General features: G+C 41.8%; 1 protein-coding gene and 1 pseudogene across 3 annotated transcripts; one reads left to right on the forward strand and one right to left on the reverse strand.

Moving 5' to 3' along the window:
* Window positions 1–599: 599 nt before the first annotated feature.
* FAM53A (family with sequence similarity 53 member A) lies at window positions 600–68,387 on the forward strand. 3 transcript variants are annotated; one of them, XM_086747595.1, is made up of 5 exons: window positions 600–640; window positions 22,684–22,930; window positions 28,613–28,667; window positions 30,940–31,742; window positions 67,193–68,387. In XM_086747595.1, exons 2-5 carry the CDS (start codon window positions 22,853–22,855, stop codon window positions 67,514–67,516), a joined length of 1,260 nt encoding a protein of 419 aa, XP_086603721.1. In that variant the 5' UTR covers window positions 600–640; window positions 22,684–22,852; the 3' UTR covers window positions 67,517–68,387. The 3 variants fall into 3 exon arrangements, with proteins under 3 accessions (XP_086603721.1, XP_086603723.1, XP_086603722.1); XM_086747597.1 differs by having other exon boundaries at window positions 30,943–31,742; XM_086747596.1 differs by having other exon boundaries at window positions 619–721.
* Window positions 68,388–111,538: 43,151 nt separating this feature from the next.
* Window positions 111,539–112,349, reverse strand: LOC147601033 (uncharacterized; annotated as a pseudogene).
* Window positions 112,350–144,179: the final 31,830 nt, after the last annotated feature.

Here is a 144,179-nt window from a genome sequence, read left to right on the forward strand (position 1 = left end):
CCCGCTCCGAGCCAGGCGCAGCCCCCACATCCTCCCCACGCGAGCAGGCCGCAGCCCCACCGCCCTGAGGAGACCCCGCCATTCCCGCCCTCCCCAGCTCGTGGGCCCCCCCCCCGTGGCCACTGAGCATGCGCAAGCAGCGGGGACGCGCGCACGCGCAGTCCGACCGGCTGGGCACCGCCGTGCCCCGCTCGCTGCGCCACACGCGCACCCGCGTCCGTCTTGCGGCTCCATCCGGGGACACGATGACATAATCGTCATCCCGCCCGAGAAGCGCAGTTTTGCCCCCCCGCACCGCCACAAGCGCCCCCTCCGCACGCTCCGTGTCTAGCGAATCAGAGAGGGGCGCGGCGCCGCCGCAATGCCTCCTGGAGCCTGTAGTCCGGCGCGTCCTCCCCGCCCCACCCGGCACCACGGCTATGCGTCCCGGCCAGAAACGGGCACCGCCCCCCGCCCCTTGTGGGCCGGGCCAGCCCACCCCACCGCCCTATGGTAGAGCGGGTCAAAGTTCGACGGGCGGACGGTTCAGCCAATGGGAGCAGGGAGGTGCGGGGAGGGGGCGGAGCCGGCTGTGTTTTGTTCAATTGCCATTGAGGAGCCTGGTCCATAGGCGGAGGGGAGGCGGCCCGGGCGGGCGCAGGTACCAGTGGCTGGCGGTGAGGGGGGACAGGGGAGGCCGGGGGGGCAGCGCCCGCCGGCGGAGGGCGAGCGCAGCCGGCAGGTAGCGGCCGTTGAGGAGGCCGGTGGCCTGGAGGCAGTGCCGGGCGGAGGGGAGGCGGCCAGGCCCGGACCCAGACCCCCCCTTCGCGGACCCCGGGGGGCTGCGGGGACCGGACAGCTCTCGGCGAGCGAGGCGGCGAGCGCAGCCCCGGGGTGGGGGACGGCGACGACGACCCTACGGGTTGGGGGGAGGGGGGTCAGTCCGAAGCTGCCCTTCCTCGCAGCAGCAGCCTCCCCGAAGCTGCGGGCTGTCCATCGCTTTAATTATGCAGACAAATAGGTATAGGTTTTATATTTTTTATTATTATCGGTGTTCAGGCCGGGGCCGTGCCGGAGGTGAAGGTGAGCTCCCCTTCCCCCTGCCATTCGCTGAAGGCTCCGTGTGGAAGCGAAACGGTGGCTGCTCGCAGCCCTGGCAGGCGAAAAAAAAAAAAAAACCGAAAAAACCCCAGAATTAACAAAAAAAAAAAAATCCCCGAACCCAACTTATTAGCACTAATAACTGCCGGTCGGGGCGGGAATGGGGTTCGCTGTGTCCCCCAGGACGCAGCGGGGCTGCTCCGGGGAGGCTCTGGCCTGTCCCGGGTGGTGGTGGTGGGGGGGGCGTCCCCAGGCCTCAGCCCCCTTTGTGCCCCTGCCCTGCGGACACGGCCCCAGGGCGTTTTGAGGCGATTCCCCCCCTCTCTGTTGCTCCAGGGTAGAGTTACGTCAGTTTAGGTGCCTGTTCTCCCACAATAGCTGCCTTCCACAATGGTTCCTGGGTGAGGACCGTGGTCGTTTTCTTCCTACCCCAGCAATGGGAAAGTTGATTTCTAATTTATGGCTTGTAAGTGTAACGACCAGTGGGGTTAAAAAGTCCGAGATCCACGAGTGAACAGGCTCTTTGTCTTATTCTGGCTTTTCTAAGGGCAGTAAAATGGCTTTGTCCTGATTACTTGGTTTATTAAATATCTTCCAGCCTGCACGAAGGCTAACTAGAAATGCGTTCTTTTTAATGTGAAATTTTGGGTGCTGTTTAAGGAGGTCCCGTGAGACGGAGAGGCTGCCGTTGTAGATCATCTTCTGGTTTAGCGTCGTGCTGCTTGCCTGAGCTCTCTTGGTAGAGATCTGAAAGTTGAGGCGTTTTCTCTTTAGGTAAGCGGTATATCCATCACCACTGTTCCGAAAACGGCCGTTACAGAAGTAGTGCTCTGTAGCAGCGTTGTAGCTGCGACTCTCGGGTTGCAGGGTTGAGAGCGGCTTGGTGAGTCAGACCAGATACAACACCGGCTTTGCATGTGCACTCCGAGTTCTAGGCCTCCGCATGAGTTGAGCCAGCTGGTCAAATCTATTTTCTGGTTCACTATGCTTATATTAAAATTAGCTCCTGAGAACAGTTATTACAGCCTTTACTGTTACCTTGCCTCCTATTCATATGCCTGACTGCTAGAAAATATTTTCATCAAAGCCATTTTTGGCAAGAACCAGTAAGTTTGTGTATCTTGTGGCAAGCTGAAATGTTTCTGTATGTGTTCTAATTGTGAATAGTCTGTTTGCTTCAAGTCAGGCTTCTGAAATCTGGACTACAATGTTTACCGAATAACAAAAACTTTCCTAATGAAACATGTGACTTGGTCTGGTTTTACTGGAGATGCAGTGTACATGATGGAGCCCAGAGTGCTTGCATCTTTACAATTATTGTGCTTCTGAAAATGCCTGGAAGAATTGTACTCAGAGGCAGGAGATCAGTATGCGTAGGCAGCTAAAATGAGTAGTTCTACATAAAGCACGGGAACTCCTAACTGGAAAATTAGTTTACTACTCATTTATTTTGAGTTTCTGGGAAATATTGTTCATATTAATAGGTTTCTTGTTTTTAATTGTCCCTATTTTTTTTTTTTGTCAGTGACATGATTCTACTCTTCATCATATGGAAGTGCATGCTGCCTGTTAGACATAAGCTTAGAATACTGATCTGCAAGATCATCCCCCTAATGATATCCTTCAGGGTGTTCCACGCTGTGGTAATCTGGCTGTCCTCTAGCGGCCCTTACCTGCCAGTGTGTAACCCATAGTTATTGTCTCTTTAACTTGAGAATTAAAGTTGATTAAATAATTGTAAAGGGATATTTTAAATTTGGTGTAATTAACCTTGTCTGCTTCCTCTTGAAAAGCTGTTTTTCTGCAAGGGACGGTGATTCAGAGGAATCAGGAGGCCGAAAGAAGAAATATGAATTGTATTCACAACCATTGTGTTCATCTTTAGAAGTTTAGTATATGGCATAAAACTATACTCTTGAAAATATGGTGGGCAGATAAACTGGAGGCTTAACGTTACTGAGATGACTGCAGTTTATTGCATGGATTGCTTTATTTTGTGTGAAGGATTTATTCTTTCCTATGGGAATTCCTTGAGAATCTGGTAGCCATTACTGTAGCTCCCCTTTTTTAGTTCCTTCTGCTTTTCCCTTCCCTGTTTTTTCTCCCCCTTCCTCTGTTGCCTCCCCCCAATCTACATTCCTTTGTGTTAGCAGTGATGATGGCAGTTCTAGTCACCTCCTGTGGCTTGATAGATTATTCCCCTTTAGAAACGTGGTGTACTTAAAACTTTCCAAGCGTGATTCTTTCTTTGCTCCTAGACTTTTTTTTTTTTTAATGCTAGTTTTGAGTTTTGTTTGAAGAACTTGTCCTTTCTGGTTGTGCTTTGAATTTTCTTAAATAGTAGTGAGAAGTCTTGTTAAACCTTTAGTGGAAAATATTAGTGTTTATATCATGGCTTACATTTCTTCTTGTATATTTTGAAGGTCATAATATAAACAGAAATTTTGCCTTTTGGCAACAGAAACTTTCCTTCTTCCCTGCTAGCCCGTAAGTTTTGTGCTTTCTTTTTAAAGAAAACTTTGTTTGCTTTAAACTTTCATTTTTATAAAATAAACTTGTTGGACTATTTTTAGATTACTACATTCTTGAGATCTGGTATTTGTGTAAGAACTCACTTACAGGTAAATGTTCATAGGACCTTGTCTTTAGTCTTACACAATCTACATACAAACTTGAATTTTGAAATATGTTATGGCAGAATGTGTAAGATTCCTGTCCACTACAGAAGTAGGTGTAGGTACTGTAAGTAACATAAGATTACTGGGGGGGGGGGTGGGTGGGGTGGTGAAACTACACACAGATACCTGTGAAGGGCTTTATGAGCACTCCTGAAAGAAGGGTTAACGAGCAGAAGGTAGCCCTGTTCATTAATTCTAGGGGAGAAATGGAAAACAGCTAGCTGAACTCAGTGTAGTGTGGTGGTAGATATTTTCTTGGTAGGTGAGTTGTTTTTATCTCTTGACTGTGTATACCTGAGAGGTAGCCATTTATGTTGACAACATGTTTTTTGGTGTGCCATGAAGTTTGTGTGGTTAACAAGATCTTTACCTGACAGTGAAGTATTGCAGTCCAAGTGATGAAAGAGAGGCTGTATAAAAAATAAAATCTGTGCTTTATTGGTTTCTCTTAACTGTAAACACTCTGCTAGAGGGGTTGAGACAATGGTTTTCTTCAAGGAATGTCTTTTTCTTTCTCAAAAGGAGGCCTTTTAAAAAAAAAAGTATTTTTAACTCCTTTCTAGGCTGTTTTACAACTTTTTCTATGATGAACAAACTCAATGTTGCAGTACTGTTGAGTATAGAAAAACCTGAAATCAAGATAACTGTCAGCTCCTTAATATTGCCATTTCTATGTTTTTTGCTGTTTTGGCTTTTCTGTTCAGTCAGTTTGGGAAATAATGTCATCAACAAGCTGGCAAGAAGCTCCTCAGCTAACTTCTAATATTTTGTAGTGGGCAGAAATAACTTCTGAAGGCCATGTTTCTGCTAATTTTTAGGTTGAGGGGAGGAAGTAGGCAGGATTGTTACTAAATACATTATCTGGGTTATGGCTTTCAGTTTACTGACAGCAGTGGTTTTTTTAAGCAAGCAGTTGAATATCATGCTGTAGAAAATATGAAATGTTTCCATTAGGAAACTTACTGAGTTGAAAAAAAACAAAACTAACGTAGCTGACTTTCTCCTGTTTGAACTTCATTATATTTAGTGAGACACAGGCCATCACTTATGTTTTGCTTGTTGGATGTTAACAGTAAGATCAAGTGTTCTGATTACCTAATGTTAGCATAATCGCTCTAAATTTCGTGTGGCAACATGGGTTTAAGTTCCTGTGAAAATTAAACTTCAGTATAGTTAAGTACGGGGAAGAATACTGTCAATGATATATCAAATTACAGGCCTAGAACTTTGGACATACGGTGCTGGTGATGACAACTGCTCTTCAGTATTTGTTAGTCTGTTTGTACAGATAGACCTAAGAGTATGAAATCAAAAAACATTTTGCCTGGAGCTGCCTTTAGAAGTGTCATTTGCAAAACTGACTCCATACAGACTAAGACCTGTATGTTGTTGTGGGAGAGGCATTTGAGATGGAGGAAAGCTGTTTCTGCATTTGCTGAGCTTTAAAATTGGAACCCAGCTGGTACAGGAAATAGTTGAAGAAGTAACTGCAACACCACTGTCTGTACCTTTGCGTTTGTGCTTTAAACTGAGACCTGTGATGCTGCAAGACAAGATCTGAATTACCTTTTTTTTCTGAAGAGTACTTGTTTCTCCTTAACACCCCCCTCACCCAGCCAGTCTCAGCATCTGGCTTGTTGTTTGTTTGTTAATGCACTTAAGTCTTCTGGGCTTATGAAAGATCACACTTATAATTTGGAAATTTCTACTCTGGAGTTAAGGTGGGTTAACTTTAAAAATAAAGAAAAACCTTTACTGTCCTAATAAGACCTCATAGAACAAGACTGTGGCTTCTCTTTTACTGTCACCTCCCCTTGAGTCATGAATGGGAATAATAGGAACTTCTGTTGGTGTTATATTAACTTTAGGTCTCTAATTTGCATCTCAAATAACATTGTGAACAACATTAATGCCTTTGAGCAGTTTGGGAGGTTTTTTAATTTGTAGGGTAAATGTGTCTTTTAACCTAGTTGAGTAGTTCAAATTATTACTGCAGCATGTTTAAATTTTTTGCTCTGTGCAGTTCATATTGATGTCACTGGCACTAAATCATTCCTTCAGTACAGTGCATGTATTATGTTTCACCTTCTTAATTGTGGCTTTAGATGTTGTAGTAGTACAGTTCCTGCTGGATGTTTGCATTCTTTATTCTACCCTCCAGAGCCTGCTTATAGGGAAAATTCTTCTTTTCAAGTACTACTTCCTTTAACTCCTGCTGCTTTCCCAATGAAAAATGCACTTTTCTGTCTGTCCTAAAGTTTTCTGTTGATTTGACCTCTTTTGGTTTTAGAGAGATGAAAATTTAATACTTAAGGAAGGATGCAAGTGACAAGAAGTTGTTTGTCATTTGGATCTGACAAACCCTGTTGCTTTATCACCTTCCACAGTCTCAAAAGTAGCATGCAGAATATGAAAAAGGTAGAAGTTTGGACCCTCAGGGGTGATGCAGGTTATGAATCAACAGAGTTGTGGAAATGTGCGTGAGGCTGGATCAGTCTGGATCTGCTGGGTTCTGTCTCTTGCAGCTCACCATCTCTTAGTCCATGGGTAGATGGCCACTGAGGTGTTGTTGTAGGTGGTTTTTGTATGAAGGTATGAACCAGCTTTGTTTTCATAACATAGGAGGCTTCTGTTCTATGGGCTTTTGAGGGTGTGAATTTTTCTTAAGTGATGGTCTTTAGATACCTATGATCTATTTGTATGGAACTATTCTGTTTGCATTTTGATGAGTTGAAAGCTAGAATTTCAATCCTAGTTTAAAAAAAAAGGAATCTTTTTTGCTCAATTATCCCAGTCTAATAGTAGTGGCAAATAATTATTCATTATGTCCTATTTGGAGTGGAGTGTAGTGGTGTGTAAGTACGCCCCAAGACTACCGCTGTGCTCCAGAGCGTAATTTGATGTCATATTTAGTAAGTGAGGAGGAGAGAGGACTAATGAAAATATCATTCAATAACCACTTGCTTGAATTGGCTAAAATACGGTATATATTTCTTCTAGTGGGAAAGGAGTGGGTACATAGGACTTAATATTTTAATTTTTTAAAAGCGGTGAAATAACAAAGTTCAAACTCGGAGGCTAAACTGCAGTGCTGTTGCTTGCTGTAAGGGGCTGCCAAAGGTTGAGATACAACAGCAGAGCTGCTGGTTAAAAGAAGATGCTGCTGGCACTGGAACGTGTATGGTGCTTAGCCTGTTCACTTCTCGGCAGGTAAGGTATATGTATGCCTGCCTACTTCATCTTCTTCCATTAACACAGCATTCTGACCAGCCCTGTTGCTGGTTCAGTGTTTGGATAAAAAATTACTGAGCTCCTGGAGGGTGAAATGGACTGTTGCTGCTCTCTTTCATGTTTCAAAAAATTGGAAGGATGGCATTTCAACAAGGCAGACAAGTAGCTGGATAAACACTTGTAGTACTGAAACTGTTTCAGGGGATGAAAAAGGATGGTACTTTGTCTCTAACTGTTGTACACTTTGTAGATGTCCTGTTTGTGTTTGAGCTTGTAGAAGTGAATTCTTCCCTGGTTTAGTGACTTTAGATTCTGCAGTTTAAATGTGAACGCATAACTTACCTCAGGCACAGACTTCCTCTGACTGGCTGTAACTAATACTCTCTGCGTCAGCTCCCCATCTGTAAAATCCTGGGTATTTTAGATTTTGTTTTGGAGCATTTGATTTATGTGCAGCATTTTCCATCCTCAGGAAGTCCTAACCAAGCCTAAGGCTACAGCTGTAGTAAAAGGTGCATGCATATGTTTCTGAGGTGCTTTGTGACACCACATCACTGAAAGCTATTACTTCACTGTTGCAGGTTGTCAGAAGGCTGAGTGTACAGGTCCTTCTGGAGTAATGGCTTCTGATTTCTGTTGGTCAGAGGAGAAAGATGCAACAGGATGCTGCAAGATTGCTGAAATTTGCATTCTGCCATGGGAGATGATTGGAGTTGATTTATTTCTGTGTGAAGTACGAGGCAGATGTTTGTTATGTAGTAAAAGCACTACAATGTGCAAATCCTGAAGTTTGAATTTGAAAAATCAGAGAAGTAACTTCTAGCTCGTTGAAACTAAACATGCACTGTAGGAGGATAAGCAAAGATGCTACAGTGGTAGTAATTTAAAAAAAAAAAAAAGTCAGGCTGAAAAAGGTGTGGGCTGGTTGTGAGAGTCCTCTGCCCCGTACCAGCACTGCATGTCTGATGTGATTCATGAAAGAAGCTGGAGCAGCTCTACTTTCTCATCAGTCCAGTGCTTTGCTGTCCTCAGTGTTAAAACTTGTTCTGAGTATGGAACTAGACATCTTCCTTACTGCAGGTCAAGCTTATTGCCTAATTCCCTGGGCGTGACAGACAGCTGTTCTGTCCCCTGTAGTAAGTAACCTTTTAAAAAAATTTGAACTGTTCTTTGTCATGTTCCTGTTTCCTTGCGTTTTACCCTACACCCTGCAGCTTTGTGATCCTTTTGGCCTAAATAAAGCTAGCGTATTCCATTCTTCCTGAGATGTCGTGGTTTTTTGGCTCTAATCGTTCTTGTTCTTATTTCAAGTTAGTTTGCATTGGTCTTCAAGTGTGATGCTTAAAGCCCAGCTTGGTGCTTCAGCTGAGGCTTTCCTGTGCTGATTGGAGTAAAGAGACTTTTTCACGTGCCCTGGAGCTGATATTCCTGTTTATGCGTCCCCGTACACTTGACTTTCTTACAGCAGCTTAACGCTTGTTTCAAGGTCAGCTTGTTGATCCAATCTAGCCTACAGCTTTCTTCTGAAGAACTTGCCTTCTCAGTTACTTCTACCTGAGCATACCTTTCAGAACTGAATTATATCCTATTTCTTGCAGAACAGTTTTCCAGTTTGTCAGTTACATACAATTTTAATGCTGTCTTGCAGTTCTTCCTGCCTTTCTCCTACTTGTAGCAAGCCCACTCTGCCGGCAACAGATTATGGGAAACAAAGAAATTGGTGAGCTGAGCTGGGTTCCTGTTTGTGTTTACCCATGTGCCACTGGTAACTGCTCTCTGGGGATGGTTATCCACCAAGTATTGCATTCACTATACAGCCTTTGCTTGCCAACGGCATGAGCCTTTAAAACTGGGTGTCTGACCTCAGTAGATTCTCTCTCATCCCCAAATGCTGTTACTCTGATGTCAAAGTGAACCTGGTGGGTGCTATTCGCCTCCTTGTTGCCTTTTAGTGCTAACGAAAGGTTCCTCCCCTGGGATTCTGCTGGAATGTGGAGAATTGGAGACCAGTCACATGAATTTTGACCTTTTTCTGAAGGCAGATGTGGAATGAAGGCAGGCCCAGCTTCAGGAAACTGGTGTCCAAACTTATTTAGGAAAGTGTGGCCCATTATGGTCTGTACTCAAATATATTGCAAAACAGCCTAAATCTGGTACCTTGCGAGTTATAACGGCTGTGGTGGAGTGATTCTGAAGTCATGTGTAGTTAGGGTTGTTAAGCTCTCAGTTCTTGAGATGAAACTTCTCTTGCATCGCACGCTAAGCATTGAAGAATAAGCCCCCCTGCTTGGGGCTGACTTTTCTTTAGGGTGCTTTTTTTGGATTAAGTATTTAGAAATATTTGTTGACATCTCTATGGGTGCAACTTTCTCTCTTTGAAATCTTAGTTCTCATGATGTCTCCCCTGCCAAACTTAATTCACATGGCTGAACTCGCACTTAATAGAAATGGGTTTCTCTGAGCCCTGTCTCTGTTGGGACTGTTTGACACAGTTTCTATAAATGCTTTTTCTTGCTTCTCCATCGTCTCACCCTGAAAACTTTCAAATGACTTTGCATCTCCACCTTGCAGTGATTTCCATAGTCTTCCTCTAATCATTGCTCTGTTTATAGTCCCTGCATATAATATACAGCAGTTTATTCTCACCACGCAGATATGTTTGAGTGTAGTTTAAAGTTTTGTGGTTGGCTACAAGCTGGAATAGTTTGTCTTCTAACCATTCTTTCCAGTGTGTGCTTTAAGGAGACTGACATCTATCCTTTAAAATCATGCTGCAGTCTTAAATTAAGCAGAGGTTTAGGAAGTCTGATAATCCTTCTCTAATTGAACTTGAGTGTACGTTAGGATGTTAATACTTGTTTGTATTTTGATACACAAGATGAAGTATAGCTGCTTATTTTTAAAGTTATGGAGAAGTAAAAGGGCTTTTTGATGTATATTTGCATTACACTGTATCTTAAAATAAAATCACTACATTTCCTCTTCAGACTGTTAAGATATAAGTAGCTTCATGCTCTTATCCCAAAACTTCAATTCTGGAATAATATGACTGAGAAGTATCCTGCATAATATCCTTGAAGAGGTGGTGGCTGGCATAGATTGGGGGTGTGGATAAAGTGGGGGATTAACGCTGAGCTTGTTGTGTGCAGCATTTGTGCCCTCACTTGTACAGCAAAGCATATCCCAGTACCTGCCCTTGAGTCAGGTATTCGAGGTGTGGTTTACTTGCTTAGCTTCTGTCACCTTCAGCTGCAATAGCTGTTCCAAGCTCCTTAATAGTCAAGAGAAACAGGGATTTTGCTGTTAAGATGCTTTTTTTTTTTTTTTTTTTTTCCCCAGGCTTGTTTAGTTAGGTGCATCCTGCTGTCAGTGATGCTGCTAGGCCAGCTTGGCTGTGGAAGCTGCGGCTGAGGGTGGTGCAGGGGTAACTGTGTTCAGAAAGGCTCTTTCAAGGTGGGTTAATAGTTGGTTTGGGAAGGTTTTTCTCTATTAAGTGTGATGCTCAAATTTTAGTGATATAATCAGTTGCAAAATACCATGTGTCCTTGAGACCAAATTTTATAGTCCCGTTAAATATACAGTCTTAAACTTTGGAACTGGTTGGGAGGGACCATCCCTTCCCCTCACCCTTTTTTCAGATGAGCACAAGATCTGTGAGGATCAAATAAAACCAAACTTGTTTCTAAATTCTGAATTAGTTATTGAACTAGTTGTTAAACTGAGCCAAGCTGAAATGAAGTGAATGCCTCTTGCACCTGCAGAAAAGGCTGCAGCTGTCAAAACCTTGTTTATTGCTTCTTGGGTCCAGGTGCTCAGCCCAGTGACTTCCCCTAATGCAATGGTTTGATGTTTCAGATCTTCAGGAGAAAAGATGAGACTGCTTTGTGCAGACTATACAGTATGCTTAACCTTTGCATGAGTGAAGATGCCAGAAACCCAAATGTAATTTCAGAGACTTATTTTAAAGTGTGTTTAGATAAAGCACACTTCATATCAGTATTGAAAGATCATTTGACGGCCTCAGAGTTTTCAGGTGAAGAGCTGAAAGGACATGCTCGTGTGTGTCTTACTGTTGACTTTATCTGATAAGTCTTTACTGTTTTGTCCTTCAACATGGTTACCAGAAGCTGATCTTGTCAGAATGCAGTCATCTGTAAACACAATTGCCCAAGTGGGAGGACGCTGATGGTGCTGTCCTCTCTTGCACTGTTGTTGTCTGCAGATGTTATATGCCTGACTTGCTAGTCAGGTGACTTACCTGATGCCGTTTAAAACTGCCAAATTTCTGTCGTGCTCGGTGAAGATTAAAACTAAAGGCTCTTCAACATTCACTTTTTACCTGACACTTTTTGGCTCAAATAAAAAAAAAGTGTGGTCCGTAATACTTGCATACTGATCAGCACCTTGGGTCCACCCGCTTCCGTACAGGAACATGGTTTTGCATTAAGGCTTCATAGTCTGTGCTATATGAGTAAACTTCATGATTTGGAGTCCTGGTGACTTCTGTGAGTCCATTTTGGCAACTGAATCTCTCCACGGAACTTGCTTCTAGAATTAATGATTCGTTCAGTAAACATCTGATAGTGTTGAGGTAGTACACTCTGAAAATACCGAGCTTTCCCATCAAGCAGAAAGTCGTCTTTCAGTATTTAAAGAAAAAAAGAAACACACTGATAGAGTTCACTGTTTTTTTTTCTGACTTAACATAGCCATCTTCTCTTACATGGTGTAATTCTGTTTGTCTCATGAGATTCCTTTTAGTTCACAGAAATTTTCCAAATGCTTTTTCTAAATACCTACTGCAGTTGTGTACCCCTTGGTTTGTGTCTCGACCTCTAGCACAGCATTCCTGAATCCAGCTGTTCGGTGTGCTGTCGAAAGCTGAATGCATCAACAAAGAAAGTAGCTACCTTACTTTTGGAAAGGTCTAGCCAACTAGGAAGACTTAAGCTGCGTAGCTCAACTGAACTAATTTTTATTGAAGTACCTTCAATAAAATGAAGTACCTTCAATGTCCCCGGTGACACTTGAAGTAATATCTGAATTGAATGCTGAAAGCATACTTAATACTGACATATATGCTGCTTTTGTCTTCGTATTTCATTCTGTTATTTTAATGGACTTTAATTTGTGATCCACTCGTACTTGGAGTATTTGTGAGCTGTTACTGAGGGCTGGTGTGCAGTAGAGCGGTATGTATGTAGTGCAGATTTTTTTTCAGAGACTTGACTGTTTCAAAACTCATGGGATCTGCAACCCAGAAGTTGGAAACTAACAAATAATTCAGTTTATATGAACTGTAGTTTAGCGAAGTAAGGAGTGACAACAGCAGATTCTTCAAGCGAGCATTCTGTTTTGGTTTTTGTAGTGTAATACCTGAGACTACTTTGTTAAGGAAAATTCTTGCTGCTGGAAGGCTGTGTGGTGTTTAGGTTTTTTTCCTAAATTCTAATGGGTGATGTAACTGGCTGGGTGTTGTAAAACTTGAGGCCTTTCAGTGTGCCACCTCTTGAGGTGATGTCCCCTGCCAGATGAATTCAAGCTTCTTGAGTAACAAATTACAGATGGTCAGCCATGATTGAGAACAAGCTTGGGCCAGGAGAGGGAACTTGGTTGTCTGTTGCACACCGTATCTCATATCTTTTCAATGCGTTTCTGTGCTCCTTCAGGATAGATAATAAGCAGAAAGCTTTTACGCGAGCCTGCATAGAACTTTACTCTTGCATAGCACTTCTGTAATCTGCTTTCTTTTTTTTAGACTTCTTGGTTTTATATGAAAACATGGAAACTGTATTTGTCATAAGCTGCTAAAATAAGGATACACACAGACATGCACTTATTCAGTACAGTTACATGATGATCTGGAGAGTTACAGTTTTGAGACAAAGACTGAACTTTTCTTACTCTACTAGATTGGACATAGTACTCTGTCCTGAGAGGGAAGTATTACTTGTAGTATGAAGAATTAGGACAGTAAGGCTCGAGGAGAAGTGTATTTCGTGTTACGGCAAGCACTGAGATGTACGGATATTTAGAGAACACTGCTAAGCCCCGAGTTCTAAATTTAGCACTATCTACAGTTCACCAGCTGTACTATTTACTGAAAAATATTTGGACTACCATAGGTTCCTTGTTTTTAATTTCCATAGTTGCATGCAAGCTGATGTTAGGGAGACTTCCCTGTGTGCAGTTCATATAGCTCATTAGACCCCCGAAATGCCATGAAGTAGTGTCCTAACACAAGTGGTTTTCACCTGGCCTGGAGCCTCCAGCAAGAACATCTCACTCGGGATTGTAAAACCAAACCTACCCGTTGGGCTTTTTATTTTAAACAAGCCAACCAGATGTCTGAAATTCTTCAGAATGAACCTGAAGGCAAATAGGAGGAGGCTTATTAGCTGTGTGTGCTTTGGGAGTGGGGTTTATGGGAGAGATTTGTATAATCCCTCAGCTCCAAGCCCATAGGGTTTAGTAATGTAAGAGTACTTCAGTGCTGGTGTTATTTCAGTCTGTCATGGGGCAGCAGCATGTGTGTGGAGTAATCATCACTGTCATACAAGTACAGGGTCAGTGCTACGTGTTTTTCAGGCCTGAGTATTTTTAAAGCCGTGTATATGTGCCTGTTTGACTCTTGACATTTTTAAGGGCAAACAATAAGAGAAAGTAAATGATGATATTACTGCTTATCTTTATTTTTTTTCCCTGACTTTTCTTACCTAACTGATGGAATGAAGGAAATATTTCAGTCATAAGGCCAGTTAATCTTAGTCCATGTGTTTTTTTTCACAAGCCTTAAATAAAATATTGTGGCTCTTGTATAATCTGGATCGCTCGCTTTAGTGGAGTGTGGTAGGCTTAGGTTTAGGTTGGTGGTACAGGTTTAGGTTGGTGGTACGTATATTTCTTCAAACATTAATATTCTCTGTATAAATTATTATTTATAATGAATCTGACTTTGTATTTTACTGGAGGCTTTGTGTACTAAATAAATACTTGCATTGGTTTTAAATAGAATAGTTATAAAAACAGTATGTGGAGGTGAAAATAATTTGTGTAGGACCTGAGCTGCAAGCTTTCAGTAATATCATAGGCTGAAAGTTATGGTAATGCTCTTAAGTGGTGATTGCCCACTAGGTTTTCTTCTGAACTGCTTAAACAGGCAATAATTCTTAGTTTGAGCTAGCATATTCTTGAAATAATGACTGTTAGCACATTTAGTTCATAATTACGGTGAAAGCAAGGGGCTTGGTGTTTGTGTAGAAAAGCCTCAGTAGACCAGACTTCCCATTCCTCAAACACTGTACAATGTAGTCTTGTGCTTTCTGCAGTAATACTGAGAAGATGGTGGAAAAAGAGTCCAAATTGCACTTTGGAGGGAGATAACTGGCCGTGGGCCAATGCTGATGGCTGCTTCAAATGGAACTCCAAGCACAGTAGATGTAAATATCCTTCAGCAAAATTAATGAAATCATTGCCTGCCATTTAAATAGTGGTAGATTATTTTAAGAAAGAGAGTGTGAATAACCAAAGCATCTTGGAAAAGCATCATGATGCAGGATCAGATGAAAGGCACAGCTCATCTGTTGTCCTCTCTGACAAATACTTTAAAAGATGCAGGATGACTTGTCTATGATGTGAACGTTAGGTCTTCCTAGAGTCTGAAAGACAGGTTTAAACCTGGGAGACTGAGACTGGTTGCTGATATGAGCTGGCAATAAAAAATGCTTTAACCTCTGGCTGAGTTGAGTTCTCAGCCCTAGCTTTCTATGGCGATACATTTCCTGCTTTAATTAGATGTGACCTGGAAAAAGTCCCTTGAGCTTACTTCTCCACTGCTTCAGTTGCTTTGAGAAATATGTAAACTGTGACAAAGGCTTATCATCCTCTATCTCCACCCTCCCTTCAGCTGTCTGGAAGGAGACTTTTTTCTTGGTTTGAAAACAAACCCGAACCACCTGATAGCAATTGGAGAAATAAAGGGTAGTGTTTATTACTGACAACAGTTCATCATGTAATGGAGTAAAATCTTGGGTTTCTAATTCACATTTTATTAAACATTTTAGGTCTTTGTTTTGTATGTGTTTCTCAGCCAAGCTGAATGAATTCTACATCTGAAGAATGAAACCTGTACACCAAAGTATTACCTTTGAGGTCTTTCCAGCATGTTGTCGGGCTGTTAATTTTGCAATCTGGAAGCCACGATCGTAAGCCAGGATATTCTCTTTGGTTTACTTCTGGTGCTTCTGCTTGCCGGCTTTCTCCATCGCACATGGGAGGCTTTGAACAAAGTCTGTTTTTTCAATCAGAAAACTCAGTACTACTTGTTCTTTTTGAGTTCAAGGGATTTGCCAAAATGTGTTGCATATTATTAAGTAAAATGGAGTCCAACGGCTCTATGTGATGGTTGAGGCTTTGATTCCTTCTCGTAGGAGCTCTCACGTGTGAAGTGTAGGAGGTGGAGTAGAAATGAGTGTGTAGGATGCAGCCTTATTTTAGTTTGTATTGTCACAGCTGTCTCAGGGATCAGTTGGTTTTAGAAGGATGATGCTTTAGGGTCAAAATGCAATTAAATCCTCAGGTCCGTAGTGATTTTCTGCATTTGAAGCAAGTGGACCTAATATTTACTCTCTTCTCTCTCTGGAGGCAATAACAACCCAAATCCTAGTTTTTCCCTAGAATGGCAGAATATAGTCCTGTCTTGCATATTAAGTGAGGCATGTATTTCAGCAGACAATTTTTTTGAGCTCTTGATATTTCTTTTGCTCCCTGAGCCTGTGGAATAGCTGAGAAACTTGACTCCAGTGGCCATCAGTTAATATAAAAGATGCCTTCAAGCATATTATTTTTTTTTTGTCCCTTTTTGCAGTTTTGTGCTGGAGTTGTGGCAACCTTAATCCAGGCTTGAGTACCTCGTGATATTGAGGCTTCCTTCTAATAAAAACTGGCTTATGAAAGCACTGTGTGGAGAAAGCTGAGAGATTCTGTAGCTCAAGAAATATCTCTTTAATCTTTAAAAGAAACTCTGAATTGCAAGTGTTGGCTTTTTGGCTTCATTTTGAGTTCTAGCATGTGTAGATGGTGTTGTTGAGCCCTACCATGTTTTCTGTCACATCTGACCTCTTCAGGGAGAGGAACTACTACTTAAACAGGGTTTGCTGGGTAGCTGTGAAACATTTTCTACAGAATACAAACTATGGTTATAAACCCTACTCTCTTCATCCCATTTGGTCAGAAACTGTTGTTCTAATACACTGTTTTTACACTTTTTGTGGAGAGCCTCAGAAAACAGAGGAGTGCTAGATAGTTCTCCATTAAGAGAGGATGCCTGAAATACATACTGGAGATTGAGGTGCCCCCCTCTAGCTCATGTACCCCAAACCACTGATGGGTAATTCTCTGACTGTAGAAAACTTTCTAATTAAAGCTCTTTTTGGTTGTTTTTTTCTTTTTTTCAGACCTGATGTGGAATTTTGGAAAGTTGCAGAATAACCACTCTGCAGATTAGTGCTAAAAAGGATAGAGTCCAAATAATTCTCTTTAAATACCTGCTATGGAGAACCTTTCGGGGCTAAAAGTTAGTTATTAATAATAGACTTATGTTACAAGGAATGCTTAGCCTCCCTGTGAACTTCTTAGCACTGTGGTAAAGTGTAGTTTTAGGAGCAGAATGCTCTCTTTCCATTTGGAAGCTGGAATTTTGCAGTGCAAGAAACTACACATCGTGTAGCTTTTTTCAGATGGCATAAAGTATTAGTTTAACAGTTTCTAAAAAGCTAATCTTCCAACTTAGTCTTGGTTCAAGCATAACTAGGACAGGACAGGCAATGCTCTGTTAAAACTTGACTATTTTTGCATGGTGGTTCAGTTTTGAAATCCTTCTTGGATGCTGCAGAAAGTGCCAGGAGGCAAAAAAAATCGCAACATCTTTCATCTAGAGTCTCGTAGCGGAGTCATCTAGATCTGGAGTTAGTACTGCTGGGGTGATTAGCTGCTTTGGCTTGCTGAAGGAGAGATAATATTTTAAAGGACCAACTTATCCGAATTGGAATTTTGACTCTAGCTAATCCTTTTCTTCTACTGTGACCTCACTAAGTATGTCTTTATGGGATTGTTGGTAATAAGGGTTCCATGTATTTCCTACGCTTTGCTCAGAGAACTAATGTGAAGGAACAGAAGAAAGGTGACAACCTTCTGTGTTCTCACTAGGTAGTTTTAGTCCCATAGGCAGAAAAAAATGTAATTGCAATCATCAAATAACACCTACGTTTGTGTTATGGGGAAATCATCTAAAATCTTGTGATCTTTTCTTCTTTATCCAAGATGGAACTTTCAGAGACAGGAGAAATTTAGAAGTGTTTCAAACAAATGTAAATTTTCCCAGCGAGATGAGCTGTTGCTGGAACATTTTGTCCTGCGGGATGCAGAGGAGGAGAAGTGGGTTGGAAATTAGTCTGGCTGCCTTACTCTCTTAGAGCCAAGAAGAGTTTTTTGAATTGGCTTTATGTTCTTCATCAGGACTCTTCATCACTTTAAAAGTAGGTTGTCAAATTGGATGAGCCTCTGACATCCCTTAATTGACTGGAGGGTTGTGTGATATGTATTCTTAGTAGTCTTCCCAAAAAAGATCACAGTGATGTCACTGAGAAGATACGGAATTCGTGACAAGAGCACTTCTTTTCTTCTCTCTTCACCCTTAATTTTGGCAGAGATTTTACAAGTCATTGCTACTTGTGGCTGAACTTTTAAAGATGTGAAACCTCTCTTTAGTAGTACTATAGAGATAGAATAATAAATCTTTCCTTTTCTCAGTCTTCAGAACGTGTTGTGGAACAGAACTTTAAATCAGTGATAATGGTGATACTGATTCCATCACAGCTCATTCTCCAACTGTGAGGAATGTTAGCTTTGGCTTATGTTTGGAGTTTGTTTTTATGTTCAATTTATTTTATTCCTTTTCATTAGTCTTTCAGCAATAAAAATAGCTTCACTTCCTCCCCACCTTTCCTACCCATACCCCTCACTTTAAGGAGATCCTAGTAAGATTAAGTCTCTCACAGGACAGACCAACATCTTCTGTTATGCGTGTTTGTCTTGGATGGCTCAGCTTTCTCACTCTACTGCCTAGTCAAGCTCCATAAAGGATGATGTGCTAAGGGAAAGATGGCCATAATCTTGTAGGACTTCATCCAAATTAGAGCTCCAAGGGCTATTATTATTACCTCAAGGCTAGGAGTGTCTTAGTGTTTGAACTTGCACGCCTGGCTCAGTTGCTACCCATAGAGACTTGGTGACAGCAGAGGTGTGTGTCCTTGGGGTACACTTACAGGACGTATAGAAAGCAGGTTATATGCTTGCTGTGGTAGGGAGAACTTGGTTGTGCAAAGATCTATGCCGTGAGGCAGCTGAAGAAATGCAAATCCAGCAGGATCCATGTTGCTCTAGCAAGTTTGGTCAAATGGTTCCTATTACTGAAAATCCAATTAGAGTGAAGCGCCAAGCGGTTGGAGAGGGATGCCTGATAAGTGTAAAGGGCGTAATAAGGAGAAAGTGAAGAAGAAAGTTAGCTGCCTTTAACCAGCTCTGGAAAGAGAGCATGGTGGGAAGGGTTCATAAAGTAAACAGCTTACCATCTCTGTGGGTATGTTAAATACATACCATAGATCTTGAAACAAACAAAAAACCCAAAATGTGAAAATACCATGAGGAGTTTTCTGTAGTGTAAGGAACTTCCTTCTAGGAGATATTGAGTGAGGGCCAAAGACTTACAAGGCTTGAAAATATCTATTGATAAAGTTTTAAAATGGCAATGGCATAGTGACTCTTAAGAATCTTCTGCCTCCTAACAGCTAATATTAATTAGCAAAGATGAGATGAGCAATTCCTGGTAGAGTATAAATAGCTCAACTAGAGTGAACCAGGACTTTGGTCACTTTGAGTTAAGGTGCTGAGGCTGCAGGGGTGATTTCAGATCACTGTGAGCTGGTAAGGTTGACTTGTCAAAGGAGTGTGAATTGGAAAAGGAAAATAGGAGCAAAACGTTGAGATCTTACTTTGGAAGAGGGCATCACATTCCTCATTATAGGAGAATGCCTTACTCGGTGTGGGAAATGCTAATGTCAACTGGCTTTCTTCCTTTTTTTTTTTTTTTCCTTTCTTTTTTCTGACTTTGTAGTTGGACAGGCACCTCGGTAAGCGTGTCGGCAACCCAGTGTGCCTGCACAAGCATTCGTGTCTGGTTCATGGCAAACCAGACTGGGGAACGGATCCAGCTGGAAAACAACCTTTACCAGAAACAAAAGGAAGTGTTTTGTGTTTATCCAACTATAAAAATTCCTTGATCTAGTTCTCTGTGTAGTAGCAAAAACACTTGTGCTGGCATGCTGCCGTGGACAACAAGTAACCAGAGAAGAAAATGTGTTGGCAGTTGTGATGGCAGCTGAGGTACATCAAACTGCAGCCTAGAATGGCTTTCATCGGCCTGATGATGGTAACATTTTTTCCACTTAAAACATTTGTTATGTTGTCATTAGCAAGAAGGACTGCTCAGTAGGAGCAAATCTGTAGTGTAAAACAGTTAATACTGATGTCCACAGCATATGCCTGGCTTACTTCGGACCAGCATTAGTCTAGCGCAGCGCTGAACACCTAAAGGTGGCTGCAGTGCATTTTCTGGCTTTGTTTCAGAGTGGATTACTTCTGGGTGAGACTGGTCCATGATGTGAGATAAAGCACATTAAAGGAGGATGAGGAAGGAATTCACTTCCAAAGCATGCTTCTAATGTGGACTAAAATGTGTACTCTTAGGGTTTGTGCTTGGTATTGAGAAATGGAATTTGAAGGAAGGGAGCAGTAGAAACTTGGAGCTGATACATGAAGGCTTGTCTGGCTGACGGTGCTTTTTCACCGCTGTCCCATGTAGCCATTAAGTTCATAGTTCAAAAATCTTTCTCAACGGAGTATGTCCTGTTTAAAAAAGCGTTGTTGGTATGAGTTGCTAAAATGAGAAACTTTTTCAAGTTTCCATTTTGCTTGTGTTTCAGAACTGATTGGGTTGGACGCTATTGAAAAAGGCCTGAGTAGTTGCAACTCTAAGTATTGCTCTTACATCTGGTAGAACATAAAAATCTGGACAAATTGTATAATTCAGCTTGATTCTGAAAGTTCCGTGCTTCTGTGATTTCGTTTGCCTCCCCTTTATCCCTTCATGCAACTGAATGTACTGGTTCATTAACTAAGGACTAATAGCCTTCTGTCTGTTCTGTCCTTATTCCAGCATGTATTATGCTGACTTAAAATTTCAGTGAAACAGTTGAAGATTAGAGGAACTAAGCAAAATAAACTACGCTGTAGTTAACTGATTACAGATCAAAACCTTGCTCCTGCCCTGTCTCTGGTAGTTTTATTGGATTTGCTTTTTCCTTGAGGTAAAAAACCCACGCAAGTTCTTATATGGCCATTCCAAATGGAAAAGTGATTAAACACCTGCTGAACTTTTCAACTGGTTCTTAATAGTAGCCTCTTAGTGTGAAAATCTTAATCCTTAAAACGAATCTGAAAGTCTTTGTGCCAGTTACTAAGCTCCTCAACTTCAGTGTGTTTTCAGTCTGTATATAGACAATTTGTGACCCCCAGTCAGCCTTTCTTTTGACTCTTATTCTGGATTTCTAGAACTAGTTAGACTTTGCAATGTCCCTTTTAAACCCAGTAATGTTTGATCGTGCTGCTCTGAATACTGCTCTGTTCACACACTTGCCCTTAAACTTTCATGAACTGCGCTTTGCTTTGACAGATGCTTATGTTGAAAAGGGGATATGAAGCTTTTATTAGTGAGTGTATGAACTTGAGTGGTTTTGGTATTTGACTTGGTGAAATTTCAGAACAAGATGTGGTAAATAATTCAAGCTGTTGGGGTGCTTTCCTGAAAGATAGGACTCATTCAGTAAAAACAGACCAGTGGAATCTCCAGATATCTGGGTAGCTTTATTTATGGTTGAGGAATTGTAAGCATCATATCTTACAGCAAATAAAAGTAGATATGAGGATGACGTCAAAAGATGGGCAGAAATAAGATTGTGGGACAGCCCTCAGGCTAAGGGAAGCTGTTAGGTAACAGACTTCTGTGAAGGTGAAATAATGAATGGGTAGTATATGAAAATTATATTTGAGGATGTACTCAATGGTAACAGGTTTAAAAGATAATCTAACATTACCATTAATACTATTAATATCTTTGTTTTAAATGGGTTTAGCTTGGGTCATGGACTTAGGTGGCTTTTTTCTTGTTCCTACTGGTTATTTAAACAGCTGGTAAGTGACAGTGTGGAAAACAGGCAATATTTTATAGAAACATGCATTTAATTTTTTTCCTGCTGTTCTTTTTTTACTGTAGACTTTAAAACCTAGCAAATGGAAATAAACTTCTGGTCCTAGCAGCATCAGTGTTCCTTCCCCAGGGCTTGTTTTGCTTTGTTTGAATTTGCGAATACTTGTGCATGGATCTCTTCCCTTTTTTTTTTAATTCCATAAGCAGCAGCTGAATATGCTTGACCAACTTAAATGATAAGCAAGAATGGTTAGTGCATGTCAGTAGTGGATCATCAGCATGAGTTGAGGAAAGATGTTCTTGTTGACACAGTAAGACAAAGCTATGGGGAGTTCACTGAAGGTAGTGTGAAGAAGTTACAATTAATACTAGCGTAGACTTGGTCTTGAAAACTGGAAGTGGTTTTTAGAGCTGTGGTGAACCTGAAAGACTTGATGATAGAAGGAGGAGAATGAAGAAGCTGAAGTCCTGTGGTTTTTTCCTGTTTCTTAAGAACTGGAAAAATAATGTTGAGTTGAAAGTACAGAAGTTCATTTGTTGTGGTAAAAATAACCAGCTAATACAGACTTTTGGGTGGCAGTGAGGAGTGGTATTGCAGCAGTGAATGGTTACTGATGCTGAGAGAAGAGAGAGAGGAAGAAATTATGTAGAGGATGTTTAGGATAGAAAGAGACAGCCAGTGAACCTAGTGTTTATTTGGATGACTGCTCACAGAATAAAGATGTCTAAGCTTTTGTCAGTGATGCTTTTATGTGTATGGTAATCTGTCCTGCTTACAAGTTTAAGATCTGGTGTTTGCTGACAGGTAGCAATTACATAATCTTTAAAAAATAAAAAAAATCCACAGGGAATGTATTAAAAATAGCTGAGAGTTTGGAAAGTGAATATAGCATTCACTGCTCCACTCTGCTTTCAAGAAGGATTTAGTGATGAGGCAATTTGGTAGAATGTCTTAAAATGGCAAATACTTACCATACCGTTCTGTATGTTTAACTATCTGCGTGTTTTCTAGTACACCTGGCTATGACTTCAATAGTAATTTAAATGGGGGAAAGCTTTAGTCTCTCCTTCTGCTTTGCATAAAAATCCTGGGTAGGATCGGTTTAGTAGTAGGAACCAGGCAAGAAATATCCTGATCTGTACTGTGTATGAGTCTCATCTCCCTTCCGAAGTTGCAATGAATGAAATCTCAATAGGAGTATTCTTTCATGAATAGAGGCTTGTCATCTGAAATGCCAGGTAGTAGCACTGGTCAGAGTGGTAAACTTGCAGGAATTAATGGTCCAAACATGAGTCCTGTTGTTATAGCACTAATTATGATGTACACAAGAATTTTTCTGACTTTTTCCTTTTTCTGCCTCAATCTTACAGAAAATCAGACATGATACACTGACAGCGTTTGGAAATAAATTTCAGCAATATGATGGAAGCATAAATCTGAAGACTTTAAACCAAACCAGAAATGGCTCATGAGTATTGAAACAAGAGACCAAAGAGCCTCCAACACTTCTGTGTGAGCAGTGGAAAAGGAACAACTACCATGGTAACACTAATAACAGAAAAGCTGCAGAACCAGAGCTTGGATGATCTGACGTGTAAAACGTACAATATTAATCTGGTAAGGATCTAGCAAAATAACATGTAAATGTGAAATGCAAATGTTTTTCTTATTTTAACAGTCATCTTAACCTTACAGCTTCATTTTAAATAATTAGCAAAAAACTTGTTCTCTTCACAAAATAGTGTTCTAATGACTGGAAAAAAAAAACTATCAAAGCTTCTCAAGATTTCTTTTTCCCCTAACAAAAAACCAGAAGTGCTGGTATGTGGTGGAGTTTTATTCACTTCATACAGCCAAGTGCTTGATATCTGACAACAGTGTTCATTTACAGAAGTCACTGACCACCATGTAGGTAACTATCAGCACTACCAGAAGGAGGACAGGTTATCAGGTAAATACAGTTCAACTGAAAGTCAATTTAGTGACTACTAGACTGTTCCTGATGCTAGTAGATCCTCGCTTTACCAGTGTGTCAATGCCTGGTGCTCTGAAAAGTGTTATAGTATTTACCGGGTTATTTTCAGCTGGTTTAATCTGTGGATCTGTGTTGTGGTTCATACATCTTCTTCAGACACTAAGAAATCTGTTCTGTTCACATTTCACTTGTGAAAATGAGATTCTCTGCTCCAGAGTGAGTAATGCAAAGTAGCCTCCCATCAATTTGGAGTGCCCACCTGAGAACCATGAGATCATATTCTTCATGTAACTCACTAGCCTTGTTTCACTGACTCTAATTGCAGTGGTACTCTTCTGCAGATCAAACTTTAGCGTACTAGGTCGCTGCAACAGGTCCATGTCCTTATGTTGGGGGCTCCAGAGCTGGATGCAGTATGGCAGGTGGGGTCTCATGAGAACAGAGTGGAGGGGGAGAATCACCTCCCTGGACCTGCTGGCCACACTCTTTTTAATGCAGCCCAGGATGCGGTTGGCCTTCTGGACTGTGGGTGCACATTGCCAACTCATGTTGAGCTTCTCGGCCACCAGCACTCCCAGGTCCTTCTCAGGGCTGCTCACAATCCATTCTCTGCACAGCCTGTATTTGTGCCTGGGATTGCCACGACCCAGGTGCAGGACCTTCCACTTGACTTTGACCCTTATGAGGTTTGCACAGGCCTACCTCTCCAGCCTGTCAAGGTCCCTCTGGATGGCATCCCTCCCCTCCAGCACGTTGACTGCACCACACGGCTTGCTGTCTTTGGTGAACTTGCTGAGGGTGTGCTTTTCCACTAGTAAAGATAACTGCTAAATTTTAATAAAGGAAAAGACTGCTAGCAGGGGTCTTGAATCAACTCTAGCACACTAAGAGTTTTTGGCAGGAAGTTCAGGTTAATGCTGTAGTTTCTTCTAATACCAAAAACAATTTAGTGCAATTCTGAAATGGCCTTGCCTGCACCTTTTATTACTTGTGCTGGCACAGAGTTCTGTGGGACCGTGTGGTGAATCATCCTGTGTGCTGATTAAGACTAATCTTTTTTGCTGGCGTTAGTGTTAACCCTTATCAATTTCTCGATCCCTTTCACAGTGCATCTGCACAAGTGCTTGTCTTGGCACAAGTAAATAAAATAGCTAGGGAAAAGCTATTCTGTAACATAGGTCGTAAATGAGGGTTATAAAAGAAATAATAGTTCTTTCAAAGCCATTTACCTTCCAGCTAGCCAAGCTGGGCACAAAGACAACATGTATCGGACAAAGTATGGTGTTTCATTTGTGTAATCTGTATGATGAAGCAGGAAGGTGCTCCCAAGCTTTTGTCTCAAGTGAGCACTGTAGATTGCAGGGTGGGATCATATCTCTGCTTGGTTGGCTCTACTTCACAACAGTAAGATGTTCTGCAAGCATATTATGGCTTTCATGAGTGGACAGCATCATTAAATCAAATTGTTGGTCTTTATTTTCGTGAATCTTAAGAGTCTTGAGGGTTTTTCTGTATGTTCTGGGTAAGCTTCTACTTTTTTGGTACTCATAGTACTAGAAGCTAGTATTGGTTTGTGAAGTAACAGTGTGTGAGATTCAAAACCTCAAGGTGCATCTTAAGAAGGAAATGTGAGCATCTCCAGACAAGCGTTTGTGGAAGGAAGATGTGCTATAGATGCTGTCCGTGCATCTGGGTTTTCATTATTTTTAATTTTTATGAAGGTAACTTGTGTTGAAAGATTTAAAATTGGGCTGACTTCCTTGTATGGAAAGCCACTAGCTGGAAGATTTGAGGGTTGAATCTAAGATGTGATTTTATTACTACTTCACATTCTGAGAAAAGGTCAACGTTTCTCCTCACTACTCCCTGTCTAGTCCTAGTTGGAGGATATTTGGTAGAGAGATGGAGTTCTGGCATGGCCTGTTCAAACAATGAAATCACATCTGTATGGTGGTGGTTACATTACTGCTTGAATAATAAACACTGACTTTCCTGTGATTTGGGAAGAATGCTGATAAGTTAGAGGAATTCAAATATATTTGGAAAATGGAGAAAAAGCCTTGATACTAAAGAAATTAAAATTATGAAGATCAGGAAACCATTCTGAGAATAGTGTGTGAAGTTCTTAATGTAGTAGATTGCAGTGTATGTAGAAGAAAAGCCAGAACTATTTTTGTTACAGTTGAGTTTTTGTTAGCAAAGAACACTTTTAAAATTAGTGATGTAAATTATCGTTCATTGTCAGTCTCATTTGCATGCCTTTTCCATTTACTCAGTTCAAGACCAGGTGTCTTCTTTTAGGTGAATATTTTAATGAAAGAACAGCTGCTAAGGCTCAGTAGTTTCACTGTTTGGTGTGTCTTTTATCTGTCTTAGTAGTTGGAAGATGGTTGTGTATGACCTCTGGAGTTTTCTCTTCAGGAAAGTGACCTTGTTGAATAATTTGACCTCGTTCCTTCACTCAGAGGATAGCAGACCTCCCTTTAAAGATTCTTAGGAATTGTAGTATCTTCTCAAGTATAGTCATTAAAAAAAAAAAAGCTCTTCATTTGTTGAAGCTTCAGGTAGATGACAGCACAAAGGGAATGAATGGGGGAGGGTAGAGTATAGCCAACCCAGGAGAGCTGATAAACTGGTTCAGTGCCCTGTTACAGGAATATCTAGTGAGACTTCTGCCATGTGCTGTAAAGATAAAAAGATCCTCCCTTCTATGAACAATTTACAGCCTGATAGAGTCTGCTCAAGTTTGGACTTCCAAACATCATTAAAATACACTACCAGATAGTGTGTTTAAGTATTTTTGTTTCAGTTGCAGAAAGCCAAGTATATATCGTAAAGGAGACTCGTTACTTATTCTCCCCTTAGTCACCCCTTCTTTCAGTGCCTTGAACTTTTAGTGGAAATGGTGCGGCTTATTGACCCTTTTCTGCATGTGATGTCACATGTGGCGTTCTTAGTGAGGGGTTTTGGTCTCAATCTCCAAAGAATTATCACTTTCTTGTAACTTAACAGGATTCTACATAAACGATCCCTTAAGAGAACAAGTTGTAGCTGTAAGATGTCTACATTCTCACAGAACTGAGCCCTGACTTCACTGGAAGCTGATCAGAAGTAGCTGTAAGGATGAAATTGCTGTCTGTTTTCTGTTGGAAAACATTGCAGTCATTCTCTGTAGTACAGATAGTCAGTGTATGGGATCCCACTTTTGCCATGCTCCCCTTGAAAAATGCTTTCAGTGCTTTAGAGCTGTCAAAGATGTGGTAGTTTAGTTCCCTACCTGATGGATAAGCTTTTTTAAGGTAATGGAAGTGCTGATAATTAAATAACTCAGGCATTCATGAAGAGGACCTTGTTCAAGATGTTTGGCTGAAAACTGTTGGTAAAAACTAAATATCAATCTAATTATTGCCACGTGGTATTGTCTTTGAGATACTGTTCCTTCTGAGCATACAAGATCTCAGCCTGTGAGAATAGTCTCTTAAACATCTGTAATTATTATGTTATGATTGAGTAATTCTTATTGCACTTTTCCATGTGGTTCAAAATACATTAGCTTTAAGACTTTTTGACATGGAATTCTGTTCCAAAAATGTATTTTCCTTAGTTATTATCTGACAGTTGAATAGGTTGATATTGCCTTTCATTTGGGGAAGACTGGAGAGGGAGGAATTTGCTTATCCTTGAGGAACCTTATCTTTGAGTTTTGTTTGTTTGTTTCTCCTTCAGGGACAGCTGAAATGTAACTGTTATTGTTATCTTAATGTGCTCTTGTGTACTGTATGATACCTTAGTAGCTGTTTAGAGCAACTGATTGATACTAGTTTTTAAAATATGTATACTATGTAACTGGCAACTAGAGTTATTAAAAGCAAATGAGTAAGCGACTGCTATTCCTCCTGTCAAGTTGCACATTTCAGATGGTTTGAATAGGGCTAGTTAACTGCAAATCTGATGGAGATTCAGACTTGGAGTTTTGTTTATTTAAAGTAGCCTTTTTAGATGCATTTAACTTCCTTTTACAGTTGCAAATGTAAAGGAAAAATCAAATTTCTTATCTCATATGCAGATGTCGATAAAAATAAGATTAAAATATGATTTCTGTCCTATCCTTTAATCTGTTCCATTATTTCCTACCTCTAAAACAGTAAAACCAAGGGAATATTGCTATAGCTTAGCATTTGTATCTTATATGTAGAGCTGAAGGATAACAAGTTGTCACTAGCACTCAGCATGTTGCTGTACAGCAAGAAAGAAAAGCTTTGTAGCCCGAGGATGTTTGTTTAAAAATTGACTTTGTGTTTGGAAAGGAAATGTATGTACAATGCTATCTTCTTTGGCTAGACACAAACAATGTTCACATGAAGTGCGGTGCGCTCTCTGAAGCAATCTTCCTCTCCATCCCGAGGTGGTGATGGGGGACAAATAGTGGCCCGTGGCCTCTGGTGGAGCCTTAAGCTATTTGCTTATAACTTCTTTATAGGAGGCTGGATAGCAAGCTCTATTCTCTGAGAAATCCAGGTCTTTTAGGAATACCTTTTTAGTAATATTTTCTAGGTAAAATTAGTTAAGATAGAAAACATTCTGCATACAAGCTTACCTTGCTGTGTGGATGCTACTGACGAGGCTTAGTAATAAATTCTGAAGCCCTTCACCCACAAACTTTGTTTGAAGTGTGGCTCTTGCATTGTGTCCGATTATTGAACCATCACTAATAAACTAGGATTTCAAAAACTATCGATCTGCAAAAGGTGATTTTTTGGATAGGAAAGATTTTTTTTTTAAATGGCTTTTCTACTTTAAGAAATAAGAAAACGTTTCGCTATATTGATTCTTAAGAACATGTAAAATACTAATAAAGCTTGATTTGGACAATGTTCATTCTGGAGACCCTTAGGAGTTTGTATATTTAATTCAGATAAAGCTATTCCTCTCTCTTAGGTTAAGGTGAAGTGTTTTGCTTTTTACCCTTATGACTGAAAATAGAAACCCAATTGTCAGACTGTTTCCTCTCCACTGAAATGAGCTTTTTCGTTAAGAGTAAATTATCACTCGTAATTTCACAGTTTATTCACATGGGGTAATGTTGCGGCTCTTGAAACAGTTTGATACTTAGCAATAGATCAGAAAACACTACAGATAGTTAGGTGCCAAAGGTTTTTAGGAAGATCAGCTGTTCAGGAATTTTTTTCAAGATACCCAGCAAAACCCTGTCCTTTTAAAGACACTGTTAAACGCACATATAGGGAAACTGAAAACTCTGCAGTTTCCTTGAGGTGTATGCTCTTTCACACAGTTAAAACTTTTTTTTTTCTGATTAATTTCAGTACTCATCTGAGAAGCTGAACAAAAGTGGCAGCTTGTTCCCTTTCGAAATCAATGGTAAGTTCTTCAGAAACCTTAGCTGGGTTTTACTGAGGTAATTGGTATAGCAAGCAGCCTTTCTTTTGTAAATAAGGTGAGGGGGATGGAGCATGCTGTTGTAGAGCCTGCTGGTTTAAGCTGGTCTTTGAACAATACTGGGAATAGCTGGTTGTTAGTTTTGTACTTGTGATCTGCTTTGCATAGTAAAAGCCCTTGTAACACACTTTTTTTTTGGTTCAATATATGCTATGGTGTACAGAAGCACAGCAGTGCTGTTTTTCATGCTAAACATCTCTTCAGGTTCCTCTCCTAGCAGAAAGCTCTCACATCTTTACACACCTTCTTACAAGCTTTGCCACACAGAATATCCAGCTGGATGCAAACCACAAGTTGAAGTCCTCATACAAGTGTTACTTTTCCAGCCTTGGCCCTACAGGAATAAGAGTAAATTGTATCTAGCAAAAAATGAAAATACCAGTTATTGATATGTAAACTTTTTACTGCTTTATTAAGAGAGGGACTTGAAATTTTGCATGTTCTGCTGTGTCTTTTAAGCATGGAGGATTTTTATTTGCTCGGTGGGATTCCCTGTAAAATGTGAATTTTGGTTTGTGTTAGGTTTCAAAGGGAAATGGTATTTTATCTTAAATGCCATTACCATGTAAACAAAACACATGTGCAACTCTTGACCTTTTTTTTTTTTACAGCAGATTTTAAAACAACCTCCCAGCCTGAGAGAAACCTTCCTAAAGATTTTTAAAAATCAGGCCAGTCCAAGCTAGGAAATTGTCCTACAGTAGATCCTAGGAGTTTCAAACATTATCTGGATCCCATTGTGTTGGCTATTTTACTTGTATTGAATTATGGATGGTCCCTGCCTTGAAGAGCTTACATGCTTAAGGCAAAGCACAGTATGTGGTTGTACCCATCTGAAAGAATGGAGGAGGAAGGACAGAGGAATTCTAATAAAACATGTTGTTTGAATAGGCCAGCTGTCTGCACAGTTAAATGATTTTGAGACAATAGGGTGTTCTTTAAATAAGATCCAAAAACAGGATAATCCATGACATACTTTGGGCATGGAACGTGTACAACTATTTGGGTTTGCAACTTTTGAAGCTACTCAGCAAATCTTTTATCTGTTGATTACCCTAAAACTTAGTTTAGACTGCCAGCTATAAGAATATACAAGTGTTTAATGTTTAGGCTATATCAAGGTTTTTAAAATAGGCATGTGGGAAAAACTTGGTGTTTTAAATGTTCTTCCTTTAAAGCTAGGATAAGTGAAACTTACTTGGCTAATTGGTTTAAATTAGCAAATTTTCTAACCAAGCATGAAGCATGCACTGTTAACTGGCCAACAGTTTTGCTGCTTTTCAATTTGCAAATCCAAAGTCTGCTGTAGTTCTTACACTTCATTGTATAATGTGGAGGAACAGCTGTAAAATGTGCAGAATGTTCTCAAAGAAATGCTTTACAAAAGAGTGAGAGGCTCCACTGGCAGACTGCTTTTAACCCAGCACTGCCACTTCAGATGAGAAGTTGTGCTCTCTGGGTTATGTCTGTATTCACAGTAAAACTTGCAGGAGGTTCTTAAGGGATACTCACTTTATTTTATGCATTGAATTAAGTTTTTTTTTCTACACTTTTTTTCTTTTTTGCTCATATTTAATCTACAGTGTCATTTTAACTTTTTATAGTTTCTCATTTAAAGGAAGGCTTTTCACACCACAGAATGTGAACCCCCATCTCTTTGAAACTTTTCTATAATAAGGAGTTCTTAATGGAAAAGCATAACAGTCGAATGAAGGACAGCAGACTATGAAGAGATTATCCTGCTCTTTTATTTAAAAAAAAAAAAAAAAATTAGTATTCCCTGGCGGGTCTCACATGACTTGTTAATCCATTTTGGTTGTACCTTAGGTTGCTCACTATTAGAGGTTTTAATTGTGGTATATGCTGTGCAGCAGGAAGCAGTCCCTGTTGCTCACCAAGCAACACAACGCTGTAATCGTTCAGTATTCAGGAAGAAGCATTAACAAGGTACATATATACATGCTGGAATGCCTGGATTGGCTCCTAAAATACTTCAGTCTCCGTGTTTTTGGAATTTTCTGCCTTTTCTTTAAAATGAGTATGTTACATAGCGTGAAATTTTGACTAAAAGCTGAGTATTTGTGGCTCATGCTTCTAAGCTTGAGTTTGATTTCTGGTTTTACATTAAACTAGGTTTAAAACAAATTGTCATTTTCCTTTGCATCTTTCACCTGTATCTTTCTTTTGTTTTCAGAAGAGAGTCCTTGGAAAGCTTTAAATGGGGGTTGCCCAATTCAGTCTGACACGACAAGGAATTCAGCTTACCCTTTCCCAGTGTGCCCGTTCAGCACCAGCACTGCCAGTAATGGTAGTCTGCAGTGGCAGCAGGAATCTTCCAGTACGTCTATGGTGTCAGGATGGATAAGTGAATTAAACCTTAACGAAAACTCGGGACAGCCCTTGGCACCACCAACAAAACGCCATTGTAGGTCCCTCTCTGAGCCAGATGAGCTGGCTCGCTGTCGGTCGCCGTGGAAGCCTGGCAATTCAAAGGTTTGGACTCCTGTGTCAAAGAGACGATGTAATAGTGGCGGCAGCGCTACCTTGCAACGCTGCAACAGTCATGGAAGTGCAACCTTACAGAGAAGCACAAGTATCAGTCTGCCACAAAACATACTGTCGCTAAATAACGTCTTCACTGTCACCAGCTTCAACACATCACCAGTACCCAGACCTTCCTCCGCCAGCAGTGGGTTTGTGGACAGTAGCGAGGGCAGCACAAGCTCGAGTACCCGCTGGAATTCTGGAGGCCCTTGTGACTTTAACCCAAGGCGCCGCCTCTCCCTCTCCCAGGAGCACATCACCGAGACAGGAAATCTCTTGCCTTCAGCCAACAGCACTCCCACCTCCACACCCGAGCTCAGCCGGCGTCAGGGCTTGTTGAGATGCCGCTCTCAGCCTTGCGTTCTGAATGAAAAGAAAAGCCGGCTAAAGCGCAGACGGGAGGAGGATGTACGATGGAACAGACCATCGTTAGACTTTTTTAAAATGACACGGGTGAGATTTTACTTTCCTCAGTGTGTGAAGGGAACTATTGCAAAAAGGCTATTTCTAGATAAACTGGACTAAGTTGTAATTGTTACAGATTTGCTTGTGTTGGTAGTGATACGTACTACCTTCAGCAGTGCAGCAGGCTTCTTGTACTTGCCAGTGCTACACCCTATAGCAAGTTATTTACTCCTTGCTCCCAAAGCTCAGTTTTTGAAGTCCACTCTGCTTGATACAGAGTACAAAGAGCTATGAAAAGATGCTTGAAGCAGAGGCCAAAGAAAAATGGCTTGTTTTTAAAATGCAAGGAAGCCATGGGGAAGAGCAGTACACAGGGTAGCAAAAAAGACACCACTGTAACCCGAGAACAGCATACAATGATTTCAAAGTCATCTTGGTGTAAATCTGTTTGACTAAGTGTCCCCTTACTGTTTGAGTAATTCTGTAAAGTTAAATAAGAGCAAGCAAACCCATATATAAATGAATTCACTAAAGGAACTGATAATAAGCAATCAGAAACAAATAATGTTTCAATATGGCAATTGCAGATGCTCCAGCTCGATGGGGAGATGTTTTACTCTAGTTATTGAGAATTCTACTTCCCTCCTCACATGAGAGTAAAGGTGCTGATTTAAAAACTAGTAAATGTTGGTTCATGCCTGTGCTTTGCAAGTAGTACAAATGCATGTACACAGCTCATTTTTCAAGCTTCTGTGTCAGCAGAGGCAACTGCTATGGTTGAAAACTGAAGATGCTCATTTAGTTTCTGTAAACTTAAAATTGAATCCTGCGCCATGGTCAGAGAACACTTTATGCTTGTCAGAATATGACCCTACTGCCTTCAGTAGATACCAGGCTCGGGAGGTTTGTGAGAGTAGTTCTGTTAAAAGCAGGGGGGAGGAGACAGTTTGCAGAAGTACTGATAAAACTGTAAGGAAAGGAAAGTTCTGCACCAGTATCCCTACATTTGATGCACTGTACAAAATAAAAGCTGAATAGAATGGGACTCTGGGTAAAATGTCCAATCTGTGGTACCTTTGGTATTAGTAGGCTTTACATAAGAATGTGTGGGGAAAAATACTAGTAAGATATTGGAACTGGACTGTCTACTAGTCACTGACTTAACTAGTTTATGTCCACTTTCCTTAGCTGAAAGTTTGTATGATGGCATCTGTCCTTCTCTTACACCTTTGTAAGACAAGTTACTTCTAGCTTCAAGGATTTCTTTAAAAATACAACTTCTTGCTATAGCTATGGGTAGGTAATTGGGTGGCAAGCCATACAGAATTATTTCCTTGCTTCACCAGGTTGGTAACCAGTTCTGTTCTAGATATGACTAAATGCTCTTCTGAGTGTTGGTTAACATGCAGGTTTACTAGTTAGCTAATCAGATTTTACCAGTTTTCCTATGTTAATCACTGCTGAGATTAGTTTGCTAATCTACTCCAAAAACATTAGTGGATTTGCCTTTCAACTGCCCGTGTGGTCTAATGCAGGTTTTTTTTATTTAAACAGAATGTAAAACTTAAAACCTGCTCCTTGGCTAGACTTGCTGCTTACATTCTTCAAGCTCTAGAGGTGAGATGCAGTATTTAGGACTGGCAGAATTATAACATCTGATCAACAGAAATACCTTCTAAATAATCCATACCATAGTGTGTATGGAGCAGACCTGATAGAGCCCATGTCTGCAGAAGGTTTTTCAGCTGTTTAGACTTGCTGCTGAATTGAAGAAGCCGTAAGACTAATATTCAGCCAGTCTTGATCACTTTTTCCTGTAAGACCTATTTTGAAATTATGTTTTCGTGATAAGCTGAGTAGTTTATGCAAGAAAGTTGGTTCTACAGTGTCAAGGCTCCATGGTTTTATTTTGTTCAGCTGTTCAGTAGAATCTTCCTATAAAGACACTACTGTGTATGTAATCAAAAGCATGAAGTGTAGTTTGGAAATACATCAGCTTTCAAACATGCTGAACTTTAATGAAAACATCTGTTTAAAAACTAGGCAAGCACTGAAAGCATTTGAAGTGAAAGTTGAATTAAGTTTTCAAGAAATGTTGGAGAATTTTAGAATGGCAGCTTGCTTACCCCGTTACATTGTTAGTCTTATGTTTCTTCATAGCCCACCTTCTCCCCCTGCTCCAAATGCTGGCAAATGTATATGCTTTGAAACTTATGTTGTGATCTTAAACATTTCTCTCTAAACTTAAACAAAATTATAGCTGTGCAAAATATTATAAGCTAATACTACAGAAACCTTGTTTTGAAGTGTCATACAAGGAGGTGTGCATGTATCCTCTATCTGCATACAGCTCAGCAAAGATCAGGACTACGATAGGGGGAAGTTCAGCAAGACCTCTTTCATGTGTTTTGATGGCTCCTCATTGTTTCCAAAAATACTTTTTCTGTGATTTCAAATTCACTTCTAAGTCAATTTATGAAAGACCTATATTGAAAACAAGTGCTTTTAAGGATTTTTGTTCTAAGCTTTATTGCAATTGTTTTGATGACAAATCTTCCGAAAAAGCTAAACTTACCAAATAGTTGCTCAAAACCAGGTCAGTAATTAGATAATTAGTATTACTGATGGACAACTTAACATAGTTGACCCATGTTCTGATAGATAGGAAGGTACTGGGAAGGGAGAGTTCTTACTTTACGTGATGGTGGTTTATTGGAGCCACAGCTGAGTGGGAAGGGGAGTTTGGGGTCTGCAGCTGCTTTGCCAGTGCTCTGGGGTCCCAAGAGTTTGGCATTGAAACACCTGCCAAAGTTGCTCAAGGCTGCTCAACTAGGAGTTCTCTCAAATCAATATTAATCAAAATTAAACAATTTATTTACTTTAACCTGAAGCAAGTGCTGTTATATGTGAATTAAGTTCTCGAATAGCTGTGTATTTGAGTGAAGCTTTAGCGGGAGAAAGGGGTTGAAAGATATTTTTGGATTGTTTTTATTTTTTTACATTAGTGAACTGATTTTTGCTAGCAGAGTTCTGGAAAATGTCCTCAGCTGATGCTGCTTCAGTCCCTACTAATTTGCTAAATAGAAGTGCTAGAAAATCAAAACTCTAATTCTGAAAGTAGAGTTCCTACTGTCATTGCTTTTTAAGCTTAAATAGAGCTCATATATGAGTAAATACAGACTATTGATCTATCCTTCTAATCTATCCTTTGTTTCTGTACTTGTTCATGGCTTACTTCTCCTGCTGTTGCCACTAATAATCTAATTTGTGCCTTTATTTAAAAGAAGGAAAGAAATCAGGCAGCTGTTCACACTGTAAACTGTTTCTTTCTGTATATCTTGATTTTATTTTCTTCCACATTCGTTCACACTTCACTGCACTCCCCCTCTGTTTTAGATTATGTGCCCTCTTGGAAAAGAATATGCCATGTCTTCAATTTGCATGGAAAACACTATTTATTTTCATTAAAATAAGTAATTCATCTATGTAGAAGTAGATTGAAATGGTCAGGCAGATACCACTGTTTAGCTTTCACATAGTGATGAATTCTGGAGGGATCTGTTTCTGGACTTGGAGCTGAAAACGCAAACTTGTGAAACTTCAGACCTTCTAGAACATGAAGACAGCTGTGAAAACAAGTGCAAAAGACTGTAGGAAATGATAGCAAAATATGATAGCTGTTTTCAGCCCCTAAGGACTCAAAATTACTTTCTCTGTGCAGTTACGTATGCAAGAATAGCTGTATGGGTTGCAGAACAGCAGGACACAGTGTCTGTGTTGATTTGTTCACAATCGCCCAGATAAGAAGCTGGGTCTGGTGAGGAGTGCTGATGGTCCTTCACTGGAGGAGGCGTCTGATCACGCTGGTATTTCAAGATGACAGTGCATGGCAAAGAGCTTCTCTAGACTCGCGCTCTTCTGCAGCTAATAAGCTCTGTCACAGAGGTTGCCCCAAAACAAGTAAAGCTGGCATTTAGATGGATAACTGCAGCAGGAGGATAGAAATGTTTCTTTACTGAAAATATGAGGAAACAACTGAGCTTTTTCAAATGTTCTGCTTCATGAATTACGTCAGTTGATCCTGAGGTGCAAAAAGTAAATAACAGCCAAAAGGTTACACGTAATTTTTGGTGTGTAAGCAAGTCTTATTGTGACAATGAGATTTTTGTTCTGTTTCAGATCAAACACCACACTGGAGTTGCAAGTCTTTCTGGTGTTTTAACATTCTTGTGCTACTCCTGCCCCAGTGCTGTGGCATGGAGTTGCCAAAAAAAAAACTTGGTAGCATGCTTAAAAAAAAAACCCTCAGATTTCTTTAACATGTTCTCTGAAGTGGTCTTTGGTTTAAATAGTTCATACAAAATAGCTGGCTTTACCCAAGTAAGGAGTAGTTTCAACTGTCCAGTGCTCTGGCATCTCATGCATTAGCATTAGATAAGAGAAGGCAACCCAATGAAAAGTTTTAAGGGTTTCTAAACAGTGAAGGAAATCCAGGACTGAGGTTGTTATTTCCTAGCACAGGGTGCTTCTGCCTTCTTAGAAATGCTTTAAAGTCATCTGGATTTCATGCTAGGGGATTTTCTTGGTACTGAGAGAGATCCTAAATGCCACAGCAGGTCAGGCCAAACTTTGCAGCCTGGCACCCTGCCTGACAGAGCAGCTGCTGAGGGAACAATGAACGTGCAACGTGATACTTCCTCCAGCACCACGGCCTGGCTTCTGTCCGTGTGCATCGTGGGGGCTTCAGAGTGTGCACTGCACCAGTGGTTCAAGCTGATAACTACTGATAGATCTTTTTTCTGTTGCTAATCTGGTTTTTTTTGTTTTGTTTTTTAACCTTTTGTCTTGGACCTCCAAAATATTCCACAACAGTTTAATTTTTGTGAACTCTCTTCATCATCTTCTCCAAACACTTGAATACTTGATTAATTTTCTTTCTTGGAGTTTAAGATGCTGAATCAGCAAAACACTAGGACAATTTTGATCCTTAAAGTAAGTTGAGCTTAAATTGTCTCTGCTTTATGATTACTGACTTTATGCCTTTGGTCATGGTGACGTAGCGGCTTGGTGGACCTACCTAGCAAGGAGGGCTTCTCACCAGGAGATAGCATCTGAGTTGTAAAGACTTGTCAACTCTGGCCAAAACAGCAAGTCTAGGATCAGTTAGGTATGAGGATACACAGAGGGATTAGTTGATAGTGATTTCCACAGCCGTTTAAAAATGCACATGAAATAAAATGATTGGTGTGGGTACATGTGTTTCCCTGAAGGGTGTGAGGAGATGGCAGTATTTCATGAAGGGAAGAGCACATCAGGAGTCCTGCAACTGAACTTAGGTCAGATGACTGCTGCTTTTCCTGCAGAGACCTCATTAATAACTCCTCATCTCTCTTGTGGAATCTCTGTATCCACTTACTTGAATTTTACTTTGTGTGGGACAGTTTGCAGAAGGCACTGTGAATAGATACAAGGATGAGATGTGATACCTATTCTTTTATTCCAGTATCTAAACCAAGTTAACAAAACTTGTGGTTGGTATCTGAGAACTGTCAGGCATTCATGTTGTTTTGTTGCTCTTGGAGGTCACTGTGGTGGTCAGTATGTGGACAGGTAAATGAAGTAGCCATACTGTGGCCTCACTAAGCTTAAGCAAAATAAGGTCTGAAGCATTCTCCTTGATTCCTTGAATTATTACTGTCTAGAAAATTTCCAGCTGTGGCCTGTTAGGTGTAGTTACAGTAGCTTTTTTCCATTTTGATTATGCTGCAGCAAAGTGGATTAATGTTCCCAAGCTGCACAAGCAGTGTCACTGCTATAAGTAGAATGCAAGCATGGACATAGAAAAGCCAGTATCATACGTGAGTAGTGCTGTGAAGTAGCTGCTCACTTGCATTAGGCTTTCTCCCAGGCTGCTGTTTTAGCATATGCAAGATAAAGAAGTGATATCAAGAGTCCCTTACGATGCTAGCAGGATAACCTCCGAGTCAAGCCTGGACTGGCTAAAGTAGGTTAAGTACTGGCTCATGAAGTTCATTCAGATTGTACTCTCGAAATAGTAAGCGTGTTGCTTTAAATAGTTTGAGATGCTTATGTAAAGCTTGTCTCTTATAGCCTCCTGTCAAAATGGGAACAAACAAGGTTATTTGGGGTAGATGTATTTTCTGCTTGTGGATACAGTTAAGTCAGCAAAAGCTGCTTCCTATGTTGAAGTTCTTACATGTACCAAAAAAAAAAAACCCCACAAAAAAAACAAAAAAACCCACAACCCCCCCAAAACAAAACAACAAAAAAATAAAAGCAACTATCAACTGCTGTTTTCCAAACTTAAAAAAAGAAAAAAATTGGTATCACTAACTGATATTACATCAGAACAAAAAGCCTGTATTCCTATGATCTGCAGTGAAGATGTGCATAACTAATAAGTGTACTTAAACTCCAAACATTTAAAGAACCCCTCCCCCAAGAGAAAACCCACACAACTTTATCCTGTTATAAATGAAGACGGGGGAGGTTATACTGGGAGATGTTTAGTTCAAATGGTGTTTTCCTTTTCAAACAAGATTCCCCAAGTGGAATGACCCAGTGCTGATCTTTGCCTTGAGGAAGGTAAGCTGTTCCTCTGCAAGCTCGATGCTTCCACTTGGAGTGTGATAAGTTGGGTCTGTTGAACTAGAAATTTGTTCCCATTTTTGGATTCATGTAGTTTAAATATACCTGTACTTGTTAGCATTCTCCTAAAATTCTTACTCATGCGTAGCATCTAGTGCTTGTCTCTTCCCATGTCCATTGTTTAAGCAGGAACTTGCTTAAATAGCAATAGTATTTTCAGGGAGGTGTTAAACTATTTTTGTAGAGTATGTGTTTGTGGCATAAATAGTTCACTGAAGTTTAAATACAGATTTTTTAACCTTGTTAGAAATCTGTATTTTCCACTGGGCTTTATGTTACTATCTGACAGTTATAAGTTTGGATTTTGTCATTTCAGGTGTAGTTGTATGGCTCTTATCCTTTCTGTTGTGTGAAAGTAATGCAGGAGATCTCTAAATTTCTGTTTCAGCAGTAACTTTGTTATCGTAGCATCAGTTAAAAGGCTTATCTATTAACTGCATAGTTGTTAACACTGTGGTGGTTGAAAACTGATTTTCACTTTCTATGAGGAAGGTTACCCCCACCCATTCCCAGATAGCTTTTAATATTAAGTGTGTGAAGATCTTGACTTAGTTTTTTAAAATCTGAGTATTATGCTTAATACACTGCTTTATTAGTTAACAACACTAAGTTTTAATTTCTTCTAATAAGTTAGACGCTGTACCAGGGGAAATTAGAATGACTCATGTACAAAGAGCTGAGTCTTTCACCGGAATGTGTGTAGCAGCACTGCCTCAAGCCAGCCCTTGTGCCATGGCTAAAGGGTGGGCTGGGGAGCAAATTTTGGGAGCTTTTACTGCTGATGGGGAGGTGCAGAGGCTTAAGTGTGGTTTTTAGTTCTTTAGCGTGCTGTGATGAATTCTTGTTGAAGTGAGGAAAAAGTCTGGGTTCCTAAAATGAAGATACTAGATTAGATACCACTCTTTCAGAGGAAAGTAAACATTGGGTAAATCTTTCCAAAACTGACTATAAGAAAGGCAGGTCCGGTTATGACTTAATTTGGCAATGAATCTCATAAGGCTTAGGATACCAGGTGATGCTGTGGTGTGCAGCTACTGAACTGATTTGGCTGAGATTTTCGTGTAAAACTTGTGGGTTTTATCGAGTGCGTATAAGAAATGTAACTCGACTCAAAATGGGGAAAAAACGCTGAGGATTTAATTGTCAGAGTCAATGCCCTGTGGAATGAACTTTCCTTTTGAACACTCTGTGTGAACCTTTATGCTTGCAATACGTGTAGCTGACTGTGTAAGCTGTAAGGGTTTCCTGGCAGAACAATGCTGACTTCAGAGTGTGATTATTACAAAAACAAGATGTAGGAGACTGTTCAGTGGCAGACTGGGTTGATGAGTTTGGTTTGTGTTTTTTTTTTTTTGTTCAATGATACATGTTGAATCCAACAAATTAAACAGGGAAGGATGCCTGTTTTTCAGGGTTTTCAGCATTTCCGTTTTCCCTTAAAAAAAAAAAAAAAATTTCACAGAGTAAAAACTTCTCTGGTGGCAAGTAATGTTTGTTATATCAATTTCTTAAACTTTACATTCAAGTAGTTACACAGTTCAATGCAGCTAAAAAAGTGCATGCTTAAATACAAAATGAGATGTTAAAACTGTGCTTCTTGTCAATTTCCTCCAAATTCTTTTTGAATCTGGGATGTAATTGAGGTTGAGACCTTGCCCTGTTCAACAAAGTGCTTATTGGGAGCTTGAATTTTTTTCCAAAAAGTTATACAGAGAAAAACATAAATCCATGTGAAACTGGTTTTTCCTTGTTCAGAATTACAGGTCTTGCTTCATCACTTGCTGTAGTTTTCTTCTGTCTCTGTCTTGTTATGCAGATGAAGATGTGCTCACTTCATTCGTTTCACATCCACTCTTGCGTAATTTTAAGTTTGGCTTCTCCAGACACTTCAGTTCTTGTGTTGGTATTTTAGTGATGTTCCTAAGGAAATGCCGGTGTGCAAGGCATTGGCGATAATGTGTTATCTACTCTAGAGCTGTGCTTTCCTGTGATCATCCTGTAGCATGTTAGTGTTGTGCAGTCATCTAGTCTGCTTTGAAATTATGGGGTTTTTCTGGTTATAGAAACCACTTTAGTATTTGTTTTTCCCCTTCCTCGCTCCCCTCCCTTTACCACCCCTGTGGTTTGAGTTTTGTATGAGGAGGACTCAGAGGAAGGGAAGCCGAATTCCTTTTCCTTGTTTTTGTCTTTCAAATACAATGGTGATGGCAATGTCTGTATGGAACAGGCGTTATATTTTGGTAATAATGTTTTGTCTCAAAGCGAGTGAGTCATCTTCTGATTGCCAGACTTCAGAATATGACAGTCCTTAAGAACTTTCCATATGAGGAAGCAATAACAGATTTGTGGGATGGCTCATGAGTGAGAGATTAATGAGTGTCCTGCTCCTGCTAAGCTTTAGTATCTGACAGGTATTTTGCTTTTTTTTTTGTGAGATAGTATAGAGAAACTGTTTCTACCCAGTTTATAATTTGATGTAATATATGAAGCCTTAAATGCCAACTTTTTTTTATATAATTGTAAAAAAGCAATGTGAGTTGCTCTCACAGCAGGGTCACCTCTTGGGTTTTTTTTTTTTTTGTTGACTTAGTTCTTGTGGATTTATTCTAGGGCAGCAGAGATTAAAGTTTAATCTATTAAATAATCATTGTTATAGTTCAGGAGACAAGTGATGTATTTTGCCTGTATTGGTGTGCATGTAACGCTAGCTTCATACTTGATTTAGATGAGCAAGAGAAGTATCCGTGATGTATTAAAGATTATTTTAAAGTTGAAGTAGAGTTAGGGTCACCTAATTATTTTTGAGATAATTAACTTTCTGTAGCTTTGGCTTAGCTTAGGAGTATTACAAATAATTACTTTGGCAAGCTAGACGTTTCCAGTTGGTGGTATTGAACTTCTTTTGAGTGGCCTGGGATGCTTAATCATCAGAGCTAATGCTTTCTGGGAGAGTCTTGCCGGTAGCCCTTAATGGCTCTACAGAACATGAGTGGTCTTCTGAATCTATGCTGTGCCAGCACATCTGCTGATGTTCATGTTTAGCTCTGTGGTTGGTATAAAACTTTGTAGTCTAAGATGAAGATGTTTTGACACCAAAGCTTTTAATTTTGGTATGTTTTTCCAAGAAACAGTCATTTTGAGAAGGAAAACCTTTCAAAATAGATTTTTAGGTGTCTTCGAGCAGGATGACTCTTCTTACGAGAGCTTTACGGCACACCTTGTATAGTCTCAGACTTATGGGAGCAGGTGTTGATATTGATGACATATCCTTCAGGCAGGATGAGCAGGTGCTATCCCAAGACCTTCAGACTCTACCAGGCTTGCACTTTGAACTTGCTCTTAATTTTTCTAAACCAGTTTTAATAAACAGGCCCAGTTAAGTGAGACTTGTTTTATTGTGGTGTCACTACAAATACCTGAGGATGAGTCTGCAGTTTGCGGAGTTGTTCAAGATAATATATGTCCTAAATTTGATGCTTTTACTATTCCTGCCATGAACAAGATTAATTACCTAGATAGCTGAAAAAATTAAAAAGAGGGGGATGATGGGGAATTTGCTGTCCATCTAGGGTTCCATTTCAGATGCATCGGAGCTTGTGCAATTTCCTCCTTCATTATGAGAAAAAGCTCCTCTACCTATAGCTCTAGTTACTAATTAAAGAAGTCCTTAATTTGTTAGAAATAGCTATTTTAGGTTGAGTAATGTTAGAGGGGAACGCTTTTCCAATCTTGTACCTGAAATGGTCTTGCTGTCAAGAACAGACTTAAGTTTTCTGTACTGAAATATAACTGATAACTATGTTCCAAACCAGAATTGTACAGGTCATAAAGTTTGTTACAAAGTGGCCTTGTGGTTTTTTCTAACCACAGCAGAGCATTTTCTTGACCTCATTATTTTTCAAAGACAGATTACTGTTTTTCTTACCTTGAACATTGTTGCCTGAAGGGATTAGTCTGCTGGTTTGACACATGGTTTGGAGAGCCTCTAGTCTTTGCCTCTGTTACCAGTTGATTTTGGATGCTATTCCGCCCAGCTGTGTTCTAAAAAATCATTTTTAAATGTAGGTACTTGAACTTAAAAAGCTCACTCAGTAACAGGCCTTGAGAAGGCAAAGCTTTCTGTAGGCACGCAAGGTCTCTTCTTCTAGGATGAATCTTACATGGTACAAACCTAAAGTATGGAACTGTTCTGCTGGGAATCAACGTTTTTGTCAAATGGCAGCTAAGCATCCTTACAAAATGTCTGTGTTTACTGGAAACTGGCAAGCCAGCACGATATCTTCTGACTAATTCCACGTGGTCTAAAAACTTTTTTCCTCCAAAGTGTCGCCAGCTTCTTTCCCCATTACCGGATCTGTGTGTGCCTGCAAGTGCTTCTGTTTTATAAGGAACGCATGGACTATTACTTCCTACTCTAAGTTCTCTTTCCTTTGGAAGGAGGACAAGAGAAATGAGTGTTAGAAGCAGGAGTAATTCTTCCTATACTACTAGGTGAGACCAAGGCGTGTGCTGAATTAAGTAGTTTACGCAGCTTGCCACTCTTTAGGTTCTGCTTCTTGTGTAGATCTGTTCTGCAAGTCCCTTCTGGCTTTGCCCTGGGTTACCTCTGCTGCTCTGCTGTGCTTTGTGGCTTTCTGTTTAGGGATTTTTCAAGTTCTTTGGTCTAGTGTCAAAATCCTGTTTAGATTCCCTTGTAGAGAATAACTGTCCAGAAAATGAGCAGTGCCTCCTGGTGCTGAGCATTGCTAAATCCTGCTCTGTTTTCATCATGGCAGTAAGAAATACCCTGTACCTTCTACCAGAAAGGCCCAGTAGAATTGAGTTCTCTTTGATTCTCTTTGTGGTGGCATGACCCACATAGGGTAGTATCTGCAGTTCCTATATGAATACACAGAGGTGATCTTGTACCACTATAGAAGCTGCTTTATGCGAGTTACTGAAATGTTCCCTGACTGGCTAGGCTAGGGTCACTAGATCCCAGGCACTTGCTGGATGGACAGTGTGTGGCCATAACGTGTTTGATGGCCAGGCCTGAGGGTATCAAGCGTCTGTGAAACGATGTGAACTCCCTCAACATACCCACCCACAGTATTTTTTTTTTTATTTGAACTTGGTTTAAATTCTTCCCTCTTGAAGACTACTGTTGGAAAAGCATCTTTCTTCCATTATCCAAACTAGCTCAAATGTGATCATCATTTATTGAAACAGCGCTTGTTATGGCTTGTACATGTATATTTTTAGTAAACCTACTTCCATGATGACTCTGGTTCTGAATATTTAACATTACCATATTAAATTGTAATCCACTTAGCATGGTTCTGGCTCTTTCTATCTTGGTGCATATTCTGAAAAATATGAAGACCTCTGGGGAGCCATGATACAGGTCTCGTAAGTAGGATGTATGATACAGTCAGCAACCAGATCATGGTGACAAAAGGGTAAGAACTTCCCAAAAGTTCTGTTTCCCAATCAGAATTTGAGAATATTTATTTTCTTTTTTTTCTCTTTACCATTGTCAGCAGTTTGACAATCTGGAAGTTAGTACCTTAAAGCTGTGGGTTAAAAAAAAGCATACTTCTGTACTTCAGGAGGGGTTGCTGGCATTTGAGGGGAGAAAGAATTTGCCCTCTGCAACCTTTTTAGTTAGATCTACGAATAGCTCTCAACGCCCGTCTCTTCCAATTATTATTTCCTCAAGCAGCACTACTTGGAAAACTGGTGTTCTTGAGATGATCTCTGGTTTCATATGTCTCAGTGCATAAATGGTATTTCTTCTTCAGATACGAATCTACTGATACATGCTGGGTCTTCTGCCTTGGGAATTCCTTGCACACCTGTGAAATAACTTTGGTTCAAACTCTTGCTGTCCAGAATAGTGAAAAAATCAGTTGCCACTCATACAAAGCAAAAATCAATGAGCTGCCACGTTTGCTTCAGCTAATAATGACAATTTGAGGTGTTTCTCTGTCCATGGCACAGAGCACCACAGTAACTGGTGGGAGTGCACAAACTGACCTAAATAGGAAAGAGATTCAAACTAGCGCTACAATATATTGTCTGCAGAGCATAACGAGTGACAGGTTTGGGACACTTTGGATTTCTTTTCTGTTTGGTTTTTTTTTTTAAAGGCCCTTTTTGCTTTGATATCTTACAGGAAATATTGAAAACAGTAGTGCTTTAGCTGCTGTCATACTTGGTATTTTTTTCCCCTCTGTTGTGTTAAAGTCCTTCCTTTCTTATGAAACAGGCTTCATATGGTGCCTTCTCTGTGGGACCACTTGCTCTGTATCCATTCAGAATGGAGGTCAAGTCCAGTTTTGTGATGGTAATACAGTTTGTAATGCATGTTAGTAGTTCTACCTCTAAGTTACAGCAGAAACAATTTGAGCCTTGAAGTTCATGCTTGGAAACTGTAAAACCGAGGATTACAGAGGAGGAAATGAAGAGGAGTGGCAGGATGTTGAAATGCATTTTTAGTCAACGTTCGTATTTGTAATAACCTCTAATCTGTAAGAACAAACCTCAATGGTGTTAACAAACTGTGAGTGCTGTTGTTAACTCCCTCTGCATTAAAGCTCCTTCTGCACATCAGTTCCAGATCAGTCATATTTAAATTCCTTAATGTGACTCATACCTGCTTTGATTCTTTTTTTCTCTATCTGAAAAGGCTTTGTGTATGTAGAGTAAGACATAGGATGATACTTCTTTCCCTAACAAGTAAGGTAAAGGGCTTGAGTATCGCTAATTTGTTTGAAAGTGGTGGTTTTTAAAAAAAGAAAAAAAATTAGGTTTTAGTGTCTCTTTTTTTTTTTACTTTTCCAATTTAATTTTTAGGTGTTAGAAGCCTGAAAACTAATGAGCAAAATAGTCTAGACTGTTTCTCGGAGTTGAGTATGCGTGGATGAGTGTTAGTGATGCCTTTTCTCTACTTCTGTTTTCTGGTTTTAATGGGAATTTTGTTTCCTTTAGGAAGCTCGTTGATCAGCTAAATGTACTAGTTCCTAATTATTTCATTTAAGTTATTAATTTTCTCCCCTTGATATACTCCATACAGTTGAAGAGAACCTGGAACAAGTTCTTTCTATAAATATTTCCATTCCTATTTTTTCTCAAAAGAAGGCTTGCCCGGGAGTACTCATCTGTCACAAAGACTGTTTTAAGTGTTGGTTCCTTGTTATTTTACTGTACTTAAGATACAGCGCCCAGAATATTTTATTTTGTACTAGGTCACTTTCACCCTTCACTGACCAACTTGTGTTCAAAATATTTTCTTGTGATCTATTTAAATATATTCTGAGATTTATAAGGTTGTTCTTGTGTAACACTCCCCACCCCACTAGTTTCTCTTCCGCAACCTTCTTGGTTAGACTTTAATACTATAAAAACATCAAAATCTTCAAAAAGTAATAGCTCTGAGATCTATAGTCAAGCTTAAGTCTGTTGTTGAAAGAGATAACACAGGTTTGTAGACTTTAATTTACTGCAAAAAGCAAGTGAACAAAGCAGAAGTTGATGTGTTTGTATTGTTTTTCTTTAAAGTTAGCTAACATAGGTTTTAACTGAAACTGGATTTTATTGTTCATTCCCAACATGGCTGACTTTTATTAGAAAACTGATGAGAGGAATAGTGTTGTGAGACCAATCCCTTGAACTTATTAATGGCTGGTTATATCACTTGTCCTTATGTGAGTGTGTTCTCTGGAGCTGGTTCTTGAGCTCTTCCTTTTCAATTGGTCCCTCTACAGTATGCACGTTCAGAGAACAGTTATTGCTGATTGTCCGCTTCCCTATGCTGGGTTCTTCTGAAGTAGCCTTTCTGTGAACCTTTTCTACCTCCAACTCTTTTTCTTGCAGCACTGCAGTTTTCTTCTGCTTTGGGTCTGCTTTTGCTTTATTCCATCTCCTTTTATGGCTGTATTGTGTTGGTGGCTGTCGTCCCTTGTTTTTCTTGTCCTGCTCTGACCCTTCCAACTGATGAATTCCTCATGATGCAGTTTGATAGTGTGATCTTATGCTTTACTATAAATGTGCCCATGATATAATTTCAATCAAGTTCTTGAATATTCCAGCCTTTCCTTATGTGGTTGATGCCACTCAACTTTAACTAGTGAAGTGTGTGAGTGTAATGTACTCTTCGGGGCGTTTTTTCTTTTCGTTTTTTAACCAGTCTTTGGGTGCGTTGTCTATAGATGGCCACCTCCATCTTTGTGCAGATGTTTTGTGTGTTGATGAGGTCTCATTTCTGTATGAGGTTCTTGGTATTGCTGTGCTATGTTTGGCAAAACTAACATATGATGTTTTAGCTGGTTGCTGAGGTAGATAGCATGAGAGTTGAGAGCAGGTTTGTGTACCACACTTGTGGTAAACATGCCAGTGCTGTTAAGGACGTAAAACTAAAGAGCTATAGTTCTTCTAAAACCATCTGATGATGATAACCACTGGATAGTTGTTGAAGAGAATATTTAAGAAACAATTATTCTCCTCTAGACTTGTTTTTCTACATACTTCTGTAACGTAAACAATTGAAGTTCAATGCTTAGTTTATTTTTTTTTTGTAGGCAACTGAAGTTCATTAGGGTTTTAAATACAGACTATATCTTGACTTTTTATGCCAAGTGCTATGTCATAGTGTGATTTTGAAGAACTAACTCTTTTCCTTTTGGGATAAGGTGTAACTTCCAAGACTAGTTGTGTCATGCTGTTGTTTTGGGCCCCCTTGGGCTGAAGTCTGGTCGTTTAAGCTGCCTTGCCTATCTTGCTTATGGAAAAGTGTCTTAATCTGCTTTGGTTATGTCAACAAGGGTAAGTAGAATGTGTGAAGAGTTGCAATTAATTGCTGTGCTGAGCAGGGTGTGTAATTCAGCTCTAAGGGGCTGAAGATGTGCCAGGGCTGAGGTTGTTCTCTGGAACTGTACTCTGGTTTAGATCTGTTTCTTTGGACAGCAGAAATGGGCATGTGTAAGAAAACCAAACTAGTACTAGTAATTCAAATACAGTTCAGAGGCTTTTAAAAACTTTTTCAAGTCTCCACCCAAAAAACTTCCTGTGTGACCAGTACACAGAAAGAAGAGAAGGAGGTCCTAAATTTTAGCTGTATTAGTGTAGAAAACTCATCTTTTGTGAGCTTTTTGATGTTCAGAAAGACTTTCTGAATTCAATGTCATATGTTAGAGAAAATAACTCTGTAAAACTACTTCAGTATAAATGCTGTGGATTTTTGGTGAAAGAATGAAATTGGCTTACAACAAATGCAGCTGCAGTCTTGATGAAACGAGTTTTTGTTGCTGCAGTTACAAGGGTGAAGATTTGTGTCTACTTGTGGAGGGATATTTGCATTTTAAAATAAGAGTGGTTTAAACTTGCAAAAAGGGGAATCTTTTCAGTGTTTTAGAAGAATTGTCTCAAGAAGGATCTAACTCTGTAAAGTTTGGAGACTCTCTTGGTGGATGGGAGGGAGTGGCAGGAAGGACACCCAATGCTAGTGTGCAGTCTGTTTGATAGGATGTTCAGTGTTTCTGGAATCCGTGTGGAGCTTTCCCAGTAGTCAAGTGGTCAGATGAATGAGTTTCTTACTGTGCATTTTGAACCAAAGAATTAAATGATTTTTGCTAAGTTAAGAATGCTCTTTACGGCAGAAATCAATATGGTCATTTCCAGGCAAGTCTATATAAAAGAAAATGAAGAGAAGTAAATGAGACTGAAGTTCTTCCAAGTCTGACTAGTTACTTCCTATCTAGATGTTGAGAATTGTCCACCTTTCTGTGCAAGCAGAGACAAAAAAAAAATGTCAACATGCTTTTCTTTAAGTCCTGTTGTGTTTGTTTTTCTTAGTTCCTGAGTAATTCTCTAATCTGATTCTTTTTTTTATGTACATGTAGCAGAAGGAGCTGGTTTCAAATTTGCTCTTCAGAGATCGAGATTAAAGGTATCAGTTTGAGGTGAAAAAGACTATTTGTATTTGGGCAACACAGGATGAAGTTAAGACTCATATGTGTTGTTTTGGTACCAGGAGATGTTGCAACTTTTTTCTAAGTGACTGGCTGTTGTCATGGTTATAGTTTCTCCACACTGTTCCCAATATTGGAGATCACACCATAGATTTTGAGGCCACTTTGCCATCATCTGCTACGTTGTGTATCTGACTTTCAGGAAAATACTTTGATCAGACATCACCTGTCTAGTTTAAATATGCGATTAAATAGTTCAAGTAAATATTTGCATTAACTAGCAAATAAGATGGTACCTTGGAGATTAGGTCTGTTGTAATAATTAAGTGATGGAGAACAAAGTGCAGCTCCTGGACCGGAGTTCTTAACTCTGAAGTGCAGCAGAAGGCAGTCTGAGATGAAATAGAACTTCTAGTCCAATTCATCAACAGGATAAGTAGTAGAAATGTCTTTCTGTACGAAGCATAACTTTGTTAGGTTGAAAGATGTATCTTGCTGACTGTATTTTTTTATAAACCTGTAGCGACTGAAGTAGTACTTTGATTTCTAACAGTAAAACTACAAAAATGTGAAGGGCTTATCTTAACCCAAGCTTTTTGGAGTCTCAACTGCAGCACCCTGTATGAAACATAAGTCTAGGTAGGTTTTTTTTAAAGTTGCAATACTGGAATATGACATAACTAACAGCCTTTTTAAAGAATCTTGAACTTGCAGTAATTAGAAAAAAAAAAAAACTTGGCTTATTCAGTGCCCTTTGAAATGACTGTTCCATCAATCTGGACACTTGCTAAATAGTACTTCCAGTTTTTTAACTGCATTCATATGGCTCTGAGAAAACAGCAGACATCCTCAGTTTTTAAGGTGAAACTGTTTCTGCTTGCTCCAACTGCATGCTAAGCAGCCAGCCCTGGGGTTCTGCGTGCTGATAACTTATTATTAATGTGACAAGCTTGTAAACATCAAACAGATGTCTTCAGTACTAAAGTGCTCAAATTCTGTGTAGAAACTGGTCTAAATTAAAACATAATTTCAATAGAGTTGGTTAAATGTGAGTAAACCATTTTAGAGCTAATCTTCTTGCCAGTTCATTTAAATTTTTTCATCCAAATAGTTTCTTCCAGGCATTAAAAAGAAGGATGATGGGGAAGCAAAAATGCAGAATACTTCAGAAACTGGGAAGGAGAGAGGATCAATTTATTTTACTTTTTGCAACTTCTTTGAACAAATTTCTTTCTCTGACCTAGGACCATTGTTTCCAGCTGCATAAAAGCCAGTGAACTTATTTGAAATGAACTCATGTTTAATTGTGTTGTGCTTAACTAATGCAAAGTGTGCAGGACTATTTGACAAAAAAAAAAATATTTTTAGACTGTCAAATATCTTTCTCTTGTAGGGAAACACCCTCTAGTTTTAATTGGAAAACAGCACTAACACTTTCACACAAATTATTTTGCAGTATCACCAAGGGAAACTGGGTCTTTAAAAAATGTTTTTTTTTCCCCTAATCATACCATCAGTTTGACAACCCATTATTTTAAGTGAACAAGTTGTAGCAAGGCCCCGCATATATACGAGTAAATGAGTTGAGGCTTGCCTGTGTAGCAGTTACCAAGTGAGGAAGAGTTTTGAAGGGCAGTGACTGTTGTAGAATAGTTGAATGCAGACACTCTTCTACTAATGCTTTTTTTTTCCAGTTTGACCATTTTGATCAGTTTTACCGCTGTAGGTGCAAACCTTTAGTAATGTTCACTGCCCTTTAAAAATTGAGAAGGAGCATGTCTTTGTATCTCGAGGGGGTGCCAAAAATAGGGCCTTCTCATATCAGTAGAATGTTTGAAAATTAATTATCTCTAGCACAAAGGTGGATCTGCTTGTTTTCATGATGCGTTGGGATAAAATTAATTATACTTTGGAGGCCTGTTGAAAATTGTTAACTTCTTTTAGTATTTGCAGTACCCCAGCACTCCGGGTATTGTTAGTTTGCCTTGATCAGAAATACTAAAGTACTGAAATTTTACACACAGAATTACTTTTGTGTAAATGCTTTTATCAGTAAAAAGGATTGGCTTTTATTTTATTTCCAAAAGGACACGATGCTTCTTGCACAGGATTCAGAGCAGTAGGAAGAGAACATGCTGTACATGTCAATGTAAGGGGAAGGAAGAATGGTAGATATCACGCTTTGGTGGATACTTAGGTCTGCATCAGTACTGGGGCCCAGCTCAGTGTCTCCCCCTCTTCTGGATGCTTTAGTACTTCGTCAAAGTCAAAAATATCTGCTGTGGGTCATGGATGTGAACCTCTTCTCTTTCCACCTTGTTCTTACCCAGGAACAATGTACGTAGCAGAAGGCTCCAATACACACTCATTAATATTTGTTTCCAGCTTCTGACGTGCTAAAAAAGCTGCCTTGCCTCAGCCTAGCCTGAATAGTAAAACTAGAAGGCCTGTAGTTTATTTTCATGCAAGAGGTAAACTAGGTTGTCACAACTTAAAAACTCAACGTGTGGTTGCTTGGGCCACCAAATACACTGGCATGTTTCATAACCACAGAATTTAATAAAGAGCCTTTAAGACCAGAGGTTGAGCAAGTCAAGCCCTGCAAAGGTACTGTCCTTCTGGGAAAGGGTTTTGCAGATTCCAAGTATTCTTCGGGCTAGGTTGTTGATACCATATGAACTTTTTTCTTTGTCTAGTTATATTTTAACTGTCTCAGCTTTCAGTTTTGTTTTAAGCTGACTATTATGCACTTGGGCTCTCTTCTGGATTCAGGCACTTTAACAATAAGACACAGGAGAACTGTGTGATCTTTGCAGTATTTGAACAAGAATACTGTGGCATAAACTGTTTAGCAGGAGTAAAATTTTTCTGACCGTCGGTTAATGCTGGGCAACTCCACTTCGGCTAGAGTGTTAAAGATGCACATTATGAGGGTATTTAGATTGAAATAGGTTAAAAATAAAGTGATATGGAGTAGTGTTATGATGTACAAGTAGCATGAAAGATCTTAAATAAGATCTTACAACGCGTATGACAGGTGCCTTGTGGCTTAACTGTCGTGCCCTATTTTGTAGAGTTTCAAGGTTACTTGTAACTGCTATAGCATGTGCTTAAAGCGCCAGAAATCGGGTGTGCTTGATGCATAGTCAACATAGAGCCTCACTGGAAATTCTTCATTACTGCGCAATTAAAAAATTGATCCAGAGGCTGAGCCTCCTGGTGTGCTCTAAATCTTTAAAAAGTAAACTTAGAGTGTGGGTTTTTTCAATTTCCTCCTTTCAGCTTTTAATTAGAGTTTACTTTTGCATAATAGCTTGCCTAAGCAGGTTTTTTTTTTGAGAATACTGTTCACTGTACATGTTTTAAGGATACTTATGTGAATCAAAATATGGACTTCAAGATTTCAAAGTGATTGTGTACTGCTGTAAGTGCTTGAGTGTATAATGCATTGTGTTCATTGTCTTAAGCATTTAAAAATATTACTTGGGTAGAGTAACCCTTGTAACTTGGGCATGTGTAACTGCAGAACCAGAAATAATTTTAAGTTGAATTTCCAAGGCTACTTAAAATTGCATGTCCCAAAGCAAAAAACCTTGCTTTTTTTTTTTACTCTTGTAAAGCTCATGTGGTTGGCACAGGACGATGTGTTTTCAGGGCAGGCAAGCATGCAGTTGGGTTGGTAAATGGCTCTTAAGCTTGTTGAATTCAAGTACTTTGTACTTGGGTTGTGTACCGAGTCAGGTGAGTAGGAATGGATTAATGGGATTTCATATGATACGAAAATACAGTGGAGTGTGTTTAACTTCTAGACTCACCTCAAACTTATAATTAAAGGATATATACACTCTGAAAATACTATCTTCTGCTATTCATATTCTAAAATAACTGAATTCCTTCTGCTATCCCCTCTCCTAAGGAAAGGACACACCCACTGGAGAGTTCAAATGACTGTGAAGAAATGAGAATTTTCTGTCTTCTGTTACTGAGCACGGGCTACTTCAACAGTAGTAGAAAGCATAGACCCTTGGTAGCTAGGTGTAGCGATTAATGATCTTAAGTGATTTGAGTATACTGGAAAGAACCTAATTGATCCCCCTTTTTTGAGGAGCTGTTTAATTCTTGAGATCTGAACTGTTTGGTTGCTACCTTATCCCTGGAAAAAGTTGTTCCAAATTCAAGTTAGCTTACCTTTTCACTGTGCTGTTTGAGCTCTGCAGGAGGTGTCCTCTCCCTAGAAGAATGGACAGGATTCAATTTTTTTTGAAGATAAACGAACTCCTCAAGCCAGCAGCATACCTGGATGTCCAGTGTGATGTTTTGCATTTGTAGTGGACATAAGCCAGCATGTTCCTGTGAAAATATAGCAATTGTAGAAAATGGTGAACCAGTGGAAACGGTCTGTGTGCATGTCATGTTCCTAGCAGACGCGTTTTATCAAGGGTGATACCACTCCACATTAGGAGTTAACACTGAACAAGTTAATGTAAGTGACCTTGCAGGCTAGTATTGATATATTTATGCTAACTAGCTTCAGGAGACTGATTTGTTTGTAGCTATTTAAAGAGCACATGTTATTTATATGCACACATATAAATAAATAAATGTAAAAAGAGTTTTCTGTACCTTTCCCCCTGTGCTCTGCTTTTGGAGGCCTTGGCATGGAAGCGTGTTACTGAATGGTGATCATCATGAGGACTGAAGTAATATTGTTCAAAATGCAAAGTAGCAGTAACAAGCTTATTGAAGTTAAAAACTACTTTGATTGTATGACCTTTTTTTAGTCACATTCTTAGTTAAAACTGCCTTGCTGATTTTGGAGCATTATTTTTAAATTCAAGGGTTGAAGATAAACTCGGACTTCATTTACAGATTATTAGCTACTTAACTAGGATAAATTGCAAATCTCCTAATGGTTTCTGATTTTTGCCAGTGTATTACTTGACACAGCTATAACCAGATATAGTTGACTTTAACATAGGCTTGTTGTGTAAGAAGATTGGCTGAGAAAGAGTTTTGGTGTTGGAGGTGTGGATCGGGGTATAAATGGAGTTTGTACAGACTCTTCTGACTTTGCACAGTTCCCTTCGCTGGCATCCAGCCGTCTCTCAAATGGGTATGGACTTGAGAGTTAATCACAAAGTCCTTTCATTATGATCACTGTTTTTTAAGGACAGTTAACTGTCGTCCATTGCCATCTGGTGTGTAAGGGAAGGGTGGATGGGCAGATCCTAACAAGCCTTATCCTGGCTCTTTTTGCCATTGTCTTCTCTAGTTGCTTTCTGAGACTCTCATTCATGTGTCCCTATAGTCATGTCTTAATGCGTAATCATGCTAAACATATGTGCTGGCTTATAAGGTGTAAACTTTGTAAAAGGAGTAAGGTAGGTTACACTTCCAAATCTGTGTATAAGTGCATGATTATATATAAAACTGATGCTGAATGCACAAAAGTGAGCATCCTTGCCCGCATGAAAGTTAGATGCTTTGGTATAGTGCTTGCAACAAGCTGCATTTTGAAGACTTCCAGATCCTCCAATTACATTCCTGCTTAATCACCAGTATTAATTTGTTCTCATGTTATAATGCGTTTGTTGGTTGTGCAACAGCCTTAGGGAACTGAACTATAAGTTGCAAGGGTAGTTTTCACTCTTAAACATATTTGGCAATAGCTCTTAAATTTACTGCGACAGTTACCATGTGTGTTGGCTTTTGTCGGTGTGATTTACATGGGCACTGCAGACTTCTATTCTCTCCTTTGAACGGTTTTTATTGAACTCCTCTCGGTTGAGGCAGACTATCATTTGAAATGTGTCCTGTCAAAGCAGTGCAGATCTGGTGCGCTTTCCCCTTGAGGTGGACAAACCGCTTGGCACGTTGGTTGGTAGCAACCGCCGAGCTTTGGCAGGTGGGGCACAGCGGTTGCTGCTGGGGTGTACGGAGATGCTTCTCCCCGGGAGCAGGCTGCAGCATCCTGGCTCTGATCCTGGGAATTGCCTGACTGTTCCATCTACCTGGCAGTTGTACTTGCTGTTAGAAGTGCTGTGCCCTGTTTTTTTTTCCCCACTGAAAAAAGTGGTAGAGTGGAAGGAGGCATCCCAAGGGCTGCTAGTTCCTCTGCATTGCAAACTTCTCATGCATAATGCCAGTGCCAAAATAATGTTGTATTAATAATATTGGTTGCTTGACAGTTTTAAAATCTTCAGGAATGGCTGTATGTTTCTGTTACGCATTTGTAGAATTTAATTTTAACCCATGTGCTGTATGCTGGGGTTTATTCTTGGTTTTTGCTGCATATCGTCTACTTCCCAGGAATGCTTGACTTATACCACAAGCCCTAGTAAACCCGCTTGCAACTCTTACTGCTGCCCTTTGAAAAGGGGAAGAACTCCGTGAGCTCATATTTTAGATTAGTTTTCTGTCTTGCTCTAAAGTAAAACTTCTTAATCTGACACAATTGACTGTAAAGTTTTCAAATATTTGTGCTACTGTTTTGGGTAAAAAGGAAACTTTACTGAGTTAGGAGGGTAAGATAAATATATTGCTGTTATCGAGTGCGTTTCTGAGAACTTAATCAATATGCAAGCACCCAAAGCGTTGCTTCACTCGGAATTCAAGGAGCCGGTGCGACCCCTTCACTCTATCCCTCTTGTCATGCTGCGGAGGCCACCAGTGTTGTGTCCCACTCTAAAAGCAGAATGTAAATGCAAGCTTGAAGAGGTAATTTGAGGTTTGGGGGAGCTTTTGACTGGGTGGCAGCTGCAGCTTGAAGCACCTCATCTCGTGGAGGCAAGGTGCCTGCAGCAGCTGCTCGTGCTTTGCGTCTGCCCATCTATCAGCAGCCTGGCCTGGCAGAATGTACTTGTGGCAAAATGTCTGTGGGTTTAATGAGGGTGAAACTTGGCAACTATTGCCAAGAAAAGCACTGCCAGGAGTGTGAACACTTTTTTTCAGATGGCTTAATGCAGTTAATGATGGGTTATTTCTTTCCAGATAGTAACCTTCTTTGTGTGAAATGCATTGCCCCTTGCATTGAAAAAAAAAATCTGTTTGGTTTTGTAACTGAAGACAACGTACACTGTTGTATCAGCCCAAAACTGTCCTTAGTCAGCAATTTTTGTTTCCAAAACATGATTAGGAGGATTGCCGCACAGTAAATATTCAGTGTGACGGTTACTTGGGCTTTGGTTTCGGCTCTGTGGATTCTTTTAAATGGACAAGGAGCTGGGTAAAAGTATGTTCTTGCCTAAACAAGGGAGCAAACTAGAAAAACAGATGGTGCTAAAAATAGTTTATTACCAAGGTCTAAATATGGCTCTGGGATTTTTTTCCCCCCTTATAAATAATGCAACTGTAAATCCTGCTAGATATCAATAAGTATTGAATTAACTCCAAACTGCTGAGTGTTACAGAACCTTCTGGCAGCTTTCCAAGCCTGGTGTTGCCCTTCATTCATAGGATCAACTTTTAATTCCTTAACAGGGGAAACCTGAAAAATTCATCCTCTTTTGAATGGAAACATAGATGCAGGGAGTTTGAATGAGTAGCTAGAGGCGAAGGCATCCCATTGCAATGGAAGGGGAGCCGTGCTTGATGAGTTCCTGCTAGGTCACAGCCAGGATGAATCTCCTTTCTTTTCCGAAACGCATGAACAATCAAAGGCTTCTTTTTTGTCTATTGTTGCCATGGAGGGCGTCCATTTAAAGTTCAAATTCCAGCAGGCTTGGGAAGAAGGAAAGGAGATAGGAGTAGGCTGGGCTGAGAGATGATAGGCAAGCATCAAAAGTGAGCTGAAGACAAGCCAACACTTTGTCCTGTGACAGGACAGACCGGGCTGGGGGTATTGGTTTTGAATGGATGCCTGGAAGTTTTTTGGAGTAGTGATTGAAACGCTGCTGAGGTAGCGGGCGCAGCGAGCATCTGGTGTTTTGCTTTCTTTGCATCAGCAGCGTGCGGGTCACAATGTGAAGCTAGGCCTGAAATGGCATTAGTGGAGTGAGGCCTTGTGCTGGCGGTTCCCTGCGCTCTGACAGCGAGGGAGCGAAGCTGGGAGGATAGGGAAGGAAAGGAAATCTCATTAAGGACAGTCTTTCCCTGTTCTCTTTTGCTTTTGTTCTGTGACAAATCTCTCGCAAATAGCTGGAGCTTCTCAGAGCTGTTCAGCAGTGTTGCTTTGTCATACCTGAGCCTGGCTTTGTAAGCATGTAGTGCTTTTCTGTTAGCAGTGTGCTAATAAGAGGAGGAGGCAGCTTAATATCTGCTGCAGGTTTGCTTTTCCTTCCTGGCGAGTTCCTGTAGGTACAAGCAAGCTTTCGTTGTTGTAGGAGCTAATGAGTACCAGACCAGCTGTGTCTGACATTATGAGAAAAGGGGCTGTCTGTTAACTCACAAGCCAGGTTTCAGCCAGCTGTGGATACTTTTTTTTTAATTATTACTTAGCCTGTCATAAAATTGGATTATGCAAAAAATTATTGGTGATGTTGTTTGGAATACAATAGAATATTGAGTTAAGAGCTATGGTTCGGTGTTATGTATGGGGTACTTAGAGTTAATGTGCTTAAGCTGCACCAGAGGGTTTAAAGATAGGTGAGAACACTTTTCTCAGGTTTTACCATCTGGGTTTTGGCAGGTGGCAGGGGATTAGGTTTTGGGTTTTTTTTCCCCTTGCTCTAAATTACAAGAGATGATGGCTAGCAGAAGAGTTGAGGAGTGTTTCATCATTGATATGGGCACTTTTTCCAGATTTCTTGCCAAAAAATGAAATCCCGATGTAATTCTTTAAAAAAATTATTAGAAAATTAGTTATACCGCTTTGACTTCAACGCAGGGTAATTTGAGGAGAGAAGTTTGTTTCAATACTTAGTATTCTTGTAATAACGTGTTAATCGAATTCATAGATGAGTGCATCTTTGTAGTACCAGAATGGAAGGACTCTTTTTAATTCTGAAAGTAGGCTTTGGTCTTCCATACTCTGCGTATTATCTGTTGTGAAACTTCCTTTGCTTTTTGACAGTCACTCTGACTTGATACGTCATTTTCTGAAAGAGACCCAAACCAAATGGATCCATCTGAGATTTTTCTCTGCAGAGAGGTTTATTAAAATCACTTGGAAAGTCTTAAGTTTAACTGTCGGTTTGTCTTTTGTTAGTCTTGCATTGCGTAGATCAGTTCCTCCTGCATGTATATACTGGTACATAGGTGTGATAAAAGCAAAACAGATGTCTCCAGCATGTGAAAATGAACTGATTTGGATTTATCTGCATCAATTAGTGATGTCAATTTGTTCTTCCATTAGGATGGGAAACACTGACTTGTTTTTGTGCTCTTTTTGAAGTATATACAAACTGAAGAGAAGTTTGTGTGGGTTTTCTTAAGTTGCTGTTAGATGCAACTTTTAATGGAGTACAGTTATAAGCAGATGTTTTCTGCATAAGTGATCTAGGAGGTGATGGTTTAGTGTAAGGTTAGCTGCAGATAATCAAATAGCTGATCTGTTTGTATACTTGAAAGTTCTCAGTTCTTTACATGCTGACGATGAGACGTGCTTCTGCAATAAAACTTAAGTATTACCAGAAATTGAATTTTAAGTAAATGAGACTTCTGATGAGTTTCCTGATTTCAGTTTTCATTATGTGACTAAAACTTAAAAGGCTTTCATGGTATGCTAGGAAGCTTACAATTTGTGGGAGTATAAACAAATTTGAGTCTTCAAAAAAAGTGTGTCTAGTACTTGAATGTATAGCTTTTGAATGTCACAACTTTTTCATGCAAACTGATTTTATTACAAAACAGAGGAAAAATGAAGTTGGTCATGCAGTGAGAAGTTGAGCTCAGTTTTAGTGTTACCACAGTGCTTCAGGATTTTAAATGCTGACTCTGTCTTACAAAAAGTTGCATGTACTTTGCTTCTCTTCTGACTCTGTATGATGTATTTTAAAACATGTATTGGTGTTTTTCAGTGCAGCTGAAGGATAAAGGACCACATATGTGGTTTCCTGACTTAACTTGAAAAAAAAAAATATACTGAGCGTCAACTGCTGAAGTGTTGTCAGCTTTGGTATTTGAACCAATAAACAAACTTGTCCAAATTGTATTTATCAAACAGAAGTTTTAGCACAAGTTGATTCAATATTAAAAACATATAGCAGGCTTGCCGCTTGATGTCAGGAACACTTCCTGAGCCACATAGTTCCAGAAATGTTCAAAAGAGTGCAAAATCAGATATAACCTAGAAAAATGCAGTGGAGAGAGAAGGAGATTGAAGGTGAACAGTGCTAATTCTGTTCTTTCTAAACAAATGTGTTGTGTTCAACTTGTCTCTGGAAATAATTAGTGGCAAGAGTCCACCTACAGTCTGAATTAATGCTTCTACAAGAATTTATTGTTAAATTGTGGTTTTTACATCGAGTTGAGCGAAAGATTTGTGACAGCACTTGTACTCTGTCTGCATGTGTATATACCCATGTGTGCCTGCGTGCACTTGTATAACCAGATCTTAAGGCTTTGTTTCGGACAAGTATTTCTGTAGTGGAAAATTGGTCCGAAGAAGGGGGAACTGTTCCCAAGCTGAGGTCGTGTTTCCCTTTCTCTCCCATCCCCCTTCCCTGGCAGAAGTGAACTTTATGGCCCAATTATAGAATCCCTTAAAACGCTGGTTATGATGGAGTGCCAGCATAACCCAATAATATAGGTGAGGCTGACATCTGTCAGTAACTAATGAGGGCAGCCTTGGAATCAGGACTCGGAGTTTACTTCTAACTTCTTAAAATTTGACCCATCATATCAACTGAAATATTTGTCCTGAGGATAAAAGAAAAAAAAAAATGAACATGCTAGAATTTGAAGACAAGTTGGTACATGGGTGTACTCTGCAGAAATCAGCGCGTATGTGATTCAGTTGTGAAAGTAACTGTTTGCAGCTCATAGCAAAGCCATGAAGGAATAAGACCTTGGCGAAACTGCTCAGGAATAGAAGTTCTCTATAAAAATAGATGACACATAAATGGCAGGAAATGAAGCCAACATGGTCATGTTTTGAAGCCACAAAGGTCAAATCCTGTCCTGTGTTACTCTAATGCATAATCAGTCAGCTTAAACCCTGTTACTTGAGAAGAGTTTGGCATGGTAAAGTGAACTTCAAAACGTGCCTCATTATTAGGAGTTTTGTGGAAGCACAGCTACAGCTTTTTCTCCTCTTGTTTGAATGCATCTAGTTGGAAGTCTAGAAACCTAGTAAAACTCTTGGATTTGGAGATGACTTTTTTGTTTATGTTGTTTTGGAGTTGATTGCAGTGTGCAAGTCTGTTAATTCTTCTGTTGGAGGAGTAATACGTTAAAAGGCTTTGGCTTCCCAGGGTGGTCCTTGTTTTTTGATCTTGAATGCTGAGAGATGATACCGCAAGCACTCCTACTCTTGTCAAACAGTTTTCTTGTACTGCTCATTTTGAGCAGCTGTGAAGTATGTTCGTGTACGTCTATGTGAACAGTTGTATGTGTAGCTCATGTTAATGATGTAAGCATGCTTCCATATTTCCCAGTTTAAAATACAGAAAACTAGATGCATCTTTCTGAAGTCTGTATGAATTAGACATTTAAACAAAGTCTCTATAAAATTACTTCATCGTATTATTAATGAAGATGGTAGTATGTGCTTTAAGTTGTTTCTTGTTTGCAGAGCCTGTGTTTCTTTTCTGAAAGGGAAGGTAAAAGTTCTTGAATCGGAAAAGATGGAACAGTTCTGGCAAAAGATGAATCACTTATGTTGGGAGAGAGCACATGCTTACGTTGTTTCCCTCTATGCCCTTCTACTACAAAACCAGATGTGTCCATCATCCCTGTATGCACACAAATGGTGCGGATGTTTGTTCATAAGTTATTAATGCAGTTGGCTGAGGTGAATTTGCTGGACTGAAGACTCTCAAGCTTGTGTGGCTCAAGCACAACAGAGGCCCAGTTCCGCATTGTCCACCTCTTCAGCTGATCCGTAAGGTGGATAAATCCACTGTCCATATTAGAGATGTGCTCAGGGCCAAGCAGGGAGTAGGAAAATAACTTGATGAAGGTGTGCAAAGACAGTTGTTTTCCCTAAAGGCAGAGCAATTGCTTTGGTCCTGCAAGAGACCCCAGCTGCTGCCTAAGCAAGAACAGAGCTAGAACCCATTTTCCAGGGCACTTATCCTGCTATTTCAGTGCCTTTTCAAGTCTTTTTTTTTTTTTTTTTCTTTCTTCTTTTCTTTGGGGAAGCCTCTGTTCTAATGCATCAGTGCATTTCAGATGAATACTGCTGCTGTATCTAGCAGTTGTCTTGTTTGGCTTAATTGTCTCTCTCCTGGCCAAAGTCTTGGACTGTATTGTTCAGCTGAACAAAGCAAATGTCATTATGTTCCACTTTGTTTGATACTATATTGATTATCGTATTCAGAACAGTTAAATCTAATGTGAGCCTCTTCTGTTTTAGTTGATGGAATAATTCATAGCATCTGTAGGTATTTATGCTTGCTGGACTAGTACTAAGAACAGTTGGAACTTTTTCTACTTAATTACATGCAGGTGAAATAGGTAGGCCTCATGTTTGTAGAATGTAGTTCCACATTCTTGTAATAAAAGCTTACATGATTTATACTTACTCAAACAGGAGAGGTAAAAGGTTGCAGTTCACAAATCCACTGAATTAGAAAATGTAAGATGCCAACTTCTTCTTAATTAAAATTCCATACTGTAAACTTTCAAAAATGCAGTTGAATGTTGGCCTGGGTTTTATATGGCGGGAAAACTGCTATATATGTTCACCCTCTTCATGTTGGTGTTGAATCGTCGTCTTGTCTGTATTACGTGAAGTAGTGCATTAACTCACTTAGCTTCCAATTTGTCTTTAAAAACAAACAAACAAAAAAAAGTAACCCGTGTGATGAATGGTCCTGGACTTGTAGAAGCTGCTAAAGCCCAGCACCTGAGTTTCCTGCACTAGACTGCCCCTATCCAACCAAAATTTAATTTAGAAAGGAATGAATAAAAAAGGCAGTAGTGTTATGTCTGCTTAAATTCACTGTTAGACTGACAAACTTTTCTTTAATCTTCTTAAATTCCTTGGTTTCTGATGTTACTTAATGTTGGAACTTAATGGGGCACATGTGTGCACTAAGCACATGGGGGCTGAGCGAATAGCTCTGAGTGGGGCTGTGGATTTTTCCTCCTTGGTTGTTTGGATGATCTGTGCAAACAGCTACAAGGAGAAGATGTGGAGAGGATATTTAGTTTGAGTGAAATTTAATGTTCTGTGTGGAGTGCCTATCATGACTAATTTTTACGTCTGAATTTGGGGTTGGGGGAGAAGCAGGTGTTCAGGTTGAACTTAATGTGTTGTGTTTGGGGTCTGCCATGCCTGTGACTTCACACGTGACTATTAGGATAGCAGTGATTTTACTTGGGTCCTACAAAGTTATTCCTAGCTAAAAGAATAGGCTGCTGTACCGGTCTGAAGACTGCAGTGCATGAGTTCCCAAAATCTTCCCACCAGTGCGAGTGACCAGTGACTGCAGTGGTGCAGACAACTGGACCCCCATTCCCCCCCAGTCTTCGTGCTTTTTATTTTTCTCATCTGTAGACTTTAACTATTCCAATGGTTTTGGTCAGTTATCTCATGTGATAAACAGCCTCTTGTGTTCTTGCACACGTTAATATAATTAGGCAAATTCAGATTTTCACTTAAAAATTTCTATTTCATTAAGCCATAGCATTTTTTTCACCTACTAGGGCTAAGTAAAAAGCCAAGTTAAATCACAAGTTCTTACAGCTCATAAACAAAACTTATAAAGATACTGTGGCACAATTTAGAATATAAACATAAAAATCTAGGCCAATAAATAGATCAACTTTCATGGTAGACTACACCAGCAAACTGCATGCTTAAATCTAGAACAGTCTGGCTAGTGGAAGATGAAAGCCTGTTACTGCGTGATGCTGTTCAGCATCTGAAGTGAAATGAGCTGATGTCAGTTTACTTCTCTTCCTGGACACCTACATCTAAAAAATTAAAATAACCTTTGAAGATACAGCAGAGACAAAGTAGTGAACAACTTTCATTTCAAGCGTAGCCATATTCCTGTGCGTCAGCTTGTATTGATTTTTAACTAGGTCTTTGGCTTTGCAAATAGAATTTACCTTGTTTGACTACAAGAACTGCAGCAATAATTTTCTCTCTGATGTAAGGAATTATTATCCTAGAAATGGTAGAGGTTGTTTGCTCTCTCATTCATATCCAGTGTTCCATATCTTTTCAGCTTCCTAGGTATAGATGGTGAAATAAGCGTTGCAATTTTAAAATCTGAAAGTACGTGTCAAATGTCCAGGAAAACGAGGAATAACTGCAGAGCTAGAAAAAGCGAACAGCGTGTTTAGTTCCCAGAGTGAATTTGATCAGAGATTAGATTTTGCATGTGAAAGTGTCAGGAATTCTCTAGAGACTTGGTTATGTTTCCACAGAATATATAAATGTTTTTGTTAACTACTTGGTTTGTAGCTCAATACAAGAAAACAAAAGTTTTGTCTTCTGGTTTATTTCAAAAGCATAGTTTAAAAATCTGTGATTTTTTTGACCTGAAATGTATATTTCAGGCACATGAATTTAAAAATTTAATATGTTTCTACACCTTTGATTTCTCATTTGAGCAGGGAGAAATTCTTTCTAAGTCAACTTTGTTTTTTAACTTTTGGAGTGTATTAGCAAGCCTCAGGCATATAACGTTATATATACTGTGTTGTTTTCCTCCTGTCAGTGTACTTCATAGTGATGAAGCAGTATTCTTTCTCAACTGCAAGCTTCTCAAAGCTGAAGTCATCTGTGAACGCTGAAGTGTTCACAAAATGCTCAGTGCTATTCAGAAAAAGGGAGTCAAACATCAAGAGCTTTACTCTGCAGAAAGGTCAATAGTTTGTTACATAAGCACAGCGTTTCTCTTACTGTTTTTCACTTTACGCGCAGTAGAAGATGCAGGCATTGGGCCTATCATGGGATATTTTTCAATCTATGCAACCAGTTGACTTTTCTAATTACTTACAATAAATGCTACACGTGTCTCCAACTGGAATTGTCACAGGTAATGATTTTAATGCAAGTAAGTAGATGCATGAAGTGAAAATTCAGTTTACATGGAGGGACACTGTTCACATCTGTTTGTGGTAGGATGTGATGTCGGTCAGGTGACAGTGTGTGCAGAAGGCAGTTTCCAGCTTCAGTGAGCTGCTTAGGACCAGTGGTTTTATGACAGTTTGTTCTTACAATTCAAAATCCTTCCTTAAGTCTACCTGTTAGCTTCATTAAATGAAATCTCCTCAGTGTAATGAATTTCATTTGAACTTTGTTCTTGCTGAAGCTAAACTTTCTGGGGACAGGTTAGTGCCTGAGACACCAACACATCATGCTGTGTGTGGTGCTTCTGATCTAAAACTGAACTGTGGTATGAATCGCAATCGGTAAAGGCATTTGGTTTTGAGCCAGTCTGACTAATCTGTAGGAAGCGTAAGTCCAGGAAGTGAAGAAAGGACCTGTGAAGCCCATCTCACTAGCTCCTTCCCCATCTCCATCGACTGCCTATGTACAGGGAAGCAACAGAAAAAGCCATGTGTTGCTGCATCTTCAGTGTTTTACGCTTGGATTGGTTGCTGAAATTCCAGGATCACGAGGACCACTGCATCGCTCACATCTTTCGTATCCCTGGTAGAGACCTTCACAGTCAAGAAACTCGAAGTGCCAGTATCTCTTAAACCAGCATCTCTTGTGTTGCGCAGTCATAGGCAAAAGTCTCAGGATGGGACAGAAAGCAAGCCAGATAACTGGTCTAACTAGTCTGAATTCCCTCTCTTCCTCAGCCTGTGGTTTCAGGGAGCAGCCATCCTGTCGTGATGACTACTGCTGAGATGCAGTAGGATGGGCTTAGGGCTTCTGGTGGTTTCAGGCTTCCTCTGCTCCTTGCTCTGCACCAGCTGCTGCAGCTGCACCTCTTCAGAGCAGCTGTATCCACCACCCCCATTCAAAACTGGAGGGGGGAGATGGGTGGACTTGGTGTATGGTGGGGGCATGGGGAAGAAGCATGAGAACCGCTGCTCCCATTATGCGCTAGGTTTTCATGTGCATCAATGACTTATTTTTCCCTTGACTACTGTAGCAAATGCTCTAGTTTTGTTAGTAAAACAAAAACAACCTTTTTATTGCTTTTTATATTTGGAAAGTATTATGGGTTTCTGGAGGTTTAGTAAAGAGTACAGACATTAGCTTCCTTTCAAGCTACTCTGGGCCTTTCTTGTTTGCTTTGTATGGCAAGGGTCTAGAGAGATTTCTTTTATTTCCTTCTCCACCATTGTTTTTGGTACAAAGTTTTTTTTTTTCTTAATATTCAGACATTTTATCGCCTCACTTCTTTTAAAACTCTGAGTTTCTTTTTTTCTTTTTTTTTCCCATCACACAAAAGAATACTTTTAGCTGATTGAGTTCTATCCATTGCCAACTGTGGACTCTTTTGTCCTGTTAGTCCAGCATCCTTCATGAAACCAGGACCATTGAGCGAGTACTCGCAGGCTCCCCACTGAGCACAATTGTGCGTGAAAGGTGTGGTACTGTACCAGTGTAACGTGTAAAGCCGCAGTTCAGAGGACTTGAATGCATTGCAATTTCTACCTTTTTGCTTTGTGAAAAAAGCGGGATTGTGCTGCGAGATAATAAATCCACCTATTTTTAGTTTGGTGCGGTTGTGACAAGTGAGTGAACAAAGAACCAGTTGAATGCACTTGCTGTTGTGTGGAAACCGGCTAGAAGTTCCCATTCAAGTGGTTTCAGCACAGCACGGCTAACAGGCAATTTTCCATTTATGTACACAAATCTTCTAGAGAGACAGCTGTGTGGTTGGATTAATTTCTAGCAGTAAATTGAATAAAAGATATTTTGAAGGGGAACTTGGGAATTCCTTTCTAAAACACTGAAAGCAGAACTTTCAGAGCTTTCCTTTATTTGATCCCTTTCCTTCCCAGTGCCTAGTATCAGATTTAAAGAACTGAAAATATTGTCCACTATAGGGAGATACAATACAAGAGATGTTCTTTTTCAAAGCGATGAGATAGAATTAGGATTAAAATATCCCTTAACACTTTCTGCTTCAAAAACATAGTTTTTGTTTTTAAGTAAATACAAGAAATTCACACCTCTTAGTCATAAAAAGAAACTCAAATGTTTGTACTTCAATAAGCTGTGAGCTATATAGAAATGTTTTGAAAACAGGAAGGTATTTTATACCAAAACTGTTTTCACAGGGGAGTGAAATTTGGAAATAGAAAGCTTTCTGATTATGCATGGTTATCAATTTTGTTGAATGCTAGTCGTGCAAAATTGCATGTGGGTTTTAACCATTGCTGACAGACTTTGGTGAATTCCTCCTGACAGAACTGTGGTCAACAGTCACTTTTTTCTGAAAGTTGATCTTTGGGTGCAGGTCTTAGAGTTGCATAAATCAACTCCTAAATTAGGTCTTGCTTGTGTCTGTCCAGACAAACCAGATTATCCCTTATAGCTCCTTCTGGCTTGAAACCTATGGCTTGTTAACTAATAATCTAACTTAGATTGTAAGACACAAAAGTTTTCTTCAGAGTTTGTGAAGTTTTGTTTAAAAACCACCCAAAGGTACTGGTAAGCTGCTCATGTGGCTGCTGATGTGCAGTGGTGAAGTAGAAAGATTATCCGGTGCTCTGGAAGAGCATCTGGAGTATAGCGTAACAGAAATGTTGCAATGTTCCTCTTTTGTCTGAATATGTCAACAAATGTAGAATATTTAAGAAATGACAAATTGAGGGAGGAAGTTGAAAATGGGTGTGAAAGTTGGTGGTGCTCCCTGTGGATCTGCTAGTAATAAAACAATTGCCATGCGTATGTGAGGCTGGAGGCACTTAACCAGTAAGATACTGAAAGCCACCGCAGCTTTACTCTCCTGGGTCTTAACCATTTCTGAAAAGAGCCCTGACCATTTCACCCTCCTCCCACTGCGTGCTTGTTTGAGGCAGAATTTAGAAGTTTCTCACTTATTAAAATCTAACTTCTGCTGTCTGTACACCTCTGTTTTCCTCAAATGCTGCTCTTGGATTCTCGTTAAGGATCCCTTACAGTTACATGAGGACCTTAGGCATTTTATTCCTTTATCGGAGGGACAGAGCGCATTTATCGAGGTTTTGGTGTTGTTTTTTTTTCTTTATTTCAATAAAAGTGAATGCCCCTCTGTTTTTAATATACTCTTCATAAACTGAGTTCTCAAATTCCTTAACTGTTCTGCAAATGGTACCCAAATGTAAGACAAACTAAGCCAACTCTGGACTAAGACACTTCTAGGAGCTTGTTTCTCTACTGTTCTGAGGTTACCCAAATGTGCCATTTGCCTTGCAGACTCTCGCTGTCTCTGAGGTGAAGCCCACAGGCTCATTGTCTGCACGCTTGGGAACTTGGAGAAGTTCATTGTTGACCAGGCTGCAGTGCAGCTGTCTGACCTAAATGCTGATGTTACCAAATGTTGTGCTCTGGATTTGCCAGAAAGCTAATACATCAAAATAAGCATCTGTTGTTCCTTATTTAGTTGACTACAGCTAGGTTTTTGAATCGTTTCACAAAAAAAAAAAAGGGGGATGGGTAGTTTTTCTCACTAATGGGAATCTACATAGGCAAAACCAGGTTGCGTAGTAAATAAATACCATTCTGTGTTCATGCCCCTCATTGTTTCCAGGATTACCTTAAGCATATGTGGCACTTTACTTTTGAGTACACACTCTCAATCCATTCAAGAATTTAAGGAATTTATTCTGCTCCTTGTATACAGTCATGGTTAATATATTAATATGCTTTTTTAATTGCAGACTTTAAAAAATTCCAAAAGTCTTTGCTCCCTTGACTATGAAGATGATGATGATGACACACAAATGAAGACAATTGTGTCATCCCCATGTGACTCAAATGATCTTATGAACATCATCACCCCTGGTTCCAGTCCGATGAAAGAACAACTGGATGAAGTAAGGCATCATGGGTCATGCCAAGGCAGCTTCAAAACAAGGGATTATAAGAAAGCAGCTGCAGTATGTGAAAGCGATGAGGACACAAGTGATTGTGAGAGCACCGAAGAAGGCATCTTTCCTCTAGACTGCGGGGACTTGGACCTAGAGCAGATTGAAAACAACTGAGACTCAAAGTTGTGTGCTAGAATCAGAGTTGTTCTAAAATAAAATGATAGAGGATTACCTTTGCCATGCATAATCCATGTCCCTGAATCTCTGTATTGCCTATCTTGGGCCTGTGTTAGAAGAAATGTTTCAGGTGAGGGAAACACATGAACCATTGTTACCTGTTTAGTCTATTGATCAATATGTGGATGACAACAAAAAAAAGTAGGAGGTTAAATGTTATTTTGAACATTAAGGAATAATTTTGATTAAAAATTTCCTAACAGATATTTTGCATTTTTATGGCTTTTACAGTTCTGGAGAAAAAGCATCTCTATTTTGAAATGAATTTTCAGAAGGGCATTCTATAAAACTAAATCTGTCTACAGTGATTCTGGTGAGGGTATATGTTGCTTTTGTTAAAGAGCTTAATGTGAAAAGTGAATTGCATAACAAAACTGGTAATAAACCTTCAGACAGAACTCTCAAGTATCTGGTTGACAACTGGTCCAAAATACTTAACTGCCATCTTTGACAGTGTCTGGGTAAAAAAAAAAAAAAACTTCATAACATGTACAAATGTTCTTTTCATACATTCAGGACTTTTTGATCAAAATATGGTAGTGACCTTAAAGGTTAACATTTTCCATGATTTTACTACTTGAATTGTTTTCTAGCCTGAAGCAATGCTAATTTAGGTGGGGTAAAACTGCAAGTAGCTGCCCACCTACTTGGTCATTATGTTTTCTGTGGTTCAAAAGAATGTACAACAAGAGCACTTGAACTTTTAGACAGGGACTTTGTAATGATCAATTCCCCAGGAGGTGATCCCTTCAGCAATACTAGAAGGAAAATAGTCCTTGAATTAAATAAAATGACATTTTGCTTTGCATTTGTGTCTGCTTATGAATTTTACTAGTGGAAAATGGGTAGTGTATGGCAGATTCTGTAATTTGGTACTGCTCTGCTGAATTGGGTGGAGGGGAAGGGCAGATTTCTAGTCATCTGAAAGGAAAGTGAAGTCAAGTTAGTCTGGGGAGTTGAAGAATAACTCGGACTGGATCCCAAAAGTGTGTCTTACTGACTGTACACTGTAATCGTCTCAAATATAATACTGCATTCATTGCAGGCTATTGCAACACAGGCTTATTTTGTTAGTTCAGCTACAACAAGGATTTTCCTGAACAAGGGGGAAATTAATCTGGAAATGCTTTTAAATTGGTTAGAAATGGGGAAGCTTAGACTATGTCATTGCCGTGCATTGTGTCTGCTTAACACAGTGAGCTGACTCCTGTGGTAACTTGTGCCATAACACTAAAATATAGCAACGTATTTTAAAGTCAGATAATGGAATGTGTTTGAAATAAGAAATACATGTCTTGGCATCTGACAAAGGCTGTGGCAAAGTATGACACAGGCCCCAGCCTTGTGATTAGCATCAGCTTCTGATTGTATAGAGAAATGGCCTTTGACTGAACCAGCTTACATAACTCAATATCTCTATAAAACTTTAAATTTGAGTTGCCTGGAAGAAGCTCTGAACTTTTTTTCCTGCTTTTATGGCTCCTACTACATATGCAACTATGAGTGGCAATGATCTGTGATACTGGTATACGTGCGTAGTGAGGTGCAAGAACGCTGAAAAGACTTGTTGGGTTCTTGGTATGTTAATATATATTGTGTGGGAGACAGTGAAGCTGCTCACTGACAAAAATCATTCTCCTTTTTCTAGATGAGTAAATAAAGGAGTTGCTCCTGGAGCAAAGGCTTCAGTTCCTTCAGAAGCTCCTGTTAATTGTGTGCATCTCACCCCGCAGATATTTGCTCTGGTGTAGCACAGAGCGTACAGATGGTGGCATACACATGCACAAAGCTATTTGAGATGATCTTATGCAATTAAGGATTAGTGTTCTTGCTACTTCCTTGAGAAACAGCTACTACAAGAGGTAGCAAGTGAGGTACAGCCAAATTCCCCTCCTGGATACATGGGAAATGGGCTGTAGTGTGGTGATCCGTCATCATCGTGGGTAATGGAACAGCCCAGCTCCCTCCTGGGCTGCAATTAGTAGTTGCAGAGCTATGCTTCTCCTTGTGTATTCTTCTTAACTGAGCAATAGAGGTAAGTAAAATTGAATCAGCTTTAATGTGGGATTGTAGCAAAGGCCAATAGTACAACTGGGATCACTTAAAAGCTAATTTACCTATTTGAAAGCACTGTAGTTAAAAGTGTAATGGTATGGAATGAGAAAGCTAATGTGGCAATCCATTTGGCTCTTCTGCCCCCAAGGAAGACAGGCTCCTGGAAGAAGTAAAAGAAGAAAATACCTCAGAGGGCATGAATAAAAGGAGGTAAGATGTGCTTTGTCAAGGAAAAAAAAACATTAACAGGAACTGAAGCTATTAATAAGACAGTGATAAAGGAAAGCCAAGAGTAGAAAACAAGCTAGTATTTATTTTAGCTCTGATATATGGTCTAGCTGTGATCTCAGTGAATTGACTCCAGCCTCAACAGCAAGGTTCTGCAGTTCCTTCTGTAGGTGCACTGTTTTCAGTAAACACGAAGCCGTGTTCCTATCCACGTGCTTAGGGGAGGAAGGAGTTTCCCGAGTGAAGGTACGGATACATTTGGTTATGGTAACACAGGACTTGGTCTCCTGGTAAGCCAGCTGTTAAAACTCTAAATAGCCCTTTCATGGAGGTAAACAAAAAGAGGGGGGTTTAGATACTGAAGAACAAGTTCTGTGAAAGTAGGAAGTAGTAATTATCTAGTTTAGGCTCTTATTAGTGGGTGACAGGAAAATAAGTAGTTGAACAGCTGTGCAGTAGCACTGGCAAATGAAGAAATCTGCTGCAAAGCATCTGTGCGCTTTGTCTAGAAACATGAATGTAATGCCTCCTGAGAACCAAGAGTAAAAGGAATTACTGGTTAAAACCTTCTTCAGGATGGGGCAGACTTTGGCTTTGCATCCCCCGCAAGATCTGAAGTCGTACTCCAAAAGAAGTTTGCAGATGATGAATTTGGCACCTTCGTTGCACTTGGTTATAGGATAAAATCTGTAGTGGCTGTTGGGCAAGTTCAGAAAGAGGTTTGCAAAAAGGGAAAGCATGGTTTCAGGGATTGAATTGTGTTTGGAAGTGGGCTGAGCTAGGCTGTAAGCAACTCAGCTGTTGGGAGTGGTTTCCTTCCATCTTGTACCCGGTGTCAGAATGGAAGACCGTATTGCTTGGGGCTGTGGGAGTTGCTATAGGTCACTTATCTTTCATTTTTATTAGCGACCTGGATAACAAAGTAGTACACACATTAAATTTGCAGTCAACAGGAAGCTAGACAGATGTGAAAGATAAGATAGCATTACAATTCAAAATAGTCTTGGCAACTGGTAGAAATTGTTGCAACAGAGAGGAGATGGTGAGGAAAGACAAGATCCTTTTCAGCAGGGCACTTAATTTAGGTAGGGCTAAACAACTGCACAAATTCAGAGTGGAGCCAACTAGTTAGCCTTGTTTCAGATAAGGGATCTGGCCTTTTGTCCTGCTGGTGGTAGAAAAGAAAGCTTCAAGCTAAGGTTGACAAATGGCCACGTATTTGGTGAGACTCAAGGTAATCCTGTGCTTCACAGGAGCCCCTGTAAGTACCCAACTTGAGGTGCTGCACTTAGGAATAGGGAGTTTAGTGGAGGGTGGCATGACTGATGTCTTGAAAATGTGGGAAAATGTGCTTGTGAGGATGCACTGAAAGAGCTGAGCTGGAAATCATATGGCAAAGTGGGCTTAAATTGCAGCTGGGATGAGTGATAGTTTCTTCTAAGGCCAAATATAAAAAAAAAAAGGATAGGGAATCACTGGACAGATTTGCTGGGAGATGGTAGTAGCTCTTCCACAAATGGAGATGTGTTAAGAGCAAACATCTGTCAGGAGCAAGAGCTACATTTCACCTTGCTTTGGGGCAGGGGAAAAGGCTGGCTGACCTCCCTCAGCCCTTTCCCATCCCATTTTCCTTTGGATCTGTGCGACTTGCATCTCCAAGCAAGCCTAAAAGGTATAAGGTGAATAACTGCTGGAGGAAGAGGAGTTGAGAATCAGGTGGCAAGGAAAGCACTCTGGCGCAGAGGCAGGAGCTCTCAGTGCGTGGTTCAGCTGTAATCTGTAGGTCCTATTGAGAGCTGACATTTGCTAGAACATAGGCTCCTGTGTTGTAAGCTTGGGCTAAATCATCTTTCTGAAAGACATACATATGTGTCCGTATCCAGCTCCATTTGGGTGGAGTGATGCCATGTGAATTTACAGTTACTCTCAAACTGCAGGTAAAGATGCTGGTTGTCTGTGGGTGTAAAGCTGGCCTCTGCAGAACCCCTGAAAACACACGGGTTTGGTGGGAAGTCCTCGGTGCTGGCTGGCAGATGGCAGAAGGATTTTTCTCAATCTGTTCACTGTGTTTATTTTGAAAACTATACGATCTTTTTCATTTTTAAAACTATTGGGGTATAGATCTGTGTGCTTGCACTGTGGGCTTTCACAGCAGGGCTCATCCTCTCACTAGAAATCACCCAGTCCTGCTTAGCAGATTGCCTGGGATGTTTCCTTCAAGGCCTTGTCCTTAGAGGTGAGCTGGCTGGGTTGGTGCCACATGTTGGGTGTGCTCACCCTGCAAAGGACCTGATCCAGGAGCTGTGGGCTGCCACTTCCATTGCATCTCCATCTGCCTTTTCCTCAGTATTATAAAGGGACCAGCGTCCAACAGTTGAGATCTGGGACCCTGCTGCTACAGCTCTTGTCCTTGGACCCCTTGGTGGAGCTTGTTTGTTGTTTAACACACACAAAATACAGTTGTAGAGGAGCATTGCTGCCATACACTTAGCAGCCCATTTTGGTGTGTTTTCAAAGTGACTTTTGAGATCAGTTGGTTTGGAGTTTGTGTGTAATTATCATCACCCAAGTTCCTGCTCCCACCACCATCCAGCCAGCAGAACCATCACTGGGTGCTTTTAATGTCTGCAACTTCTTGGACCCACCTGGCGGTACTGCTGCTATGGTCTTTTGCTGTTGCAAAGTGACGTAGAGATCTATGCTGCAGGTGATGTGAGCTGGGGAAGTATTGTATGAACTCTATGGAAACAAGTTTAAAACTTCCTTAAAGCAGCGTTTCACTTCTTAAACTCTTCCAAACACAAACCGTAAGATTAAATGTTTCACAATGTCTCAGTGAATTGCAGTGTCCTGATCCAGGTAGGCTCATCTGATGTGAGCAATGATGTGAATTTAAAGTGAAGGCTATTCTGTTGGGTGCTCGAAACTTGTGTCCCACTTTCCAAACCAGACTTGACTGAACTCCTCCCTGCAGAGGCGTGGGGCGAGAACGTATTCCCAGAGCACTCAGCTATGGGCTGGAGTGATGTTCAACTGTCCCAGCTGCCTTCTCCCCCCTGCCTGCCCCACCCCTTGCTCTTCTTGCTTCGTCTTACAGCTGCTGTACATCAGGTGGGGGTTTGAGACACTGTCTGGGTTTCTGGAAGTGGCAGAGCTGTGGCGCATGGCTACAGCAAGGGGAAGGTCAGCGTTGTAGCCCGTATTTGTGATGTGTGTGGTAGCAATGGGATTGCCCATCAAAACACAGGGCTACTCATATCTCAGGGAAGCAGATATTCCTCCAAATTCATTCTCATAATTCTGAAGCAGAAGAGGAGAGAGGTCTTGGAAAAGAGAGATGGCCCTGCACTCTCTGCAGCTTTTGCTTTTTTGCAGCTGATGAGGCTTCGTTCCAGCGTACGACGACCTGATTTTGCTGCGTGGCCCTGCTTGGTCCTCCCAACCACTCCTTCCAAGCACTGAATGAGACGTTCCCATGGAGTGGAGCACGTTGTTACGTGAATGGAATATCTCGCATAATGCAGAAAAGGTGCATGAGAGTGAATCACAAGTCTGTAGGCAACCTTGCGTCTGCTATTTGCTAATTCTGAAGGACTTTGCAATTTTCATCTCCCTTTAAAACACAATTTTTAAAACATTGTGATGCAACTCCACTGGAAAAAAATATATGAAAACGTACTAAATCTCCAGATTTTTTCACCAGCATTGTCATGATCTTAAGTCCCACAACAAAGTCATTCACTATGCAAGCTAACAGCCTACTACTTTGTTTATTGTCTGACAACATGGATCCACCAGAAGAGAAATGGGATGCATGCTTTGCAGATGTCTTCATAGCTTTGTACTTACTAACAAAGCAACATCCATGCCTAGAGAACATGCGGTTTACTCTGGGTTTTTTAAATATGACTATTACAAGATGATCTAGTTCTGTTTTTCACCTTGGGCTTGTTAGCATCCCTGATGCCTGCCCATCCCCATCAAGCTGTTTTGTCCCCCGTGCTGCTCAGTTGCATCCACCATCCTCTCTCAGTTTGGACAATCACATCCAGAGCTGGTTTGTCAGAGGGCTTTGGGGGGTGCTTGGGTTATCCGGGCAGCAGCAGCAGGCTGGGACGGCAGGCGCGTGCCCAGCACATCTGAAATGTTTAGAAAGTTAAGTTGCTGAAGTCTCCACTCTCAAATAAGAGTTTACAAACTGATGTGGTTTTCCAGCCCTTAAGGCAAGGTCAAAATTGGATGAAATTTTACAGGAATGACAAATGCTGATTTGTGACACTAGTTGTGTGACAATCGCAGTACCCTGACAAAGTCCCTGTAGATGCTAAGGCTCCTTAATTAGATGATTGGTGGGGTTTGGTTTGGTTTTGTTTTTTCCCAGTTGAGTAAGACATAACTATGTTTTTTTCTCATCTTTGTATGAAGACTGTTGAACTGATTTAGTTTGGGGGTTTTTTGGGTTTTGTTTTTGGGGTTGTTTTTTTTTTTTAACAAATGAAGGCAATCAACCCAAAGCAAGTACCTGATATGGAAGCACTTCAGCCTGAACACCTTTGAGCCATTGGAGACAAATCTAAATCAAGATCTTGTAATGAAAAATGTTGGGCTCTTCTCCAACTAGGGCAGGGTGAGAGTGTCCGACTTGTCTGTATAATGTGGATGTTCTGCTTTCAAATGTGGTTGTATTGGAGTCTATCTAGGGCAAATGAGAAATTGGGGACAGAAACAAAGAGGGAAAAACCACAGAAATAAACAGAAACAGAGAAATTTGAATAGGAAAAAAAAATCCAATATGGGAGATGATAATTTAAACCAAAAGGCTTGTGACACAATGGCAAAACTGCAGCAAGTGCAAGTTGTCCTACCCTGTTCTTTTTCTGGTCTGAAACACACATTCCTTGCAGAGGCAGGCATTTCTATCCACTTGTTTTAGTCAGGGCTGGTGGTAATGCCTGGGCTAGTCTTTAGGCACCAGCTTCTTTGAGCTTTTGCCAAGAAAATTTTCCTGAAACCATTGCTCTTCAGGAAAAGAATGTCATTTTAGCCCATAAGGAGGATAGGACTGGGTCTGCAAGTCTTGTTTGTGCATATACAAAGATATCTAGACCTTGACCTCCTGAAGACCTGTGTATCTTGCATAGTCAGAGCTGTTCACAATGGTAGTGGTGACCCTAGAGGTTCTCAGACAGGAAAACGGCAACTCTTAAATGTGTATATATATATTTTTTTTTCCTCCAGCCAATTTGTCTAATGCTGCATTTTCACACAGCATGATGTATTCATCGTTACACCTGTCCCTAAATCCATTTGCAAATGGTAAGATCCAACCTCATTTCCCAATATACATTTAAATTTCTCTCGCACTAAGGGCTGTGCCCTGATTGATCTGTTTCCATTTTTTTTTTCCTCAGGCACTTCTGTGCCCCGAGCAAACTGAATTGCTGGAGAAGGGGCTGAGTTGGGAGCACCTCGAGCGCTGCTGTGGCTCCCCAGCACAGGAGACGCCCAGGTGGGAGGAAAAGCTTGAGTACGCGAGCAAAGCGAGCCGGACACAGGGACAAAAGGGTGATACAATCCATTTTGTGACTGGCCAGCTGTTCGGCCGTGGGCCTGTCCCGCTCCCCCCATGGATAGTTATGCAAATAGAGCAGAGGGCACAGGAAGACAGCTGGACCACTGGCCAAAGCTGTAAGCTGGGCTTTTTTTGGTGGGCTTGCTCGTTAAGCAGGCCATTGCGTGTACCCGTGATGCAGCAACCCCATCATCATCTGCAGGGAGGAGATCCAAAAGACCCCTTTTTGACTTGTCAGCTGTTTGAAGCCTGACTTATTCTCCGTTGCTCACCCTCTCACCAGAAAATCAGTGCTTCTCTTAATTCCTACAAGTAGCCTTTACTCTCTTTTAATGCTTTTTGCAAGTAGCCCATCTAAATATTTAGTTGGTTCCTATGGAGATAGTCCAGGCTATTGGGAAAATAATGTGCCTTCCTAGAATGTCTTTACTGTCTGGTAGAAGTTGTTCAGTATTTTCAGAAAGATGTATTTAGAATGGCAACTAGTTCTCTCATTTTTCCTTTCCTTTGTAAATGGTTAAGCAATTAGATAAAGGAAATTCATGACCAGAGTAAGCCCTGGCCTTGACATTCCACGTAGCAGTCTGTGCTTTCCAGGCTGGGAGAAATTCAGACTCCTAGCCATCATTTTTTTTTTTGCAGTAGGAATAGAAATATCCTTATTTTACTCATGATGGGACTGCAGGGATGGTTCTAGGCTATGGACGGCAAGGGAAGACTTCCTCCAAGAAGCTGTGCCTTCCCGATTACACCTACTCAGACATTGTGATACCAATGCGCACAATTTCCACCACTTTCTTGTACGCTCTGGGGCCAGTGCTCAAGTCCCGTGCTCGATCTATCATCTGGGCTATACCTTAGAACTGATGAGAGAGGCTGTGGTGGAGCTGGGGACGGATGCAAGGATGCTCTGATCTCCCTCCCGCATTGCCCCTGACCAAGAGCTGGTCCTTGGGGCTTTTAACATTTTTTTTTTTTTTTTTTACTGTTTTTTTTTTTTACTGGTTTTCCCAGCAGGACCCATGTGCTAAAGCACCCTTTGCATCTTGGTTGCAGCTACTTTCTATAACTCTAACACGATGCACTCCAAATGGATTTTCTGCACCGTTTCATAGCCTGGTTCATTTTTTTTTTTAATTTTCCCGCTCTTGCTGAAGGCTGAGAAGGTCTGTCTCCTTTATGCCTCCTCAGCCTCAGCCAGGCACTGATTCTGGTTGAAGCGGTTTAACGAACGACAGCGCTGCCCTCATTGTGCTGCATTGTTTTTGTGGGTGCCTGTACCTTTCAAGCGAGCTCCAATTAGAAGAGGCGGGGTGGGGGGGGGAGAAGAGAGGGAAAGAAAGGAAGTAAATAGAGGCAAAATGATTCAGCTTTCAGCAAATCTGCAGCCTGTTCATCGGACAGATGGAGGCACGTAGTGGATGGCTTTGCTGCAGCCTGGCCCCCAAGCAGGTGGGTATTTTGGAAACGATGAGCAGTTTGCCCTTCTAATTCGCGGCTGCGCAGCTTACACTGGACATATGTTGATTACAACTTGACTTGGCTCCTGCTGTTGCAGGAACCGGAACGTGTTCACCCCTCCCCACCGGCTTTAAAAATAAATTGCTAGAATAAAAACAAAGCGAAAAAGTTACAGACACTTGTTGCTTTGGAGTGGGAAGGACAAATGAGGGTTCAGAACCACCCGGGCACAATTTCACTTAAGTACTAATTGCTGAGTGCCTTTCATTAAGAGACCATGGTCCCAGCAGCATTTTGAACATATATGCAGATGGGCAGATGGCCCTTTGCCGTAGTACAGGCAGACGCATCTAGTGTTACAGATGGATTATTATGTTGATTCATTGCTAAAAGAAAAACTTATCTCACAATAGGGCATTCGTTTGAGCACGGTTCCTTCTCGAGCTTATGTTTCTCTTCAGTATTGGCAGCTTTCACTTCATGACGCAAAGTTTTCAATCAGCAAGGCTAGTGTTTCCACTTCTGTGCTGCAAAAAGAGAAAGAAAAAAGAGCCTGTCTAAGAGTAAAATGGTCCTTTTGGGAACCTAGAAGATGCTTTGCAACTTCAACTGCTGCTGGGCAGGGAGAGCACCTTTGGGAAGTGGTGTTTGCTCTTTGTCTTTCTAACTGTGATCTTCCTAGGTCAAGTCCTCCAACATCACAGGGTTAGGAGGAAGATCTGGAACAGACACATCATGTTGTCCTCATGGAAGAGGAATCAGTTTGAAGCTCAGTGTAACTTGCCCAGAAGATATTTTAGCCTCAAGCACAGGTATAGCTATTTGATTGGTGGATGTGAGTCAAAATGCATGCTCCACCCTTATGGTGGGATGAACATGGTACTTCCACACTGAGTACTGAGAAGATGTGTTTGTAAAGACTGCAGTGTAGTTTGTCTAGTTATTTAAAAGGATATCTTGTGCAATGTGGGGGCAGAGGCAATGTGAGGCCTGCCCTGTCCCAGGTCCGAGAGGAACAAGACAAGGAAACGAGTGGATGGTTGGGTTGTTGACAGATCATAGCTCTCCTTGGGCTAGTGCCAAAACCAGCTTCTGGCTGCTCCCATGGTGATCTTCCTGGGCTGCACGTTTTGTCAGAGTCTTGTCAAAGGTAATTCTTTTCCCTGGGATGTCCTCCATGGGACACTGGAGCAGTGGGAGGAGCAGAGTCAAGTAACAGCTTCTAGAGTCACCTGTCAGCAGCTACAGTGCAGTTGTGACAAGAATAGCAGTCTTGCTTCATCCTATTTAAAAAAAAAAAAAAAGGAGAGGGAAAAGAAATATCATTTTCTGCTTGACCCTGATATCTTCATGCTGAATTTGTATCCATTAAATAAACTCACCTCCTGCTCCTTATCTACCCAGCCTTTGTAACTTGGTGGTATCATCCTGAGCAGAGCTCTACCAGAGGTTTGGCCAACAAGAGAAAAGTAAACAGAAGATGAACTCAGAGATATGACATCTGCGGCTACATCTGCTGCAAACTGAGGTTATGCTAAAGCTGGTCAGCATTGCATGCTTTAATAACGAAGCAGCAGCAGAAGGTCCCAACAATAAGAGCAGAAATTGCTCTGTGACTGCAATGTGACTTGGGTTAAACATGCCTTCTACCTGGGCTTGATGCAGGATTGATTTCTGGGTTTCAGATGTGTCTGGACAGTCATTAAATATCTGAGTGTCTGGTTCGCGGCTTGTCCCAGTGATGTCTGCTTGAGGTTTGGGTCCAAAAAATCCTCTCCAGTACCTGCGCATGGGGCTTGGCGGGATGAGAGCTGCTGGGGACTCCAACGTATGATGAAAGCCTGCAGATAAGGAGATCTCCAATAAATAAGCAGAACGCTTATCTGTGGGTGCAGAACAGGCAACCATGGAAGCCAGCAGAATTTAGGATACACACATGTGAAGTACTGGGAAAAAATGGTTGCACAATGTAAATGAATATTACACAACTCTGGGAATGGGATACAGTGCTCAACACGGAAAATGACCTTTCAGTTTTAGTTTCTGAATGACATCGACTGGCATTATGCAACAGTTAGCCTGTGTGTAATACAGGGGAGTGGATATTTACCTCTGTCCCCAGTATGTGAGTTGTCAATTAATACTTGCAAGGCAGTTGGAGGACTTTGGATGAGTGGCTTTGCAGGTACCAAGACAGGCGTCACAACCTCCGCACCATCAGATGACGCAGCAGGGAGTGCTTCCATGTATCTGTCCATGACCATGCGTGCCCACAAACAGCTTTCCTAAAGGAACAGTGTGGTGTCAAACGGGCAAGCAACACAGTTCTTTGTAAATTAGTTAACCTAACTCTAAAACCCCTTACGCCTAGGAGACTTTGTGGTCACACTATGGTTGCATTTGTTGTATTCAAAGAAGGAAATGGTTTCTCTACTCATCCAGGCTGGATGACTGCTGTGGATCTTCTTGGCCTCGGCTTCAGTGAATCTGTGCATCCTATCAGAGCATGAAAATGTTTTTTCTTAAATATGCCAGCTATATCTAACAACACTGACTTCAGCGATCTCCACCTCTGCCAGTTGTCTGATGCTACCTATGTGACGTTATGTCCCAGGCTCCGCGGGAGGCTGTAAAGAGGAGTGATTCTGTAGACCAGGGAAGCTGTTTGGGGCAAGGTTTTGTGGAAGGTAGAGACCTTCCTGTGTGCAAGGGACAGCAACTCTCGCAGTGACTTTTATGACCTGATTTTTCAAAGAGCTTCTAAGTTCTGGGGAAAAAAAACAGGTCATTTCTTTGTGGCATCTAAATGGGATTTGAACTAATCTTTGAAAATCTGGCCCAAATATTTCTTCTATAATTAAAAAAAAAAGGAAAAATTCTAGTTCTTAGAGTTGTAATTGCAGAAGGAAATTCTAGTGTCTTTGTTATCTGAAACATAGCCCTTGAGACTTCTCTAGTCTATATTTTGCTGAGAGGCAGTGTCTTCCCATATGGCTCAGGAAAACAAGGCAGTCAAAGCAAAGACTGAGGGAACTGTAGGACAGCAGCAATAACATCTTCTGCAGTTCATAGTGATCTCATTGCTTTGCCCTGTGATTCAGTTGAGTGAATAAATCAGGATTGGGGGCCGGGGGGGGGGTATGACAAGAGCCCAGCAGTTTGAGAAAGAAGGCAGGAAAACTAGCTCTTGCTGGGAGCTTGTTCAGTGCTTTCTCTGTAGGAAAGAAACCCCAGCTCTCTGCAAAGGATGGGCTTGAGCTGGCAACAAGCTGGGATGTCTCTGTGAGGATGGGAGAGAACATGAGCATTGAGGTTCCACTGCCTTTGAAATCACCTTTGTGTGAGGAAAAACTGGAGCTTTCCTGACAAAAAGGTAGGTTGGCGTTTCACATAGCGATGTGATAAGAGCAAGTGGTTTGCAGCTAAACTAGGAGATGAGTAGGTGTCTAAATTGCCTTATCCGTATCCAGGTCAGATGCAAAAAGGGGAGATATTTTCTCCTCTGCTGCCTGTAACATCCAGAAGCAGCATGCGCAAAGCAGCGGTTATGTTCGTGTTTTGTAGGGTCCCATCCACCCTGGCTGAGGTTTCTTTTTCTCTAGGTGATTCACGTCGTTTGTAGCCTCCATCCTCTTTTCCTCCTTGCAGAATCCCAGTTTCCAAGCTGTCGGCCTCACTGCATAAAGGAAGACGCTGGCTCAGCGTGTTAAGACCATGCTGAACATTTATAGTATAGAATAAAAAAAGTAAAGGTGAAATGTGCAGCACAGGGCTCCCGGTTCTTTCTTGTGTGCTCCTGGGAATGGAATTTTCGTCCATTGGACTTGAGCTGCTCTAAAAAGCGCAGAACAAAAGCTGATCTTAAAAGTGATCCGCAAAGGAATAAATGGCAGGCTTGCTCTTTGTTATTCATGTATGGTGCTCAAAGAGCACTTGAAATGGTTGGGATTTTCTGTGGACATTTTCTTTCTTTAGTTCTGCCTGGGTTTTGGGGGGGTTTGGGTATTTGTTTTAGCAGTGGCCCAAGCAAATGTCTCTCCTGAAAAACACTATGGCTAGCTGGGAAACCCATAGGTTAATGACGTCAGGGGACACATGTGAGTGAAATGGGCAGAAACGGGAAAAGCTGGGTGGTTGGGGGGGTGATATTCTCCAAGCGGCAGCCTGGCCTTTGTCTCTTACTTAATTTTATTCCTGCCTGCCCTGTGCTCTGTACCACACGATTTGTGCACTGAATCATGCTCGGCAGCCGTATTCACAAGCTGGCATAAATTTATTTTCGTCTGCTGGCCAATTACACCAACTGCCTCAACTGTTGTTTATTTTCTTCTGTTGCATCCTCTTGAGTTACTGTTAACAGTGTCCCTTTTGAGTAGAGATGGGCTTTTTGGCACGAGGGCCTGTCGGCCTGCCAAACTAATGGACCATAGCTGTTATCTAACTAGTTGTAAAGGCTCCAGTTTCAGGGCAGCTTGCAGTTGCTGTGGCCACCTGTAGTGCATTGGCAGGGATGAAGACCACTGCCAGTGTGGAACGTGTCACCCCATCTCAGGAGCGTCCTTTGGCACTGACCTGCCCTTGGGCTTTGCCTTCGAGAACAACTGCCCTTCTGTGGCTGAGAGTCTCACCTCCCCGGGGCTGGATGGCACGAGTCCGTCTGTGCCAGGGGAGCCTCGCTGCCCACGCAGGGGACCAGGAGGTCCCTTGCACACAGCTGCTCTGAAGGCTGCTCCTCTGGCCAGAGAGGGACCTGGTCATGGGGAGGCTGCGGGAGGGAAGAGCCTTGGACTCCTAGGGATGGGGAAGAGGTTAAACTAAATGAGGAATTAAACAGCCTGAAAAGCAGGACGTCTGGTAAGGACATCTTTCATGCAGTGAAACTAGAACTGTCTTTCTTTCAGCAGTACCTTTGTGTACCAGTGGTCCCAGCAAGTGTGGGGTCCTACGTTTGAAGGGTGCTTTGGGCAGGCAGCACTTGCACCCAGCAGGATCTTCTCCAGATCAGAGGAGCTTAGCTTTGTAGGATACGCTGGGTTTTGGCCAACGAAGGCTATTTGTGCCTTGCCTGCATGCAAACCTGGGGCCAACCCTGCTCATATCACCCCTGGCTTGTGAAATACTCCAGCCATCTGAAACAACTCTGTCACTTTACTGTCTCTCTGGTCCCATTTGCTCTGTTTGCTATGAGTTGTTTACTGCCTGCCTTGGAGACTTGTCTGGGAATTGGAAAGCTGAGCCGTCTCCTTTCTTTCCTGACAGCCGGGATGTCCCTGGGCCAGCAGGTGCAGCAGGGTGCTGGAGGACTGCAGCATCCCTGAGCCACAGCTACAGCCAAAGGGGCCCTGCACTGAGACCACATCCTGATGCTGGACCTGGGAGGGGGCTTCAGACCACAGCCTGCATTTGCAGGGCTGGCATTTGGGAGGAAAACATTGTCTTGCTGGTCAACAGAGTGCCTTTGCACTGTGCTTGCTCACCCACACACTCCTTGGTGTACCTGGGGATGGTTTCTGTCTTCACCTTTTACACTGGGGATTCGGAAGTGCTTTTTCCAGGCATGGCAGTGACCATGTTTGAGCTGGTCATTTTGAATAGAAAGGTCCTGGGCAGGGTAAGTGTCCCTCATCTTCGCCTGGGGAAAAGCCTTTGCTTCTCTTGTGGCCAGCAGCTGTTGCTGAAGTAGAGGGAGCGAGGAAAGGCCTGGTCCTCAGGGTCTCACCTCTCCAGCCTCCTGCAGCAGCAGCTTTGCTGGTAAGCAGGGAGACAGGGCCAGTGCCATGGCAGTTCCCTTTCCCTTTGGGTAAAATCCTTCTAGTTTAAAACCATTACCCTTCACTCTATCCCAACAGGCTTGTCTGTGCATCACCCTTTGCAGCATCATTGGTGGGTCAAACCCTGACCTTCCTCTGTAGAGAAGGAGCAGCTTTGCATTTTCCTCCTGAATTTCCTACCATAAGGGAAGACAAAGTGTTTAGTGGCCAAAACCTCTCCTTTACAGAGGCTTTTGGCTTCTCCTTCCCAGGTGGGCAGCCCAGATGGGTCCTACCTGCTGCACTGGTGATGGTTGTGGCTGCTTTCCCACTGGCTCTGCCCAGTGCCTGGGGTTACAGTGACAAGAGACAGCACAGCTGTCCCAGGAGGGGCCCAACTTAAAATGGTCCTTACTGGAAGGTGGCGCTAAGGCCCCTTCATCCATGGGGAAAAACAGTCCAGCCCGAGGAGGGAAATGTTACTTGAGTCCTGTGTCTTGCACGGGCAGCGTGAGGACGTGGATCTCCTCACAGAACCACCAGATCCCTGCATGTGCTCCGAAGTCTGCACTCATGCTCACAAGCCAAGCCATCACGAACAGATTTGCCTGATTTGAGGGCACAGCCTCCCTTGTGTTTGCAAACCAAGGTTTGGCTCCTATTTAAAAAATATCTAAACCCAGGACCCTCCACACACACTGCAGGAACAAGAGCTCTGCAAGTGCCACAGCAAATGCTACCTCCTTGCAAATGCAGTCTGGACAGGGGAAAGTTTTCCTATAGCTATTTGGCAGCACACCTGAGATTTGTAGGCTAAAAGCATTCACACACGAGCACAACAAGCAAACTCAGCAGCCTTGAGGTGTCAGATCTTTGTTCGCTCTGAGTCACATTCATGAGAAACCCTGTGTGATCCCACAGCACCACCACCTCATGTCTAGATGTGCTGTTGACTTCACGACATCCCTGGCTCCGCAGGATGGGTGCACCCTGTGCCACGGTTTCAGTGTGCATTTGCCTTCCCTTTGAGGGCCGTGACAAAAAGCAGCACCCCGCACACCGCCCCGAGAAGTTTTCCTTTCTGCTCTCCAGTGAGTGGCAGGCCGTGCAGGCAAAGACGGGCCGCAGTCTGCCAAGTTTGGAGTCATTTCCTCCTCCCAAGTGCTTGGGGCTGTCTGGAGCAGAGGTTGTACTTGAGGCTCATCTGTAGCCCTCCACAAACTTTTCATAAACAGGAAAGAGCCCTGGGGAGGACAACAAGACAGAAATCAGTCCTGCTCTGATCTTTTGTTCTTCCCCTCCCCTTTTGTCTTAAAGTGAACAATGCCGCGCTTGATTTGCTGCACCGAGAGCTGCCAGATGGAAGTAAAACTCCTTCCTTCCAGAGCGCGTGGCAGCCCTCAGCGAGGCTTGCGGCAGGCCGCTGGCTGCACCGCCATGGCTGGACGCAGTTTGGAAATGCCATCTACTGGACCTGCTCCCTGATTGCAGCTGACATCCTTGCAAAAATGTGGTGCGTAAGAGCGGAACGTAGGTACAACCACAGCCACTGCCAGGGAGAGGGCTCCTCCAGCCCGCCCCGGGTACAGGGTGGTACCACGATGCTCAAGGCCTTACCACAGCAAGTTCACCAGAAATTAATCAGGGGGGGTCCTAAAAACACTAGCAAGTGGCAAGGGCCTTGGACTCTGCGGCTGGGACGTGTTCTCTTTCCCAAGCTTTCCAGCCTGGAAGAGCAGAGGGAACACTACCAGAGCCTTAGATAGCATGCAGGGCATTATCTCAGCCCTGTGTCACTTTGTGTTTTGTTTCCTTCTGCAATGTCACTGCTGTGAAGGGGAGGGAAACTTTTTGTTTATCAGACGTTCTCTCCAGCTTTTCACTGCCCCCCTCCACGCTTGCTGACAGCCTCCTCCAGTGCCAGAAGGCAGTGGGGAAATCCTACCTTGTGCTAATGAGGCTTGTCGTGTTCTGAGTGGGCAATGGGCCGGGGGCTCCCTGGCAGAAAGCAGCTCTCTCAAAGTAAACACCTTCAAAATCTAAGAAAAGGGCTGTTTCTCTTCTGTGTGATCTGTTCCTGGCCTTTCAAAGCCACTGAAAATACAGATGGATGAGGAAATGAGGGGTGACATGCAGCGTTTGTCCTGGAAACAAGAATAGTCTAGTGATAAGGACACCCAGCTGGAGGAAGAAGTAGGAGCCAGGTCTTTGCTGAATGACCAAATTACCAAGTTTCATTTCTCTCCACCTGCCATCTTTCTAGCCCCATGAGCCTTTCCTGTGTGGTCAGCTTCAGCAGGATATGCCTTGATCCAGTAGAACCAATGCCCCTGTGTTTCACACACCTTCCAAGAGACACAGGGATTTGAGTCTTTTCCAGGTGGAGGAGGACTCTTGTTTCTTGTGCCTTGACGCAAGTTCCTGCCAGGGACAGTACCTCACAATGCAGCTTCTAGCAGCTGTTTCCAGGAACTGTAATGCCTCAGCTGACTTTCTGTAACTCACCTTTGTCGCTTGGGGCTGCATTCACAGAGGATCCTGACTCCTCTTTGGCACCTAAAGTACCATTGAAGGCATCATGAGAGTTTCCTTCCATCCTTCCACTCCTCCGCAGGACCCTAAAGGGGCATGTGAGAGTTTGGATCCATTACACGTCTGCAAGGCACTTGGCTGTGGACAGCCACGCCATGAGGTTATTATACACCGTGCGGGCCTCATCGAGGGTGAGGTGCTTAATGACTAACTTGTAAAGCTGCTCGGTGCATGGGGGAACTGAGTAGGTGTTTTCAGAAACAGCTGTGCCAGTTTCCCCTGTCAGGATGGGCTTGGGTGCTGGCCAACTTTCCTGTCACACACTCTGTTTGCAAAGCTTTGTGAGGTTGTGTTTTGGTTTCTGAAGCCTGTCAAGCACAACTGAAACTCAAAAGTGGCATCGCTTGGTTTTGGAGGACTCTACACCAGTCCTTTAGTATTCTGTAAGATGCTGAAGTGAAAGTGCTACTGCCAAGAAGCTCTATGACTTACACATTGATTTTACCAAGAGGGGAAGCCCAGATTGATTTGAGTTATGCTCATCCACCAAGGTTTTTACTCAAGGATCTGTACATAGTGTCTGGAAGGCTGGGTATGAGCATGGGTGTGAGCTACTAACTTGACCATTTTGGAGTCCTAGCTTAATGTCCTACATCATAAATCTTCCATTGTATTTAGCACTTTGTATGAAGCTTGTCTAGAAAGGGCTGTCAACCAAATATGAATTTGTTCAGCTGTCACCAAAACATCTGGCAGTTCAGGTCCCTGTCTCTTAAAGCAACCTGTGGCCAAGACCACGTCTCTTTTTGATCCAAGTGACAGACTGCTTTTTTCTCACTGGACTCATTACCTGGGAACAGTAACAGGAGAGTCAGATTTTGTGCATCAGCCCCAATTTGGCACATATGATACAGTGTCCTATTCACCACTCTTGGTGTCCACACCTTTTCCTCTAGGCTGTTCAACCTGTCACGTCCCCTGACCCTGATATTTCTGGAGACAGCAGAGACTTCTAGAATGATTTATTCCCTTACAAAACTGGAAATAGGAGTTTCCACCCACTGATACTATTTATAAGTAAATAGTAACGGCATTAAACCGGAATCCCTGCCGTTCCTGACGCCACTCAAAGACTATGTGGTTATTACAGTCCCTTCATGAGGCCTGTGGGTGTGAAAGGCGCAGCTTGTTTTGAACCGTTTCTCGTTTATTCTTATCACACCGGAGCACCTGTGAGTCAGAGGTCTGTCTCTTGCTTTCTTCTCTTCTCTCGGTCTGCAGACTGAAATGAGGTGTTTCTGGTAGACCTTGTCACGTGTATCTAATTTGGCCATCGCAGAATGAAATATCTAAATGGCCTCAGGCTGCTAACTGGCTTGTCCTCTGCACATGTTATGGGTGGCATCGGCAGATGCTGGTATGAAGTTGTTACACTTTTTGCGAGGAACCTTGCTGGGGTTTCCCCCAAGGGCTGGGGAAAATTAAACCTAGAGATGGAGTAGCCTGTTCCTGGTGTCATTGCATCTGGGGACCCATCCCTTCATCAGCTCTTTTCAAGCTGAAGAGTTGATGCAGTCACTTAGCATACAGATGCCACTCCAGGTCTCTAATCGGTGTTATCCTCCACGTTACCTTTTTCAGTTTTGCTATTGATAAATATTGACCAGAGCTACCTAAAATTTCCAAAATTCTATGGACTTTTTATTTTGCGCTCTACCCTTTTCTGATAAATCCTATCACTCTCTTTTTCAAAGCTACTGAGCTGGAATTTTCAGACTATTATTCACAATTACTTCAGTCCTTTTCCTATGTATGGTTAGGATGATTTCTTCCACATACATTAATCTGCGCTTATTGACACTGTCTTTTAACTGTGGGTTCATTGTCTGGTTACTCAGTGTCATGAGATCCTCCCACAATTACTCACATTCAGGCTTAGATCTGAAGACCCTGGATAACTTCTAGTACTTGGTCATTGGTCATTTTGTTGCTCATCCCATTTCCAGACCGCTATGGTTGCACTAAACAGCTGAAATTCCAGAACAAATTACAAGGTGTTGGGGGACTTTCCAGAAACTCTTCTTCAATTATGTATGTCAGAATGTGCATATATAAAAAAATACATGCACATATGTATACACACGTACATATGTGTGTATATGTATCGTTATTTATGCCTACTTTTTACTTCCTATGTCTTAGTCTGATATGAGTTTATGATAATCCATAACAATAATTTCTTTAGAGCCTTTACTAGCTGTCAATGCTTTTTGAAACTCAAGGGCAATGAATCAACCAAACTGCTGTGGCCCTCATATCTAGTAATCCTTAAAAAATATCTAATAGATTTTTGAGGTATGACTTACCTTTACAAAAGCTATGTTGAGTTCCGTTGATTGATATATTGATCTATCTATTTACGGAATCACAGACATGCTGGTTGAAAGGGACCTCTGGAGGTCAACCTTCCATGCAAAGCAGGGCTGTTGCCAACAGTAAGTCAGGCCAGCTCAGCCTTTGTCTGGCCAAGTCTTGACAACCTCCGAGGATGGAGTTTCCATCCCCTCTCCAGTTACAGGTCCCAGAGCTGCCAGTCTGAGCCTCCTGAGCTGCAACTTGGAATCTCTTCTGCTACCCTTTATTACTGCCCTTTGCTCTACCCTCTGCCACTGCCAAGAAGAGTTTGATTCCATTATCTATTGCTCTTCCCCCAGTAGTTTGAGTTTGGGGTCTCTTCACCCTTGAAGATACTCAAAACTGGAGCAGACAGCTCTGAGGCTGATGCTATTTCGAGCTGGGGTTGGAGTAGGGGTCTCCAGAGGTCCGTTCCAACCTACATTATTCCATGATTTTGCAATTAGACTGGACTGTAATAGTAGGTTTCTCCTCAAGGGACATCAGTCCAAGGTGACATATTCAGAGGTGTCATCCACTAAAGCACAATTCTGGCATCCCAGGTGTTTGGAAATTTTCCAGGCAGATATACTTGAGAATCCTTGGCATGTTGGAGCAATGTGAACAGAACAGCACAGGAAGTGTTTTTCAAGCATTTCCTCCATGTGTTCGGTTGGTGTTTCTGGGATGTGCGAGTCTTGAGACAGAGGCTGTAAATTCTGCCACTCTCTTATCTTGGGTTGTCAGTCCATTTTTGGATCCAGTGCTTGTTATAATAAAATAGTGACTGGGAAAAAAAAAGCTCCTGTCAGCCCTTACCAGCAGGGCATTCTTGAAGAAGATAAAGAACTGGAAGGCAGCATGGTAGGAGCAGTGAATCCTATCAGAGCCAGCAGCAAAACACTTAAATGCTGAAATAATTCAGCATCTGCTCAGAGCAAGAGCTCTCCGTTTGAAAGACACCGATCTGTCATAGACTTTAAGACTGGAAGGGGTTATGACGATCTTTCAGTCTGACCTCCTACTTAATTCAGACTATAAGATATCATTCTGCATCAGGCTCATAGCTTCCAAATGAGCTTGAAAAAGGCATCCACTCTCGACTGAAGGACAGAAGGACCCCATTTTTAGGAGATCATAGTAAGGTTATTTTCACAGCTGGGTAAAACACTGTCTATGTCAGCTTTCACCCGCTGGAATTGTGATGGTGTTTTTTTTTTTCTGGACTAAGTGTTCTTCTATTCTCAGAGGAAGATTAGCTTCCAAGAATGATTTTGACCAACTTTATTACCTTTTTCAATACCTTCAGTAAGACCTAGAAGAACTATTTTTGGCTGGGTAGTAGGCATTTCAGATAACCTTGACATTAGTTTGTTTCTGCTAACAGTGATCCTCTGTAAAACAGGGATAATACTTCTTCCCTCCCTCTCACAGGTGTTGGCTGGAAAAAGCAGACCATTAACATTTCTCAGATGCTGTAGTGGGAGGCAAATATTAAGTCAGTCAGAGATCAGAGGCTGGACAGTGCATTCCAAAATATGGTTTAGTGCAGCAATCTTATCTACTGGAAACCATGTCCTCTGACATTGCTAAAAGCTACGGGCTGCATTGTCATATATGGATATTGGTGTTCTGAATCAAAAGATATTATCTGAAAACACTTGTGTACAGCAATAATTGAACACACGTGAAAGAGAGAAGATATTTGGAGACAGTAGGGATTGTTTCCCTTGTAAGGGACCTTGGGATAAGGCAATGTAGACCTTGTTAAGAGTATTTCTCATAGGAAAAGACTTATAAAGATGTAAAAACAGAAGTTGGTCCATTTGAGTCTGTTAATCTGTTTACTCTAGATGGGGCTTTTCCTTGTAATGAAGCCAGTGGTCTCAGCTATCAGCCATACCATTTACAGTCAAAGGCTAGACCAAAATAACTCCCTGGTCCTTCTGATTTTCTATTTTTGTCAGTGATCTACTTAAATGCTGACTACGTCCCATTTAGGACACTCAGATCAATCTACTTGGCTAAGCATCAGTTAACTGCACGGTGGCGGAGGAGTGGATCATCTCTCTATATTTAAAATGAACGTATACGTGATGTCCTTGTGGTGGATGGCTATGGGCAGGCCTGGCACTGCCAACTGCAGAGTCATGGCTGAGGACTGACGAAGGTGCTCCACCTCAGTATAAGGTTAGTGTCTCCCACACTGTTGCTCTGTGGTGCTCAAGATGCAAAATGCCATCTAGGTATGGGTCAAGAAAGCGGACGCTCTCCTCTCTGTTGCCTCACATACTCAGATCAGCTTGTCTGCTGAGAGGTCGCCAGGGCTGGATTCAGCTTTCCTGGTGATTGGCAATGACTTGGTGATGTGGGCATGCTCTTAGTCACATGTCAGGGAACCAGTCTCTGCTCTTAGCTCAGCTATGACCCTCTCCTGAAGGCCTAAGGAGAGTCTCCCTGTTGTCCACCAGTTTCTGTTATTCATAAGTGATGTAAGTGGCTTGCTTTATCTAGTGCCCCAAACACATGTGGTGCTGAGCTGGTATTTGGGCTTGAGCAACAGCCCAGAAATGCATCCATGTATTCATACACAGGGATGGAAAGGCTGATGCATTTGAGTGTCTCTGCTACCCTGTTGACAAGTAATCATAAGCAGAGCTATCTCCAAGTCTGTATGACAGAAATAATTTATCCTCTGTGGCAAAGCTAGATATTGAATCAGAAACCTGAGCCTTCTTCCAGGTTATTCTGGAGTGAAGACTTTGGTCATGTGCCTCGTGTAGCTGCTCTAGATCATTTGCAGGTTCACAAAGAGTGGTTCAGCATTAACCTGCTAAGCAGAAACGCAGACAAGGTTGGGTCCAGCTATCAGAGCGATTACTCTGCACACTTGGCTGTGTAGTGCCAAAGAGTCTCAACTTCCAAATTTCAAATTCTGAATACTGTGCAGGAGAATTTTGAAAATTTCCCTCACCTTGTTGTTTATGAGGGAACCTAGACTCTAAAGAATACAAAAAAAAAAAAAAAAGGGAAGGGGGGAATTTTTCTCTTCTCTATCTATTTTTAAATGTAAGCCGCTAAAACAGATGAGTCCTGGGATGGAGTCATCCGTGGGGAAAGGATTGGGCAAGATGCCTGTTTGGGGGCTCTCGGGCACAGGGGTATTGTGCTCAGTGGCACTGGGTGCTCACAGTCTAGGCTTTGTTTAGAGAGTACATTCAGTCCATGTGGTTTTACTTAAGAAAAAAACAAAGCCGAAAACCAATATCCCAGGACACAAGGAAGTCCTGGTAGTTTGGCCATAGCTTCCAGGTCAGACCATAACTGACCATGGCAAAACCAACAAGTTCTTTAATATTGTTATGTATTGCTTTAATTAATTAAATGCTGGGAAACGCAAGTCATGGCCCAGGTCTTTCCTGGGGTAGTAATTACAAAAACTGCTTTGGCAGGGTCATATGTAGGTAGAATTTGTTGTTGGTGGTTTTTTTCTTTTTCTTTTTCTTTTTTTCTTTTTCCTTTTTAAATATTTTTTTTTTCCCAGTGAGAAAGGTTTTGCAGATTATTATTTCTTTTCAGAAGGTTTTGAAGAAAAAATAAAAGGGCCTCACCTTTTCCCACCCACCCATCTTGGACTTCATTCAGAAATGCAATGATCGTGACAATATTTTGCCTTTGACAAATGGGAAACTTTTGGATGCCAGTGTGGAACATAGGTGTGTTTTGTCTCTTCCTTCTGCTGAGGACATCCCTATGTTTTTTTTTTTGCTAATGATGTTGTTCCTCTTTTGGGCTTTTCTGTTATCTTATTAGCAATATACCACTGAATGTTTTAATTAACGGTGTTAATTACAAGCAGTAGGCAGACATATTGTTTCTCAGGCTCCTAAAATCTTTACTTCAATACTTGATGAAAGAAATACATTAAATGGATAGTAACCCCCAATCCATGCAGTATGCAAACTAAACCCCAGGTACTTACTTTACAGCAGTAACTTTCCTGGTGTTACCCTACACGTCACTCCGACGACATTAATGCAGTTAAAAAGGAATGGAAATTTCAGTTTTATTTGATTATATGATATGGGAAAAACTCGTGTGGCATTGCTGGTTTTAATTTAATAGCACAGGCTCGGTTGATGGGGTGTTTCATTGCTCTTTACTGACCTGTCGTGCAGCTGAGGACACAGGAGCTCTGAGCAAGCGTTTCCTCCATCCCTTCTCTCTCAGAGAAAGGAAAAGCATTTGCTGAGGTGACCTGCTCTCAGAAAAAGAAAAGCTGTTTGTGAAGTTAGCTTCTCTTTAGGAACAGCTTTGGTTCAAACACAACCCTTGTTTTTAGTGGAGAAGGTACGTTGCCCCATGTTACGTGAGAGCTGGACAACGTGCAGATCCTTATACTTCCTGGAAACGTGGAACACACCACATCAGCAACTTTATTGCTTTTTTCCATCCTTTCCCATGTGGTGGTGGCTGAGTGCCCCTGGCACCCCGGCTGCCCCTGAGGTCATGGGATGTTCTGAAGGGATGAGTGGTCACCAGGTGAACAGGCTGCAAATAAATAAATAAATAAATGCCTGGAGGGTGTATCAGGTTCAGGTCGCCTTGTGTGACTGGGAAGAGCACGGCATGCAGAATGGACGGGAACAGATTTTGTTTAAATTTAGCAGCAGCGTTGTGGTTGGAAAAGGCTGATGAGAACTTGGCACCTAACTCCTCACCTCGTATTGCTCCCCCTAGTAGGGCTGTCGGCCTGAAACAGAGTATTGCTGGTGCATAGACTGGACAAGCACCATTTAAATAACCTGTTCCCTTCTCTGGTCTGTTTTGCTGAGCCATTCTGGTTACTTAGCATCCACAACAGCCTTTATGTGCCTGCATTCCAGCATGTGAAGGGCTCTCAGTCCCATACTGGGAGTAGGTGGGCTGTGAACTGATGTGAACCTCCCCTTTAGGCCACCGTCACCAGCATTTTTGTGCTGTGAACCTTCTCCTACCCTGTGGTCCAGGTAGCAGATGCATCTGGTTGGGCTGATCTGCCATCTCTTGAAGCCAATATATCCAGGTACCATGAGGCCACTCTGTGATGCTCAGGAGGCAGTTTCACCTTCCTCTTCTCCTGCTCTCTCCCAGCCCTCTCACTGCACAGGATGGGTGGCATCTGGGCTTGTTGTCACCAGCTGTTCACCATCTCAGCACCACTTCTAGGCTCATCCCTCACCTGCCAAGCCCTGTTCTTTGTTTTCTAGGATGTGGTGTCTTCAAGCTACCCCAGTGCAACCTTAGGTGAGGACTCACTGACACAAGGTTTTGGCATCTGGCAATCCCAGGTCACCCATGGCTTCCTCCCTAAATGGATCTTGTGCAGGTCTGTGAACTTTCTTAACTCAGAGCAAGTAAGGAGCCCCCGGGAAACTGTGCTGCCATGAACTTCCTGTTTGTGTGCATTCCTCCAAACCGGTATTTTGACAGAAAGTTACAGAGGAAATGATACTCCCTTCCCCAAGACTAGGAGAGTGCCATGCTCATTTAAAGGTCCTGCTAGGCTGCTGGAAAGCCAGCAAAGAGAAAAACCTTATGCCCTATCAATCCTTCCCACCCCAAAGGAAATAGCCCTGTGTGTTGGTTGTTTTTTCTTTTTTTTCTTTTTTTTTTTTGTGCCAGCACATCATAAACACCAATGATGTCATGTTTTCTAGTTGCACCTGACATCCTGACATGCAACTGACTTTCCACCACAAAAATGCCAGCACTGGCCCTGTCACTGCCTTCTGGTGCTTTGAACCTACTGAGCATGGCTGGTGTCCCCGTTGCTGGGACAGGGCTATCCAACTTTCTGTAGCCCTACAGAAAACACATGCTGGCTCCAGTGGAAACAAGCAATGGGTTTCACTGAGGAGGAGTGCTGCAGATTCTCAGCTCATGGTAGCTCTTTTCAATGCTGCTATGTTTGTTTCATTTTGGGCAGCAGAATTAATGGCCCCTTAAATTGGTATTTACAGTTGCCTTTTTTTTCAGCTTAACTGGAAAAAAAAAAAAAGAAGTCTTCAAAAAGTTGAGTGTCTCTGTTTTGTGAACCAACAACCTGCCTTTTCCCCGCATCCTTCCAGGCTCAATGTGTGTTTTCTACCCTCAGGATTCAATTGTAGACTGTGTTAAGCACCCTGAAGAAAGAACCCTCACTCGCTGTCCATGTTGCTTAGCTTAGGTCAGCAGGGTTGGTAATAGAAATGGACTTTGAATGCTCTTAGTGCTGCAGGTATCTTTCGACTGTCTTCAAGGGATGGAAAGAGGAAGCTTGGTCTTTCCTTTCTGTGCTAAGATGAAATCAGAATGGTGTACTGAAAAATCCAGAGGAGCTTCTGGACAGAAGTCTTCAGAAGTCTAATGCTGAAAATATGAAGGTTTAGGCCACCATTTTTCTGCACACTCTGCAATGGCCAGGAATTGTGTCCCCCCTGAGGCTGTAGGACAGAACACCAGCAAACTGTGTGCCATAGGGGCTGGGAGGAGCTGGGGATGTTGCTACGCTCACATTTTAAGGCCTTTTTCCCTATCCTCCTCTCTGCACAAGAGACTAGCCCAGGCTGCCTGAGGAAAAGACCTCTGTCAAAGTACACTCATTGACAAATGAAAGCCCCATGCACTAAGGCGAGGAGGAACTTTCTGGTTGTGGGAACTTTAGACAAGGATATGTGAGCCTCTCTCCTGCTCTGGCAGTGACTCCAGTTCCAATCCCCGTCCTGCAGCATCTAACCATGACCAAGGCAGCTTGTGACACCACTTGGCCATGGACCTCAGAGCCATAAAGGCGAAATGTGAGGATGGAGCTCACCTTGTGTGGTGACCCCAATGGACATAAAGTGGACAAAACTCCGGGAGTATCCTCTTGCCATGCATCCATCGAGGAGCAGCATCACAGTGCAGTGCCTTGGCACAGTGGGAAATGTTGTCACGAGCTGTTGGCCAACAGGAAGGGGACAAAGAAAAGGTGACCGTCTTTCCAAAACAGAGTGTGTTGCAGCTGCCTGCAGAGCTGCCTTGCAGCTGGGGTGATGGGCTGTGTGTGTGTGGGGAGAAAAAACTATTGAAAATAATAGCATGATTGCCTGGCTGGCAGGCTAAAACTTCAGCAGAGGCTGTGATTATACTTGTCACTATCTGTTAACCTTCAAAACAGGTGTTGTACAGTTGAAGTGCCAAAATGGTGCTCAGACTGCAATCTGTCTGTGTGCAGACTGCTGTGGTAGGAGCACGGGCTGGCGGAAGGGCCAGGGGGGCTTGCCAAATGGGCACAGGCATAGAAAAGGGATGCTCCCAGGCAGACAGTGTGTGTGACGCAAATGGACTTGGCTGGCTTTGAAAGGGGAGCACCTCCCTGCGGCGCTGGGACCGAGCAGGACATGTCCTCAGCTGATGGCAGACCATGCGCCAGTGAGGACAGCAGGGAAGGGGCTCTTCTTTTGTAGGCTGATTCAACTATTGAAGCGTTTGGGCTAGGTTTATTAAAGTTCTCACATTACTGAAATTCATCTGGAGGAACCTTGACTCCTGCCAAGATTCTGAATTTTAACTTGGTTTTAGGAATTGTGTCTATAATGCTTTTTTTCACTATTGGTCCAGCTCAATGTCTTTCTTTAATATACTTGGGCTTTGTTTCGTTTTAATAAAAGACATAAAAACTGTTAGAATTTTGGTTTTAATAATTTTTTTTTTTTTTAAAAAAAATTAGGATGCAATACTTAAGTAAAAAAAAAACAAAACCTACTTTATTTTTTCTTCCAGGGGGTATTTACATTATCAAACATTGTGACGACACGTGTCTTGGGATCTTGCAAGGCTGTATTGTTAAGTAAGTCAACAAGCAGTGTAACACCTGGCATATATGGAAGGTGAGTGAACGATGTTCAAATACGTAAAGAATCTGAAATAAAAGGCTTTGAAGAAAAATGTCAGGGATGAAGATCAGAAGATTATAAGGTGCTAATAACTGGCAATTCGCATGGCTTGGAAAGCAAAAAGACTGTCAACGCACTTAAAAATCTCCTCATCTTTTCTAACTAAATGTAATTGGCTTTAAAATCCAAACTAAAACTGGGATGAAAATGTGCTTATACCATATGTATGAACAAGATGATCTCATGTCTGGGTTCCATCATGAGATTCTTCTTAATGCAATCCATAAGTCAGGCTATCTGTTTGCTTTTTAAAATTAGTATACACCTGTATCACGCCCTTGTCCCAGATGAGAACAGCTGAGATCCGGATGTGTGTGACAGTCATCAAGCAGAAATAGCTGATTGTTGACACACTAACAGGTTTTCTCTAATTGTTGATAAAACTCCAGAGTTGGTGTTTATTAAACAGATGTTTTGGTTATGAAGTTGACAGGTGTGGAAAATATATTTCTGTTATCAGAGGTGGTGCTGCAGGGTATTGTCTCTGGGATCTTTTTTTTTTTTACATATACTCAAGAATATTGCAAATCATGATGCAATAACCAAGTACCTGGAAGCAGTTTCTTGGCAGCATATCTTGATTATCAGAGATGTGATGCAAACGTGTCTTCATACCTCAGGTGTTCTCATACTGCGCACCTCCCACCCTGTTCCTGCAGGCAGGGGAGTTCACAACGAAGGTCAAGGCTTAGGGTGACCTGAGCAAAGGTGCTGGTCACTTCTCAGCTCTCTGCTGCAAGACAGAGGCTGCTCTACTTTGTCTGACTGGGGAGAACAGACTTGGTACAAGGGATTTTCATCCCCTGCAAGCCTGGCTTGGATCAGTGTTATTTCCTGGCTGGAGCTGGAAGGACACACACAGCATTTGGTAGAAGGCTGTAATTTTCCTTCCTTTGAAAGAGTCAACAGGCAAATCCAGAAGTGAGGAAGAAGAAATTCTCAAAGAGAATGGAAAGCAGAGAGAAATCAATGCAGAGCTTTAGTTTCTACTTATTCTTGAAAAAAGGCACGGTGTTTGCAAAAATCTGGGAGTAGCTGCACCCTTCAGACTCCATGCATTATGAGGACAGAGACATGAAGCAGAGGAGTTTCCATAAAGTCAAGGAACAATGAGGGCTTTGAAAGAGCATTTGCTTGAAACCCATAAGCAATGCCTTCTGCATGTTCCTGAAGAGAAATTTTATTACAGAGAGAAACGTGTATTGAAACATTTTATTGGAAAAGAGAGCTGTTTTCCTGCTGCAAAGTGTTGGACCATTTTCTCTGAAAAATTAAATGTTAAAGGGGTTTGTGTGCGATTTAACCTGCTGATCAGAATGTGTGTCTTTTTCAGGCAAATAACTCTCCAGTTTTCACTGACCAGGTTGACTAGGTTTCCACTGACCTCAGCTGGAATTTGGGCACCTCGCTATGCTCCTGTGTCCCAGTCTGGGAATTCAGTCCCACCCCTCAAGTCATGGGCAATTTTAAAGCAGGTCTGACAGTTTGGAGATTTAGAGTGAGTTTAGTCTCCGTATGGTAAAAGGGCTGTTGGAAAATGCAGAAATAACAGCACAAAGCAATGTGAACCCCAGTCATTCCCTGAACTCGGTAACCTGCCGTTGCACACTCCATCTGGGAGTGGTGAGCATGTGCTGGGATTATTTCTGAAAGTTCAGGATAAAAAGGGAATTTGTCTCTTCTCCTCAAGGAATTCCGTGTGCCTTATTTCAGCAAAGACATGACAGATCTTAAAAAAAAAAAAGTGTTTCAGTTATTTACAGGGACCATGCTTCATGCCTGTTTCTGGCTTGGGTAGAAATTAGATGAGGTTTGCTGGTTTTCTTCTGCTTCTTTCACAAATACTTTATTTATTTGTATTTGAGTTTAATTACTGAAGCGTATGTAAAAATAGAGGGGAGAAGAGTATCTTGTATCAGCTATGGGTTTCTGCAGCTGTTCTGGATTGCACGGCTTCAAAGCTTTGTACCGTTGCTAAAATACGATACTAACAAAAAACTATTACTTCATCACCACAACCAACAAAAAAATTTACTTATTACAGCTGGAAATTTTCAATGAAATATTCTATCAAATTATACTGGCCCTAATTAGGATCTCCTCCATACTTCAAGGTTTTAAAAAGATTTTTACAAGGAACATAAGACTGAATTTTGTGCCACTTTTTACTAACCCCCAAGTATTTTTTATCTGCGGGACAAAGTGAATATTTTTCATTTTTTCTGGAGATGAGAACAAGTGAAAGCAACAGTTCTTATCTGCCTCTGTCTTTCGCAGTGATTATGTTAACAACTTTTAGAAGCTCTGTTTTCCATAAATTCTTACAAAATGATATTATTCAGAGTACCTGCTTGGATTCTTTAGCAGTTAAATCTTGTATGAAATTTTCTGTTATTACTACCCTGAGTAGGTGTCAGGCTGACAGACTTATACTTATTTGATCATTTCCTTCACTGTGTCCAAACATTGCCATAATGTTTTCTTTCACTCAAATTTCTGCCACTTCTGGACCTGCTTTACTAAAATCAGCATCCAGAGGAGCTTCCTAACCTGCTTTTTTAGTAACCCTGGTGCAAGGTGTGTGATTGTACTGATATCAAAAAGTTACTTTAGTAGTGACTGTTTCACTTCAGTGTTGATTATGGCTAGAGTAGAAAATATTCGTCCTTTCCTTATGATATGAACACATCTGGTTTTCTCCTGGGCAAGGAATGGATGTATTTGTTAAACACTTCTGACTTTCTGTGTTATTACTGACTATTCTGATGTTCTTATTATTCATAGGCTTATAGTATTGGTAGGGTTACTCTTGGTCCCAATGGACCGTAACATCTGCTTCTTACTGCCTTTTTCTTCAGCCATATGTATTTCCTTGCTTCCCTTCGCTTCCTTATTAATTTTATACAGCTCCAAGATGTATTTTCAGTATTTACAACATCCATCTTCTAAATATGCATCCATTCGTCTTTATTATTGCTCATTTTGCATCCTTTTCTAGCTTAGATTTTTTTTTTTAACCATGTTTTCTTACTTACAGCTCTAATTTGTTTTTGTTGATTTTTTGTTGGTTTTTTTTACACTTAGCAAAAAAATTTAAACTATTCATGACAGGCATCACATTTAGCCACCTTCAATCCTTCCTTACAGCTGGCTTGTACTTGATTCAGCTTTGTGAAACTGGCTTGAAATACCATGTGTTTTTAACTGGCTTAGACAGGAATCAAACATAATCACTTCTACCTTAGTTACCGTTAACTTTTACTTCTCGGTTAGAAAATTGTCATCCATGATTTGTAGAAATTCCAGAGAAGTTAGTACTGCTAGAAGGAGATTTTGATATACATCATCCAGAGTGAAGTTTCCCATGACATTCCTGCACCCATGGTAGATAAATGGCTTTGGAGCTGCCCCATCTAATTTTGGGGTTGGTTTAGTGTTTTGAGGCAAGCAGCTATTATAACCTCATTTTGTACTTTCCCCATCTGGACATGATCCACAAGCAGTCAAAATCATTCACTGTTGAGCCATCACTGCTACAGAAGAAATTAATGTCAGCTTTGGTCTTCCTTGCACACCTGATCCTCCTCTGGAAGGTTACAGTCACTGCCCCCACCCCACTCACAAAAGTAGATGTTTTCTCTGGGTTTCATTACCACAAATCAATACAAAATATCAGTTTGACAATGAATTTTGATAAATATTTCACAAATTTTGAACATTTTAAATTGTTCTTCAAAGACTGTAGCTTTGAACCTAAAGCCCAAGTTGCCCTGTCCTCAAAATAATGTTTTGTTCTCTCATGAGCTTTAGTTATAACCCCTATAAAATGCCTTATATTTTCATTTTTCTTTTAAAAATTGTGAAGGGTGGAAAGGAAAGTCCACTGCTTTCAGAAGGCTACTTTCTGAACTGTGCTCTTGCAGGCCTCAGAAAAAACACATGGCAAAGAGGGAAGCAATGACAAGAACTTCAGAGGCTAACTCATAGCTGATGTGACTTCTGTATTCATCAGCAAAGGCAAGAGAAATCTCTCTCTGTAATCAGAAAAATTTTATTAAGAAGTTCAAGTGAGCCAGAAGAGGACACATCCTTTTACTGTGTTTTTAGTTATTTGTAAACCCAGGCTTTCACCATCTTTTTGGGTCCTGCAGACCTCACATGGAAGAATTCCCAGCATTTCAGTGTCAGTTTTCAGCATTTGAAAGTGATGGTCCAGAAGGGGATATACAGGAGGGCAGAGACATCCTTGGGGGTAGGAAGCCCCATGGAGACACTGCTGTCTTCAAGATGGTGTTTCCCAAGCAGCATGCCCAGCACAGGGGCTAAATGTGCCTGAAAGATAAATATTGACCTCTGACAGAGTTTGAAGAAATTAATGTGGGTGTTTCCAAGACTTTATGAAATAACCCAAAATGGAGATAAGTCCTAGGCTATCTGTTTCATCAGCTAAGAGACTCTTGACTGAAGTCTAGTGTGAGCCAAGCACCTACATGTGCAATGTTTCTCAGAATTAATCATTTCCTCAGATGTGGAGCCTGCTAGTTAGTTTAATTACTGTCCTTTTTTTTTTTTTTTCCAGTAGCTAAATGGACCCAGTGACAATGAACCTTATTTCATTTTTTTTTTAATAGATGAAAGAGAAGCAGGCTTCAAAACAGACAATGAATTTCTTGTAACTCGTCTGGAGACTGGAGAGCCATAATTCTGATTGATCAGATATGGTCTGCTTCAGAGAGGCACCAGATGTAATCCAGATTTTAAATAGATGCTGCTGCTGTCAAAATGCATTCGCTCCCTCCTGGTATAACAAAGTGAAGTCCATCTGTCTGGAGTTGTGCACTTTTTTTCTAGTGGTAATAACAGTTAACATCAACAATAAGCTTTGTCTCATTAGTATCACATAATCCCTACTACCAAGTCCCCAGTTTCTGGTCCCCATATTATCTGCTATGGAAAAAGTAAAGACCACAGCAGGAGCTAAGAAGGTCAGTGCATTCTCAGGGTAATCAGCTGTAGTAAATTCAATTCTGACAAGACAAGGCTTGCAAATGTCTGGGGAATTAAGGGATCATCTATAATTTCATATGTTGAGTGGGAAAGTGTCCTTCCAAACATTTATTAATTACAGATGAGGATGTGTATGGTGGTCATCCTTGGAGAGATTTCTTCAGAAGCTAAGCAAGAAAAATAGATTTAACTGCTTGCTGCTTTCCTCTAAGGAAAAACTACTGATGTTAGCAATTGGCCTTGCAATAGTTTCAGTTAGTATTCTTTCTCTCCCAGTTTTTATTGCTCTGTCTTAGCAACTGATGCCTGTCACCCCTTATGAAATTTTTTGCATGAAAGTTTCCCATTGAATGGGGAAGCCTTTCCTTGGTTTTAGTCTGGCTCAGTACCATCTCTCCAGGGTCTGCAGTCCTTAAGAAGTAACATGTAAAGAACAACAGACAAAAGAGCTTCACATTTACGATTAAGCCTTTCACTTGAAGATCTTGAAGCACTGTAGAAACCTTAATTATTCCCCTTTGAGGTCTGTATTGTCCTTTATGTTTTACAGATGAGGAGATTAAAACACAGGGAGGTTAGAAGCCAACGTTTTCCAACTTGGGCAACTGAAGGTAAGTGCTCACATCCACACCTTTCTTCTTCAAAAGGAAGTCCTCAACACGGTCAAAGTTATTTTTGCACCCATTTTTTTGACAGTGTGGGCTATAAATTTACCTAAGAGCTCACCAAAAAGTCACTAGAATTGCTGACAAGGCCATTAAATTGTTTTTAAAAATAAGAGATTCAAAGTATGTGGCTTATTTATTTCCCTTAGTGAAACCAAGGCTGAGGAGGAGAAATGAACATTAAAACCATCAGAAGGCTAAATATCCAGGGAGGAAAAGAGCTATTTAAGTAAAGGAATAAATCTGCCATGAGAACAGATTGATCTCAATTAATCACGAGTAAGCATGGACTGAAAGTTAGGAGGAGGTTTGTAACCATCAGAGGACTGAGATCTGGGGACAAATGGAGAGTTTGGGGACAAATAATGTCACTCAAATTGAGAGAGGGTTGGATCAGAGTCCAGGGGGGATGAAGGGCTGCTGTACCAGCACCTCCAATGGACTGGGTTTGGTGGTCCAGCATGTCCTTCCCCATGTTGTGTTCACAGGATTGCAAACCAGTGTGCTAACTCTTGGACACATAAGTGCCGAGATAAACTGGTCTTCCTCCCTGCAGGGGCCCATGGGTATTTCTTGTTTAGGTTTTAGGTCATTTGGGTAGGAAACTGCTATTGGTGTCTCAGGAAGAAAATATAATACCTGGTGACATCAGATACCGCTCTCCTTTTTAAATCTGCAGTGCCTTGTATGCCAGATTGCAGCTATTGTATGAAGAATTTTCAGTTCCTTTTTGTGCCTGGCGGCTGATTGAAAATTCATATTATTTATGGCAGAAAGCAGCAGTCTACTTTTGAGCCTGAGGAAGCTGGGAAAGTGCAGTGGGTGTCAATCAATTAAGCTATTCAACTTATTTATGAAACAAGACAAAACAATGTCTAGGATATGAATTCCCATCTCAATAGGATCCTCCCTGATATAAAATGTCAGAGCTGAAAAAGGGTCAGCTCATGACCCTTGAATATTCTTTTAAACTATTTGCAAATCAATACCTCTTCTCTGGGTTTGTTCAGGGACCATCATTCCCTTTTATTATAAGTCACGGAGCATAGACTGCTTATGGGCGAGTACGGAGACAGATCACTGCACTAAAGGAGCGGCTGGCTTTGGAGACTGGGCCTGACTCTCCTTTATAGGGGGGCTCAGTTCACATACTCTGGCAGTGCAAAGAGCTTTAAAGTTAGTATAATTATGGTTTTTGCTGACTCTTGAGCTCCTTTATATCTGCTGAAAGAGCAAAGAAATCCTTCGCTGTGCGTGCAGTTAGGATTATCTCCCTCTTACTAGTGCCTTTATCAGCCATGAACATCATCTCCCATTTTCTCTTCCATGTGCTTAGTGTCAGAAGGTGCTTCTGTGTCCCTGTGTAGCTGTGTTTTGGGTTTGAAGTCCCAAATTGTCGTCTTCTCTCTCTTAACAGTTTTTCTAGCCATAACCTGTTTGGTACAGGTAGGGCTTGAGTAGACAGATGGCCTGATCCTCAGCTGAGCATCTGGCCTATTAAGCTGTCTAAAAAGGCATCATCTTTACAAATCCTGGTCTTAATCTCATTGCCCACTGTGTGACCCATGGGGGTTTCAGATCAGTGCCAAAGAGGGGAAGAGGAGGAGGAGGAGGAGGGCAGCTGGAGGATCCACCAAGTCAAGGGGAGGGAGGTGCCTGCAGGGAGTTTTGGCTGGGCTGAGAGCTGGGGATGTGGCTATTTCTCATGATTAGGAGATGGAGGAGGACAACAGTCCTGGCTGGACCAAAAAGCCTACCTGGAACTCTCTTGCAAGGAGGACGTACACAAAATGAATCCTTGAAATAGTTGGTCCAGGACTTTGGAAAGGTTTGTTTAAGCAACCTCCCATTGCATCTCCTTGTGACATCTCCTTTCTCCATGTGAAAATGTGGCATCATCTTAACACTTTTCAGCCGTGCTTGGGCAAGTTCAAGTCCTGGTAGGTGAACTGAGGATAAAACAATGGAAGAAATACACAGTTGTATACTGAGTTATATCAGTAGGAAAAGGGCTTTTTGCTAAAAGAAGACAAGATTTTTGACAAGGAAGACAATGGTTTGCAAGGGAGCGAGTCGTTCACATCGGTGATCCTGTCTATGACCAGCATGGCTTTCCTCAAAGGAAATCAGTATACACTTTTTTTTTGTCTAGATGGCCAGCAATGTGGTATATCCATAAAACACCTGTGAGAAAGGGACTCTTCCTCACATTCATCCTTGTTATAAAATGAGTCTTGAGACTGATATTTGGTAGTGGTAATAGCCTGAGAAGTGAAGAATTTAAAAAAAATTTAAACTTGCGTAGTGCTGAGTGACCTGGAAATGGTATTGAATTTGGCTCTGATCCCTCCAGCTATGGACTGTTTTTGAGGTAGATCTGAAATGTACAGATTTGTAATGGACTACCCCAAAGCCTCAGGCCCAACTATAAAATAATTTGGAGTGGGCTTGGATCAGATACTTTTAGAATTAAAGAAATTAATTTATTTGTGTTCCCTGAGATTTTCCCTCATAAAATCCAGAGGAATTCTTCAAAAATAAATAAGCACAACTACATTAAGTTTCTTAGAGTAACTAAGTATAGAGATGGTCCCCTTCTGCTTTTCAAATCTAAAATATTTTTGAAAATGTTTTTTTTTATAAAGTCAAGCTAGAAATCTTTTTTTCTTCAACCCACTTCAATACCTGAAAAAGTGAGTAGTTCTGATACGTAGAGATTTTTTTTTTACAGTGCTGCTGGAAAAAAAAAAAAAAAAAATCAGTGAAAGCCTCCCCCATGTCTGTAAAAGAAAACTTGGACACTGCTTCATGTGCAAGTTTGTTTGCGCTCACTAATTCTGGTGCACGCCTGTGCTGATCTCTGCACGGGTAGGAAACATGAAACAAAAGTCCCCAAAGAGTCTCTTAAAGTTGTTTGGGTTTTTTTTTACAGTGTTTTCCCTTAGTCAGGGAATCTTGGAGAAATTGCTGTTCACTTGGATGTAAGATGTGCAATGAATTCCCACATCAACACAAAAGGATCAAAAGCAAAATGAACCCCTAGGCATGAGCTGGACTGTAACACAGGCTTTCTCTAGTTATTGTAGAGAGCCACTCTTTCAAATGTAAGCCAATGGGCCAAATTTTTGGTTCAAGCCTCCATCTAGCAAAGTTATTTAGGGACATTCTTAACTTTAAGTGCATGTAGAGTACCATAACATACCATTCAAAAGCACTATTAATAGATACGGCCTAACTCTGTGTGTGTAGGGAGCTGCTACAAACATAATGTTTGCCCCAAAGTAATAAATCAAAAATTTTTAGAATCAAAATAAAAACCAAGCAGCTCATCTGCTAGCAACTTACAATTAAGGAAAATAAGGGCAGTCCAAAACCAAGAAGGAAACATCTAATTATAGGCATAGAAGAAATATATCTAATATAGCATTTGCTGGAAAACTTTCTAGACAACTCTGTCATTGAATAGTGAAAAAAAATTGAGTGAAAACATCTCGAAGAATGGAATATGAATGTTGAAAAAGGAAATTTCCAGTCAGCCCAAGGTTTGTTATTAATAGACATTTGCCACACAATACTTCTTAGAAATAGATTTGGAGTTGGAAGTTCACCATGATGTAGCTATAACAAAAAAAAAAGAAAAAGCTGATGAAGCGCAGTTGCTTCCCTCTAAATAAAGAGTAACTAACCAAGGAACCATCTGTCGGTATATGATTACCAACTTTCTTTTTGTCTTTCAAAAGAGCCTGAGAAATCAAGGGCACTGGGAGTAAAGCAGAGAGCACACACATGCTGCGGGCTCGCCAGCAGCCAGCCCCAGAGGATCGGATCCCGTCCTTGCCTTTTTCTCTTGGTGCACTAATTTCATACTGCTGGTTTTCATCTGGTATGCCTGTGTGTTTCAAATACACACTGAACACTAAAGGGGTTACTCTGCAGTAAATGTGGCTAATTTTGGTACAAATGAGAATTGCGAAGTAAAACTTTTCTGAGAGGTAAATCCTTAAGTCTTCTCTCTCACTTTGTGAAACAAACAGAATAATATTAATTCATTTTTTTCCCCTGCTATTGAACAGTAAAAAGCCTGGGATACCCTGGGAAAACATATTCTTAATGGTTTTCTTAAGGCTGAATGCCCTACTAACGGTAAGAAAGACAAAGCAGTAAGATCTAAGGCCTCTTAGTCTCTAGAAAACTGCATAGGTTTTTATGCTGGAAAAACAAAGGATTTATTCCTTTTTTGGTCAGATGAGTTCAGGGTCAATGTACAATTTATCTTTTTGTTTCTATTCCAATGTGCACCTATTTTGGGGTGTTTCATTCCCCCAAACTCCATCTGACTCCGATTAAACTCACCGCATCTGGCTCTTTGTTGCCGACGGCGCTTTTGCCATGTCCGTAGCCATGCACCCACAGCTCACACGAAACCCAGCACCCCACAAACTCCTTTGTGAAGGGAGAGCAATGGACATCAATAGATTTCCCAGTAAAAACCTACTCACATCCTATCCAAAATTATGTTTTCTATGTTATATTTTTACCAATCCCCCACCCCTGACTTAATGCCTTGCCCTCCCATATCTCCTGCAGCTGTTCTCATGCCCCAGGTACCCTTGCCCCAGGCTCCCCTCTCATCTTCTTTCCTCACTGCATTTCCCCTTGTCCCCAGCCCTTAATCCACAGTTTCCACCACTGGCCCAGTGGCTGAGAGCAGGTGGAAAGGCAGGTGATATTATAAATGTTTATATCAGGAAGACTTCACCTGAAACTGTTTCCTGATGGAGTTGTCACCCTAAAAAAAAAAAATTTAAAAATCCAGTGACAAAATGCATGTGCAGACACACAAAGAGGCATCTTTCCTTTGCACAGCCACTGAAACAAAGACTCCCTCTGTATAAGCAATAGTAAACCTTAGGTGCACAAAATTAAACAGACCTGAAGTTGCCAGGATCAGGTAGTTGATGTATTTCTAAAGGAGGCTTACGATGGGAAGCCAGATAGCGATAGCTATCCTACAACCACACAAGTAAAGCAGCTGTTTACGTGTACATCTTGTCGGTTAGATATGTTGGTTTCTGACTCTCGTCAAGTGTAAATGGGAATACTCCCACTGAAGTTTCTATTTTTTTTCCTAATATACTGGTTTACGTGTTAGTGTTGCACCAGCCAGCGCGGTATCCAGGGGCCAGTGAATATCCTATGGGCAGAGAATTAAGAAAATAAAACAATTTGCCAGCAGCTCTCGTAAGCACCATCCCATTGCATGCCTGGAAATTCTTTAAGACTCATTAAGCAGTCAGCAAATAAGACACATTTGTCTCCCATTAAAGAGTAAATTGGAAATACTGAAAGGAAACCTGTGCGTGGCTGTGATTTGTCAGAGAGCGTATTAGCAGGAACAGCCACAGTATGTTTAGCAGTTGGATATGAGTCAAAGCAGGAACCAGAGAGGAACTATTTTAAATCAGTTCTATTAATACTCTGAAAGTACATTTAAAAGCATCAGCAGTTACAGCCATCTTCGACTCTTCCAGGAGGAAGTTGCCATTTGTTGCAAAGCTGCTGCGGCTTTAACTTGACACTCAATATGTGTTTTCCCCACAGTATTGGGTGTCTTGGGCTCTATCCAGGACACATTTGGAAATGAACTGATCCCTGTAGCTCCTATACAACGATGAGATTTTCTACTTAGGTCGACGCGTATCTTCGGTGAGTCAAATGAATATAAGAAGCGTTAATTAGGGCTGGTTGCTGAATTTAGATTGCATTCACACAGCCTGATAGGGTTGCTGGTGGGGCCAGGCTGGTTTGCCCGAGGTCGCGTGGGGTGAGACAGGCAGCCTGGATCAGCTGCAGGCTGAAAAATAACCCAGCCCCACTGATCTCCTACCCCGGCTCTAGACTGACTTTGGGAAACTCCTTGGGATTTACCTGAATTTAAAGAAGTAGGGTATAAAAACCCAACCAAATAACCTTTCATAGATAAAGAGAATTTTGAGATCATGTAGGGACGTGTCAGCAGGAGAGTACTTCTGTGATATTATAACTGATGCTTTGGCATACCATGGTAGTCAGACACATATGTATGTGAGTGTTATAGATGTTAAAAATGCATCTTTAAAATATTTTAAAATCAAGCTTTCATCTAGGAAGTTTGGAAGAGGGATCCATGAGCATTGTTGGTTTCTGTTCTCAGTCCCGCACTAACTATAGTCTCTAACGATGGAGTCACCACTCTCTGGAGCTTTTTGCCTCCAGGTGTACTGAAATAAAACATTCAGGGCTGCTGGTTCAAAAATCAGAACAGCTTTCCCTTCCTTCAGCTTCTGAGGGCTGAGTCCTTGCAGTCTCAGAGAGGAAAGATTTTGAGGCGGCACATGCTGGGATTCAGGTACTTCCCAAAAAATGTGCTTGGCCAGCGGAGCCAGCATGTATCCATGCAATTGCAAGCATTTTGCAAATTATTTGACATCTTGTGCTAAGGAGGAAAGCTACCTGGTGAGAATGAGTCAAAACTTAGCAGGACCACTCTTGTTTTCACCAAGTCCAAACTGGACAGAGGAAGCCTTTGGTGTCCTACCTGGAGGGTTGGGATCAGCATTTTAATTTTTTCATTGTTACCTTACCAGGCCCACCTCTGGTGAGTTTACACGAAGTGTGGCCAGAGCCCACCGTCGCTCAGGAGGCATTTTGGCTCACTGCTGGGTATGGCAGAGCACTGCAGGGTTTCCTCATCCCTGTTGCAAAAGAAAACCAAACAAGTCTCTAGCTGACACTAAGGTCTCCAGCAAACTTGAAAACTGGGGGCAGATTGCTGTGGCTTTCTCTCACTAATGGGGGGCAAAGACATTTCTGTATTGTCCTGTTCCCCTCTCTCTGGATGCTCCCTTGTCCTTTGCTGGCGGAAAAGGGGCATGGCAACGAGGCCCACTATTTCCTACCCATTGCTGTCACAGCATGTCAGCAACACGGGATGCAGATAAGAGGATTTCATCTGGCATATCCCTGATATGGGGCATACCCCTGCCTGTGGGTGCTGGAAGGATTGGGAGTAGCTTAAATGCTGTGCGGTTGATAAAGACGCGGCGTTTGAGTGAGGTCCCACATCTTGGCAGGTTTGCTCAGCGTGGCCAGAGGCAAGGAGCTGCAGGTCCCCTCATGGGCCGTAAGCACCTGAACCAGGCTGCATCGCTCGTGGTAGAAGATCCACCCACTGCAGTTAGCTGGCGAGCAGGGTAAGGATAGGAGAGTCCCAGAAGAATCGTTTAAAAAAGGAGAATGAGGTCACATTACTGAGGATGAGATCAAGGAATAAAATAAGCATGTAGGGCAGAAAGGTTGCTGTGCTAAATGAATTACAACTGCTGAGGAGTGTTAGGAAACAAGGAGAAAGGTGCTATAAATACAATAAAGTAAGAGAAAGACAGCAGCAGGCAGAAACCCATTACCTAATGAGGAACAGAAGAGGTACAGATGACCTAGAGAAGAACAACATATTTAATGCCTTTTTCCTTCAATTTTCTCCAACAAAAAAAGAAAGTGCTTCACTGTGATACAAAGATGGCAAAACACAAGGCAGAAAAAGAAAAGAGCAGACAAGGGAGAACATGGTTAAACTGAAGATATCTGCTGGAGGGTACAAGGGAAAGCAGGCACCTTTGGGGTGCAGATATAATCTCTGTCCTCAGTGAAGAGAGAAATGGGGACCTAGGGTTGTGTACGGCAGTCAGCCCTGACACTTACCAGAAAATGCTTTGGAATAAAAAAAAACCCCAAGCTGTACATACCTAAATACCAATGTGGTGATAAGAAACAGCCAGTTGGATTTGCTGAGGAGCAAACATTGTCCAGTGGATCTTGGATTTGTCTGTGAAAGGGCAGGTGGCTCAGAGAGGCAGGCAACGCAGGCGCGCATCTCAGTGTGTACGGGTCTGAGCATAGCAAGGCTTTTGGTGCAATGCCATCCCTGAGAAATGTTTGTTTGAAGTAGGTCTGGATGGAAACCGAGGTCATCTGAGCTTATCCAGTGACTCTGTCACAGCTTTTCACATGGCTTTGGGTAAATGCAACAACTGTATTGCTCTTTGTTGGAAAAGTGGAATAATTAGCATCCCATATTGCATCAGGGAACAATGAGATTTTGTCTGCTTTGACTGTTTGGGTCCGTTACATGTCTACAAACAGGACCATCACTGGATTTTTAGATGCCCCCGAGTGCAATTAACAGGGATGGATGTCCCTGAGTGCAACTTGCTGGATGCACTCACATGAACGACCTTCTTGTGGGGTGCTTCTAGTCTGCTATGGTGAGCTGTATGAGGGAGCAGAGGAGGGTGGGTCAATTAGATTTATCTCGCTTTTATGCATGGTAGGTGTTTCAAAACACTGAAAAAGTAAAAGAAGGCTGAAAGTGATGGATGACTTGGTGGGAGGGAATTTTCTGGTAAGTCTGAGTGAGAAGAAACAAGGGAGAGGGAGACTTGCCTGGGCCTTTGAAGACAAAGGAAAAGGAGGTGGTGTTTAGGATTCCCACTTTCTAGTACTTCTTCCATCAGGACCTGCTAATCCTACCACCGACCTTCTATTTGCAGGTTAAAAAAAGTTCAAAACATTCTCAGATTTTCATTCCAAGGGCAGAGTGTTGTTCGGGGATTATGCAACAGGAGATACACACCACAGAGAGACAAAGACCTGTGCACTCAATCCTGCACAGGATTAATGTGCACATGGCACACTGTGCACGTGACGGCATATATGAGTTTCATGTGTTGCAAAAGCTTTGGTGTACTGATCAGAACCTGATGTATTCATCTTATGGGCTGGTGTTACTCTTCTATTTATGTGGTCTAAGAAAAGGAAAAGGGAGAGGGAAGCCTTCAGGGGCAGCGACCCTTTCTTTATTCAAACCTGAACAGAAGAAGGGTCTTTACTTCCAAGAACTCATTTTTTCTTTCTTCTTGCCACACAATGAGGGCTCTGAAAGAATAGATCCTTGGAGCTAACAAGGTAGATCATCAAGAAAACCTCTGTGCCTTCTGAATCCTAGGGCTGTGGAAAAGATTTAGTGAACCAATCTTTGGAAGCAGGCATTATGAAAGCCCAATTTAAAGGCTGATTTTAAAACTGGCTCTGCACAGACATTTTCTGCTCTTCCCCGAAACAACACAGCATGGACCTCTATATGCATTCATCTCCTGAAGAGCCAAATAATGCCCAGTATTTCCCATATGATTGCAGAAGATGCCTTCAGCAGTCAATAGTGGGCCCAAGGTTAATGTTTAACATTGAGGCGGGAGGAGAAATACAATAGCAGTAAATTATGGTCATTATAATGGTAGGTTAAAACCAGTATTGCTGCAGAGAGGTCCTGCTGGGAATTCTCCTCTTGGGGGATGTTAAGTAGAACAGCCTGCCGGAAAGGACAGCATGAAGAAATATAAATAACTGCACACAGGAGGATAGGATGTGCTTCAGAGGAAAGCGCAGTGCAAGGGTAGGGCTTTGAACAACCTTAATGTGATGGTTTTATGCCTGCTTGTTTTCTACACATGTAACATGGTGGCAAGAGCAAGGGAAAAGGCTGTTGAGGGATCTGCTGATCCCTGCTTTCAAATCTCTGGGTGAAGGTAGCTATGCCATAACACTGACTTTGTTCATCCTGTCTTGAAAAATACGTAATGGCACTCAAAAACAGATGAAAGTACTCACATGACACTGTGTTTTGGCCATCAAATTCAGCTTTTCCTATTAACACAGTAGCTGCCTTCATGATGCTCTTAAATGTGTCTACCAAAAGGGTAGCTCCAGAGTCATGCAGTTATCTGATGGACACTGGTGGAAAAGTTACCAGGAGCCAAAATAAACTAGCTTAGAAGACTGTAGTCAAGAATAGCTTTAAATAAGTTTTCTTGATTCTTATGGTTCTACTCCCAGCCTAATTTCTTGCTGTCCAGGTGTACCACTGCTGTTTGAACTGCATAGCTGGGCACTTTGTCTGAAAATAGCAACCTGATAATCTACTGCCTTGTGCTCAGCTGTAGGAGTGCAAATCACAAAGGAAGCAGGCCCACGGCCTCTGTCTGGAGCCACGATGCTGGCAAATGTGAGAGACAGTGAGTGCAAAACGCGTGATGTATTTGGTGATGTTGTTGCAAACCCAGGAAATATGTCACTGACATCCCTGGAGAGTCAACAGCTTAAAATTGGTGTGAGAAACAAATAAGTTCTGTCAGGCTTGCTGCTTGTACTAATTTATTAGTTTTAATTTTTAAATTTGCCTGCTGCTAACATTCTGAATCCTGTTGGTCCCACTGGAAGAAACAAGGTGAAGTTGGTTGACATCAGGCTATTGCAGCATCCGTCCTCACTGGCAATGGGCAACACACCACCACCACAGCTACACTGGGATACCAAGTAGCATCATAGAACCACAGAATAGTTTGGGTTGAAAGGGACCTCCAAAGGCCATCCAGTCCATCCCCTCTGCAAGGAGCAGGGACATCTCCAACCAGATCAGGTTTCTCAGAGCCCCGTCCAAGCTGGCCTTGAATGTTTCCAGGGATGGGGCTTCCACCACCTCTCTGGGCAACCTGTTCCAGTGTTCCACCACCCTCAGTGTAAAAAATATTTCCCTTATATCTAGTTTGAATCTATCTCCCTCTGTTTTAAAACCATTACCCCTCGTCCTATCACAACAGGCGCTGATAAAGAGTTTTTCCCCATTTTTCTTATAAGCCCCCTTTAGGTCCTGGAAGGCCAGGTCTCCCCATATCCTTCTCTTCCCTGGGCTGAATAGCCTCCACTCTCTCAGCCTGTCCTCATAGGAGAGGTGCTCCAGCCCTCTGATCATCTTCATGGCCTCCTCTGGACTCACTCCAACAGGTCCATGTCCCTCTTATGCTGGGGGCTCCAGAGCTGGACACAGTACTCCAGGTGGAGTCTCACCAGAGCAGAGTAGAGGGGGAGAATCCTCTCCCTTGACCTGCTGGCCACGCTTCTTTTGATGCAGCCCAGGATGCAGTTGGCTTTCTGGGCTGCAAGGACACATTGCCAGCTCATCTTCAGCTTCTTGTCTACCAGTACTCCCAAGTCCTTCTCCTCAATCCATTTCCCACCCAGGCTGTATTTATGCTTGGGATTGCCCCAACCCATGTGCAGGACCTTGCACTTGGCTTTGCTGAACTTCATGCCAAGCTGTACCAAAATGATGTAGCATTGGGATTAGCACATTAGGGAGGTGCCAAGGACATTAGGCACTCTCTGGTGCGAGCCATGCTTGGTGGTGGCCCACTGTCCCAGGGCTGGTGTACCCCAGACACTCTCTTCCTTCTCTGCTGGGCCATATTTCACAAGTCTCATCTTCCTCCTTCCATGCAGTGTCTCTAACTCTGTCCCATAAAGAGAAAGGATGGAGCTGAGCTCAGGTAGGAGCCATCTCCACACTGATGCCTGGTGACAACTGACCCCAAGGCCAAGGGCAGGAACTGAGTTTCACATTCCTTTGGGCCCTCTTAACAGCACAGCTTCTCTGCTGCTGCTCACATAGAGATGAAGCAAAGCAGGGGGTCTGCAGGGGTCATCAGTGCTGTGAGTAGATAGATACTAATGACATTAGATGGGCACTGAGCAGCAGATTTGGTGGAGGCTGCAATAACACATATGTCCTCAGAAAGGTCAGTGGTACATGGGGCTTGACCCCACATTCCTTGTGCATCCCTGACCCCCACTGAAGTCAATCAGACCTTTTCTGTGGCACCATTAACTTAGAAGATTTATGTGCTTCAGGCAGTGGGAGGAGAACTCGATTTCATTTCCAGCATAGTTTTTTGTTTTCCTACTCTCACTTATGTTAATGACAACAGACGTGAATTCAGCTCAAGTAGCCAGGGAAACAGCTCAAGCCTGACTCTGTTCCGAAGCAGATGTGAACCCCTGGCTTCTTATTTAACTAAGTTGTTGACAACTAATGGTCTAATTGGGGGAGCAATTGATTTTGGATGACATTTTAAAACTGCAAACTCAGCTCAACAATTTACAGCCCCAGTAGTGTTTTATTGCTTTGGCGGAGTTAAGTGGATTGATTGGTCGTAAACTTCCATTGGTTTCTTGTTACCATGAACCATGTTTAATGCTTTGTATCGATCTACCATCTTCTGAAAATAGCAGTCTTCTTTAAAAAAGAAAGCCCATACAGCCCTGGATGTAATAAAGGTGTTCTGTAGTAGGCACATGCAGTTTAGCTTCAGGAAATGCTGGTTCTCATCACACCTGGCCTATTTTTGGATAATGCTAAGTTGTTATGCAGTTTATTGAGCTGAGCACGCCTCATTCCTCCTGCAGCAGGAACAGGAGGTGTTTAGCACTGGATGAGCACAAGCCTGCACTTTTAATCCAGGAGTTATTTGGAGTTGAATCTGCCTGAAAGACATGAAACAAGGGTGTGAGCGTGAGAACTGACCGTCATGTGAGAGTTGCAGTGAGAAGCATCCCAGGGCAGCCTGTGGTCAAAATCCTCCTTTGCTGAACCTGGACTGATAAAAGGTAGCCTGTCTTTCAGTTGACTTCCAATTAATCCCATTATTTTATAAAAAGTGGGATCTTTGGCACCACTAAGAAGAGCTAAAGGAGAAATCCTCCCTGAGTGGAAGATAAGCCACCCAACTTTGCTGCCTGAGCTCTTCCCTTCTGCAAAACAAGGACAATAAAACCTGGCTGCTTCAACATGTTGTGAGGATTAATGGATTAAACAGGTCTGATCATGCATGAATTGAAGGTTACCTGTTGCCAACTGTCTTGAACGTGACAAGTCTACATGTTGGTAAATATCCATTCATTAATTCTTAATTATTATTCTGAAGAGTGAGGTTCTTCTAAGTATCTCCCAAGACTCACCCCACAGTCTCTGGGGCCGGGCACACAAAAGGAACCAGGACCAACGTAGCCCATCCTTTCTGCCACGTGAAAACAGTCGGCACTTCTAACCTTTGATTTTGTGAATCATCTTCACCACTCTACACCAGCTGTAAGATCTCTGGCAAAGGACATTGTTGTGTCCCCTGTTTGAGTACATCTCCTGAGGAGGTGGCTGGGTCCTTCCTCAGTGCCTCCCAACAAAACAGCAAAATAGTCGTCTGCCCAGATCAACCCATGTTACTCCCAGTGGGATGCAGACAGGGAGGAAGGGTGCCTGGATAGACATGAAGTAGCATGGTGGTGGGTTGCACACACAGCATGAAACTTTACACCCTGAAACCTAAAGAAATAACACAAGGAGAAATAAGGTGCACTATGAACAAACTAACATAAAGCGTGCGTGATCTTTGATGGTGGTGAGTGAAGAAATTTTGTGAAACCTGCACCTCTGTGCAACATCTTTCCTGGCTAATCCTGCTGCAGCAGTGACTCCAGAAACCTGATTTCCTGGGAGCTTTATCTCGTGTTGCAATCAGCTCTGGTGCCTGCTGCAGAGCCCAAGATGAGAGTGTACACACTTACCAGAGCAAGGGAATATCCAGAGGCACACCAAATATTCATTGCAACACTGAATCGTATCAGATGGAAAATGGCAGGCCAACTATTTTTGGGGTGACTCATCTAACTTTCCAAGTTTAGATGTATTTTACTTTTAAAGTGCTTGGCACCACTGAGGCAGGATGTTTTGGATTAACAATTATACAACTCAAGTGCAAAAGCAAAAGGGCCTGCTAAAGTAAGTGAGGGCTTTCCTTTGAAGTTTATTGGAAAAAGAGCCAAGTCTCTAGGATCTAAGGATACAGTCCTGCAAAACTTGTTTAGTGTGGAGAACTCATGAGAAGAAACAATAAAATCAATGAGGCTTTACAGCGATCTTGGCAAATCTTGTATTATCTTGTTTTAAAATGCACTTTTCTGGAAAAAAGAGAGAACATACACACAATGCTGAGTCCTTTTCTATTTTGGATATGAAGTGTAATCCTAGTCATCCTTATGTTCAGAAAGATACGGGAGAACTGGCACAAAGGCAGGCGAAAAGGACAGAGAATAACAGAGCAACTTTTGTGCATAGAGTGTGACCCTTCAGCTTAGAAGTGAGGTGGCTGAAGGCAGTGAAGACACATAAAATCCTTAGCAGTGTGGAGAAGGTGAATATAACCCAAAAAGTCAAGGACGCCCAGTCAAACTATCAGGTTTAAAAATAAATGATACCAAAGCACTAATTTTTCACCCAATTGAGTTGTGGAAATCATTGCTAGGGATGATCTGGAGGCCAAAATTATAAATTAGTTCAAAATGACATTTTCAAGAAGGACGAGCCCATGAAGAGTTATTAAATGCAATGTTCTTCCAGCTTTGTAAATCCCTGGATGACTGCACTTTGAGAGGGTACATCATGGAAATACTTGACCTATATGTGCTGTGTTTCCTTTCTCTAAGGCACTGATACAGTGAGGACAGGACCAGGTAGGGCATTGCTCTGACTTGGGCTGGTCTTTTTTGGTCTTATTCCACATTTTTGCCCAGAAATGTCAGTGTAGGATGAGAAATGAATGATTGTATGTATTTTAATAAAAAAATATTATGTCCTGATACTAACTTTTAACTACCTTAGACCAACTTCTGCTTTACTTAGACATTCAGGATTGATTTCACACCTTTAGCAGGAGCAAGGCTCCCGTATCTCATAAGCAGTGCTCTTCTTTGCCTCCTAAAAAGACACGCAAAATTAAGATCCCTTTTGCAGTATACCATTTAGAAACATGAGCAACTTCTTCTTCAAAAGAACTAAATGTGATCGTCAGTGCATCCTGTGACCTGATAACTACAGTGACCTGTAGTTATCTGGGTGATTTTCAGATGTGCTGCTCCATTCTGCCACTCTTTCCTTGGGGTTTTAGGTCAAGGAGCCCAACTCTGAACACACGCCTGCCTCTTTTCCTGAAGATCTGAATGCTTTAATGAGTAGACCAGATCTTCTTCTTGTGCAACTGGCAGAGATCCACTGCCTGAGGAAAGCTACAGTGCTTTATAAAGTATCTCCACGTACCTACATTCACTGCTCTTCGCATCCACCTCAACCATTTCCTGGAGTGCGAATGTAGCCAAAATCTGTTGCAAATGTGATATTAAACAGCTTCAGGTTAGCATATTTACCAACGAAATCCTGCTTTTGCATAGCGGAAGCAGGTATCCTTCAAAATTATTTTCTTCTTCTGCCAGTTATCTTAAAACTCCGGGGTAAAACTCTGACCTTTTGAAGTTATACTTCTTTATATTTCCCAGTGTTATATTCTCCTGGAGCTGGTTCTGATATCTGAGGCACTTGCAAAGTTTTTTCTTTCTCCTTACCTTTCCTGATGAAGTCTAGACAGACCGTTGAAACCAAGCCTCTTTGAGGCTAAGGATTTAGCAAGGTTCAGGTAGGAATTGGACATTTCATATTGATAGCAAGTGCAGAGAGAACTATAACTCTAAAGCTAACAAAACTGGAGACTTGGAAATATTATCAGACTTCATTCTTCAGGGTTTAAGTGTTTAAGGATAAAGATTTAGGATGAAATGGTCCTGGCAGGCAGATTAAACCACAGCTGCATGAGTTTTCTCTAAAGCATCTAGTGCTGGCTTACATGTTGAAAAATATCTTGCATGGATTGTACACTAGGTCTGATCCAGGGTGTCCCGGTTGACCACTACCCGATTCACTATTTTAAGCTTCTCTGTAGGAGCCCGTGGAAAATAACAGTGGGACTTTCTTGTAATCTGAGCTAGACTGCTCTTTTCAAGGAATTGCTTAAAGATTTTTTTAGTTGGGATTTTATCTTTTTTTTTTTTTCATTATTAAGGTTATTAAAACTCTGCTAGAACAGACAGCAGGCAATTTATTGTGGTGTGATTTCAGCAAAACCCTTTCCTACCTGAGCGATAATAGAGCTTGCTCTTATTTTTTAAAAGCCAGTAGAAACTGGTCTGAGATAGTTAAAACTGAGATCCAAACACTAGATACTGCTGGTCTGAAATGGATAGAATAAATGATAATGTGAAAGAAAGACCAAACAATATTTTTTTCAAGTTAGGAAACTTCCTTTGTGTCCAATTCTGCCTTAAAGATGCTTACTTTTGTTTTCTCATGTTTTAGATGAAATTAAGATTAACAAGGGGTATTGCAGAGTCTCCAGCACTGTAGATTTGGCAGAACAGCTCAGGCAGACAGACCGTCATTGGGAATGGTGTAGGCAGATGGATTACCTGATTTCTGCCCACAGGACTTTCAGTCCTTGGAAAAACTGAGGCCATTGTTTCCATGGAAAAGAAATGTCAAGTAGATGTACACTCCTTAAAGGTATTTATTTATACATTATATTAAAAGTTTAATAAAGAAAGAAGTGTCATGGTGAAGGCAATAGATGTGGATGACTTGTATTTCTGGTATTTTCATGAATTAGCTCTGTAATGATCAGGGAGATCAGTCTAAATCCCTGTGCTGTACCTCCCCAGTCATCATATGAGCAGCCCCACTGAAGTTTCAGTCCTCCTGGCTCTGTATGGAGATATTTGTTGTGCAAAGGACTCACTGCTAAGGCATCTAGCACAGGCTAAAATGGTTGTCTGGGATTTTTATCTTAGTAATAGATTCTCTGCTTCTTTGCTAAAGCACTGAAATTGCCAGCAGTGATTCAGAGACCATCCCAGTATAGGGAGAATTTAGTGGGCAGGGAAGGAAAGGGAGGAAGATAGGGACAAACACACATCTAAAAGATCACAAAATGAGTTATCTTTACAGGATTTATTTCAAAATCCCATTCTACTGTACCATACCTACTTTCTTGCTATAGGAGCATTAAGTGTTTGTTTCCCATTTGCAAAACTCTCCCCTGTGGCTTGATTTCACAACAAGCTTCACTCAATTTTCTCTTATGCTTTTCCTACGCTAGCAATAGAAGGTGCTGTAAGTTTTATTTGATTGTAGCTAAGTGTTTAGGGGCAGATCGTAAATTGGCAAAACCTTGCTCCCCATCAGGCAGTTCTGGCAGTGCCTGTGATTGGTCTCTGAGTACCCATCGCGGCTCCATCCCATGCTGGGGCTGTGCTAGAGAGGCAGCAGCTCTGCCTCATACAGATACAGCGGTGGTCTTTTAGTGTTGACATGAAATGGCCTTGAAAAAATATGCCTTTCAGCAGGTCGTGGATGTCCCGGTGTGAATCACACTTCTGCCACCACAGAGCAGCTTGTGAGCTTCATCTTGAATGCAGAGGTATCTTACCTGATGCTCTTCTGCTCCAACAGACAGCTTCATTTTCCAGAAGTGAGCATTTTCTAATGAAAAGGATTTCAGGGTGAAATTTCTATAAGGGGAACAATTCTCCCCCTACTTTCTTTAAAAACTTGGTGGGACTTTTTTTTTTTTTAAATGTAGGTAAGAATTCATGTTTATATGACCATCATCACCAGGTCATTTGCATTTTGGGCTGTGTAAAGGCCTCATTCATCTTTGACTCGAAAAGTTCCTCTGCTTTCATTAACTGAATTTTGCCCAGGCAGAGATCTTTGGTGCTGCAAGACTTGGCTTAAAATTCCCTAGTGTTGTGCCTATTGTCTACCAGCTCATACACTACTCCTCATTAGTCTTTACCTTTAAAACAATTATATATTTTTGCTGCAGGGACTTTGCGTTGAATTCTTGCCAGCCCTCTCTCCTCAGGACTAACAGCTTCCTTCTGCAGGCTGCTAAAAATTTCTTGCTCAGACCTGACTTAAGGCAAAGCCACTACATGCTTGTTCCCAAGGCTACTGCTCCAGCTTTTATGTGACTGCATCACCTTTCGGCTCTCACTTATTAGGAAAAACAAGTGTCTAGCTCTTCTGTTTGTCAAGAAAGGCTTATGTTTGCTCTGGATGAATTTACTGGCATTAAATCCTGATCTGTTCTTTCATTGTCAGGGATGTTCTTTCATTGGTCACAGGGTCATGGGGCTTGGGATCTCTTCTGGGACGCTGCAGTGCACGAGGACCAAAGCCGTCCCATGCCTTGTCAAGTCTGACCGTTGCCTCCCCTCTCCTGTGCCACTCTTTCCCTTCGGGGATAACCCCCTCTTTCCGGAGCTTTCTTTTAAAATCTTCACCCACTTTCTTTTATCTGAAATGTGGACCCTTATGAGGCTTCTCAGGACAATTTCCATGGGAAATATTTGTCTCACAATGGAGTCCTTTCCCATAGTTTTGGGAGCAGAGGGGCAATTTTTTTCTCATAAACTGGACTATGCACCATTGTGCATACTGTAAACCTCTGTCAGAGGCCTGAAGAAGGACCGGTTGCCTCCAGCTAACAATACCACTGGGCTAATTGGTAGAAATAATTATCCCAAACGCTGGAAAAACTCAATTAAAAGAAAAACACATTGAAATATTTTTTTTCCCAGATACTCTATCTTCATTATAGGAGACCACCCATGTGAGTCCAGTCCTCCCACTGCTATACAGAGGTGTTATTATTTTTTAAAAGTAGCAAATTTCAGGAGGGGTGGGGAAGAAGGTTAGGGGAGTCTTTGAGAGAGACACAAATCACTCTGTCATTCTGCACTGAAGAGACAGTGTTAGAGGAGTAACAAGCCATTAGTGAAAGCCAAGTGCCTAGTCCTCATTTTTTTTTTAAATAATGTGTGGTCCAAAGCCATTGTATTAAATGTAAATGGAGAGGGAAATTATATTCCATATACTCCACACTGTATTGTAGTCGCGCAGACGGCTGGTTGCAGCATACACAGCCTGAGCCACCTCTCCAGTGGTACATGCCATCCTCACTGAGCTCAGTATTATTGCTTGTCCTGACAAGGATCCTCTGCTCAAAAGACTTTAATTTTTTTTGTCTGTTTCAAGGAACAGTGGGGGGTATGTGTAGGGCATTTTTCTCCAGTGATGAAGTCTGTTCCCACGGCTGTGGGAAGGAAGATGGAGGGAGCAGGAGCGGGAGGCAGGAGCAGGCAGAGGAGTGGGATATGCAGAGAGATACGAACTTTGACAGGAAGATTTGGGTGAAGGCACTGAAAATAGGTTTAAAGCAGATATGTTGTTTGAGAGATAGGAGGAAAATTCTTTTGTAATAGGTCTGCAGCCAGCAGAGAGTTTGCTCTGGCCTGTGCCTGAGATGCAGCTGAGGAATTATTTCTCCAATACTCCTGAACTTTCATGCCCATGTGGAAGCAAGGAGGCATGATGAAAACCTGCCTCATCCTCCTTTTGTTGGGTCAACAGCATCCCCGGCTCTGGCTGCTCTGTAAATATCACTAGGAGAGATATTTAGGAGCTCTGATGTGCGCGATGTGAGCTGGACAAGAGGCAGGGCTGCCGCCTGCCCTGACCGCTCACCACTGCTAATCATTCGCATTATTGTTGTGCTTGGAAGCCCTGGCTGGGATCAGGGCTCCCACTGTGTGCTCTTATCTGCAAAGCTGCAGCCAGATGAAATCTCTGTCCAAATGGTTAACTAGCCCGGACAGTCCAGGCGTGGGAGAAAGAAAATGTTATTTCCTTTTTATACAAGGGGCATTTGTGGTACAGAGGTTTTCCTGCTATCAGGAGGGATGTTGTGGCATAGCTGGGATGAACATCCAGCTTACCACGTGCTCATGTTTGGTTAGTAGGGCACTCTGACTTTATATGCTGAGCTGGTCTCACTGAGATGCCTGCATCTTTTCATCCCACATAGTTATACTTCGCAGTAGGATCATCTGGAGATGTTACTGGCTCTCAGATTGGAGGGACTGTGAGGATGCTCTCTGCTCCCAGGAGCCCGCTGGCTGCTAAAATCCAGATTCTGACCTCCAGGAGAAGCATCATCCATGTGTGGTAGGGTGGTTGTGTCCTCTACTGCTACCAGACTGAGCCAGGAATAGGCAAAAGGATGTTTCTGATAATACCTATTCCCCTGATCTCAGACTCCAGATTAACATCCAGCGTCGCCGTCTTTGAGCACAGCTTACCCTTCCTCTCCCGTACCTTCCTCATCAGACAGGTCTGAGAACCAGAGCTGCAAATAGCATTGTCTGTAGGTAGTCGTTAAAGTCTGACCACTCCTTCTTGTTCTCAAGGGTCAGCAAAGTTCCTTCTTAGGGAAATGCTCCTCTTTTTCTTCTCTTCATGCAGCTGGGAACCTCAAAATGCATCTTGCCTGTGGGACGACCAGTCAAACCCTTGGCCAAAAGCCCTGTGGGGTAAGGTTTTGGTCATATTCAGGAATTTGTGCGTAGCTGGAACTGAAAGAGGTAGAAAAAAAGGGGGTTGTTTTCCTTTTTCTTTCTTTCTTTTTTTTTTTTTTTTTTTTGAGATACAAGTGGGAATTTAAGAAGAAAACATTCATTCCTCCTGCTTAAATTTGATCTGGATCCACATTTTGGATTGCCATGTTTGCAGATAGAGTGGCTGTAGTCGTGTAATCGCTTCACTCTGTGACCAGTAATGAAATATTGCTCTTGCAGTAAAGAATAGAAGTGTTGAAAGACATTTAACAGCTTAGAAATGGGGAAATTCTTCCCCTCTTCCTCCACAGATATATGCCATAATGTGAGCAAATATGGCAAAGTGCAACTATGTGGCACATGTTGAAACTGAAATCTGCCTGGTCTTCTCCTCTGGGACTGGATTTGACAGGGCCTTACTATTTCAGGAGTGCTAAAATGAAACAGTAATATACTGCTGAGTTTCATCCAAACCCAGTTTTATTATGTGAACTACTTTCATCTACTGCCTATGCCTCTTCCCATCCAAATATGGACAGAATAAACAAAGCAAACCCATAAACTGCACTGCTCTGCTCAGACACACAACAGCCATCCAGTATACTCACAGAAAAAAAATAAGTTCTCTCACTTCTGTATAGGAATTTTTATCTATAGTTCTCAGCCTACTCCTTTATAAAAGGGAGAGAAGAGCTCTGTCTCTGTTTTACTGATGAGGAAGTAGGATAAATAAGAAATAAACCCCAATTCTTTGTAAGTGTGAATCTTGACTCCAGGACGGGAAGATCTAAGTGGCTGTAGGGAAAACATAAAGACAAACACATGTATTCAAATATGTCCACTGCTGGGAAGCTTTAATAGACGTGACCCAGCCTGTCACCGTGTGGAGATGCTGCAATTTCACCTTTCCCGGCTCCGGAAAGAAAAGTGCCTGTTCACCCAGAAACTGGGAATTTTGTTTTAGTAAGGCTGGTAGGAATGCTGGTGGGGTTCAGCAGCTTCCCCAAGCCTGCTGAATTCAGAGTGAGTCCTTCTAACTGGATCAGGCTTTACTTGTAAAACAACTTCTAGGTTACCTTGAAGAGAATCGTCAAACTCTCCCAGTTTAGAGATTTCTAGATCTCCTCCTTCTTTCATGACCCTTCTGTAGGACAGCTCTCCTGAGACACAGGTGGAAAGCAGCCAGCTGAGTTGGTGACTTTACAGCAAAAAGATAAATACGCTCACAAATAAGTTCCAGTAGTGGCTGATGAGCAATATAAACAAATATGTTGCAACTAGTAGCAATATTATGCAGACATGCATTGTACTCATTTTAGCTGGATGAGCTCATTCAGTACCATGAAATAAAGTTTTATAATTGCCGAAGGGACATAGTGGGTGCCTTTAAGAGGCAAATGATATTAATGATGTTATTCAAAAAGATTAATGCCATCGTATCACAGAGTCCCCCATGACTCCAAAGAGCACATCTATTAACGAACTTACTTATGATTAAAACATGCTGAGCAAAACAATAGTTAATTGAGCAATGGAAAAAAATACAAGGGGAGATTTTTATCTTTTATGAAAGCAGATTTATACAATTTAGCCAGTGACTAAAATTGTCTTGGAGGTGCGTAGGATCATGTTTGCAATCAGAGAATGTCATCACTTGTTGGACAGGACACAGGAACTGGACACTGAGGGCTTCTTGCCATCCCAAATTAACCACTGCACATCTGGTATGGAAAAGCTTCAGCACTTTCCTCCATTTTACTGTAGCAATATCTACGCTGTCACTTTGACAGGCCCACAACGGGCTACTGAAGCAAATGGACTGAGACAAAGTGTACAGATATCATATGTCTGCGGTTTTGGATAACGCCCACAGTGAGAAACCCAGGGAGTGGTTAACTGAAGGCAAGTCAGGATGTTGTAGGACATTTGCTGAGCATGATAACTGGTTGTGTGCCTGCTCCTGCTCTGTGGGGGGAGGCAGGGAGTGTTAGCTGTGCCAAAGAGGGTCTCCGCAGACCCCAACCCGAGGGACCGGTCTCAGAAGGAGCTCAGAGCTGTGGACCTTGGTCTTGCAGAGGGACCTGCTGCAGGGTTGCCAGGAGGTATCTGAGGTGGTGAAAGGGACCTTTCACGCAAGGTCCATGCCAGTGAACAGAGGAAGCACTCGCCTGCGGAGGCCCATCACAATGGACACACATGCCCATCAGCACTTGTACTCCTGGCTCAAAGGGCTTGAAGAGTCCCAGGGTATAGTTGGGTCTGGGTCCATTATGCATTTTTCTTGTGCACGTATGTTGTTATGTCTCTAAAGTTTACAGCTGGGAGTTAGTCATGGACTTACTCCCATCAGGCAGTTGAAGCTGTGAAAATGTTGGATGACCTGACTTTATGCAAACTACTTTTCTAGGCAAGACCTTTTTCTGGGATCTTTCAACTCTTTTTATGAGTAGCAGCCTGACAAGATCTCCACTTCAACAAGCTACCTCAACAAGCAATTGAAGATTTTACTGAAACCTTCTGAAATCTCCAGACCTGTCCTAACCTGCAGTTTCTCAAGTTGTTTCTATTATTTCAAGAGCTGTGTGGCTGTACTGAAATTTTTCTTTCACTTCCTCAGGCTTAATTCCCAAAAGTCATTCGCCACACCTTGATCAATGCATAACTCTGGCCCCCTGGTTTCTGGGAACCTACTGCCAGAGTATGCTGCCCTCTGCTTTGCCCAGCCCCAGGGCCAGGGTTGAGATGTCCACATCTTGGGGTGTCCCTCCCTGCAAGGGAAAAGGTGTTTCTTGGGAGTGGAGCAGGGATGTTGGATCCTAAGCCTCTTGCTGACTCTGTCCCTGGCCATCTGCCGTGCTCTCAGCTGGAGGTTTTTCCTTCTTCATGCTTTCAAGTGGACAAAACCTCTGTCCACATCTCAGCTGCTTTGGTGCAAACTCCTCCATCTTCACTCGAGCACTCAGGGCTTGTGGGCCAGCAAAATATTCTTCTTTATAAGCAAAGAGCTGCAGTTCATTTTCTATCTCACACCCTCTTTTCCCTTACAGACTACACTCTACATGGCTTTTCCTTTAAAAAAGATCCCCCTACATGCACATATCCCTCCCTCCATCCTCTGTACTTGCCAAACTCGGCATGCGCTCGGTGTGCTCGCCAAGCCGTGCCTTGGCACTGCGGTGGGGCTCCTCATTCTGGGGCAGCCGATGTGATCTCACCCTGGACACAGCCATTCTCCTCCTGCTGGAAAAAGAACATTTGGGCTATTAGCAGAGAGGAAGCTGAGAGTGTCATGAAAGTTTATATGAAACAATTGTTGTACCAAAGGAGCTGGAAAAACAACTTTTTTAAGCACCACTATATCATTTCCCATTTTTTTTTTCAAACAAAAGCTCAAATATTTCAGCTATAAAAAAGTGGACAATGTATTAACTCTTTATGTTGCTTTCATACAAACAAAAAACAACTGGAGGTTTAAGCCCGGGACACCGTATCTCTTATCCTTCATGCTGGATCCTTATCTTAAAGTTGTGATTCAAAATAAGCCGTAACAGAAATTATGCACCGGCCAAGGCAGGAAATACAATACTTGCCCTACCCTTTCTATCTTGTTCGCCGTGATTACAGACCTATTGAGTGTGCCATAAGGAAACACACAATAGAATGAGATCAAATAATAAATGGAAGCAATACATCAGCCATATACTCCTCTAGCCCAAAACAACTTTCACCTCCAATTTCAGTCCATAAGGCCCTGATCAGAACAGCACGTATTACCCTTTACGGGTAATAGGTGTATTATGCGTAAAGGGAACAATGTCAGTTGATTTTGCTGGTGATCACATAATAGTTTTCCAAAAGAAACTTAAAGCTGAAAAGATGGATGGATTCAAATTAAGTATCACAATGTTGACTTTTATTTAGTCATTTATTTCAAAAGATAGGTATTTTATTGATCTCTGTGAACTTTTCTTAATCGGGGATGTGAAAACTACAGTACCCTGAACCTGTGCTTTCTCATCCCTGGGCACACTGACGTCTCTACTAAGTATTTGTTCAGAATCCTCTCAGAACTGGAGAAAAGCAGAACTTCCTCCCATGTTTTTCATCCTGACTAAGCTTTGATGAACTTAGTTTGCAGAAGTCTGTGCTCCATACTGGCTCCAAAACTACAATAATTACTCTACCTTGCTACACAAGGTCTAGGTTGACCCAAAATTATGAGATGAAAGACCAGTGATTTTATCATCATTTTTTTACTGTAATAAAGTGACATGTTACCTGTTGTTCATAAAACTTAGCGGGGAACTGAATTACATGGTGTAAGCAAAGTCACCCTATATGCTGATGCTAAACACGTTGTATCTTACAATGAACTATGATAAAATTCAAAGAAGTTTCAGAAGGCTGTTTAAATGAAATTATTTATCTATTTGTAAAGCTGCAATATTTTAATGCAATTTAGCATTCATCATACAGTTTTATTGCTAATATCTTATCAGATTTTGCAACCTAAAGGTCAATGTCATAGACAGAGTGAAACACCATTTTGTCTGTAAAAGGCTTAACAGAGGCTATATATCCTTAAACTACACTCATGGCAGGATAAATGTTTTGAGTTCTTTTGCAATCACAGTTTTGTTAAGCAGCAGAATTACTTTTGTTGAACTTGTAAACTTTCCAGTACAAACTTGCTTTTGTTGACAGTATATTTTTTGTACCATTTTCAAGATAAAAAAAACCAACCTATTTTGATGATCAGAAGAACCTGGCACTTACTTGTAAGAAAAACAGGAACAAATGCTGACATTATTTTTTGTTCTATTATGGTAGGCACTTACAGAGGATAAAATCCATTAATGTACGGGAGCTGATGAGACACAATGTTAATAAGAATTATGTAAATACATAAGCAGATAATCATCTGGACAGTTGCATGGAGTTAAGAGTTTTAAGCAATTATCCGTGTTTATTGACTGGTCCATAAGCATCTGGGTCTACTACGTGGTGAGCGTTACTAGCTAGGAGATGAAAAGCTGATAAGAAACTGTGATGCAAGGGATTGCTGAAAGCTGTGAACTGGGGACCCAGCCTGGGCTGACAAATGTGTGGGGTAGCCCCGCTGAGTTGCAAAGAGAGGACCTGGTTGACTTGATTTCCAGTCGTGCCCTTACTCTGAAACTTCGTGAACCAAAACTGTTGCTGCCACCCTCTTTTAACAAAAGCCATCTCAGTGTGGCTTCTTCTTTGCAAAGGGGATGTGGATGCAGCTGCTGGGGCATGTAACAGTTGGTAGCCCTTTGCTCTCTGTGTTGGAGAGGACGAACTAAATGCTCACAGCCTGTGCGCAGGAGGAGAAAATGACACTAATGTGTGTGGAAAAACAAAAGGAGGCAAGCAGGAATTAAATGGAAAAAAATCCATGAGAAAATGGATTTTGTGGTGTATTTAACCATGGCTGGGAGGGGGTGCCTATGAAATGAGAAAGTTTGCTTACTTGCCTGTAGGTTTTATTTGTTTTTTAAAGTTTCCTTTAAAAAGAGCAGGAAAAATAGAGCAAAAAGTCAAGTTTCTCATCAGCTGGTGAGTCAGCTCAAGCTGTGAGCAGCCCTGCGATTCCTCACTAAGCAGCATGTGGTCCTCCCAGACTTGGTGCATAAACCCCCTTGAAAGACCCATTTGGATGAGCTACAATTTATGCCTGTGTCTGCTAGGCAAGCAGATGGATTTTTATTGGAAGACGAATGCCCTGAATGAAAGCAGGATTACCTTTGTGGAAAATCACCTGTGCTAAATACTAGTTTGGGCTCGTGACTGATTTAGTGGTAGCGGATGGAAGAAGTCAAACATCTGTTTCCCTCGATCCTTTAAAAATGCTTCCCTCATCCTTTCATAGCACTAAGCCTACAAATATTTCAAGATCAAAGGGTTCAGCTTCCTGAGTGTTTCCTATATTTAGCGAATACCTGAATGAAGCAATGACCTTTCTCAATAAGAGGTGACTTGGCAACTGAACTCTGATTCCTACACTCGTGCACAGCTTTCTTCCCCGTACCCAGCCTGGTCACGAGTGTCACTGTTATACATCCCCGTAATGTCAGGCTCATCTGGCATAAAGTCTCAGACCTGCTGACGGGCAGCACTAGGATCTCCTTTACCAAAGACGCCATTGATCTGGGATGTGTAAGGTTATAGGAGGGCAATACTTGGATTTCCATCCCACATAAATTGCCAAAATTTTGACATTTTTTGACTTGAATCCCTCCTTTAGCATTTAATGCAGACCATCTGAAATCTTTTACCTTCATCATTTCTAAGCATTTTATTTGAGTCAAGCTACTATTAATTTGCTGTGTGTTTTGTAGATACGCATTGTAGAATACATACATGTATCAATATGCACTGATTTTTTTTTTCACTGAAAAGGTTAAAATGGGGCATTCTGAGAATCCTGAGTCTGAAATACTTTCCAAAACATATTTTTTCCTGTTTCTTTGGAGAAATTCCCACCAGTTCTATAATGAAGCCATTCAAAATAGACTAAATAGGCAAAGTATTTAAATGACAATATGCCAAATGGCAGACACTTCAGAGAGAGGCATTGGTACATGCTATGTGTTTTTTGACACATCTTAGTTCTTTGGTACAGTATGTATTCAAAATATTTCTCTTTTTTTCCAGAATAGTCTTTGAGGAGGGAGTGCTCTTTGGAACAAACTTGCTATCCAAATGCACTCAGGATGAGAGCAGTTATAGTTGAACAACCTGTATAATTGGCCTTTTTTTTAAAAATTAATGGCAATATATCATGCATTTATTAATGTTATGTTATGAGTTATGGATTTTCTTCTAACTTTATTTTCTATTGCTAAGGCTTCCATTATTCTTTTAAAGAGCAAGAAAGTTGAAGGTATCCGTACTCATGTGCAGCTTCTAGGAAAGCTTAGATGGATTGAAAAAGCATTTCTAAGAGCTGACTGAATTGGATAATTTTTGTTTGCTAGATTTTTTCTCTCTTTTTAATTACATAACATTGCACTTGTTCAAATTACTTTTCCTAGTTGCTGATGGAATAGCAGTTCTCCCATCAAGATGCATGAATGTGTATACAGTTGTGGGTGGGGGAAGGAATTTGATATATTTTCATGCAGAGCTCATCTATACTCCAAAAATGAGCCAATTCCCATGTGGAAACAGATTTGGCCTCCTTTAAAAACTGGCTGACTTCCCTGGAAAATATATCCATTTTGGCCAACAACTCTCTAAACTAACAGAACTTTCTTTGCGAACATTTTGAACCCAAAATGCAGTACAGAAAACTTTTCAGGATGAGTTTGTTTGCTGTTTTATACTTCTTCAGTTGTCACCCAGCTATGAAATTGGCTTGGTCTTACAATGAGCAGCTTCAGTCTTTCCAAAAGTGCAAAACAGCAACCACAGGCACAAGCAACTGAAAACCCGAGTTTATCCTCTCATCTGGAGTGTGGTTTCGGCTCCAGAATAGAGCTCCCTGTTGCCATGCTGGGATAGTCATCCTGCATTCATGGAGAGGGAGAGCCAGCCCAAGCCAGTCCCCCAGAATAACCCATCTATATTGAAGCCTATCTCAAAATCATGACAAACCATCCCGGCACACTGAAAATGGAGAAAAATTTATCCTTTTGCTGTTGTTACGAAGTTGTGTGAGAGTAAATTCCTGGGCACTATGCTGAGGCTTTATCATAGAGTTTGGCTTGTGCCAAGGATGGATTTCAATACATGGCTATAGACTTGCCCAGTGCCTTGCCTTTGCCTCTAGAAATGCCCAGACTGCCGAGGGATGAACAAAACTCTGCGCAGTGTCCTCAGGGCCCATAAAAATGAATCAAGTAGGAGCAGCAGTAAGAAAAAGGGCATTTCTTCCTTTTGAGAAAAGCTATTCTGTTAGTGGAGGATGAGGTGATTAGCAGCCTAATAGCCTGATGTTTGTTTTAATTTTTAAATAATGAATTATCTTTCTTTCTTCTCTCTCTATCATTCCAGTCCTTTCAAATCTCTCTGAGTAATTGACTTTTGGTGGCTGGCATCTACTTTCCACATCCTGACTGACACAAACCTGGCTCTGCTGCCAGAGCATGGTGGAGTCCGCACAAGGTACCAAGCTGGAGAACACTGTCATAGAAGCCCTGCACTCTAGCTCCAGTGCCCTGTCCCAGTCAGCTGGCCCATTGTAGTTCTCCATTGCTGTGACCCACTGCTCTAGGTATGTCACCTGCTACCAAAGAGGACACAATAAAGTCCCCTGGGTCCCAAACCAAGCTAAAGTCTGCAGCTTTTCTCCTCTTTGAGCTGCTCTTGGATTCATGATGAAAGCAATGAGATTGAAGTGGTTTGCTGTAGGTCACACAGCAAGTGAAGGGGAGAACCTGTTTTACAACAGATTCCTTTCAACTTTACAGCACACAGTTCAAAACCCACTCACTATCTGTTCAAACACGTAAAAAAATACTCTGACAATTTCTGCCTTCACGGTGGGTTTTAACATGCGATCATATCTTTCCCTTTTGGAAACATATGTTAAAAACTCCAACATCATTTCTTTTCTTGTCAATGTCAACGTACCAGGAGGAAGAATATTGCCATTTGGGTTGCTAATGTGCTATTCTGGGTTGTGATAGCAATAATATAATTATTCTGTTCAATTTTTATTTAGGAATTGTCTTTAAGCTTCAGATTTAAACTGAATTAACCAATCTTCTCAAGTGATCGGTGTCATACTTTGGAGAATAAGATACTTAAACAGAAAACAATGGCCAGTTCAGGTACTCTTTAATCTTTCTGACAATTTTATGTCTCTTCTTGGCTTTGCTGTCCTTAATAGAGACATCCTGAAGCCTGTTCAGCTAATCAATATATTTATGCAGCAGTCAGGAACTGCCATATGGTGACATTCTCTGAGCCTGTTTCCTACTCCTGGCTGGGTCTATTCCTGGATTTACTGAGAATCCTCTGAGAATAACAGCTGGGTGTAAAATGATAGCCTGAGGGTGCTGTCCAACACACACTTCAGATTTCGAATTATTTATATATTTAGGCAGATAGTGATAAAGCAGAGCTCGCTCTCCTTATGGTTTCATTATAGAAAGCAGGTTTCTGCACAGGCCCACCAAATGCTCTGTGACTGAGGGACTGTGACAGCCTCCTGGAGGAACGTGGCCTTGGTATAGGCACGTCTACAAAATTAATCCTCTGAAACATGTATTGGCAAGCTTAAGGAGATGCTTGTCGTCGGTGCTGGTTGCTATTGCGAATACTGCAACTGCTGGAAAGCCCTGAAGTCTTTGATGGTGGATTAAAGTTTTTGATTTATCCAAGGGAAACTCCTGGAGATGGTGGAAGTGAGCCCCCTGACCTCAGTTGCACCTGCTTAGTCTTCTCAGGTTCTCAGGACCAATACATTTGGTCTGCTATATTGGCTCTCTGGCCATTTCTGCACGTCCACAGAGCAGCAAAGTACAAGCTGATTCACTCTTATGTTTGGCTACACCTTGAAATTACTTACTTTCAGACCTTCTTGGAGCTGCTTGTGTCACTTCTTTTCAGCACATCCTGTTCAGGACTATGGCCAAAGGCAGTTGAAGTCTTCACCAGCACAGATTTTCTTCTCAGTCTGTGTTATGTCTGCATTTCATGAGAAGAGAATTGGTTTGCAGTTCACTCTACATGCAGCTCAGCCAGTGGGGTTTGTTCCCACCCTGTGTGCATTTCCACCACATGTCCAGTCTCAGTGCTGGAGGTCCACAGCACATATGAACCAACAGTCCCAAATGCTTGTCTTTGGCCTGGGAAGGAGTTGTCTGAATAGGAGGAGTTGCTTGCAACTTACTCTGCAGAAGACTTCAAATAACCCCAAATTTCTCACCTTTGGAAAACTTTTAAAGGACCCTACATTTTAGGCCGATCTTTTTAAAGTGGATGTACAGCATGGGGTGTGAGGGCATAAAGTGATGAGGAACAGGGGAAGTCAAACAGACTAGTTTAGTCTGGATAACAGGTCACCCCAAACTGCCTGTAGCTCAATGGTTGAACAGTTCACACTTCTTCAGTGAAGATGCAAACTGCTATGGGGGACATGGGGTGAACAAGGTGATGCTGGCGAGGCTGGATTTGCCTCCTGATGAACGTGTGACCATCACTTGATGTATTTCATTTTAGTTATACACTAACCCCATTTCAGTCCAGGACCTGCTCACACTTGTAATTATTTTCAAGATTGAAGCTGTAGGCATCACCCATAAATGATTTACATTTCCAGAGGCAATCGTTCCCATAAAAGAATGAGTTCTATTTTGTATGTGAGTGAATGACCCTGTGGAGAATAAAATATTTTCCTAGCCTGCTTGTTTCTGTGCTGGAAAACACTGCTCTGAGATTAACTCACCCAAGGATTTCCAGATACAACTTCCAATTGACTTTAAAAGTAAGATGGATTTTCCAGGCTGGTAGAGGCCAAAGGACATTTTTACCTGATTAGTCATTGGTAACAGAGATGTGAATGATTAGAAAATAACCTTTGGTATGTCATGATAGGACCTCATAGTTTAGTTCTGTGCTCTACCATTAGTGGAAATAAATGCCTGAAGCTCAATAACAACTACTACCATTTCCCTTTCTTAGTGCAGAAGGCAAGAAGAGAGAGGGGACAGTTTTAGACACAGTTTCATGCAGACCTTTGAAGATTTATGCTGGAAAGTGTTTTGACATTTATAAGACACATTTAATCACCACAGGTGGTGGAGGGTAGATAGATAGTTTACTGCTGACACTGAGAAATTGCAGGAAATATTTCAACTTGGTCATGGTATAATGGGAGGTGTTGGTATCTCTTGAGGCTATGCAGTGCAGTTAGTAGTTCAGGGATGTACTCCTGGTATTATTCATAGAACAGAGACACGGGGTTTGAGCTGGGTATTTTATTTTAACCCTTCGTCTCCTTTGCCTCCTGGAATCCAACTGCTGCCTTGACTTGGATGTTGTCTCCTGTTCCTGCAAATAATGCAGCCATAAAGGAGGATGGGTCAGGGCCAGACCAGCACCTGGATATTATGGTGAATTCCACTCCCAGAGAATGTTACACTCTATACCTTATTTACCTATACGACCCAGAAATAATGCTTCCTACACATGTAAGTGAGCAAACAGAACAAAAGCAGCAGCATGAAGTTGGTTCTGAGCCCATGAACTGGATTAGTCATAAGGTCAATCCCATTCCTAACTTTCAGGAAAGGATTGAACCCAGCCCCAGTCTGTCTTCTCTGAAGCCACTGAACTATCCCTCTTCAAGGCTATTTCTGAATAGATTCCTTGCTGCTCTGTTCTTCAGTGATACAGTGGCCAGAGAAGAAAAATGATTCAAAATGTAATTTTAAGTTTGTTTCATATTTTAGGTAGTCTCGTATAAACCCAGAAAACACTATGCATCTTGAACAACCAATACTTGCCTATATTTGGAGTGAAATAGGCACCTTCTCGTGTGAGGAGAGAAGGCCCAATGGAGATGAAGTCCAAGGTCCACCCAAGAGTCCAGTCAGGAGCAAAAGGAGACAGGGCTGGGGACAGGACTGACAGCATAACTGAGACTGGTACCGATAGCCCTGGGCTGAGATGAAATAGGTCCTGGGCCATGGGCAAGGTTGGGAGGGGGATCTTTCAGGAGAAGCTGGGCAGGGACATCAACACCTACTGATGTACTCAGGGCCTGGACTCTCTCTGCTGTTTCCTTTGCATTTCTTAAATTGTCTTCACAAGGCCAAAGGATAGGCAGCAGCAACTTGGCAAGATAAGAAAAAATGTCTATCCAGAGGTGTCAACTTGTTAAAGACTTCTCTGAGCTTAGCAGCCCTTGGAGCAGGGTGAACCAAGGAAGAGAAATTCTTGAACTGAGACAATGTTCGAGGAGATTTCTACTATGCATCACAGATTATGGGCCTCAAGTAGCCTTGAACAAAGTAACCTGTAAGTTCTGTAATTTATTTCAGTAAAAGTAAGGTTAAGGCTGTATGTTTAGAGATTTTTGTTAGGAAAAAGATTTTGCAATTCCCTTTGAAAACAGCAACTTGTTGTGATGAGGACTTTCATCGTTGCTGGATGTTTATTCAGAACATGAACAACAGTTACACACTATATGAGTAGGGCTGACCACATAAAAGGGCCTGTCCCTGGCTGTTTCATGGCTAAAATCCAAATATAGCTTCATCCCATATATATGCCCATATAAACACAGGCACCTTGCTAACATGTGTGAGTTAGGAACGAACTTGCCACAGGCCCTTTTTATAATAAACGGAGGTAGAGAAGAATCTATGACTCAGATCTCGGCGAGCTGAACCAATATCTGGAGGGAGAAGGCGGCTTGGCTTTGCTCAGACTGCTGCTTTTTATGGGGACAGGCAGACTAACCTCTCTGTACTTCCTACACCTAACCAAGGTCAGAAGAATCCAGGCTAGGGAGCTGGTTCTTGTCTTCCTCCCTCACCAATTAAACTATACGTATTGTGATCTTCTCCATGCAGCCAGCTCCTGTCCTGGAGCTTTCTCCCTTAAAATGGAATTCTAAGTCCATATTTCTCTAGCCTGGGTGGAGAGGAAAGTGTGTGTTAAGTGTATCTAAACCAGTTCATCCCCTTCCTAGGACTGGGGCAGTGACTGTTTGCAAAGAGACGTGTGCCTTGGAAATATTAACTGGTGTGACAGAGGCTTTATAAAAGCTAGTTTAACTTCCAATTACTGCATCATACTTCTCAATAAACCAAATAAAAGGTGATCTTAGAGCCAGGAGGATTGACATAGCATTAATTTATTTTCTGTTTGCTCATTTACAGCACATTTCCAAGAAATCCCTTAGGGCCCAACTATTTTATTGCCTAGAGGGCTTTAATTTGGGGATGGTTAAGGGCCTTCCAGGCCACAAGAGCAGAACTGCAGCAAGTGGCTCTCCTGATACAACTGCATTAGTAGCACTGATGGAAGAACACTAAACCAGGAGAAATGCAAGGTGTGGGTGGGAGACACAAGCCAGAGCCCTACAGTTGGTATAAGTGTAGCTGTTCTACCCAGACAAAAATGTAGAAGTGTGTCTGTGCTACCTTTAGATACTGGGCCTTTGTGGGGAGGCCTAAGTGAAACACCATGCACCTTTGCTCCGCGTCTAAGTCCGTTACTGCACCTCGACAATAATGAGACAAAAATATTCTTCCCCTCCAAAGGTGTGTTTTGTTTTCTGACAGCTAATGCAGTGAAACAAATTTCTCAATTGGCAGCAAAATGAGATGCTGTAATTTCCGAAGTGTTTGGGCAGAAAAAAGGGCTTGGCAGACAGTGGAAACCTTTTCAAGAGCTGGAGTCCAGAAAGTTGTTTGGCTGCATAAAAGCCTCCCCCTGCATCCCCATGTGCCCCCCGAGATCTGATCTTGCACCCAGGGAAGCTGGTGGAGGTCCGGCCCTTGTCCTCATGGGGAAAATTAGCAGCCAGAAGTGGAAAACCACCTGCACTGAGCCCAGCCAGCCAGAGCTGCCAGTCTGAATGAGTCCAGTTAGGAATGAAAAGCCCCAGCTCACGCCCTGCACTACCAGTAATTTCTTTTTCGTCAGACTCTTCATATGAACTTCATTGGGCCTACTAATTTTGGTCAACATGCTGTATCAGTACTCACTTTGTTATGCATTGCTGTGAATGATAAAAACTGCATTGGGTCTACCAATTTCCATCAGCATACTATCTGGGTGCTTACTTGGATGCGTATTTCTGTGAATGAAATCTTAGCAGAACAGTGATTCTAGCATTCCTGAATATTGGCACTGCTTGTAATTTGTAGTCCCAGTTTAGACCTGGCACATCACCTTTGCCTTGAACAAAAACACAGAGCCAAGTACTTTTTGTTCTTGCGGTGTTGGATTTCTTGACCCAGGTTTCTTAGTTCAAGAGTTTATGTTCTTTTTAATCTTTCTCTTCTTGCTTTCTTTTTCCTTCTCTCTCTGAGTTACACACAGTTTATTTCTCATTTAAGGTGATGTAACTTACAGATGAGAAGCAAAGGCAGTCTCAGCTGATTATTTACATGCCCTTCTTGTTATGTACTTGGTTTTCGAATTTTTTGGTCTAGCTTTGCCATAGTATCCTAATATTGTTCAGGAAAGGTAATGAAATAAATCAAGTCATAATGCCAAAGATTTCATAATACATTTACTAGCAAACATTTTCCAACTGTTGCAACTGGTACAAGTAATAGTAGTATACGGTCTGTTATTGGTTGTCTGAAATCAGCACCGATGTTAAGAGGGCGTTACTGACAGGTAATGTGTGAACTTGAAAGCAGCCTTCATCTGCCTGATCTTCTTTGGCACTGATAGGTTGTTTAGGCTATCTCTGGGTTAGCATGTAGCTGGAAAGTGAGTCATTATCTGACTGGAGTTGTCCGTCTTTGGTCAGAGTTGCATCTCGTACTATAGACAATGACATACTTGAAAGTGGATGAATCTGTAGTCTACCAAACAGCCACTAAGAAACTGTTACATACAAAATCTAGAAGGAAAAAAGGGTCTCAGTGACCTGTATTTCACTAGGAAGGGGTTTACTGGGCTGCTTCTGCACTGTCGTCTTCTGAGTGGCTGGCAAAGGTTTGGCATGATGTGGCATGCAGATGCATGATAATTTTTTTTTTAATTTCTCATTCTGAGATCTCCGCTTGGGTCAACATGATTCATTTGAAGTCAACTGACAGGCAACAATGAAGTGGCACAGATTGATGCCGACTGAAGATATGGCAAGCAGTTTCTTCTGCAACTGCAACTGTCTTCTACTCATACTGGGCTTCCCAGTGCAGAAGCTATAGAAAATCCTCACTGCTCCCTTCCGTTGAGCATGATATTTCTGTTCCCTTCCACACAGTGTGCTAGAAGAGTATCTGCTGCCTGGGCAAATGTGAGTAACCCAGTGCTCATGGAGGACCCTTGGGGAGATTCAGACTAGATTACAGCTTGCAAACGTGAAAAAATGAATCACTAAATAGCACAGCCTTTACTTGGTAATTAATCAACAGCAAAAGCACCTCAAGGAAAAGAAATCAACCAGGCTATATGTGTACATGTGTATACACATCTCTCTCTCTCTCTCTCGTTATACATATGCACAGTTATTTTAGTCACATAAGCCAGATATACAGCTAAATTTATCCTTCTGTGAGTCTGATTTGCTCCCTGAGCAGCCAGAAGGTCTCAGATTGCGGAGGACTGTGGAACATCTGCAGCCCCATTTCCTCAGTGTTCTGCCAGGTGGCCTGGGGTAAATAGACACAGCCCAGAGGCCACTTTTGGTACCCAAGGAAAAGTGGATCCCAGACACTTAAAAGCTATAGTGAAGCAGAATATTTCCAGAACTACTTCTTCAGAAAGGATTTTGCGGACTCCATAAGCGGGTGACAACATTAGTGCTGACATCAGCCTTTCCCAGAGGAGAACCCCCACACAGGGAGGCAACCACAAACCATGGACTGTCCAAAGGAGCACAATGGTAGGGCAAACTTTGGGGTACTGCAATGTAACCCAGTTAACGTAATCTTTACAGAAAGGAAGGACTATACAGAACGTATTTGTTGATGGAATGGTACTGGTCCCACTGTTAAGTCATGCACTATGTCATTTTCCAATGATTTTAAAAATATATGAAATGGGTATTGATAAATAAACAAAAATTACTAGGAAAAGTATGTTAAAAATCCTGAAAGCCTTAGTTTTTGTTCATGCTTAACCAATCAGACTTTACGATCAGGTCACAGAGTTGGGCAATGTGTTTTTAATATCCAACAGAATTGTTAATATATTTCTTTGACATTGTCCTGAGGACCAGGCTGGGGATCCCAGTTTCCACTGGGATTATTGAGAGTTATGGGCCTGCAGTAGTCAGTGCGTTTTATAGAATATAAGAACCATCTCATGCTGACAGCTCCCCAAAAGTTGTTGTCAGTGGGGGATTATTGAACAGGGGTGTTTCTGGAAGGAAGACATAACAATAGGAACCATGCGAGTATTTGTCAGGATTTTTATGAGTGAAACAGAAAAAGGAATGTTGCTGGTAAGATTCAGGGAAAACTCTGAAATTGGTAGTGTAGCCAGGAATGAGAACTGGACGGTCAACCAGAAGCAGAAATGTCTTGGTAGAATATATTATGATGCAGCCACATGCAGCACATACAGGAATGAAAGGAGCAAAAAACAATTCAGAATTATCCAGAGGCCATTGTGGAAAAACTAATCAGCCTGAGTTCTGCTGTCATGGTTTAGCCAAGGGGTTGGTATGGTCCAAGAAACGTTTCTGAGTTCAGTATGGAGATAATTCGACCCAAACAATGAAAAACCATACTCAGTTTCAGTGCCTATAATTGACAGAAATATCATTACAATGATTTGAGGATTTAATAAAATGCCTTCAAGCAAAACATTGGGGACTTAGAGTTCTATGCATTCAGCCAGCACAAACGAAGTGAAGTAGCTGAACCAGTTACAACATCTACATACCTCCACATGGAGAAAGTACCAGCTTTAAAAATGTTCTTTCAGTTTGTGGAGAAAGTTATAAAAAGAATGAGGGTCTAAGCACTGAAGCCAGACAGTTTCAAGCTGACAATGAAGCACGAGTTTTAACACTAATGATCATTAACCTTTGAAACAGAAACTGGCAAGAGAAATAACCATTTGTCCATCTCATATTGTCTTCAGATCAAGATCAGTGGCCTTTCTAGAGAGAATAACGTACTTCAGTGTTGCACAAGAGAAAATTCCTAGCCCAGTTTCAGTTAACTGGGAGAAATGTAGTGCTCTGTGAGGAAAGAAAAGTTATGCAAATTGATTCAAAGGCCTTTTTTTTCTCCCTTAAAAATCTATGAGCAAATTGAACATTGGGCTGTTTCAGGTTGAACTCTCTCAATATTTTGGGCTAACAGGTTTTCCCAGATTCCATCAACTAGACAGTGACAAAGACTATGAAGAAATCCAAGGGCACGTCTGCATCTTCAGGTACAAACAGATGTCTATGAAGCATTGATTTGGTTTCTGGCTTACCAGAGCAGACCAAGCGCAGTGGAACTAGAAACTCTGCATCTACCCATCAGATGCATTGTAGGTATCCCCGTTCCCCACATCCCCAGATGTAATCACTAGCAGTACCCAGTGGAAACTTCTAATCAAGACACTACTAGTTATATATAATTAGAGTAACCCATTAATTGAGCTCTGGACTTCACAGAACTTGGAAGAGATGCGAGAGGTTACAGAGTAGCCTCCATGAGGGCTGTAAAGGAGAGTGCAATAGTAAATTAATGTACATATATTAATTTTCTATCTGTCTGATTCCTGACTGGACTATTTCAGTGTAGTTTTCCATTTCCATTTTCAAAAAGATTATTTGCATGTAGCGTTTTCAGCACTGTATTTTACAAGCTTGTAAGAGGACAACATCCCTATTGCAAAGAGCATTTTCTGTGTCATCAGTGAAGAGTCTGGACAACTTATTTATTTTAGATGTCTGGTTCGGGCCAAAGGTGACCTCTCACTGCTTTCCAAGCAAGATTCATCTTCTGGCTGACCAGTCAGCCTGGGATGGCTAGCAAAGCAGCATGTGTATCTCCTGGCTCAGCAACAAGTAAAACAAGTGGGATTTTGCAGAAGGTGAGGGTCACAGGAGATCAGGAGTGGTGGTGCTGGAGATATCATGTGGGGAGAGACACTGAGCGTGCAGGCTGCAGTGAGAGGAGGTGGGAGCGAGATAAGGGACATGGTGGGGTTTCTGGTTTTGCAGTGGGACAGTAATAAGGGACAAGGCAGGCAGACATGACCATAATATCTGCTGTGCACTGACATCAGGCTGAGGTTTCAAGGTAATGCTTCAAATGAGGGTAGTGAGCATTTAGCACCTTCACTGGCTGAGGCCCTCACTGCTGGTTCTTGAATATCTTTTCTACCCCGCCAAGTCAGCTTGTGCTTGGGAGAGATTTAATATCAAACGCAGTGTGAAATGCAATCTCTCCTGTTAGACGAGCTCTGACAATGGAGCTGCCATGTGCTTGGTGGGTCATGTCAGCACTAATTTACTGCCCCTGGGTGCTGTGGAAATGTCTCAAGACTGTCACACTCCCACATTGCTGAGCTCTTGGCTTGCACACAGGGACCAGGCAGAAGGTAATCACAGAGATGGAGCCTTTTAGAGGGGAAAAAAAGCATTCAAAAGCAGCCACAGACACTCTCCAGTCTTATTAGACCTGTTTAAATTTATGTGGACTGGAACACTATTGACAACACAGAAAGCCACAAAATGACAAAAATCAGAGTTGATGAAAGAGGAACACATGGGACACTCAAGGAAAAGGAGTGGGGGAAAAAAACATAATCTTTAATTTATAATCAGGGGAACTGAGAGTTAAACAAGTGTCAGAAAACTCTCCCTTCAAATGTCAAATCCACTTAGACTGCAACGGAGAAGGTTAAAATCTTTCGCCATACATAAAGCATGCACAAAACTTCAATGCTTTTTGATGGGAATAATAATAAAAAGGGGAATTAATCAATAACATCTTTCAGCTTCGATGTCTTTCTCATACCCTAACCCAGGCGTTATTGCTGCTGTTTGATTCAGACTGCTCTCTCCACAATGTACAGAGTTACAACGCATATGAGGTTAATTCTACAATTTTAGTTCCATTTCCCACTGAACTTTTTTTTTTTATTTATTTCAAACATTGCAAGCAAAGAAACATTGTTTTACTTACAGAAACTGAGCATAAAGAAATCAGAACTGAAATTGCAGGACACCCTCATTAAAGAAGGACTATAGATACTGCACGGTGCAGTTCAGTGGGCAGACTGTGCAGAATTAAACTCTTGAACACTGTGTAAACTCAAGGGCCCAAGAGGATTTGCCTTTCCCCACACTGCCCCTCTCTACAATTCAGAAATACCTTGTTTTGTGCTCAGTTCTTTGGCACTGCATGAAAGTCCATGTACTCCTTTATCTCAGATTAGTGGTCTGAATGGGAAGTCAGGTTTAAATAATTTAAAGATAGAGGAAATCTTTCTTTCCAAATAAATACCACAAAGGTCAAATATTCATTGAAGTACTGTTTGTGTAGGAAAGAAGCCAGTAAAATCACGCATGAGGGTGATGAGTTACACAGTGAGTTTACTGAGTTGTCTAACCTAGACCCCTCATGTAGCTTGTTGAGGCTTCCACAGCAGCAGCCAGCAGGACCTTCTTCGATAACATTAGTTTGGGTAATGAAACTATGGTTTTTGTGTTGGATGTCCCAGTTGGGTCTGCCAGAAATCCAACTTACTTTCTCTGCTGTTGATCAAGACAGTGAAGTTCAGCTCAAAGGGGATCTGGCTGGTACATTGTGAGGGTCTCTCTCGCCCTTTTTCCTAGGACTTGAATGCAAAATATGCATGTGGCCCCTTAGACACAGGTTCTTTGTCCTCTCCCCTAGAAAAGTGCCCTAACCCCAGTGCTACAGGATCTCTCTGGGCACGTGAATTTTGTGGTCCCTTGGTACATATTAGCACAAGGTCAGTGGAAGGCATGGCAGGTCTGAAAAACAGCTGTACCTCTGACTGTCCAGGGATGCGGGATCTGAACTGCCTCAAGCAGAGCTGGGAATTGAAGCCAGGACTCCCACAATCTGTTTTCTCTGCTGTTTCCCAGGTGAAAATGCAGTGTTACTCTCCCTGGCAATGAGAGGGGCAGGTCCTGCAAAGAGCGAGGTGAGTCCATACACCTTTGAGGAGCATTGCTGCGTGTCAGAGGAGCAGCAGTACTCTTCAGCTCACTGACAGTAACTCTGTACTGCGAGGTGGCTGAAATTGAGCCTATCTGATTGTGAGCTTATCTGGTGTCTTCCTAAAAAATCACAATAAAGTGACTTTCACAAGGCTGTGAGGAAAACCTGTGGCCCTAAGGGCTCCATTTTGGGGTGGAGTCTTATGTCAGCCTCTAGTTTGCTCAAAACATCATCAAAACTCATGAGATCCCCGATCGGTCCTGGCATGAAGTGATATTGGCGCAGCCTCAGGTTGGAAATTATTGTACCGCCCTTTATCCATCTAAAGATTGGCCCTTCAACCTAGCCTAGTCCTGTATGGTCCTGCTACAGACAGTAAAAGTAGACACCTCCAGATGGCAAATCATCCTATCCTGAGAGAGACGTCTAAGCTGCTACCTGCCTTTCCCCATGGACTACAGAGAGACTGGATGACTAATTTGGGCTAAATGGCTAAGGATGAACGAACTGAATCCCAGCTTAAGACACAGAGTCTTAGTCTTCACAGAAAAGCCACTTTGGCTAGATGAAAACAGAATTTTCTCTAATGCATGCACTCACGGCTCCTCTCTGGGTAGCCCTGAGATGTTTCTGGCTTCTGTGAGCTGGAGCGACCTTTACATATAAAGATTATATTCAAAGCTGCTTTCCAACTTTCCATTTCTGCCACAAACAGGGATGTGCAGTGGTGAGAGGCTGTACTTTTTGTTACAATATGGCATTATTATTGTTTTATGGGCTCCATTACTAGGGCAAAGGTTTATGGAAGAGGTGTGCCTATTGCTCATTTGGCACCCGATGCTGTCAGGCTTGGGAACGATCTGATATTTATTATCAAAGTGTTCCCTGGCTTCACAAATTACTGGGTAACATCCTATAGCTCATGAAGAAAGCCGTACTAAACAATCATAATGGTGCCTTCTGGCTATTCAAGATATTTTTCCTCCTTACATTAGCTTTATGCCTATTTGACCCCTTTAACTTTGTGTGGTTTCGAAGAAGAATTGGATCTTCTGAGATCATGCCCTTAGAGCTGTCTCTGAGACGACTGTGCAAAAACTACAACTCACTTCCTCTGATGAGGATTTACTCACAGGATCTAGATGCAATGTGTACTAGTTCTTCCTTTACAGGAGCAAGAAAATCACAGAAAAATTAATCTAAGTCCTAAAGCTAGCAGGAACCATCATGCCTTGTGCTGTGTATGTGTGTATGAAATTAATTCCCCATGCAAGTGCCATGGCCCTCTTGCTTTCCACTGATCTTATACAGGCTTTTTTTTCCCCCCTGATTTTATTGTTGCTGCCATTCAAATCCCTATGTGGCACTTTCTAAGTGTGTAATTCATAGCTGAATGTGAGGTGAAGTCACAACCTGGATGGTGGAGAACTGTCTCACTAACATCTCTGCATCTCTCCAGACACTTTTGCCTTCTTCCTCTCCCCCACTGGCTTGTAGCGCATGGAAAGGTTTTGTCATGGAGGACATTTATAGGCAGGAAGGAAGTAAGGACTGTGGGCCAGGAGCCATTGCATCCACCTGCTTGGACATTCACCTCAAAGGGCAACCAACCAACAACACCAATGCACAGCCAGCCAAGCTGAGCACATCTGTACACAGAGTTTCTCCACTCTGTGGGGCTGGGAAGCACAAGACCTTTGCCTGGGCTGCGTCCGATCTGGGAGCCTCAAACAACAGCAGCAATAGAATGGTGCCAGCAAGAGCTCAGCCAGCATTGTGCTGGATATGCTCTGTGCTGCATTATGTCTGAGGCATGCCATTCTTCCCACATACATTGCTGTACCCACCCAGTTATGAAAGAGGCCTTGGTTGCCTGCCCTGCTGCTCTAACATTTGCATCTTTATCCTGAGTTAAACTCCAGTCCAAACTCCATTAATATTCTTTTCCATTATTACTGTTTGGAAGAAGAGGACTGTAATGGTTTAACACCCTGGAAAGACTCCTAGGCAGGTGTCAGCACAGCAAGAGGAAGGTGGGCTTCTTGTTCCTGGTTTAGTCTAGCTTGTGTGGGTTATGACCAGCAATGAAAATGCTATGACAGAGACATTAACTGATGATTACAACCATGCTAATTAGCCAGGCTCTCTGGAAAGTTTGTTTTCTGGCTACATCCATGTGCTGATGTCCAGGTCGTCCATTTCATGGTGCAAAACTGGATTTTCAGAAGAGAAGGGTCATAGAATCACAGAATGGTTTGGGTTGGAAGGGACCTTTAAAGGCCATCTAGTCCAACCCCCCTGCAAGAAGCAGGGACATCTCCAACCAGATCAGGTTGCTCAGAGCCCCACCCAACCTGGCCTTGAATGTTTCCAGGGATGGGGCATCCACCACCTCTCTGGGCAACCTGGGTCAGTGTTCCACCACCCTCATTGTGGGTCACATGCAAGGAGGAGGAAGGAAAAGCTGGTTGTGGGAAAGTGTGATAGCAAAGGGATGGAGGATCCTGGGTCTTCTCACGGAAATGGCAAAGGGGGTCCCTGTCTCTCCTGGGGAAAGGCAAGATGACTTGACCTCTTAAGGTTAAATGAGTAGCCAGGTGATTCTGTGTGCTGCTCACACCTTCCTTTTACCACGCAAATATTTTTCCTTCACAGCTGATTTCTTTGCAGTTGGGCTTATTGTCTTTGCACACAGAGTGTAACCTAACTCTGGGAACTGGCTTAACATCCTTTCTGTCTGGAGGCCATTTAGATAGAGCTCAGCAATTTACTGCATAAGAGTACCAGAAAAATGGCCAATGTGAACGGGCCATTGTACCCGTTGCCTTTATGCACGCTGTTGCACATGGATCTACAGTGGATCTGTATTACTAAATGAAAGTGGTAAGGAAAAGAGAAATGGAAAAAAAAAAAACTGCTGTAAATGTTAAGTCTTGGATATGTTCAAAAAATAAGAGAAAGATGGCTGTTGTCA

Source organism: Chlamydotis macqueenii, chromosome 4 (genome assembly GCF_036417535.1).
Source record: "Chlamydotis macqueenii isolate bChlMac1 chromosome 4, bChlMac1.mat, whole genome shotgun sequence".
Taxonomy (NCBI): domain Eukaryota; kingdom Metazoa; phylum Chordata; class Aves; order Otidiformes; family Otididae; genus Chlamydotis; species Chlamydotis macqueenii.

Bases quoted from the DNA above. Each gene is read 5' to 3' on its own strand.
- FAM53A (XM_086747595.1), top strand. From the start codon at position 22,853: ATGGTAACACTAATAACAGAAAAGCTGCAGAACCAGAGCTTGGATGAT. The intron at 22,931-28,612 runs GTAAGGATCTAG...GATTAATTTCAG, and splicing joins AAACGTACAATATTAATCTG to TACTCATCTGAGAAGCTGAA. The intron at 28,668-30,939 runs GTAAGTTCTTCA...TTTTGTTTTCAG, and splicing joins GTTCCCTTTCGAAATCAATG to AAGAGAGTCCTTGGAAAGCT.